This window comes from Dysidea avara, chromosome 12, assembly GCF_963678975.1.
Source record: "Dysidea avara chromosome 12, odDysAvar1.4, whole genome shotgun sequence".
NCBI classification, from domain to species: domain Eukaryota; kingdom Metazoa; phylum Porifera; class Demospongiae; order Dictyoceratida; family Dysideidae; genus Dysidea; species Dysidea avara.
Window position 1 is genome coordinate 25,129,386 of NC_089283.1, and position 143,221 is coordinate 25,272,606.

General features: G+C 39.0%; 12 protein-coding genes and 5 long non-coding RNA genes across 23 annotated transcripts; 5 read left to right on the plus strand and 12 right to left on the minus strand.

The window, feature by feature from the left end:
• Nucleotides 1-9,086: 9,086 nt before the first annotated feature.
• LOC136240128 (uncharacterized) lies at nucleotides 9,087-12,212 on the minus strand. Its single transcript, XM_066030981.1, has 2 exons — nucleotides 9,965-12,212; nucleotides 9,087-9,849 (listed from the first exon to the last, which is right to left on the minus strand). Exons 1-2 carry the CDS (start codon nucleotides 12,095-12,097, stop codon nucleotides 9,538-9,540), a joined length of 2,445 nt encoding a protein of 814 aa, XP_065887053.1. The 5' UTR covers nucleotides 12,098-12,212; the 3' UTR covers nucleotides 9,087-9,537.
• Nucleotides 12,213-23,760: 11,548 nt separating this feature from the next.
• Nucleotides 23,761-24,290, minus strand: LOC136239965 (uncharacterized). Its single transcript, XM_066030710.1, has 3 exons — nucleotides 24,206-24,290; nucleotides 24,133-24,142; nucleotides 23,761-24,058 (listed from the first exon to the last, which is right to left on the minus strand). The coding sequence occupies exons 1-3, from the start codon at nucleotides 24,288-24,290 to the stop codon at nucleotides 23,761-23,763; spliced, it is 393 nt and encodes a 130-aa protein (XP_065886782.1).
• Nucleotides 24,291-25,738: 1,448 nt separating this feature from the next.
• On the minus strand, nucleotides 25,739-45,407 carry LOC136240653 (1-deoxyxylulose-5-phosphate synthase YajO-like). The gene is made up of 6 exons (XM_066031676.1): nucleotides 45,249-45,407; nucleotides 44,873-45,196; nucleotides 28,785-28,958; nucleotides 28,630-28,727; nucleotides 25,998-26,322; nucleotides 25,739-25,950 (listed from the first exon to the last, which is right to left on the minus strand). The coding sequence occupies exons 1-6, from the start codon at nucleotides 45,342-45,344 to the stop codon at nucleotides 25,861-25,863; spliced, it is 1,107 nt and encodes a 368-aa protein (XP_065887748.1). The 5' UTR covers nucleotides 45,345-45,407; the 3' UTR covers nucleotides 25,739-25,860.
• A 13,332-nt stretch (nucleotides 45,408-58,739) lies between these two features.
• LOC136240654 (1-deoxyxylulose-5-phosphate synthase YajO-like) lies at nucleotides 58,740-71,476 on the minus strand. The gene is made up of 6 exons (XM_066031677.1): nucleotides 71,322-71,476; nucleotides 70,940-71,263; nucleotides 59,750-59,923; nucleotides 59,595-59,692; nucleotides 59,029-59,350; nucleotides 58,740-58,982 (listed from the first exon to the last, which is right to left on the minus strand). Exons 1-6 carry the CDS (start codon nucleotides 71,415-71,417, stop codon nucleotides 58,893-58,895), a joined length of 1,104 nt encoding a protein of 367 aa, XP_065887749.1. The 5' UTR covers nucleotides 71,418-71,476; the 3' UTR covers nucleotides 58,740-58,892.
• LOC136240658 (uncharacterized) lies at nucleotides 63,298-66,714 on the minus strand. Its single transcript, XM_066031682.1, has 8 exons — nucleotides 66,280-66,714; nucleotides 65,224-66,224; nucleotides 64,931-65,170; nucleotides 64,348-64,777; nucleotides 64,158-64,298; nucleotides 63,976-64,110; nucleotides 63,809-63,923; nucleotides 63,298-63,759 (listed from the first exon to the last, which is right to left on the minus strand). Exons 2-4 carry the CDS (start codon nucleotides 65,242-65,244, stop codon nucleotides 64,634-64,636), a joined length of 405 nt encoding a protein of 134 aa, XP_065887754.1. The 5' UTR covers nucleotides 65,245-66,224; nucleotides 66,280-66,714; the 3' UTR covers nucleotides 63,298-63,759; nucleotides 63,809-63,923; nucleotides 63,976-64,110; nucleotides 64,158-64,298; nucleotides 64,348-64,633.
• Nucleotides 71,477-71,615: 139 nt separating the features above from the next.
• Nucleotides 71,616-82,744, minus strand: LOC136240649 (uncharacterized). Its single transcript, XM_066031672.1, has 22 exons — nucleotides 82,586-82,744; nucleotides 82,366-82,529; nucleotides 81,260-81,361; nucleotides 81,092-81,205; nucleotides 80,207-80,382; nucleotides 79,619-79,969; nucleotides 78,195-78,288; nucleotides 78,097-78,148; nucleotides 77,911-78,049; nucleotides 76,712-77,224; nucleotides 76,550-76,591; nucleotides 76,419-76,498; nucleotides 76,318-76,372; nucleotides 75,819-75,953; nucleotides 75,581-75,724; nucleotides 74,511-74,599; nucleotides 74,349-74,465; nucleotides 74,151-74,296; nucleotides 72,892-72,977; nucleotides 72,777-72,840; nucleotides 72,548-72,703; nucleotides 71,616-71,956 (listed from the first exon to the last, which is right to left on the minus strand). The coding sequence occupies exons 1-22, from the start codon at nucleotides 82,591-82,593 to the stop codon at nucleotides 71,742-71,744; spliced, it is 3,042 nt and encodes a 1,013-aa protein (XP_065887744.1). The 5' UTR covers nucleotides 82,594-82,744; the 3' UTR covers nucleotides 71,616-71,741.
• Nucleotides 82,560-83,436, plus strand: LOC136240657 (GTP:AMP phosphotransferase AK3, mitochondrial-like). Its single transcript, XM_066031681.1, has one exon. It carries the CDS (start codon nucleotides 82,637-82,639, stop codon nucleotides 83,345-83,347), a length of 711 nt encoding a protein of 236 aa, XP_065887753.1. The 5' UTR covers nucleotides 82,560-82,636; the 3' UTR covers nucleotides 83,348-83,436.
• Nucleotides 83,437-83,487: 51 nt separating this feature from the next.
• Nucleotides 83,488-85,175, plus strand: LOC136240659 (profilin-1B-like). The gene is made up of 2 exons (XM_066031683.1): nucleotides 83,488-83,692; nucleotides 84,782-85,175. The coding sequence occupies exons 1-2, from the start codon at nucleotides 83,561-83,563 to the stop codon at nucleotides 85,067-85,069; spliced, it is 420 nt and encodes a 139-aa protein (XP_065887755.1). The 5' UTR covers nucleotides 83,488-83,560; the 3' UTR covers nucleotides 85,070-85,175.
• Nucleotides 85,067-86,034, minus strand: LOC136240656 (CAAX prenyl protease 2-like). The gene has a single exon (XM_066031680.1). The coding sequence runs from the start codon at nucleotides 86,032-86,034 to the stop codon at nucleotides 85,147-85,149; it is 888 nt and encodes a 295-aa protein (XP_065887752.1). The 3' UTR covers nucleotides 85,067-85,146.
• Nucleotides 86,035-86,065: 31 nt separating this feature from the next.
• Nucleotides 86,066-90,145, minus strand: LOC136240651 (dynein assembly factor with WD repeat domains 1-like). Of its 2 annotated transcripts, XM_066031674.1 has the most exons (15): nucleotides 89,986-90,145; nucleotides 89,836-89,908; nucleotides 89,696-89,787; nucleotides 89,534-89,645; nucleotides 89,361-89,483; nucleotides 89,272-89,311; nucleotides 89,047-89,214; nucleotides 88,889-88,995; nucleotides 88,749-88,836; nucleotides 88,637-88,692; nucleotides 88,269-88,342; nucleotides 86,519-86,595; nucleotides 86,376-86,468; nucleotides 86,262-86,331; nucleotides 86,066-86,210 (listed from the first exon to the last, which is right to left on the minus strand). In XM_066031674.1, the coding sequence occupies exons 1-15, from the start codon at nucleotides 90,023-90,025 to the stop codon at nucleotides 86,176-86,178; spliced, it is 1,248 nt and encodes a 415-aa protein (XP_065887746.1). In that variant the 5' UTR covers nucleotides 90,026-90,145; the 3' UTR covers nucleotides 86,066-86,175. The 2 variants fall into 2 exon arrangements, with proteins under 2 accessions (XP_065887746.1, XP_065887747.1); XM_066031675.1 differs by lacking the exon at nucleotides 89,534-89,645 and having other exon boundaries at nucleotides 89,361-89,430.
• LOC136240650 (serine/threonine-protein kinase 25-like) lies at nucleotides 90,087-99,167 on the plus strand. The gene is made up of 12 exons (XM_066031673.1): nucleotides 90,087-90,323; nucleotides 90,563-90,660; nucleotides 90,721-90,871; nucleotides 90,920-90,976; nucleotides 91,028-91,136; nucleotides 91,192-91,349; nucleotides 91,404-91,589; nucleotides 91,644-91,795; nucleotides 92,814-93,069; nucleotides 98,704-98,781; nucleotides 98,828-98,961; nucleotides 99,022-99,167. Exons 1-12 carry the CDS (start codon nucleotides 90,306-90,308, stop codon nucleotides 99,026-99,028), a joined length of 1,404 nt encoding a protein of 467 aa, XP_065887745.1. The 5' UTR covers nucleotides 90,087-90,305; the 3' UTR covers nucleotides 99,029-99,167.
• Nucleotides 99,168-103,658: 4,491 nt separating this feature from the next.
• LOC136241154 (TNF receptor-associated factor 4-like) lies at nucleotides 103,659-106,009 on the minus strand. Its single transcript, XM_066032333.1, has 2 exons — nucleotides 104,986-106,009; nucleotides 103,659-104,553 (listed from the first exon to the last, which is right to left on the minus strand). Exons 1-2 carry the CDS (start codon nucleotides 105,969-105,971, stop codon nucleotides 103,737-103,739), a joined length of 1,803 nt encoding a protein of 600 aa, XP_065888405.1. The 5' UTR covers nucleotides 105,972-106,009; the 3' UTR covers nucleotides 103,659-103,736.
• Nucleotides 106,010-120,486: 14,477 nt separating this feature from the next.
• Nucleotides 120,487-121,850, minus strand: LOC136241356 (uncharacterized). Of its 4 annotated transcripts, none has more exons than XR_010694258.1 (8): nucleotides 121,757-121,850; nucleotides 121,648-121,698; nucleotides 121,222-121,594; nucleotides 121,076-121,169; nucleotides 120,963-121,015; nucleotides 120,764-120,913; nucleotides 120,672-120,719; nucleotides 120,487-120,617 (listed from the first exon to the last, which is right to left on the minus strand). It is a non-coding gene; the product is annotated as an uncharacterized lncRNA (long non-coding RNA). The 4 variants fall into 4 exon arrangements; XR_010694260.1 differs by having other exon boundaries at nucleotides 121,222-121,328; nucleotides 121,378-121,594; nucleotides 121,648-121,758; XR_010694259.1 differs by having other exon boundaries at nucleotides 121,222-121,333; nucleotides 121,378-121,594; nucleotides 121,648-121,758.
• Nucleotides 121,765-124,578, plus strand: LOC136241358 (uncharacterized). The gene is made up of 4 exons (XR_010694261.1): nucleotides 121,765-121,975; nucleotides 122,025-122,136; nucleotides 124,192-124,231; nucleotides 124,289-124,578. It is a non-coding gene; the product is annotated as an uncharacterized lncRNA (long non-coding RNA).
• A 76-nt stretch (nucleotides 124,579-124,654) lies between these two features.
• On the minus strand, nucleotides 124,655-126,042 carry LOC136240660 (uncharacterized). The gene is made up of 2 exons (XR_010693918.1): nucleotides 125,966-126,042; nucleotides 124,655-124,924 (listed from the first exon to the last, which is right to left on the minus strand). It is a non-coding gene; the product is annotated as an uncharacterized lncRNA (long non-coding RNA).
• Nucleotides 126,043-131,001: 4,959 nt separating this feature from the next.
• LOC136240956 (uncharacterized) lies at nucleotides 131,002-134,530 on the plus strand. Of its 3 annotated transcripts, XR_010694056.1 has the most exons (9): nucleotides 131,002-131,117; nucleotides 131,862-131,982; nucleotides 132,900-133,087; nucleotides 133,137-133,217; nucleotides 133,273-133,512; nucleotides 133,568-133,849; nucleotides 133,896-133,988; nucleotides 134,040-134,171; nucleotides 134,226-134,530. It is a non-coding gene; the product is annotated as an uncharacterized lncRNA (long non-coding RNA). The 3 variants fall into 3 exon arrangements; XR_010694055.1 differs by having other exon boundaries at nucleotides 134,040-134,530; XR_010694057.1 differs by lacking the exons at nucleotides 131,002-131,117; nucleotides 131,862-131,982 and adding an exon at nucleotides 132,194-132,304 and having other exon boundaries at nucleotides 134,040-134,530.
• Nucleotides 134,444-139,619, minus strand: LOC136240957 (uncharacterized). Its single transcript, XR_010694058.1, has 5 exons — nucleotides 139,555-139,619; nucleotides 135,088-135,315; nucleotides 134,989-135,035; nucleotides 134,777-134,941; nucleotides 134,444-134,725 (listed from the first exon to the last, which is right to left on the minus strand). It is a non-coding gene; the product is annotated as an uncharacterized lncRNA (long non-coding RNA).
• Nucleotides 139,620-143,221: the final 3,602 nt, after the last annotated feature.

Below are 143,221 nucleotides of genomic sequence, written 5' to 3' on the forward strand. Positions count from 1 at the left end.
TTATAATGTGTTAACCTGTTAATGTACGTGTGCACCACTTACTGTAATCATATAATTAGTAACTTTCACACAAGTCTCAATAATCGCAACAGAAAACCAGCAAACATTGTAGTTCACTAGGGCTCAGTAGATCTTTAGATGGTGCTTCGTGTCAGCTTCAAGAAAAGGTACTTTTTTGGAGAAGAAAAAGACCCTGTTATAGTAGTGCAAAATGTTGAGTTTTAATTTTCACTATTTTGCCCAGAAATCCAGGGGCCCTTAAGCACATTGCCTTGAAGTTTAGTGTTGCACCAATATGAGATATTCCAATAACCGATATTGGATAATATTTTCAAGCTGATAAATGTAGCCGATCCTATATAGCACAGCATGTCTATTTTGTAGCAATTTTTACTAGAAATTTGATTGTGAGGGATCAATTTAGCTTGTTTATAGCACCAGTATATATTGCTATAGCAACAGCTGACAGTACACTGAAGCAGTAATAACAACATTGTAATACAGGAAAATACAACTCAATTACATTTGTAATCATCATTTGGTGCACATGAGCATGATTTCTAAATAAATAATATCTGTCCCTGCTATTTTGTCCATCATGGTGCCAATCCAATGGCTTGCTGTATCTGGCAGATTGCGGATCAATGGATCACATGATGAACATATTCCACTGTTCAATATTTTGTCAGTATAGTCTATCATTAAATATAATTGATATAATAATTGTTGTACTAATAATGACAAAACGCTGCACACACATCACTTCATTGCTAAATGCCCACACACCATTCCTGGATTTAGCTAGCTACGTGATCACTGTAACAATTGAAGGTAAAGCCTCTGACATCACATTATTACATTTGTAGATTAGATCTACTACCTTTGATCAATTTGAACTATTAAAGCTCAAGCCATCCAGTATGTTTTCTTTTGTCATTTAGTTGGGAAGGTGAGACTAATTACAGCCAGCCCATGTCACAGCTGTAATCATACGATCATTCTATAATTTACCTTTTTAAATATAGCAACCCAATCCAATACCGATATACAAAAAGCACAGCTATATGGTTTTCCGATAACCAATCCAATCATCTGTACAACTCTATATTGTTTGTGTAACGCACTCTCTATTTATCCACTAAACCCCAGTGAGCTGTATTGTTGGCTGGTTATGTTTGAGATCCACGTGATAATAGTAATCAATTAAAGTCAAGTGGTGCTCAACTCATGTCCTACCTCCTCTAGAGGACACCTACATAATCCAGACACTTAGTTAAGGTCCCAAAGTATCCCTTAGTACATAGACTACCTGATAATCAAGACAGTCCCAAGTTGTCCATATTTCTAGTCTAGTAAACACATTCGGGGTGTATGCTGTGATCATGTAGTATATAATTAGAATAAAGCAAATCACCTGTTATTATCTGGTAGCTAAAATAACACAACTGTCAACAAGTTAATATTGATAGCAAACAACCAATTACATGCAGCCATTTCAGGATAAGGCTAAAATACCTTACTAATTTTAGCAAGATTAGCCATCTTGTCCTAGCCTGGTAACAGTTACAATGGAACTGCTGTATAGAGGGGAATTTTCAAAAGGTTAAAAATTTTGAAAATATCGATGTGTTTTCAAACATATATATATATATATATATTTGTAATTTTATCAGAAATGGTTATAGCTAGCAATATTACATCTTTGAAGTGACAATCAGTGAAAGTATAGCTATAACGAAGTTCAAGTGCACATGTTTTATCAGTTAGCTACAGGCCTCATGTTTAGCCTAGGCACCGGGCCACTGGAAGCGAGCATGAATGACACCACGAGTCTTGAAGCCTATAAAATCTCGAGAGAATGACCAGGAAAGACAGCTGATATCAACAAATATCTAGATGGGATGAAAAAATGTCAAGTACTCATGACCTGCTCAATCCACAGTCCACTGGATTAAGACAAACTCCACCAAATAACTTCACATGGTTCAAGCTACAAAGGAATAGCCTAGCTATGGTGATCCTACCAAAGCCAGATGGGCCTTTATCAATATCTATACTGAGCAATCAAAGCAGCAAATTTTACTGTAGCTAGCTACACACTTTGTCCTTTTGTTGTTCTTGAGGCTGTCCTTCTGTATCATCCCCTAAATACTTCACTGTTGCTTCTTTTCGTCTATACAGCCACCATTTTAGCTGTAGTTCTCTGTACCTTTATCCCGCTTATTAGAGCCAAATCGAACTGTAGGTTTGCAACTGTTTATACTGGGTGAGTAGAGCTTTGGTAATTATTGTTGTAATTAAACTTTAGAAATAAAAGATGTGTCTATGGTACATATATTGAGATACTCTAATAGAGCAGCCACTATAACGTTATTACAGCAATCAAAACCATTATTTAATAACTGGGAGGTATTGTTATCAATTAAAAGTGATACTTTGTTATTTAATTTCTTAAACCCTAACCCCTAACCCTTGCTTCATTGTTGTCTCTTGTGTTAAACTTACAATTCTTTGAAGCATGAATTGTAGCTAGTATCTGTTGTTTGAAGCTAGGTAGCTGGTGGACAGTGTATTGCTATTTTGAAGGCTCACCAACAATAATGAAATTTTTGGTTAGTAACAACCACCTGTCATCACTACCTGATTACTCTTAAGGTGACAGGAAACAATGAATCTTATTATGTTGGTCTTATTATTTGTGTCACAGACATAGGAAAGTTTACTAGGAGAATCTTGGGATTAAATGTACGTGAAGTATGTAGCAATGTTTGTGGAATGGATCAGTGTGTGGCTTTGATTTAGCTCAAACAGGACTGTTTCTTCTTGTCCAAAGCCATTACACATGTGTAGCCATGAAAGATTACAGTCAGTTGTGATGCTTACTGTATAGCCTGAATATTTCAAGGGACAAAATGTTTGAGGTTGAGCAGTGTTACCTAATTTAATTCTTTTGCAGATTTGCTTACTCTTCCAAAATGTGTTAGACTATATGGAGGACTAAAGATAAAATTTTTGCTAGTAACCCCTAGAAACCGCGAAGTCAGCAAAAAATTTCCACTCAAAATAATTTAAGCCTATGCGGTACATGTGCACTTTTTGTGTTGATGAAATAAATTCAGTGTAGACCAGGAAGATTAATCTTTAATGAAGACTTTGTTCCAAGGTAGTCTTTTCTGTTCCGTCATGTGTTAACTGAATTACTCTAATAGAGCAGTCATGTAAGCTTGAGTCTTCCCACTGGTAACTCCTTGAGATAGATGTTACCTAAGGTGACTTCTCTGTGTGACACTAACATGGACACTGGACAATATCTACAAACTGATTTGGCAATGACTACTTCATCACCTTGTCTAAGATTGTCTGATGGGACTTTTATTTTCAGGTAGCCAGGGTTAAGCTCCATGCCACAAAGTTTTATATCAAACACCTCAGGAAGCCATCAAAGACCATTACACACATGGTCACCAGCTGAATACTGGCTAGAGATCATCTTTCATAGTATCCTCAACAACAGCTTTCATCATGTGAAGGACTCCTCCTTCTATTGGTTTGGCCAGAGATCTTTTAAGCCCGTCTAACACTACATGGATGAAATGGTCTGCCATTGGTGATGGCATACCTACCATGGAGTGGGCCCATAATATTGTATTTAATGTGGTTGGTTTTGAGCCCTTTGACTGCCCCAAGTGTTGTAGATAAAGGATCACTTGTGTGGCTACAGCAGGGAATACCAACAATTTGTGCTCAGTTGTCCAGAGCTTCTACCTCCTGAAGCCTCCAAAGTATTTACTCATGGTAGAACTGGCTTTCAACTGCTGTACTGTAGTTGGTAGTGTCTTGGTGAGGTCCCTGAGATTATATATCATCCTCTAGATTCCTTAGAATTGACCAGTGTCCTGATGACAGTACATCTATGGGGGAACAACAAGAAAGGGGAACATGTACATGTTGGTCAACTAATACTTATATTGATACCACGCTTCTTGTTAAGAAAGCACAAACAGAATAGCAGAATGGTACACCAACATGCACCCCTGGTAATAACACACACCCCAGTGCTCAGACTGGATATCCCAGACAGGTAACAAAACTCTCATACCCAAACTGTTGGGTTACATTGGTCCTTGGACTGCTACAGTTCTTACAGCTAAGAGGTCAGTATCTTGAAGATTACCACCTGATCTGGATGACACTAAGATTTATTTAACATGACAACTGCTATGAAGTGAACTGGGATTTGGCCATCAGAAAAACAGCATAAGCCAAAAAGGGACCAAGATCCACCGAGGAACAATGAGTGTGCCTAATGCACCAGTTTTGATTGTATGTTTAATAGTCCTAAGGATTAGGTAGAGGGTAGGACAGAGCCAGTTGTTCTCACCTAACCAGTCACATGTGAATATGTCCACTACTTCTGTACAAGAGTTCCAGTAATGTGAATTAGTTTGTGGTAGTTGTGTGTTATAAAGTGATTTACTGTGTGTGGGCCCTATCTACCATGGCTCAGCCAGTCTTCCTGCTTATTCTGATACCTTGTGGATGCACCCCTGAACAGTGGTATAGTGAAAATGGCTAAAGCTTCCTTCTGCAGGTCTGGTTTCCTACTACCTGTTTGTAGAATATGAACCATGTTCTGGTTGTTGGGAAACTACCTGACTTGTTTGTTATTCAGTTTTGAGAGAAGTTATTCAAACACCATTAACGCCACTCTCAACTCTCGCCAGATTGAACTTCATGCCTCTTCTTCTATAGTCCATGTGCTATGTAGTAGCCATGCTCTACACTGTGTCCTCATAGCTAGTAGAACTCACATCTTTGTATACTACCCTCACTGTGGAGGGGTGTGCCATATCCCTTAAGTTATCTACCTGACTTAGCCAGAAGTTAATTTTATTCTGGACTACAGGAGTTGCTAACACCAAGATTGCCTGAAGCAAGAAACACATACATGCTGTGTGTCATTAGGTGAGCCAATGATGGACATGGATATGATGTTACCTGTGATACTAGTAAGGGACCTGGCTTTTATGTAGGCTGCCAACTGCAGCTGATTTTTTTGTTTTTTTAATGCTGCCAGCTTATCTTCTGGTACCTGCTATCCCTGGTTGTGTTGTTTTCTAGTGGCTACTCTTCTTAATTAGTACCTGCAGGTCTGTTGCAACTCTCCATTTCTTTGTTATCCAGTCAGCAAAGCTGTGGTCCCACTGTGTCCCAGGCATTTCCTGGATACAATTTTTATGTAAATTTTGACTATAATGCAACTGACTTAGGTAAATCAGGTAAAAGAGGTATCATAGTGTATTTTTCTATTGCTTTTAGTACTAAACAGCTTATATATTCAAACAGTCTATTTGAGGAATATCTTTTGGCAGAGCTTATTTTACCCGATAACATTTCCCTTACTCTTGGGGGTATATACAGAAGTCCTAATGCTAGTAAAGCTGAAAGTACCAAATTGCTTAGTGACTTTATTCAGAAAGTGTGTGATAGACAGCCATCACATCTGTTATTAGTGGGAGACTTTAATTATAATGATATCAGTTGGGAGACATTAACTGTTAATGATTCAAGCTCTGCTCCCCACCAGTCTTCTGAGGAGTTCCTAGAAGTATTATCTACTTGTGCATTATGTCAACATGTCTCTGAGTCCACTCGTTTCAAACATGGAGTATCACCATCATTGTTGGACTTGGTAATAACTAATGAAGAAGGTATGATTTCCAATTTGAATTATCTACCCCCTTTAGGCAAAAGTGACCATTTATGTTTACAGTTTAACTTTAATTTAGTAACACCTGATGCAAACTTGGATTATATTAAATTTAATCTTAATGCTGGTGATTATGACATGCTTCGGTCTGAAGTAACAAATATTAATTGTGAAGATATGATGAATATGACAATGGATGCAGCTTGGCAGTACTTTTTTACTAAATTTGATGTAGCTATTAAACGTTCTGTTCCACTAACTAGTTCTAAGCCTAAATTTAAGAATGTTTACACAAATAAAGATGTTATACGATTAAGTAAAAAGAAAAGGTCACTTTGGAATGAGTATTGTAGTACTCTCAGCACTTTGGATTACAATAGATTTGCTAAAGTACGTAATGATCTTCGTAGTTTGACTCGAAGGCTGAAGTCTGATTATGAAGAAAGCCTTGTTTCAAACATCAAAACAAATCCGAAAGTATTTTGGAAATATGTCACTTCTAAAATGAAGACTAGATTACCTGTGGATACTTTAAGGACTAGTGATAATGGAGAAGCTGTTTCAAATCTAGATAAAGCTAATGTTCTTAATGAGTATTTTGCAAGTGTTTTTACCCAGGAAGATTTAAGAAATGTGCCTTCTTTACCTGATGTATTTAATGATGTACCAATGGCTGATATTCAGATCTCTGATAATGATATTTATGACAAGTTATGTCACTTAGATGCTAATAAATCACCCAGTCCAGATGGTTGGCATCCCCGTTTTTTCAAAGAAGCAGCTCTTGAATTGTCAAAACCTTTAGCAGTGTTGTTTCAGAAATCCTTGGACACAGGTATAGTTCCTAATGATTGGAAACTAGCAGACATGGCTCCAGTGTTTAAGAAGGGTGACCGTAAACTCCCATCTAATTACAGACCGATTAGTTTGACTCCACTGATTTGCAAGGTATTGGAATCAGTGATCAGAGATAAAATGTTTGACTATCTATTTAGGAATAATCTACTAGCTAATGAACAGCATGGTTTTATGCCAAGACGCTCCTATGTTACACAACTTTTAACTGCACTACATTACTGGACTGAATCTCTTGAGAAAGGCGTCCCTGTTGATGTACTGTATTTGGACTTCAGTAAGGCCTTTGACTCTGTCCCACATGAAAGATTACTTTTAAAACTTGAAGCTTATGGCATACAGGGCAAAATTCTGCAGTGGATTAGATCTTTTCTCTCTCAAAGGAAGCAGACTGTTGTGATTAATGGTGTTAAATCAGCTACAAGTAATGTACTCAGTGGTGTGCCTCAAGGATCTGTGATTGGCCCTCTTTTGTTTTCAATTTATGTCAATGATCTTCCCAGTGTAGTATCATCCCAAGTGTTGTTGTTTGCTGATGATGTTAAGTTGTTTTGCCCAATTGTAAACCAGCAGAGTAACTTTCAATTGGAACAAGATCTCTTATTACTAAAAGAGTGGTCAATGAAGTGGTTGCTGAATTTCAACATTGTTAAGACATTTGTTATGTATCTGGGTAACTCTAACTTGTGTCATACATATTATATGGATGGACAACCCCTACAGGTAGTATCAGAACATAAAGACTTAGGAATAATAGTGGATTCTAGCTTAAAGTTCCATAGCCAAGCAACCTCTGCTATAAACAAAGCCAATCGTGTATTGGGATTAATCAAAAAATCATTTAACACTCTAAATAGAAAAACTCTTCCAATACTCTACAAGGCTCTGGTAAGACCTCACCTTGAATATGCTGATGTTGTATGGGGACCCAATTATATTGGAGATTGTGACAGCATGGAGAGAGTGCAAAGAAGAGCCACTAAATGTGTTCAGGATCTGTCCAGTTTAGAGTATGATGAACGTCTGGTTACCCTCAAGCTTCCTACATTGTCATATCGAAGGCATCGTGCTGACATGATTATGGTATATAATATCTTACAAGGGAATGTTAATCTTCAACCTGAATTATTTTTCCACCTGAATTTGTCAAGTGCCACAAGGGGACATGACTTCAAACTTTTTAAACCTCATGCCCAAAAGAATGTTCGCAGTAAATTCTTTTCAGTAAGAACCATCAATTCATGGAATAATTTACCCAATTAGCGTAAGTGACCGATTATCGAACAAAGTTTATACTTTACTTCATAAATATCTCCAGGAAAGTAGTATCAACCTCGAATTTTAACCAGGAGGTAGCGCCTTTCTTGTAGAATACCTCACGTAAGTTTGAGTAATAGTATCCGATTAGTGTCCGTGTTATGAGTGGATTTCTGCATTCCGTAAAATATGAATTATCGAACACCGATACCTATTATCGAACGCCCATTAATTTGCGTTAATCAATTATCGAACGTTTTGCACCTTTTCTACTGTGGTGACTTCAGTGCACCCTACACACTCTTAACTATTATATCAACGTGTTATCTGAAGTACCATGATACTGTAACTGAATTATAGTTTTGATACAAGCATGTACTTGTGAGTTACAACAGCGAATCGTTTAGTGTAAAATGCGTACAGTGAAAAATCAGCACATTACGACCAATAACACAGTCTTATTATCCTTGTTTACAACAACCCCTTCTGTACAGTCTTCGTGGATACATCTTTTACTCAGGTAAATGACAAACAGTAAGCCCAATTCCGCTGCCAAAGTCACGCTCGAGTTGTACTTCTTTCAAGGCGATTCCTGTGTTCTTTTTCTTCATTTCTTTGTCAGTGGTGATGAGTATCAAGACTGCTGTGATGTCCACACATAAACTCTAAAGGACGGAAAGCTCATTAAGAATAGGCTACACTATTGGAATTCTCCATTTAAACACCTTACGAGTATGCGGAATAAAATTGTAAACTTCCGAATATGTTACGTGATTTTTATGTTCGATAATAGGTACCTTTCGATAATAGGTCACTTACGCTATGTAGTGTCGTCTAATTCTACTGACAACTTTAAAATTTTGATTGATAACTTTTATTCTTAATGTAATTGTTTATTGTAATGAGCAGGGCTCACAGGCATAATGCCTTTTTCTCTGTATTTAATAATAATTATACAACCAAGTACTAAGAATAATACGAAACGCGGTTAAAATTACATCATAAATAAATAATTAAATAAATAATTAATAATTAATGTTTGAGAAAACTACGAGGCCTAGAGACATGAACTAACCGGGGATAGATTCGCCTGTGAATGAAGGCACAAACGTATAATCGTCGCTCCTGTTTGTGCTGATGACTTGACCATACGTGTAATTCTATATAACGCCCAGTACCACACCCTTACTTAATTACTTACATATTGCGCGAAGAAGATTAGTGATGCCCGTGCAGGAGAGCCAGAAGCCACTTGTGTACAGTCGAACCGCAGCCGTAACAATCCGCACAAATTTAGTTGCAGTGTTGCGGCGCGCGTTTGCGTAAAATGGCGATTGGAACAACATGGAGAAAAGTGAAAATACTAAACGTTTTCGGAGTGTCTTCGTAATAAATGTGTGTTTTAACCATTCTTTATAATGTGGTTAGTAATTTGTGCTCCTTTTTCTCACAGCTCATGCCTATTACTGAATGTGCTAAACGTTCATTTAATGGCGAAGAAATGCAGCAAGGGAAAGAACTCTTGTATTGATACATAAGGTAACGAGGACAATAAGTTTTGTTAACTGTATCGGTTCTTTATTACATCAGCTAACTATGACCCAAATATGAAACAAGTGATGTGTGCTAAACAGAATTGTACCTGGTTATAATAAGAGTATTGAGTATGGATATAAATTTGTGAAGCTAGAATTGTTGTATGTACAGTTAAAATTCTATAAAATACTTGAGGACTCGAATAAAATATCTGTGATCACTTCAGTTTCTATATCTTCACATTCTTCAGAACTAGATTCACTGTCTGTTATGTCACCGCTATCATCTGAACTGTCATCTTCATCAGTTGTATCTTGACTAATATTTTGTTGACAATTTAATGTTGAATCTGTTGATGGTAAATTTGTACAGCCTCTACATTCACAACCAGGTCCACAGTGGTTGGACTTCTTCCTGCAGCCACAGTTGTTGGTTGCACACCCTTTCTTACAACTACATCCTTTTGTTAAGAAATTTATGGTTCCTCTTATCTATTAAAACACATAATATAATAACGGAATGTTTTACAAGAAACTAAGCTAGTTACTGATAAATAAACTACCAATAAGAGCTTGCAAGCAGCAAAATAGCTACAAAACTACTTACCTTGCTCATCACATCTGTATCCTCCCAGTCGATGCCATATGTCTCACCATCTTTAGTCCAACCACTATGCTCTGGAGGTAGTAGAGAATTATACATGTCTGAGTGTATGGATCTCTGCCACATCTGGTGTACCCAACATGAACGAAGCCAATGTCGCCAAAGTGAAGTATATGTTGGGACTCGTTCCTCTTCATTTAGTATTCTGTTACTCACAGTCTTTCTGATTTTCTGCAACCAGCATTGATGTCTCTCTTGCAATGGTAGACTACTGTCAATTGAATTATACAATTGCACAGGTGTGGAATGTCCGTAATTAGAATTAAAACCATTTATGTGCTTTTTAAAATAACAACTCCCTATTAGTCGTATAAATGATAAAAATCCAGTATCCTGATCTGAAGGATTTGTTTGGGATAGATTGCCAATGTAGTGGCTGCCAGAAATGAAATTGGCGTACTGTAAAAAAATATTCAGTATAGTAGCCTTCCCAAATGATTTTATATATGAAATGTAATCACATCCACTGCAAATGTACAAGCACTGCATAATTAACATGAGATCTTCCCTTGGTAGTGTATACAGGTCTGGGTCTGTACAAAGGGCTCTCTGAAGATGTTTAAGTATTAGATACTTTTTAACTGTAGCATGATGAACGTTAAATTGAACAATATATTCTTTATTGTCAGGTACACTCAACCCTATTTGGTACACATCAGTGTCAGGTGAATATATGATGACTCTCATCGCAGCTGTCTGGGTGGCATGACGCCAGATCCTATTGTCTGCCTCCAGGGCATTGGAGCTATAAGATGATGCTCTCTCTGGCAGCTCACTGGCAGTAATCAACCACGTACTATCAGGAGAAAAACACCCAGCAATGATCATGCGTTGTTCATCCCAAAGTAAGAATTGCCCTGACCTCAACAAGTACAATCCAAGAGCATCTACTATAGCTCTCTTACAAGTTGGACAATCCAGAAACTCACTCCATCTTCCTTGAGGAATTGATGATTCAACGTTAAATAGGTAATGTTCATGTTTGTATGATTTCTTACTGCTGTGTCGTTTCATCTGTTCAAATTGTTTTGGATTAAAAATTTGGTTTGAGGGGTTATCAAACACTAGGTGAACTTCTGATGTCCCTAGTCTAAAGTACTCCAACACATACTGATCAAACAAAAGCTTGCCGTATTCTGAAACAGTAGTTGTCCTCCTAAGTGGTCTTGTGTTTATCATAAACATTGCATCGATGATAACGGCTTGTGGCACCCAGACTAAGGAACTCACTACTACGTTTAGCTCTTCATAACGATGTTGTAATTTATCTGTCCAATTGCTTTTGTTAGATTTGTGGGGACACCCATTTTCATCTGCCAATGCTCGTGGTAGTACGGAGTACTGTTCTTCTCCTAAATCACAACTTCCATTCTCAGCACACCATTGTAAATGATGCCGTAGGCACTTTATAGTCTGCTTATCTTCTCGTTCTTGTGGTGACAGTCTCTTCCTTTTTGTTCTTATACTGGACATAGTTAACAACTTCTGACGTCGAAGCGGAACATTTAAGTGACTTTGCCTTATTATCCTAGTATTTATATACTGCTTAAACGCCTGTTGTCCTATTTCTCGAAAAGACAGCATATCTATAGTTTGCTCGGGGGTGGCTACTTGACCACTAAACACATTCAGAAGCCCCCTGTTTTCATCTTGTACATTAAAAAGCTTGCTGGTGTCAATTTCAGAGCACATTTTTTGAATGTTTTCTTCAGTGTGTTGAGTTGATGGTGAGTCATCTTTAATTGTGTTACATAGAATGATTTCAGATCTCTCAGGAAACAACACTTCAATTAGATTCTTGAAGGCTTTGATACGACAGTTTAAAAATAGAGAAGTTTTCTGTAGATATGAATGTGTTGGGTGCACTACAGCAGTTTTCATGTCTTTATTAATTAACATTTCGTGCGCTTCATCTAATGCCACGGAGTGGTACCTTTTCCCTGTAATGCTTACAGTGAAGCCTCCTGCTTCCAAATACTTGAGAATACTAGCTGGATACTGTTTAAGATCAGCCAAGTGACTTGGAATGATCCTTTCATAAGTGTCCCGGTCAAATGCAGCGAAGATAGGAGCCATTCGTTTCAAACTTGACAATCTAAGCCTCCAGTTGCTACCCTGAATCGCAAGAAATAAGGTTATGTAACAGTAGCAGTTGCTAAATACGAAATTTACCCACAGATTCCACACTGAATCTCTGTCTGCCATCTGATTAACATAACTCAGAAAGCCAATAAGAGCATCTGTGTCCTGTAACAATCCACATACCCTCTCTGTCAAATGATGTGGTGACCAAGACTCATTGAGTGCAGCTGCTACAATACTCCGAACATTATCAGTAAGGTTGGCTGGATTGGATTGGGTGATGTATGTGTGCACCATTGCTCGGTATATGGCTTCCCATACTTGCAGAAGAAACAGGTGAGTTCTTTTAAAGTTACTGCAAGATTCTAGTGATTGTAAAGTGGCACTCCGAAATCCACAACTCTTCGCTAGTTCTCTGAGGCCAGCATTATAATAAACCTTTATAGGAATTGGTTGGAAATTCTTCAGTATGTGCCAATCTCCCGGAAAGATGATCAACTTCTCTAAGGCTACACCATACTGCCTTTTAATGTTCATCAAGTGCTGGTAAGTCTTGCCATCGCCAACAAGTACAACCCATCCATCCTGTTCTTTGGTATCAAACCTCTCAAGCAAGTCTTCAGCTACTATACTCATAGTCTCATCACTATCAGGATTCTCATTGATAAGTTCCATGTAGTGAATCTGTGATGGTTGTACTGTCTCACTGCATTTGTCATTCAAAAAACATCTCATGTCACTTAAGTTGCAGTGAAAATCCTGGTAGTGGTGAATGGTGTATTTAAGTAAGATGTAAGAAAAAAGCTCCCTACTGATTGGCAAATGTTCATCAGCTTCTTCTTTGCTCTCCTCAAAATCTACCATTGCCAGTGGCTTAGGGTATAGATTATTGTTGGTGTCACTAGCACAGGTCAATGTTGATGTTAGGTTTCTCACTGCAACTGTTCGTTGCCTTTTAGGCTTAGGACCTGCCTTACTAACTTTATCTGGGGATATGTCTGGTGATGAGAATGCACGTTTGGAGACAGTTTGCATGTCTGGTAAGTTGTCTGATGCGCCATGTAGGTCATCTGATATTGAAATGCTGCAAGAAAGAGGTAAGGCTGGTGTGCATGTCTGCTCTTCATTATTAAAACAGATTTTATTATTAGGATTAGGTTGAACAATCTGAACAGTTGTTCCATGGTAGCTACGATGCTGGTTGCCACAGTAGACCGCTGAGTAACTCTGCAGCATGTCAAAATTGTCTACTGAGGCAATTGTAAAGGCTGAAGGAGACAGGTCATCCCATAGATATCGCTTCCGTTGTTCTGCAGCATGGTAAGCAACAAATCGATCATGAGTGTCAGGTGAGCTGGTGCATCCAAGTTTGTTAAGTATCTTCAGTAACTCACGCGAGCCACCACACATCTCAACAGCATCTGCCAGCAAGTCATGGAACAACAGTGGCTGATTAGGATTAGTACAAAACTGCAGTAGGCTTAGGACATTGTACATTCTGATGTTCTTCAATTGCTTACTAGCCTTGTTCTCCTTTCTCAACGTTTGGTGCATCTTCTCACGTACAGTTACTGTGATATGGTCTACAAATCCTACCAAAAGTTGATCCATGTTCTGTAACTCATCTTCAATGCTAAATGATAAAGGATTAGTGGAGAACTCTCGTCTTACTGTGGATTACCTCTGAATCTCTTTGTGGATTAAACTATTAACTATACAGGCGGAATTGTGTAGCACTGTTTTATTGTCCTCTATCACTGGCCCATGCACACAATTGTGGTCTTCATCTGAGCACTCTTGTGATGTACTTTGGGTACTTAAAGCCCATGAAAGGCTTACTAACACATCAACACCTTTGCGGTATAGGATTGTACCAAACTTCATATGTACACACTTATATAACATGTAACAATTCAAATATTCAATCAATTTGTGTAGTAGTCATCTAGCTGAAAATATTACTGTGCCATCTCCTGTTTCTACAGTTACCTTTGCTGATGTCACACTACCTGCGTACTCAGATTCATATGACTTTAGGAAAACCTTGCAAGCCCATGGAAGCAGGACAGCCTTTTCCTGGAGTAAGTGGTTAGCAACATAAATGACTGTTTGGAGTGTTGCTTTCGTAAGTTTGTCTGTATTACCATCATTGTATTGGTCAACCCACTGGTCAATAGCTTGTTTAAGACTTGTATCACTACCATGTGGGGACTTAAGGGATTCAATAATTAGACAGTGTGTTTTATAACAAGTTGAGCAGATATAGTCTCTTGGGCTGATCGTCACATTCTGCCCAGTCTGGTTTGATAAGTGATGTGACACTTTATCAGCGTCTGGGCTATATCGGCAAAAAGCAGTTCCTCTCTTTGGTTTAGCCCCACATGAACTGCATGGCTTACTCTGGGAACCACAAATTGTGGCATATGTCTCATTATAACATTTCCTACAAAGAACAAATGGTTCACCTGTAGGTTCTAATCCAAATAATTTGCTGAGTTTGTCACTGGTGGTAAACATTGCTTTTATTAGTTTATCACATTCTGAATTATTACAATGTGGATTACTGCATTGTTGTTTGCTACTTTGCAGGTCATTGCTTGAAGATTTCCAAGAAGGAATATGATCCAGTTCATGGCCGTGTCTGCGAGCTTCAACCAAGTGTTTCTTACAAATAAAACATTGATTGTGGGGTGAAACACCCAAATGTTTCTCTAAGTACACACGTTCCATTTTACCCCATGAATCATACCATGATTGCTGGTTGTCTTTGCTTCCACAGAGGATACACTCCTTCACAGACTCTTTATTATCTGCAGTACAATGAGATCCATTTCTTGAAGGACAGTGGGATGAACACTGACTGTCACCTTGCTGTTTTTAAATATTAGAAAAAATATGTGTGATAGCAAAACATTTGTATGCTATTTGGCTATTGGCATGCATAGTTAATACAGCGAATGCTTGCCCATACTCCGCGTATGCGTGGGACACCTAAATTTACCGTGTTATAATTTAATTCTACTATAAAGCTACTGACCAATGCTACCCAGGGAGCCACAGAAGTGTCTAAACAAATTTGTACCTGTGCTAAAGTGAAGCTACCTCAAACTCACCGAGTTCATTCTCGCTGTCTTCGCATCGGCTTGCAGTTGTGTGAGGCCAGCTGTACGATACTGTGAGATAGCTATTTGTTGGAACTATGCGCTGGACAAATGGTGAAGCCATACTATACACGTTAGGGAAGCTACAGCAATGCAAATCGAAAGAGAAATAGACGCCGCATATCTGTAATTATGAACTAGGATTGCGCGCTTGCAACTAAATCTCCGTATTTAAGCGTGATTTGTTACGGCTGCGGTTCGACTGTGTAAACAAGAAGATTACAAGTAAGTTTTTATGTTTGTAACATCTCAAGTCTCCATGCCAGCTGCCAGTGGATTCATTCACGTAAATAAACAATACTAGAAAACATTAAACTGACATATGCCACGCTCTTTACAATAAGCTTACAGTTACATATAAAATACAAGTAAACAATTTTGTCTTGTGCAGCTGGCATGGCGAACTTTCTTTGTGTTGGTGTCAGGCAATTCAATACGTGCTTAATCTTTTTTGCCTTCACCTGACGTAGCTACTAGGCTCTAGTGGCTTGGCTGTCTTCCTTTATCTGGTTCATCTGGCTTGCATACGCCTACAGTATTGTGTAGCTATCTCCTGCAAGTTGTGTATGCATAACTATAGTGTGTCACCCATCACTGTGCCATTGCTACATCACTGATGAACCTTACTTAGCTCTAGTTGATGTTTATATGCATTGCTGTGTATTGGCTAATAATTTTTATCTGCATGGTGATGTTGCCTATAATGTATTGCTGCATACAATACTGCAATAATGTATAGTTCTCTCCTGTATGTTTTGTATACATATACTTTGTACACATCACTGTGCCATTACCACACCAATGATGTACTGGCACTTAGCTACTGGTGGCCTTTAGTTACGATGCCACTATTGTGTTATATCTGTCACTACTGTGACATATTGAGTTGATTTGGGGATAATGCATTCACCACCTAATAGCCTCACCGGGGGCTGTCACGTTGGTGTATGTACTTGGTTGTATGTGATGCGGTCCTAGTTATACAACCAAGTACTAAGAATAATACGAAACGCGGTTAAAATTACGTCATAAATAAATAAATAAATAATTAAATAAATAAATAATTAATAATTAATGTTTGAGAAAACTACGAGGCCTAGAGACATGAACTAACCGGGGATAGATTCGCCTGTGAATGAAGGCACAAACGTATAATCGTCGCTCCTGTTTGTGCTGATGACTTGACCATACGTGTAATTCTATATAACGCCCAGTACCACACCCTTGCTTAATTACTTAGCTACATATTGCGCGAAGAAGATTAGTGATTCCCGTGCAGGAAAGCCAGAAGCCACTTGTGTAAACAAGAAGATTACAAGTAAGTTTTTATGTTTGTAACATCTCAAGTCTCCATGCCAGCTGCCAGTGGATTCATTCACGTAAATAAACAATACAAGAAAACATTGAACTGACATATGCCACGCTCTTTACAATAAGCTTACAGTTACATATAAAATACAAGTAAACAATTTTGTCTTGTGCAGCTGGCATGGCGAACTTTCTTTGTGTTGGTGTCAGGCAATTCAATACGTGCTTAATCTTTTTTGCCTTCACCTGGCGTAGCTACTAGCCGGCTTTAGTGGCTTGGCTATCTTCCTTTATCTGGTTCATCTGGCTTGCATACGCCTACAGCATTGTGTAGCTATCTCCTGAAAGTTGTGTATGCATAACTATAGTGTGTCACCCATCACTGTGCCATTGCTACATCACCGATGAATCTTAGGCCAATGAAACTTGAGTAGCAGTTTCGCGTCATCGCCCGCATGCTTTTGATACACCCGCATGGAATTTCATTATTGGTATTTCAGATCGAAATACTCTAATAGAACAGTCACTTTTACTCTAATAGAGCAATCAGCTATACTCTAATGGAAAAATCACTTGTTATAGATTAGTAACGTACTTTAGCTATTTAATGCAAGAATAATCAGTGTAGATCTCACTGTTTTTTGGCAGAAATCTTCATGTTTGGATGTGTGTTGTGCTTTCGGAAAAATAATGAATAATGAATAATAACCGCCCGCCCGCATCAAATTTTCAAAAATCTGAGCGAGAAACTGGTAATCAAGTTTCATTGGCCTTACTTAGCTCTAGTTGATGTTGATATGCATTGCTGTATATTGGCTAATAATTTTTATCTGCATGGTGATGTTGCCTATAATGTATTGCTGCATACAATACTGCAATAATGTATAGTTCTCTCCTGTATGTTTTGTATACATATACTTTGTACACATCACTGTGCCATTTATACCACACCAATGATGTACTGGCACTTAGCTACTGGTGGCCTTTAGTTACGATGCCACTATTGTGTTATATCTGTCACTACTGTGACATATTGAGTTGATTTGGGGATAATGCATTCACCACCTAATAGCCTCACCGGGGGGCTGTCACGTTGGTGTATGTACTTGGTTGTATGTGACGCGGTCCTAGTAATAATAATAATAATAATAATAATTTCCAACTGGTTGGTGAAACAGATATGTTCTTGCCTTTATCCAGGGAAGACATACCTTCTTGTAACTCCTTGGTGGCCTTCTCCACAATTGGCTTTTCTTTCTTTATGGTGGCCAGCTTCCTGAGGTGGTTTGTAGCTGCTGATATGGTCTTAACTATGAAGGTTGAATTTAAACTGTTCTCTGGGTGGTCCCTCTTTGTCATTTTTTAAACCAACTCTGTGGTCCCATACTTTATATACCACTCTGCGTGGGCAGTTCAAAGGCACCGCCAGTGCCATAATTTGTATATTGCACTGCTGCAGACCGCAGCGAGTGCATTATAACTTATAACGCACTGGTTGCGGTTTTTTAGACCACAACGAGTGCATTATAAGTTATAATGCACCGACCGCAGTGCAATATACAGATATTGCACTGGCTGCGGTTTTATGCAGCATAGCACAAGTGCCGGTGGAGAAGACCACTACAACACCTCACCTAATAGGTGGAAGAACACTTCACAGATCACTCGAATTCTTTTATAGCCTGACATGTAAAGGTCAATTGTGGGCCATAACGTCACCAATACGTATAATGTTTACAAGCAGCCAATGGTGATCGAAAAAGCCAACACGGGTGGCCACAACTCTAGTCTACATATATATAAACGTACTTATACACCTTACTAGTCTGGTGCCATCTTATCCCAGATTAAACTGTAGTCCACTTCAACAATGACTCAATAAAACAAATATATTCTAAATAATACTAACCTTTACGTTCGATTGTGGTAACCAGTTTTGTCATGCCACCAGATTCGAGTTTATCCAGTGTGAATAGTAAGAATTAGACTAGTATCGTTTAGTAGTTGGGTTTTGTTTACTTAAAACGTCTATTTAGCTACTTTTTTTCGCTCGAGGGAATCACTATGGCGATTAGTCTGGCGCTTAGTCTATATGGCGATTGAGTGATCACGCTGGCATGTTGAGCACTACATAATGAGAGTCGAACAGCGAATGCAGGTTAGTGATATAACCCATAGCGTACTAGCTTTCAATATCTCAGGTGGCTGCAGTACTGCAGGAGGAACGTCATCGCAACGTCCGGCTTGGTTACCCACAATCGATGTTAGAAACCTGGCCTTTATAAGTGTTGCAGCTGTCTTATGAGACTCTTCCCACCTATTAGGTGAGTGGTACATAACAGTTATACAACGTGCACTCGTGCTCTGCCTGTATAAACGCACTTGCCTTCGGGCCTAACGGCCCTCAGGCTCGTGCGTTTATATCAGGCAGAGCACTCATGGCCGTTGTATAACTATATAATAAACTACATAGAAGAGTGTGTATATTTGACTACTTGACAATCCTTGAATTTGTATATTTCAAATAATTTAGTATTGTGACTCTCTACCAGTGTAGTAGTGTATAAATCATTTTCTATGTTTCCTTTGCAGTTAGGACATAATACAGTGTACGGCTCACTTACACCCTGACCTCTCTGGAGCTTCACGTTGGTTTCTATCAATGTTGTATGCACATCTCACAATATTGGTGGAAACATCCCGCTACTAAAGCTCAGTCTGTTACTGGACATGTGATCAACAGTAAATATGAGAAAAATTGATACTAATAAGTATGAGCAATGTTGTTTGTTAATGTCATAGTTAACAATGCAAGTACACAAAAAATTAGAAATTTCAACTAGAGTAGGAACCATAGCACATTGATAAAAAGTACTGAAACAAGTCCATCACAGTAAAACAATATCCCTACTGTGCTCAAGATACCATAATGAAAATGCACAATAGGGATCATAACTATAACACTTCTTATTGTCAGTTTTACTGTGATTTAATATCATGGACTACTCCAGCTTGTATCAATGTGCTATGGTCCCTACTCCAGTTAAAAATTCTAATTTTTTCATGTACTTGCTTTTTTTTTTTTTTTTTGTAAATAATTATTATGACTGGTGAACCCTCGCATTCTGCATCTGAAATGGCACCGCATGCCCCAGCTATATCAATTATTGTCTGAAAAGTGAAGTATCCATTACGCTTTGTTGTCAGCTATGTTCAACCTGTTACACAGCATTACGAATCAAGAACTGTTCAAAAAACACTTCTGCAATCAAAATAACTACTATGAAAAATATGAATGATTTCTGATATGAATGGAAGCCATCATGTGCTACCACCAAATCAACACATTTCACTGTCAGCAAAGGGACACAAAGGAGGACACTGGTAAGTTCATGAAGAATGCATTGTACGTACTGTAGTATGCCAAAAGGCACCTCTCTGGCCGAAGCGACATCGAACAGTGAAAAAATCACACCAGTAGCCTTAGCCGTTATCGAGTTACGCTTGTCTGAAGGCATCAGTCGGTTACTTATTCAGTCAGTTACTCAGTCAGTAGAAAATTCCATTAAATAATTAACACCCACTCCTTTGTGGTCCCTACTATACAGTACTATCGTATGATTACATTGATTTAATTTTCACTAATAAGGCCACAAGTATGTACCACTAATAACTCCATTCTGCATGGCTTTAAATTCTTAAGTTATAGGTGTATATACATACACTTTCAGAGATCTTAACCCATAAAGTGACATATCTGAGGCTAAAATGAGTGAGATGTGCTTATGTAAGAGTGGCATCCTTTTCTAATAGATTTTGTTGATAAGTGCAGGATTCTATAAATTTGCCAATTTGGTCACCATTTATATAGGAGGTTTGTTTAATGTTTTACATTGATGTTAATGACAATTAAGAGAAGCTGTTTTTGTCATGAATTGCAATACACAATGGAAAACTAGATGTGAGATAACTATCAAAAGTATGTGTGTGACTCACACATAATGTGTGAGAGCTAAGGTGTCTGTGTATACTTTGAGTTTTAAAGTATTATGTTACGGTATGTATAGAAATGCATAGCACAAGGATCTAGGTGGATTTTGAAGGCATGTAGTGTTTAGAACATTTTGCTAGGCAGGTGTCTAATTGTCAAGAAAAATGATCCAGTGTATTGTATCCGACAAATCAAAAGCATGGTGCAATCCGTTGCATTTTTCTCAACATACAATAGCACTTTTAAAATTACTCAGAAAGTGTTTAACTGTTTTGAACGAACTGTTAAAGGACTGTTACAGTACCTTTTCTGTATAATGTGCTTTAGTAGCTATATACCACCTTATTTATGATTTGGTATTCTATTGTAAATAAGTCAAAAATGTTATAAATTCATTGCCATGCAGTGCAATAATTTTCCTAATGTTATACAAAATGACTTTAGAATTCTTGTTATTGCCATTAATTGTTGTGTTGGATTAAAATATTATTAGTTATTGTTTGTTATTGTCAACAATAATTTTAAGCTGCCACAAAAACTATTTTTGATTTAGTTATTGTTTAATAACTACAACACTACTTGATAATAAGGCCTGCATGCACTTTGTTGTATGGTTGCATTAATAAGGTTTTCAGTAATCACTAATATATAGGGCCACTCATAGTGGGTCCCATATATAGGTGGCCCTATATTAATGAGGTTTTGCTGCATGCAGTGTAAAAAGTCACCCTATAGATAATTCAGCTATACAATTACACTCTGCATGTACAGAGTTCACGATCAGGTATGTATCAAGTGATCATCATAATAAGCTACATGATAAATATTTTATTCAATTTCAAATATACAAATATTTCAATTAGGGACTATTGCTGCATAGCTACTGTACTATGTACAATAATGTGTATCTCCTATCTATTAGTTGTGTATGCAACATATTATTATGAGTGGCAGAATTTGCATGGGTGCTTCAGTCCTCGGGACCATTTTTGAGTGAAAATTGGTACATACACAAAGTAGGCAGTAAAATTGAAATGTGCTTAATGCTGCTTATGAAGCTAATATAGACACTATAAATACATTGCAATACTAACTAATCTTCACTTTCAGCATACTGATGGCTATAACTTTAAGTTTCTAGCACACCAGTGTCCTCCACACTTCAAGTCCTTTAGTTGGCAAAACTTTCTTCCAAGTATTAACATCGCCTGTTGATGGCTCACAATCAATGAAGTAATTGGAGACATCTTGACTCTTGTGCTCCAAACATTGTTGGCGTGCCCGCCACATGTCCAAAGCATAAACATTCATACTGTAAACAAGTAGAAGGAAAATTAAGTTGGATTAGGGATAAAAAAATAGTGAAACAAGGGCATAGCTAAAAGTATTGAAACAAGAGAGGTTGCCGATATACTAGTAAACATTTAATCCCTAGCTATAGCTACTTCAGTCTAACCATGACTAATAGCACTTTAACATAATACATATTTCATAGCCAGTATAGCTAGCAGAGTTTGGAGATTTATAGTAAGGGATTGCAGCCCTTGTATGCACCAGACATGGGGCCAAGTACATGAGTACTTATACTTAAGTACACTTAAGTACAGATTTGAAAGTACTTGTACTTTACTTAAATACTTCCTTGATTTCCCCAGTGTACTTGTACTCATACTCAAGTACTTTGCTAAGTACTTGTATGTACTTGAGTACTTAAGTACTTGTAAGTACTGCAAACATTGTACGTAGTTTGTACACAGTCTGGCAAATAAGAACAATGTTGCTGCTAAAGTTAGTGCATTTTAAGTGTTTAAGAGAGTGAATAGTTGACAAAAACCTGAAAGTACCAACCCCACTAGGTACACTTACATACTACAATACACTGAATAAGTGTACATTTTGCTACAGCAAAATGTACTTGTACTTTACTTAAGTACTCTCTTGATTGTCGCCAGAGTACTTGTACTTATACTAAAAGTACTTGTACTTTACTTAAGTACTTTCAAATGTACTTGGTCCCATGTCTGGTATGCACCCTCTGTTGGAATGTGCATAGCTATAACAGGAAATTTTGAGAAACAAAATTTTCATGAGTGGTGACAGCATCGTGAAAATATAATCACCATGGTTACATGTACGTATTACTGCTCATTGCTCTTGAAATTAATTGTCATGAATATAGAAATGAGGAATTTGCCACTTTTTACACATTTCCACAAAAATTTCATCAGTCACAAAAAATTCCAGCTACATGCATACAGTACAGCTACAATCACTTCTTGCATAGTAGCTATATAGTTGTTGGCAAAATGGCTTCAATCTCCTGTCCCTGGCCTATTGTGCTTTTAATTTTTACCTATTGTATTATGCTGCAGTGCTCACCTGTTGTGCTCGTGATTATGCTGAAACCTCAGCCTCTAACAATATGCACTTTCTGGCTTGTACACTAAAGTAATTCATTTGGCAGTCTGATAGTTCTAATGTCAAATGTTTGTACCTGATAGAAGTACCGATTGGGCTGCAGATCTAGACCACTACTTTCCTTTTGGAAGGAAATGAGTAGCTACCAAGGCTTTATAAATGGAGTAGCTATGTTGATCCATTGTTGCTATTTTTCACTGAATTTACATGCAGCATGGCAATATCTATTATGCTTCAGCACTTGTGCTGTAAAGTCTTAACATATAAACTAATGTCCATTTGGTTCCACATGGGGTACGTACTTTAACATAATAAGTTGACTTTTGTGAAATTACTCACTTTCATTTTGTGCCCATATAACTCTAACAAAATGGTCTACTCAATATACGCCCATACTAAATCTGTACAGGAAGTCAGCTACTGTACATAAGAACATCATTATACATACACTATTCATATAGCAGTGTCCATTGCACATACAAAACACTGCAGTGTTACACACACATTCATCGCACTCTTAATTCTTGACCACTACACCATCAACATCGTTGTAGAAACTTGCTTATCCTGTCTATCAGCCCATATGGGTAAGGCATTGGAATATCACTCTTTTCATTGATAGCTTGACCTAGATTAAGAGTTGAACATAACATCTACCTCTTCATCAGTCAAGTCCACATTAACTACTTTTCAAACATACTTAGTACAGTTAATATAAACATCTTAGGCCTTTATAAGGCCTTCTGGTATACAGGCTCTGCCTTTACCAGATACTTTAATCATAATAAACTATTAACACTAGCCAAGTTATCAGCTAGTTGTTGTTTGGTCCTTGCACCAAGTATAACTGATGTCACTGTTGGTTGTTTGAGAAGCCAAGCAATGGCTATTTGTGCAACAGTGGCATTGTGTTTCTTAGCTATCTCCTTCATGGTATCAATCAGTGCCCAGTATTTGTCATCATTGGCATATTGGGAGTAACTTGGTGAAGACTGTACAGCTCTTTTCTTAGCATCAGCTTCAACCCAAGCAACTCTTGATGAGGAGGGGTCAGTGGTAGAGCAAAACTTTCCAGTCCTAAATAAACAAACAGGAATTTATTGGACATTTATGGAATTTATTGGACATCCCTGGATCTGTAATAAGGCTACTGCATGAAACCTGTATAATACAGGGAGTCACATGATCATGAAAAACTGAATACAGAAACAATCCCATGCAGACCAGCTGACATGTAGTCTAGGTAACTACCTAAGGAGCCACAACTGCTGGGATCTGAAACTTTCTCTACATTCACTCTAAACAACATAATTTCTTATCATGAAGAGTCTAATTTATAATTGCTATCCTACAGGGACCTGTTGCTCCCTATCCCTTTAAAGGGCTTTATGGCAACAAAGATAGTTTCTCATGTTTGTCTATACACCAAAATGATGATAAAACAACATAAGTTTAACACAATAGTATAGTTATAACTTGAGGATATCCAAACTTCTTGTGAATTTACAATTTTTTTAGTTGCCAGCCAGTTACATTACTCACTCTAATGTAATGTACCTTCCTACTGCCAAACTGAATATTTATATATCATACGTCCCAACAGTTGTTACGTTAAATAGACTATATGCACCAAATAGAGACTACCCATCTACAGTCAGCTGCTAGCTATACTGTTTGTTACAACATCTCTCACTATTATTTAATTCTGTAATATTGCCCCTTAATTAACTTTGTAATTTGCTGTATGCTCCATTAGAATACATGACTGTTCAATTAGAGAATGTTGGTCATGCTTCTTTATCTTCAGGTTTGTACCTCAGCAGGTCACAAGGTGTATGCTGTAAAATTCTTTGCAATTGTTTCTGTAACAATTGCAGTTAACTTGTCCACCAAGTAACACTCAAGCAACTCAGTAGTTTTTGATGAAAATCTGAACATAAATGCAGTTCTTCAACAGCCCCCCAATTGAATGAAGCATATAAGAGTTATACTATATGTTGTAAAAATGAAAAGAAAAATAATACAAGCTATGGGTCACTGAGATGGCTGACATTTTCCAACACATTAAATTTCATCCAATTCATTCAACATAAAATTAGGGATTCAGGGGGTATGCCTATAAATGGAATAATTTTTTTATCATTGCACTTCAATGTTCGGTATTACCATTTTTACCCCTATATTATTATAACTAATTTTGTATGCCATCTAATAGCTAGTTATGTCAATGTCTCATCTGGAAAGACTTACTTAACTAAAAATTTATTACAATGAACAGTAGTGGGGGACAAGGGCAGAGAAGCTTATACAATTACGACATAAAATGAAAAGTGCAATTTATTAAATACCATAACTTATGCTTGACTATTCAAGGCTAGTCATGTACATGTCTTGTTTTGTAGTTGTAAGGTACAGCTATACTGTTACAGATATGTTGTAGCACATACAAGGCCAACACCAGTTACTTTTCTAAAATATAGTGTATCTTGATTGGTTGTATTTTTTGTACTATATAAATGGGACTACACAAATTATATAAAAGCAGATTTAAGGGAGGGCATGTAGGGACATCACCCCCCATTTCCCTTAACCAGGTAGCAGGTAGATGGCATTTAAACAGCTGTATCAAGAAAGTGCAATGGTGGGGTAGGGATGGGAGATGGCATTTACCCTAAACATTGTCATTGATGAACTTCAAGTCTGTTTATCACCCTGCTAATGTGAGCAGGAAGGAACAGTGATCCCCATGTTATATCCTTACAACAAATCAACTACTTGTAAGTTTAAAAAATGCATAAACTAATAAACTAATGATCTAGTAATGTGTCCAAACACACAAATGATACTACTAGCTATTGCAATCACAATGTCAAATTTGTTCAACATCGCTGTAAAAACTTGTTCATCCTGTCTATCACCCCATATGGGTAAGGCATTGGAATATCACTCTTTTCATTGAGTAGCTTAACCTACACAAAGTAGATTAAGAGTTGTTCTGACTAACATAACATTTTACCTCTTCATCAGTCAGGTTCACATTAACACTAGCCAAGTTATCAGCTAGTTGTTGTTTGGTCCTTGCACCAAGTATAACTGATGTCACTGTTGGTTGTTTGAGGAGCCAAGCAATGGCTACTTGTGCAACAGTGGCATTGTGTTTCTTAGCTATCTCCTTCATGGTATCAATCAGTGCCCAGTATTTGTCATCATTGGCATATTCGGAATAACTGGGTTGAGACTCAAACCATCTTTTGCTAGGATCTTCTTCAACCCATGCAACTCGTGATGAGGTTGGGTCAGTGGGGACAGTACCACGTTTGTACTTTCCAGTCAGCATACCACTAAATAATATATAGAAAAATAAGGAGTACAACATACATTACTATTTCATTTTCTCTGAAAAGGCACCTGTTAACCTTCAATAACCAATGTCAAGAGTTGGACTAACATTAAGTGGAAAGAAGTAAATGTGCCAAAAGTGTGCTATTTAGGTCACATCTTTTCAGCTGATGGTATTCAACCAAACCCTAACAAGGTACATGCAGTTGTCATGAGTTGTGTGATCCGTATAGGGGAAAACTTTGGCAGGAGTAAGATTTGGCGAATTCAAGCACAATTTATAGCTAATCTCTGGCGCTAATTGGCAGGTTAAACTTATAGCAAATTTGTAGTGAATTGCTGAATTCGTCAAGATTTTCCCCACCAAAGCTTCTCACTATATGGTACATAGAGAGTGCTTAGCTACTGTATTTGGTATGAAATAAGTTTGTCATTGTTTATTAGGAGGTTCCTTTATGTTGATGACAGACTACCACTCTGCACGAAGTAACTACTCTACAAGCAAGCTTACCTATCTAGGCCTTTAGTGAACTCCATACTTTTTCATAAACAAATAGCACTGATTAAAAGATCAAACTCGCATAACCGAAATTTTCTGTGATATCTCTAGGATATGTCCATTCATCATAGCCGGATGTAACCAGCACGTACTAGCTACTAACCCATAATCAAATGTTTTAGGTATGCATATATAATACATCCAGTGGCTGCAGTCATACTTGCTTGGGTGAATGATTGCCCTGTACAGGCTATCAGCCTAATAAATGTTACATATTAGCTGTATCATGGGGCATTCGAGCTTTGCCTGATATGTATCCCATCTGCCCTTGGGCCTGCAACCCTCGGGCAGTTGGGCATATGTATCAGGCAAAGCCCTCATGCGTGTGTTACAACTATTACATATATATATATACAAAACAAAATATGTCACTGGCAGGATTTGAACCCACATCCTACACTAACCACAACCACTTCACAGAGGCACTGTACCAGCTAAGCTGTTTGTCCTGTGGTTTGCAATGGAATGCAGAAGGAATTTTCTCTACACTATGGCCTTCAACATGCTGTATCAGATGAAGGACAGCACGTAAAAGTTTGTAATAAACTTTGTGAGGTATTTCATTCCATGCATAAAATTGTGATATGTGCACAGACTGGGCAGTAAGCATTGTCAATATCTGACATGTCGAAAATGGCACTGAGAAGAAAAATGTTGTAAAGGGCAGGAATCAAACCCTGAACCTTTTCAGATAATAGTTCCATGTGTGCTAATGCTAGGGTTATTTGCCTCTGGTTTAACAAGAATGTAGTACAAGTTCACCAATGCCTTCATTGCTGTCTATAGAGAATGAACAAAATCATGTAGAAACTTGGAGTTGCCAGATGATAAACACTTAACTTGCCAAAGTTCCATGCCTGTATGTGCATCGGCTGCTGAGTTAGCAGCTTATGAAGAATAAAATGATAAACAAATGGATAGACAGCCAATTTTATGTAGTATGGTGCAGTGTGGGTGATTTCCACAGCTAATCTTCACTCTCTGTGATTGTTTTATTAGAGTGGTTTATAGCCTGCAGCTGTGTAGCTGACTTATTCTTGCACAACCAGACCTATCTCTCACTATGTTTTTTATCATTCAGTTAAGCAGCTTTTCTTTCCAATCCAATGACAATTAAATAAAAAAAGTGAGACTAAGGCAGCCACATAGCTGCAAGCAATTAAAGACTCTAATAAAACAACCACAAAGAACGTCTTAGGAAATCATCCACACTGCCTAACAAACTCTCACTAAGCCAACATGCATGTTTATGCAAGTAGCCATTTTAATGATGCAGGAGTGTAGTGTATGGTGAAATAGACCCAAATACAGATTCTGGTCAGTACAGATTTTGGTGCTTCCCAAAAATGAAGTGGAATCTTGGTGTGAATGACATCACCCATTCATCACTTCGTATTGCAAGTACTCCTTTGGGTAGAACAAAACTGTTTAGATATTATTGTAGTGTATAAAGTTGTCATAAGTTTATGTCCATATTCATTTCACAGAAGACCAATATTTCCTAAAGTTATGCATACTGTAAAAAATTTTGGTCCTTGAAAGAGATTTATACTGGAAGACAAACCTTCATACCAAAACTCTACTGGTCATAGAAAAACTTTGGATCCAATTCTCTACAACACCCAGTCTAGGTATACTGCAATGGCTGGAATCTAAACTATCTCTAAATTCAAACTGAACATTAACATCTACTTCTCGAGAGCAAAGGTCTAATTATAATTGCTATCCCACAGGGACCTATGTTCCTTACCCCTTCAAAGCACTCCATGGCAACAAGGATATTTTCTCACGTTGACACACTTGTACCAATTCCCATTCAGTCTCTCTACACAGCAAGTTATACTGCACCTAATGATGATAAAACACTCTAATAGAACATACACTTACAACACAGTAGTAACTTGCCTGTAAACTGACTATTTGAGGATATCCAAACTTCTTGTTAGTTTCCACAATTTTTTGTAGTTGCCAGCCAGTTACATTACTCACTCCAATGTAATGTACCTTCCCTGTCCTCACCACATCATTAAGGGCATGTAGGGTGTCCTCAATATCAGTAGCAAAGTCCCACATGTGGGTCTGGAAGAAAAAAAATTAGGTACTGTCAAAATGGGATAGCTCAACATGTACTAATTATAGCAGTTGGTAAGCATGCTACGAGATATGCTAGCTTGTGGTGTAGTTAAAGTACAAGGAGTCAATAATAATTGATAAGTGATCAACACTATAAATCAGTCTGTCTGGTCCTGTTTGGGCCAGACCACTTTTCTGCTACTTGAATTTAATACAGAAATGGAGATACTCAAATAAAGCATTAGACTATAAGTTGAGTTAATCACAAGTACAACTTGTAACAGTTTGTCCCTTCCTAGCTCCACCACAATTAGCACCAGATCAAGTAAAAATTGTTTCCTATGCTCCTGTGGTTGTAGTCAGTTTTGTGATTTACTCATAAGAATTGAACTTTGGCACTCAGGGAAACAAAAGACTGCTCACTATTAAATGTTCAGACAAGAAAGTTATCATTATTACAAGTACCAGATGAAAAGGTGTCAATAATTGACAATTTCACTACTGGTACATCAGCTGCTAGTACTAGCTCTCAAAGCCAATATTAACTTGATTTGCCAACTAACTGATGCTAAACATTAGTCAAATATAAAAAGTGCATTGCTAGAGAACTATGGGGCTGCACAAAATCCACTAGTACATGTCACTTTCCTAGCATGCCTGTCCACACACATGCACTTGAATAGAACTCATAAGCTTTCAAGATAAAAGAGTCTATGAATGAATGGTCTGTGTAGCCAATACCTGTGAGCATCACCTTTCTAATGAACTGTTTTCATTAGAAATCAAGGGTCTGGTCTGTTATAGCATCACATACTTGTGCAGATATAATGTGGTATTACATCATGACAACCACATAAATTAAATTCATATTCCTTTGCTTCAGTACGTATCAACAATAGATAATAGATCAGTAAAAGTATTGCTTCTTATTGTGCACTTGGCATTTAGAATGGACATCTTCACATACTGTCACTATTACAAAGCACGAGTCAGTTAAGCATTTCCAAGTGATCTGATTGGCTGTATACCTGATTATTGACTTCATGATCTAACACAAGTACATGTGATGCTAGACAGACCAGACTCTTAATCTCTAGTCAAAGGGGCAGCTGTGCCAGACTAATTCCTAGGGAACCATTTACATTTTTTTGTTCCCTAAATATGCAGAAAGGCAGCTGAGGAAGGAGTTCAGTACATCTCAGAATAACACATTCATTATTGTACGTATTAGTGACTACAGGACTACAACTATACCTTCATTGATTAGCCAATTCATGGTGAACATTTTAAGCCAAATACCAACCAATGCAAATGTAAGCCTTGGCTGTGAATTTAAACTCCTGTAGTTTATTTTCAGTATAGTCAACCATACTAATCAATTTCTTTGCTCTTCCTACAGTACTAGTACTATAATTCCAAAACTACTCACTATTAATAGGCTGAAACTTTGGTAACCCACAATGATTCTTTAGGCACTGTAGATAATACAAATTAGTAAAATGTGCTGAGACAGTCACAGATTTGCTTATCACCGACTTTTTGCATGTCATACCATACCCATCACTTAAACCCCCAGTCTGGGGGAGTGTCTAAGTACTGCTCTGGGTGTAGTGTTGTTTTAGTGTATAACAAAAGCTAAAAGTACTTTTAGTAAGACAAATATGGGCATTAGTTAACTAAAACTAAATCTATAAAATCAGCAGAAAACTAAATCAGAAAGAATTGATGAAGATAACTAAAACCAAGATTTTCACATTTTTAACTAAAACCATAACTAAAACTAAAACACAGAGAATATAACAAAAATCTACAACTAAAAGGAATCAAGAAAGATTACTACAACTAAAGCTAAAAATAAATAAATAATGATTCAACTATGACTAACTAAAACAAAATTCCTCACTAAAAACACACTATAGACTGAGTGATAACTACCATGCAGCTAGACAGAGTGGCTCTGCTACTAGTTATCACCCTGTAGCAGAGCCACTTAAGACCAGTCCGTGACATCGTAATGACCGTAAATAGTACTGCCTCCCAATGGAGCAAATAACCAAATATGGAAATGTTGCTACAAAAACACCAACACAACACTTACAACAACATCATTAATCCTTTACACAGTGACATTATACTATTGTGATGATTTCAAACAAATGCCAAGCAACAGTCTGTGTCGATTTTCAATCTGGCCATCAATCCCAGCAGTGTACGGTAAAAACTCAACCATTTCCAATAACCTCTGGCTCGATCATTCTATCTCCGAGTAATCCTCATCACTTGTTAGTCATTTTAGCATTAGGATTCCATATGACAACACCCCAGATAAAGGAGAATCCATGATACCTGGACACTGTTGCTTCATAGAATCATCCAACTCTATATTTACAGCCTGTATGTATAGCGTCTTTCTAGTAGCGACAACATTAAATCTCCACACAATCTGGATAAATCTTGTGCACACTAACAGGAACTCCAACAAACTGACAGTAATATCCATAAATATCCTGATGCTATTGCACTCACTTTGCCTCAGTCTCATGTCATGATATCATCATTGTAACGGATATAACAATATTACTTACAGCAACGCTGCAAGTGCTATATTCCGTGTATAGTACCACCAGTGGTGCTTTAACTGGAATAGTATCTACAATGTACTAACTTTCAGCAACTTACTGAGTGACACCTGTGGCATCACAAGTGTTGTGAAGATGACCACCGGATTTCAGCTGCAACCTGAGTCATAAATTTCGTTAACTGATTTAAAACGTACAGTCACAGTATTAAACATTACTGTATGACGGTATTACTACATAATAATCATTAATAATAAAATCTATAAATAACTTCAGTTACTATTAATTGTTTGTTGCGTAACTGCAGGATCTTCCATCCATATTGCCACCACTCCACAACAGAAATAACCACTCTATAGCACTCGCAGTAATTCTTTAACTACTACTAGTTATTTAAATTTTAAAAGGAAGTAGGGATTGGTATAATATACATGATACAAAAAGTAAGGAAACAAGCTCAAAATGTTACAGCTGAAAAGAGAAATGATCCAGCAGTAAAAAGTACAAGATTAGATGACTACTTACTAAAATGAGACACACTTTAATGCCTACTTTTGGCTAGCATCTTGAAATGAGACCATCAAATTAGCCAAAAGTAGGGATTAAAGTGTGTCTAATTTTAGCAAGTAGTCGTCTAATCTTGTTTCCTTACATTTTACTGCTGGATCATTTCTCACTTCAGTTGTAACATTTTGAGCTAATTTCCTTACTTTTTGTAGCATGTATATTATATCAATCCCTACTTCATTTTAAAATTTAAATAGCTAGTTTACTATTTTGTCTAGCTAGCTAGCTAGCTATATTATACTCTTTTTGTTTTTTCCACATAGTATAAACATCACTTGAAACAGCTATCTTTTACCTTCATACACAATAAGTGCCTCTAAAATAATTGTCATGCTGTCTATTAAAGCTATTACAGCAACTGTTAAAGGCTTCAGCTGCTTTTCTAATGGCCTAAATATTGATGATTTTACAGTAAAGCATCGCTGGATAGTCCACCATTAAGAGTGGAACCCTCACTTTTAGAAGTTTGGATCCCAAGGTGGATCCGCCCCTCAAGGACATTATTAGCTAGCTACGTACCTCACAAAAAAGCTAAACTGGTAATTAAGACTATATAAAACAACTACCCAGCGTTAATAAATGCTAGAGACAACTCTTTGGGTACTACTTACTGTGCGATAACAACGCATGCACAATAACTATTATTCCAAACAAAGCACAACATACATATAGGTTACAACAAACATACACTATACTATACAGCAAGTATGGTGATACAGTTTACATGTTACATCTCCCCCCTTAGGTCAATACCTCAGACGATCTGGAGGATGGACAACAGTTCCAGTTTGAGACCTAGTGACTGGTCTGCTGGGCCCAACAAAAGACTCGAGTGGGAACAATAGTCTCTTCAGCTTCAGAGCGAGTTCTTAAATGGGCACGGTTCCTTCTTAAATCCCCTGAGGCTGTTTCAACAACATATGACCTCGGTGTATCAGCTGCATGTGAAACTCGTCCTGGGGTTTGAAGTCCTCTGGTTTCAACCCAGACTGATTGGTCTTCTGGTAGTGTTCTTACTCTGTGGCGCTTGTCATAGTATTCCTTTTGCAATCATTTGTACTTCTCATCAAGACTTCTAAAGTTTGAAATGTGAATCCATTTGGGTATGAAGTTCTCTTTCACCTGGGGAATATCTGTCCGTATTCTTCTCCCCATCAACAGTTCTGCAGGACTGAGGGAACATCAGGGCATTGGTGTTGACCTGTAGCTGAGGAGAGCCTTGTAATGATCTGTAGAATTCTCAAACAAACTTTTGATAGTTTTTACCATTCTCTCTGCTAACCCATTGGCTTGGGGGTAATGTGGACTTGTTGTAATATGTCTAAATCCATAAGTCTCAGAGAATTCCGTCATTTCCTGTGAATTGAATCGTGGCCCATTGTCTGATACCATCTCAGCTGGAATGCCAAACCTTGCAAAAATAGATTTTAAGTGTGTGATGACACTGGATGATGTTGTTGAATTCAGCTTTTGCACTTCTACAAACCTGGAGTAATAATCAACTGTCAATAGATAGGTAGAATTCTTAAGCTCAAACAGGTCTAAAGCAATGCGCTCCCAAGGATGACTAGGTAATGCTGTACTAATCTGAGGTTCTCTGTTGGGAGTTGTGGTTTTCTGACAAACAGGACATGATTGTACAAGATACACCTGGCCACCAGATTGAAGAAGAGACACGCATCCTACAGCGTTGGATGCCCTGGCGACCCTGATGAATCTTCTCTAGGGTTGCTTGTCTCATACTCACTGGGATGACTATCCTGGATTGGTAAAGTAATAGTGTGTCACTGAGGGTGAGTTCACCTCGAAATCTCCAAAAGTCTTTCAATTCTCTATAGATAGGTTATTTCTATTAGGCCAGCCTGAAGTACAGTACTAGATTAGCTTTGAACAAATACTGTCCTCAGCTTGGGCCTTACGATAGCTGTCCAAACAGTCAGGGCTTCCAGGAAAAGTTGCAGTGATTGCTTGTACAAACTGATCGATTTCTTGATAGGAATAAGAGCTACTGTCATCTGAAATGTCCTTAACTGGTGTTCTTGACAAGGTGTCAGCTGTATACAGAGTCTTTCCAGGTATGTGCTGAATGGAATACTGGAACCTTATCAAACGAAGTCTGAACCGAAGCACTCGTGGTGGGAGCTGATCTAAACTCTTCCTACCTAATATAGGTACTAAGGGCTTGTGGTCAGTTTCTAATATAACACTCCTGCCAAGAACATATTCAGCAAACTTCTCTAAAGCCCATGTCAAAGCCAGTGCCTTTTTCAATTTGAGCATAACGAGTTTCAGCTTCATTGAGTGCCCGTGAAGCAAAGGATACTGGTCGCTATGCTCCTTGTTGTTGTTGCTGCATTAGGATGGCTCCAATCCCATAGGCTGAAGCATCAGCACTGACTTTTGTCTTTGCTTCTATGTCATAGAGGGCAAGTACACGGGATGAGCATACCTCCTTCTTTAGTTGAATAAATGCCTCTTCTTGGTCAGCTGTCCATGTCCATGATGTCTTAGAACTCAACAATTCCTGGAGTGGCTTTGAGATATGTGCAATATTTGGGGAGAATTTGCTCATCTGGTTGATCATCCCCATGAATCTTCTGAGCTCAGTAACTGAGGATGGTGGTGTCATCCCTAGTATCGCAGCGGTTTTCTTTGGGTCTGGTGAAATTCTGTGCTTGTTTATCACATGGCATAAGAAACATATGCAAGACTGGTAAAAGCTGCATTTACCTTCGTTTAAGGTGATACCGGCTGACTGAATTTTTTGAAATGTGGCCTGTAGTCTAGACTCATGTTCAGCTGTGTCTTTACCATACACCAGAATATCATCGACATGACAAAGCACCCCTGGTAGGCCTGAAAGTACTTCATTCATGTGGCGTTGAAAGATTTCTGGGGCACTGGATATTCCAAATGGTAGTTTATTAAAACAAAACCTCCCAAAGGGGTTACGAAAGTGGTCAGCAACTTAGACTCATTGGCTAAGGGGATCTGCCAGAATCCGCTATTGGCATCCAATTTACTGAACACAGTTGCTCCTGATAATTGTGCAAGTGTGGTATCCACTTTAGGCATAGGGTGCACTTCTTGTAATACATTTTCATTTAGTGGCTTAAGGTCAACACAGATTCGGACTGCCCCTGAGTCCTTGGGCACCACCACCATTGCTGCACACCATGGGGTTGGCTCTTCGACAGGTGAAATTACCCCCAAACTTTGCATGCATTTTAATTCACACTGCACTTTTGAGCGTAGTGGGAGAGGAATGTTTCGTGGAGCATATAACGCAAATGGTTGACTGTTTAGTCTAAGCTTGATTGTATATTCACGTGCAAATGTTCCCAACCCTGTAAACAACGAAGGATACTGTGAAATGATAGTTTTTCTAACAGAGCATACATTAAACAACAGTTCTAATTCCTTTATTGCTGGCAGTGCCAGAAGATCACTCTTTAGGTCTTTAATGATGTACACATCTTGCGCGCAGCATCTCCCCTGGTAGGTGAGGGAGAGGTTTATCTTACCAAGGATATTCAAGCGGGTCTGGTCTGGACCATAAAGTGACACTTCAGTCTCTTCCAGTAGCATGGCAATGTCCATGGACTTCCAGGTTGAATCTGATATGGCAGTAACCTCAGCATCGGTGTCTACTTTAACAACTATCGGCTTGCCTTGGATTTGAATTGTTATAGCCCATATGTTCTTTTTGTTACCTTCCACTGTGTCTAAATACTTGTCAGGTGTTTCTGGCTGTTAGTAATTTGATTGGCTGGAGAGTTCATGCACATCCCTAGTCTGCCAGGCAACTGTGGTAGATAAACACTGACTGCTATAGTGTCCTTTCCTGTTGCAGCGTTAACATGACACATCTCTTGCTGGGCAGGACTGTCGTAGATGGGAGCCCTTTCCACATCTTCTACATTTCTGGTGTGTTGTTGTTTGCCTTACTGCTGGAGGTGGTATTACTGGTAGCTTCCTTCTGGGTACTGTTTTAGCTACTGCATCAAGGGATGTCTCTTCTTTAACAGGTTTTTTCAATACTTCTTGTTGCTCCTTCACAGCTTCATGTTGGCGGATTAGCCGTTTGGCTTTGTCCAGCGTGAGCTCCGCCTCCATCTGCAAATGTTCAGACAGGGCATGGTCGCGGATCCCAACTACAAGACGGTCCCAGATGAGTTCTTCCTTCATCTCACCAAATTCATAGTTATCACCTAGTCGGTGTATCTCAGTTATAAATTGTTCCACTGACTCGTTCGGCAACTGACTTCTCTTGTTAAAAAGCGCCCGTTCGAAGATTAAGTTCTTTCGCACCTTGAAGTGATCGTCAAACGCGTCAACAACTTTACTGTACTTCTTCCTATTCTCAGAGGTTATTTTCGTTGTGTCTAATACGTCTTACGCGTCCTCTCCAAGGCAATAAAGAAGGGTGCTTACTTGTCGTTCTTCCCCCTTGTCTGCTAGTCCTGACGCCAGTCGATATTGTTCGAAGCGACGATTCCATTTAGGCCACTCGTCAGTCTTTTGAAAACAAAACGGAGCTGGGGGCTGTAGGTTCACCATAGCCATCACGAAACGACAGTCACTTCTGACACCATGTGCGATAACTATTATTCCAAACAAAGCACAACATACATATAGGTTACAACAAACATACACTATAGTACACAGCAACTATGGTCAGTGTTGGGAGTAACGCGCTACTTATGTAACGCGTTACGTAATATTATTACTTTTGTGGCAACAAAGTAATATAACGAAATACGCTATAAAAACAGGTAATATAACGCAAGCTACTTTACTTACAAATGTAACGCGTTACCTAAGTAATATAGTTACTGTAACGAGTCTAATATTACGTAATATTATTACTACAAGTAACGAAGTTACTAATCTCGTTAGTTATCCTCTGAGTAATGCCTAGCCACTGCGAAGTAACGAGGCCTACTGAATGAAGCTTATTCACCAGCTTCTTACTTATAACCAAAATTTGCATATTGTCCAACAGCGCAATCATGTCACGTGATAAGGTGGTAGTTTCACACGTGACAACTTAAGGCTGTGGACACAAAGTAATATAATATGTAATATTATTACAGTTACTTTATTTATGGGTAATATGTAACTGTAACTAAATAGTTCAATTGCAAGTAATATGTAATATGTAACTAGTTACTTTTACAAAGTAACTTGCCCAACACTGACTATGGTGATACAGTTTACATGTTACACTTACGCACACGTACTCACACTTCATTAAAATCACGTGTTTGAGTTGTGGCACATGCCGCAACTGTTAAGCACCGCAATTATTAATTATCTTTCAAGAAGAAAAAAGAAACAAATGAATGATGAAAGCAAACAGCATGATGCAGTGGACAGAACGTAATCAGAACAACAGATTTGTGAATCCACCATCATTACCTTAACTGCCTGAAATTTCTGGAACCATACACCTAGCGCAACCAGGTCTTACAGCAGGCAGACAGGCAGACAGATGAAATCCAGGTGAATTTCAAAATTATTAAAACTCACTGTACATCAAAACATTTGACTTTTCGCTTTGGTACAGCATCATTACAGCAGTACCAATGTATTCCAGGTGGTTTTTTCAGGAAAACTTATTGCAAAGCTGTTTTTTTAAGGTGCGAAAATCCACAAAACCATATGATTTCTTACCAACCTCTACTATACACAGTACTATCGCACTGTATGATAAGGCTGTGAAACTTGACTGGTTAACTGGACAGTTGACTGATTATTAATGTGGCAGTTACCTGACAATCTCCAGTTTAAAGGATATTTTTAAAATTCAGTTGTGAACACATTTGGAAAACTATGCAAAAGCCAACACCACCACATTGTAGACCAGCTCTTCCTCTATCTACATATTTTATTTATTTGTATGGTCATCACATGCTGAACAATGATGCTATAGAACAGATTGTGAGAGCATGTGAAAATACTTTTGGCATTAGTTTATGCAAAGCTTGTTGCACATTACGGCAAAGTAAAATGCGGAATCTATTCTTTAGCAGCATAAACAGGGCACAATCAACACAACTTAAGCCTGTGCCAGGCTGAAACATAGCTATGGGATTTACTAGTCTTTTTGGCTACCACGAAGTGCCACTGTAACATTGACAGGAAAATCTGTTTCTCGACATGTGGTCCTGCTACAAATACCACTCACTTGTTTACAGGGGTCTCCCTCACTAGTATACTTAAGCATAAAGTTGTACTAACACCTCAACATAGCATACTTAATGACGTATGCCTCCGAAGTTTACACGAAGCAAAATCCCCATGAATGAAGGTTCAAAACTACTCTACTTACTTTAGTGTAGTGATGCACCGATTAATTGGTTAATAATCGGAAATTGGTGTATCGGCCACATTTTTGCAATATCGGTATCATACACTACGGTAGTAGTGTATAGTAGGGACCACAAAGGAGTAGGCGTGGCCCACAAAATAATATCACCCAAAAAACAGCCTCAATTTCCCCTAACGACGATCAGGCAGTATTGGTTAGGTGAAATTAAGCCTAAACAAGCTTTCAGATCGACCTGAAATGCTTTCAACAAGTTGCTACGGAATTTTAAAAATAATTTATTTAATGGAATTTTCTACTGACTGAGTAAGTAACTGACTGACTGATACCTTCAGACAAGCGTAACTCGATAACAGCTAAGGCTACGGGCTTGATTTTTTCACTGTTTGACGTCACTTCGTCCCAACAGGTGCCTTTTGGCATACCGCAGTACGTACAATGCATTCTTCATGGACTTACCAGTGTCCTCCTTTGTGTCCCATTCATCTCTGCTGACAGCGAAAAGTGTCTATTTGGCGATAGCACGTGATGGCTTCCCTTCACGTAACAGAAATCGACCGTACTTTTCATAGCGGCTATTTTTATAGCAGAGGTGCTTGTCAAACAGTTCTTGATTCGTACTGTTGTGTAATGGGTTGAACACAGCCAACAACGAAGCGTAATGGATACTTCACTCTTCATACGATAATTGGGGCGCGCGGTGCCATTTCAGATGCGGTATGCGTGGGTTTACCAGTCATAATAATTATTTACAAAAAAAGTTAACAAACAAGTACAAAGAAAAATTTGGAATTTTCAACTAGAGTAGGGACCATAGCACATCGATAAAAGTACTGAAACAAGCTGGAGTAGTGCACGATATTAAATCACAGTAAAACAATAAGAAGTGCTATATCCCTACTGTGCATTTCCATTATGGTATCTTGAGCACAGTAGGGATATAACACTTCTTATTGTTTTATTGTGATTTAATATTGTGCACTACTCCAACTTGTTTCAGTACTTTTTATCGATGTACTATGGTCCCTACTCTAATTGAAATTCCAAATTTTTCTTTGTACTTGTCGGTAATATTAGCCGATTAATCAGCCAATTAATTTTACAGACCGTGATGACATTGTTTTCATAAAAATAAGACCAAAATAATGTTTTTAAAATGACAATTTTACCAAATACATGTGAAATTTTGGTTAACATAAACATCGGATTGGTTATCGGTATCAGCCAATATGTGAATTTCGATATTGGCTAATCGGATAATCAGCTAAATCTCTTATCAGTGCATCACTATTTTAGTGAATGTCTTCTTTGATAATATTCACCAAACAGTAACAAATTCCTTCTTGTTACAAGGAAATGAGCTTTAATAGGTACAACAACTTTTCTAATCATTATGTCTCGCATTATATAACTACTAATCACATGATTCATAAATGAATTTTTGTGAAGGGACATATGGCTTCATTTTGCAATGACTTCAAAACCACCCAGCCACCAGCAACAGTTGTTTCAAATTATTGCTATAGCTCACAATGAATACGAATTTAATTACTTAAATTTTGAAATAATATTTTAGACCATAAATAAGCAAACTGTAAAATCATCATTCTGGAAAGCATAATACGGAATTTGTAAACCATAAATTCCAATTCACCTCCCAGTCAGCTCTAAACTAACACATACAACACCAACACTCTTTATTAACATACTACAAGACAATATGGTATAACTAGTATTTTAAGTATATATTAAAGCATAGCCGTGAGTGCTATATGAAAAATAAAGTATGAGGCGCGTGGCCAAGATGCTAATAAAGCACGAGGCAAAGCCAAGTGCTTTATTAGCATCGAGGCCAAGTGCCAAGTACTTTATTTTTCATATAGCACGAGCAAGGCTATGCTTTAGATTATTTATGGAACTTTCTAGTCGTGTAGCTTCACCATACACTAGGATGTGTAATTAACACGCGTTGCACGAACTATTAGCAGCCTGAACACACACAAACTAGTTTAACAAAGTAACTCACACATATCTCACCATAGTTTGGCATGGTAGATGTTCATTGTGTCTTTTGGCAGGTTTTGCTCACAACCCACAATCGATTCTATTGTGAGTAACATGATGAAATATTTCCTGATATCTCCAGGACTTGTCCGTTTACATTAACAAACGTAACAGCAACATTACCTTCTCCCACCATCATCAAAGCATTTAGGTATGTCTATAAAAGCAATCCAGTGGTAGAACTCGTATTGGCTGGGGTGATTGATCACTCAGCGCAGCGAGGCTGTCAGCCTTCACCAGCTTGGGTGATTAGTCGTACTGGCATGAGCCCAGCAGGCTATTAGCCTGCACTAGAGCACCTAGGCGACTGTGCTTTATTGCCCACGAAGAGTGCTTTATTGCACGGCAAAGAGTACTTTATTGAACGAATAAAGCACTCCTTGTGGTTGATGAAGCACTGTTAGCCGGCTGAGAGTGCACTTTATGAAATTTAAAGTACACTTTTTCCTTTGATCTCACCCACGCAAAGGCCTATAAAATTTGTTAATTTAAAATGAAGTAGGGATCTATGCAATAAAACAAGAGATGAATGATGGTACTACAGTATAGCTCAATGGGAAGTCCCTACTTTGGCACTGTACAAAATAATTGTTATAGCTAATGTGTCGGAGTAGGGACTTTCCCCTATGGTATAACACCATCATTCATCTCTTGCTTCACTACCTTTTATTGTATAGATCCCACTTCACTTTTAAATTAACAATATTTAAAATACTAGTTCGTTTAGTTTTTTTTTGTTTTAGCACAGCTAGCTACAGTGTAACTTGTGACTGTTGTATTAGAATATCATACATGACTGTTGTATTAGAGTATATCAGGAGTCAGCCAAGAGTTGTGCAGCTAGCTAGATCAATAAGGGCTGAGGTCATCTTGTTTACTGCTAAGCAAATAGCTAGATTGTTCAGAGGAGTACATGGTCTTCATACTCAATCGTTAGTCCACCTAGATCTTTATTATTTGATGGGTGTGGTCGTGAACCTACCATGAACAGGATAACAACCGCGAGGTTGTAGCTAGTATACCTCTTATAGTACCACAGGACTAAAGTACTTCTGAAATCCAGCTCTGAAATAATTCTGTGGCATCAAAATATGCTGCTGAAAGAATGTGTTGATATGGACAATTGATGCCTTGATATGGTTTCATTAGGTGAAGAAGACAAGCAGCCTGATTGAAGATAAAAGAAAAGACAAGTCACAGAGGGCCTACTCATCAGAACCCCAAAAGGTACATCCCACTGGTCAGTTTGTTATTGAGGCATAAAATGGTGGCCATTTGCTGCTTTGTTAGGTCTCTAGGCTTGAGAATGTGGTCAGGCAGGCAGTATCCGGTCACTGGTAAGTGTTCTCTTGTTTTCAATGCTGTACTGTATAGTAAAAAACTGGTGAAATTGGCAAATAGCAGGGGCGGATCCAGGGGGGGAGGGGCTTTGGGGGGCTGAAGCCCCCCCTTCATATTTAGGATTTACTTGATCAATATGCTGAGTATTATAATGAAATTGTTGTCTTAGCATAATAATTATATGATCACTAATAATACAAATACTCATAAAACCACCTTATAAACATCTTTCCAAGGTATTATCAGTGGATTTATGCTAAAGTTTATGCAACAAGGACCCGGATCAGCATTGGAGGTGTACAAGATTGAGATACTCTAATAGAGCAGTCAGCTAACTACTCTAATAGAATTATTATTATTATTATTAATGGACAAAAATTGCTTGGCAGTACAAGACTGTTAAGCTAGGCTGCAGGCCTTTGAGAGTGCCCATATCTTGTTGGTCTCCATAAATCATCGAGATTCTTCTTAAACAATGCCACGGTTGGTGCAGAAATAACATCTGCTGGAAGAGAATTCCACAAATTAACTACTCTGTTGGTGAAAAAATTATGCCTCACTAGCAGCCGAGATCGAAATTTAAAGAGTTTACGGTGGTGACCTCTGGTGGTATCCGTATTACTCAAAGTGAAAAATGAGGTAGGGTTGATGTCATAGTAACCATTCAATATCTTGTAGGTCTCAATTAGATCTCCCCTTTGACGTCTACAATACAGTGAATATAAACCAAGTCTCTCTAGACGAGTTTCGTATGGTAAATCAAATAAACTAGGTAATAACTTGGTGGCACATCTCTGTACTTTCTCTAGGAGATCAATATCTTTCGCCAAGTAAGTCTCCAGACCTGGATGCAATACTCCAAGTGAGGTCTGACATACATTTTGTACAAAAAAGTCAACAAGTCAACAGAAAAAAGTCTGAAGGACCTTCTTAACAAACCAAGAACTTGTATAGCTTTTGCTGCAACCTTACAACACTGTAGAGATGGTTTCAAGTCTTCAGTGCACCAAATACCAAGATCTTTTTCTTCTTGCACTTCTGTGATTTCAAAGGGTAAGTTGGTGGAACGGTCCAGCATAGAGTAGGTGAACGGAGCAGAGTTACCAATCCGCATCAGCTTACATTTAGCTATATTGAACCGAAGCAACCATGTGTGAGACCACTGCAACAATCGGTCAACATCACTTTGCAGCCTAAGGTGATCGTCAAAGCTCTGAATAACAGAATAGATTTTTGTGTCATCAGCAAACATTCTTACATACATTCACTGGAAACATGTAGTTGGTTCTGTTATGGAATTTTTCCAAACCTGCCTGCACCTATACATACAATGAAGTGCATTGGTCTGTTTAAAGGGCTTCATTCATCTACTTGTGCAGTTTGTATGTATGGCAATATTTAATTCAGGTACACAATTTCCATTGAAATGCTCTCAGATTCAATCTTGTACTGTTCAATTTGAAAATTTCTGCTTTCAACATTATTATTCTAACATGTACATATTCAGTGTTGTGCAATTGTGAGAGGGGTACATCATGTACTTGGTTGTCTGTAACCTACCCAAACTTTTCCATTAGCAAAATGCTTCAGAGAGCCATACCTATAATCTAAAGGCAGTACATAAAATATCTACAGGCAGAAAATATATGTGGAAATGCCTCCAAATTGCAGTATTTTAGCATCTATTTTTCAAAATTTTCCTGGGGGGGCATGCCCCCAGACCCCCCTAGTTCCAGCATGCTTCGCACACCTCCACCCAAGAGATTAGTACCTTGAGTTAGCCCCCCCTTTTATAAATCCTAGATCCGCCCCCTGAATAGCATTCAATTCGCCAGAGTTTTTTTTCGCCAATTATTTTAGATGATCACACAAGCACAATGAGTAACTAGAACTTGAGATGAAGGTCAACTTGTACCGCCACGCAATAAAGATCGAGCTGACTTTGGATATCTTCGAAATGTGTCCCACAGTTATAAGCATTCCTTGGCCAATAGCATTTCCAACCAGCTTCCCGTTCGCATGTCAGCTAGTTAATCGTCTTGTGATGGATTTGGCCACATACTTTGATATACGTGATAACCTCTGCTACAGAAAAAGTAAATATGGTCGCTCTCGGCATCGCAGGAGATAGCGAAGTATGCCTTTGCTAGCACGTCATTAGATCAGTAGCTACAAAAGCTGGTACTGCTACAACAACGCTAGCTACCTATACACTTACTACACTACTTAACTAATGAGTTGACACCTTGTCATTATCCTTACGTACCATACAGTAAAAACTTTGGCGAGTATTATATTTCAATTGCCAAAGTTTTTGCCACCAACAGAAGGGTTTTGTCACACTTTTTTACCGCCAAAGTTTTTACTATATGGTATGTCATGTTAGATGGACTAATATTATTCTGTAAAGGTGATCTGTGTCGCGTAATACTTCTCTAGGACGATTTTCAAAGGTGGCAATATTGGCAGTGCGCATCACTTTTTGGGTGATCCCTACTTAAACAGTACTACTGTACTGTTTGATAATAAAACCTGTTGGTAGACAGATCTGCAACTGTGGTCAGAGTCTTGATCAGCCAAAACTGATTTGTGACTTAGACAAGGGATAGTCATTACAAATAGTCCTCTAAAACCATTTGTAACTGGGATCAAAATCGAATCAAGCAATCAAGAGATTAAATCAAGCTATCAAAATACCCTGACCTTTAGCAATCCAACTTGTAACAAAAGAATCGTCAACTAAGTGATCAAGACACCTTTGTAGATGATTTTTTTGCCAACCTAAAACCCTGATCCCAGTCACAAATTGTTGTACAGTACTATTGGTAATCACTTGAATGACATGATTCACAACCAATTCTTATCAATGGGTGTCAATCTTTCATCCTAAACCATTTCAACTTAATGGCCTTGACTGCTACATTAAATTGCTTGCAATCCAACTAATTCAGGCCAGACGAGTGCCCCCAATAATTTGGCTCATCAGTCGGATAGATTAAAATTGAGACTGCAACCAAATTGCCTGATAGAGCTCTTACCTGATAGAGGTCAATGTAGTCTGTTTTTAGTCGTTTAAGACTATCCTCCACTGCTTGCATGATGTGGTGACGTGATAGACCTCCACTGTTAGGGTCACTGTAGTCCATTGGTATAAAGAGTTTAGTCGCAATGATCAGTTTCTTCCTCAACTCGGGGTGTTTAACTAACCACGAACCAATGTAAGTCTCCGCCACTCCTGACTGATAGGCATCAGCTGTATCTATGAAATTACCGCCTGCAGCCACGAACTGGTCCAATATCTCGTGAGATTCTTGCTCGTTCGACTGTCCAGGGCGAATTACCGACTTGTCCTGGAGACCGATCTATCAAACAAGCGCGTTTACGAATGCTATGTGTATTCATTACTACACTTACGCCCGCTTGACCAAACGTCATCGTTCCAAGACATAATGAAGTGACCTTCACTCCAGTGGTACCGAGGAAACGGTAAGGTAATTTCGGAGAAGACATCTTTGCAGTACCCGAAAGAGAGGTTAGTCTTGTGACCAGCCGGGCTCGCGCTAATGCCCAAACAACGGGTTTTACTCTTTTCACCACCTTTCATAACCCTTACGTAATATTAAGCTCAAAAGCATCCAGACTTCCCAGTGGCGGATCCAGGATGGGGCATTTGGGGCAAATGCCCCCCCTTCAAGAAATTGCATACAAGATCGAGATACTCTAATAGAGCAGTCAATTACTCTAATAAAGCAGTCACAATGTTCATGAGGCAGTGTAGCTTACCTATGAAGCTATAAATAGGATTTTATTTTACATAACAGACGTGATATAGTTGGTAAGGATAACTAGCTATTATTGTCGTGACCTTTTTTTTTTTTTGGTCTTCAACTGGTTTTCAGCAAGATTTTTTGGTCTTCAACTGTTTTTCAGAAAGGTGCCCCCCCTCTTTCCAAACTCTGGATCCGCCCCTGCTTCCTACTGTAGTTGTTGCTCTCTCTCTCTCTTCGACTTTAGGGCACGCATCTAGTAGTTGCCGCGAGTAGTCGACTTTAGGGGATGCGTCCAGTAGTTGCCGCGAGTAGTCGACTTTAGGGGAAGCGTCCAGTAGTTGCCACGAATAGTAGACTTTAGGGGGAGCGTCTAGTAGTGTTAGCGTTAGGGTTCAGCTTTGGTTTCTTCTTCACCTTTAGGGTTAGGTTCTTCTTACTATATACAGCTTATTTCGTTAGTCACATTTATAAGATACAAAAGAAAGGAATCAAGCGAGCTAGCAGCGGTAGCATAATCGGTAGCACACTGGAATCCTGGGTTCGATCCCTCTTCAATACTGCATTTTTTTTTTTCGCCTTTTTGGTTCACCCTTATTTTTCTACAGAAAATTGCATTGTCTTTGCAACAACCGGCCATGCGCGGTTTGAGCATGCGCGTGTTTTGAATAATAAAACGCGCGTAATACCGGGTATAACAGTACGCAGGTATCGAAGCCGTTCAATTCCACGTCAGTTAAATCATTGCATAACCGGAATTATACACACTTTTACGGCAAGTATACCAGGAATGGTAGGATCATCAGTTAACAAATACCAAAACCCATTATTCGCTTACTGCTGAGGACGAATTTCCTGACTTTGACATTGGTTAAGTTAAGTACGTATAGGTAGTAATAAGTATATAGTTAGGTAATAAGTAGTAGTATGTTGTAGTTTTCAGTATGTAATATTATGGCTTCAAACCCTGTATTGCACCATAGATACTAAATACATAATGGATTGGAAACGCAATACATTTTACGGTTACGGGCTCGATACGGTCACGTGATTTATGGCAACGTTACCAAGTGTACAAACTGCAGTTGTTCTTAACACTGAAACTACTATTACAGGTTTTATAAAGCGTTAAATCATTGCTAAATGATTCAGCTATTTATTGGTTTGTGACTGAAGGTTAGTCGTTTCGTACAACCGAAGGTGTGAAGGAAGGAACGCGAAATTTGTGTTCAAAAACTACTGTGGGGGTTTTAGTACATAGGGCGTATTACGTACGAAGTTTTAGAAGTGCTGAACAGTTTCGCCACATCGTAATGAATACAAAATAATTATTTTTAGCACTGTACAGCAGGTACTTTCCGTAAGCGAAGCGAAAGAATGGCTACATGACGGTAGTGGCTGTGGGGGTTTTCCTGGCTTTGTGAAAACAAGTCTAGCGATACATGCTATACTAAAGAAAAGTTCATACCTTCGAGAGTGCTAAAAAAAGGATGAACGAATTAAAAAAGACACCTGTTTTCGAGAAAACTCAGTCTGGGCGAATTCGACAAAAATGTATTGTGCCTATTGAAAATGCTGCTGTGCCCCGTAAATGTCATCACGTGACCGTATCGAGCCCGTAACCGTAAAATGTATTGCGTTTCCAATCCATTATGTATTTAGTATCTATGATTGCACGCATTTTATTATTCAAAACACGCGCATGCTCAAACCGCGCATGGCCAGTAGTTGCAAAGACAATGCAATTTCCTGTACACTGGATTTCAAGTCCGTTGTCCTATTTAAACTCGCGCATGCGTACGGCGCGAGCATTTGAATGACTGTGACGGACAGCCATCTTACACATAAATGAAACGCATGCGCGAGTTTAAATAGGACAACGGACTTGAAATCCAGTGTAAGTTCTGCAGGGTTATGAAAGAGTGATACCTATGCGCAAACGCAGCGCGAGCCCGGCTGGGCACGAAACCACAGAGAGGCTTAGCAAACGAGGGTGCGTCCTGGTTACTGTTGCTATACGCCATCCTCAAAGGCAAAAGAGGCACGCGTAAGGAATTTGTGATTTGCGCATACTCGAAGCATACGGAACATAAATAAAACTGGACGTATAAATTTATGAGGCAACTGGACAAAACGTAAAAAAGCAACCCTATGAGGTACTCTTGTGTATTAACGAAGGTTTAGAATTGGTTGCTAATGTTATTCAAAGCTTTCTAGTGAGATATTTAGAGAGAAACTTCGCTAAGAGGGTGGTTTTGCTCGTACCCATGCCTGATACGGACATTGGCATAATGGCCTTACTGTTAAAGCTTCGGAGCTCAAACCCCAGACACAACATTGCTGTGAGCTGCTTAACAACAAGACGTGTTCAGTTACAAAATCGCGCTACGTGTTCAGTAGAAATCTCGACTTCAATATCACCGTACATTTCCAATGGCGAAATTGGAAGTGGTCTGCATTATTCCACGGAACAGCACGGAACGGAATGGCATATTCCGTGGCATTATTCTCCGGAACGGAACAGAGCAGACACACGTGTCCCCCAACGCATCAACTATAGTATTAGCTACTTAGTGGCCATGGGCGTCCTGGAACGGCTAGATCTATAAGGGAAGTTCTATAGACTACATTCAGCTCTAAATCTATATAGCTATCAGGTCTGCAAAGCTATAACATAAAAACTAGTAGCCGCAGTATTTGACAGCAATGTCTAGGTACTAATATTGTAATAAACTTAGTTGTCCCTCAGTCTCCACTATGTACGTAGCTATACAGCAATCGATGTCTAAGTTAACCTTGCTACATAGATTGATGCCACAGTGAAAAAAAAATTCTTAAGAATACACAGTTGAGCAAAAATTGAATACAACTATGTTGATAACAACAACATTATCGAGTAAAATAAGTGACAAAGTAATAGTATATACAGTAAATTAACGCAATTAAATTAAAAGCAGTACAGCAAATAAATGGTACAATGATAGACTACAATACAAGGTAACAATTACTAAACACCAACTAGTTTCAACACAGCTTTGACAACTCCAGTGTACATTCTTGCCTAAGGTGCTTCAACCGAAACTGGAGAAAAGTATACGTCTCCATGGTACCATTCTGAACACTCCAAACAGCATGTCATTGGAGATTGACGTGGCATTATATAAGCCTTCGCTTATTCAGTTTATATAACTTTCAGATTTTTCTTCTTTTGCCTCTGATTGGTAACAGAGAAAAACATTGTTGTTCAATATTATACAAGATGAGAGATGGCTACACATCTTAGGGTAGTCAAATACTAATGTGCCTGTGCCAGGGTTTTCACCTAAACACAGGAGCACTGCATATGCAATGCTGAACAAACCACAATCATTACTTCCAGTCTGTTTATGAACATCTACAAAGTTCAGGGTAAATTCTGATTTGCTGGTACGCAGTAAACAGGCCATTTGCATTAGTTGTCACAAGAAAACATACTATCAAAAACCAACACATCTTTCTGGTTGAGTTACTAATTGTCACCCAGTGATTTCTGTTACTGTCATGTATAACTTGAGTGAAAGCACTTTCAACAATCAAATAACTCAATAGCCAACATCTTGAAATTTTGGTTGAACTACTTGTTCATTATTATATTGGTTAGCATTGATAATTGCAACATTAATCTAATCACCCGACAATACCACAGCTTTGTCCCCATCCATGAAGTGTAATTCATAATCCAGGAATGGGTGTCTTCATCTTTGGATGATTCTCTGTATGTATCAGCAGTCTTTTATTTTGCAGGAGGATGCTGCTTCTTTTCACTGAGTCGTATACTTTTGAACAAGTTTTTAGAAGCTTCATTGACAGGTTGACTCGATGGAGAGCTGTCCAAAAGGAGTGATCCACTGTGTGATGAGCCTTCCTCACTGCACACTAGATGATCTGCATGTTGGAGCAAACATAACAACTGTTAACATAATGATATTAACTACAAAACAAGTAAGGAAATATTAATCTTTTTTTCCCGCTAAAACATGAAAATGTACAGTTAATTGTTAGTAGCAGAGCCCATATTAAAATGAGCTCTAAATAGAGTAGAAACCTGGTCAGCATGTTCTATATAATTTCATTGGTGTGAATCAAGCAGTCAAAGAAAAGTATTGAGAGAAAGTGGCAAAAAATGGGTACTACCATTAAATGTTTGTGTATCACCACCACAATGTGATACTGCAGTGCATCAAAAAGCTACTATCAATGCTATTCTTGTCCAGAAAGTAAGCAATGACATTTGTTATTGGCCTTGCCATTGTTTTTCTATCTAGTAAACAACTATATACAGGCTACCAACACTTCAGTAACTCCACCACAGGCTTAGCAAACCCATGCAGCACAAAAGAGATTTGATAAAATTTTAACTTAACTTTCAGCCACTAAAATTATCACCACTATAGTGTTCATTTTGCTCAATTGATGGTAAATCCATTCTAAAGTTAGTATTAGTATTAGGTTTACGAGTAAGGTGGCTCAAGGAGCCTGTAAAGCCAGATCTTTACAAAGTTGTTGCATTTAAGAAGATTATAAAATTGTAGCTAGGTTTGGAGCAGTCAGGCTGTTCCGTTGAGAGACAACATGTCAAACAAACACACACTCACCACTTTTACTGATACCCAAAAGATTCTTGTCCACTCACTTAAGTTTTCAAATTCTGTGTTAGGGCCCATACTTATTGCAACATACAACAGTACTAAATTTCTCTTTCATAAATCAAGCCAAAAGTTCAGTTTTCAACTGAGTGGCCTTTGTTTATAAAACTCTGAATCTCTCATCAAAATCACGGAGATCTGCTATAGTACCTAAAATGTAATTCTCAGTCCTTCTTAGCTCTGGTCTACCACACTGGTTCTGCCGTCCAGGTTGTTTTCCACTCTGGTTCTGCCGTCGGAATTGCCTTCCATTCTGGTTCTTCCTGCTATAAGCACCGTTTCTATAACTACAGCAAAGACTGAATTCACCACAAAAGGACTTCTTTGCATTCGTCACCAACTCATCTGTTCCCTCGTGTTGTAACCTGATGACAGCTGTAGGTCACGTGATAAAATCCCACATTAGCATAATTCGAGGCATAATTATAGCCGAAAGGCTAGTTATCGGCTACAAGGAACAGCCGGCTCGTTTTGTTTGTCACAAAAGTAACATAGTACAGTGTTTGAAAGTGATTTAGAGGATATATCTAGGCACTTTAGGCGTTCCGTTCCGGAGAATAATGCCACGGAATGTGCCATTCCGTTCCGTGCCGTTCCGTGGAATAATGGTAACCATTGGAAGTCGAGGTTTCTGCTGAACAAGCAGCCCGATTTTGTAATTGAACACGTCTTGTTGTTAACCAGTTCACACCAATGTTGTGTCGGGAGTTTGAGCTCCGAAGCTTTAACCATAGATAATATACCCCCCTATGCTTTACTAGAACAGTGAGGCTGTTATGCCAATGTGAGTACGAGCAAAACCACCCTCTTATCGAATTTTCTCGCTAAATATGTTGCTAGAAAGCTTTTAAAAACATTAGCAACCAATCCTAAACATATAAGAGTACCTGACAGAGCTGCTTTTTCACATTTTGTCAGCCGTTGGCGTTATACGTCCAGTCATGGTCCAGTTTCGTAAATTTTCGTGACGCATGAAAAATCTGTAAATATGCCCAATTCACAAATTCCCCTTATAGTCTCAGCAAGAGTTATGTATATGATAAAGTATAGCCGCGAGTGCTATATGAAAAATAAAGTAGAGTGCTTTATTAGCATCGAGGCCAAGCGCCGAGTACTTTATTTTTCATATAGCACGAGCAAGGCTATGCTTTAAATGATTTATGGAACTTTCTAGTCATGTAGCTTCACCATACACTAGGACTCGTAATTTGCTGTAGGGTAGATTGATTGACTCAAAATAGGAATAAAATTGTCGCTATATGGAGGCAAAATCTTTAGTATTCCAGGCTTTCTTTTTGTGTAATTGTTAACCGGTGCCAAAAACAGCCCAGCTGTAAAAAACGAGGCGAGGCCAAGAATGTACAAGTACATGTTCATGGAGTAGCTAACCAAAAGACATGGCCAACTGCCAATGTACAAGTACATCTAACTGCCAATTTACTTTCCGAGGTCTGTAACAATGTTGTCACTGAACCCCACCTTCAGCCTCTTTCTGGTGAGACCCTTCAATACAAAACAGCTAATCGTGATGATAACGCAAGGCTTGACATTGCAGCTAATGGTTTTTGGGGAGGACGATTTGAGAGGTCATACTTTGATGTCAGAATTTTTAACCTAGTGCACCCTTAAATCAACCCCTACACTCTGCATACCGACGTCATGACAAGGAAAAGAGACGTGAATACCAACAACGGGTTCATGAAGTAGAGAATGCCTCATTTACTCCCTTAATTTTTACTACTACTGGTGGAATGGGTGATGCTGCTACTCAGTTTTATAAGAGATTGGCCAACCTTTTGAGTGCAAAGCACAGTCTTTCCTATGGAATAGTGATGGTATGGCTGAGATGTAAATTGAGCTTCTCTTTGTTGAGGTCTGCAATTATGTGCATTCGTGGTGCCAGGTCCAGTTTGCGCTGTCCCATTGCTGAGGCACCGATTGCTGTGCAGGTCGCTGAGGCCCATATGTAAGATAATTTGTTTTTGTTTATTATGTACTGTTTTATCTTATGTCATTAATTTGTATTTTAAAAAAAATAAAAAAAATAAATAAAAAAAGACATGGCCATCAAAATCTGGCCAAGAAAGCATTTACAGTATATAGGCACTTTTATGCATTCATTTTCTGTATGCTTCACATTATCACATCCAGCTAGCTGTACATGTGTGCTTGCAATATAAACAATACTACTGAGATGATAAAAGATATTACACTGCATTGTTACCAAAATTAATTTAACTAAAAATTTGCAATTGGTTTCTACTTGGCCATCTTTTTATTTTAATATACAGTGCAAAAAGATGGCCAAGTAGAAACCAATTGTAAATTTTAATTTTGGTAACAATGCAGTGTAATCATCTTTTATCATCTCAGTAGTATTGTTTATATTGCAAGCACACATGTACAGCTAGCTGGATGTGATAATGTGAAACATATAGAAAATGAATGCATAAAAGTGCCTACGTGATACTGCAAATGCTTTCTTGGCCAGATTTTGATATCATGTCTTTTGGTTACTCCATGAACATGTACTTGTGCATTCTTGGCCTCGCCTTTTTTTACAGCTGGGCTGTTTTTGGCACAGGATATCACTACTTTTTGTTGAATAGAGAACATACTATATTACATAGGAGACACTGCATAGCTACATGCATGCGCATGCATAATAACAGCTTCAGTAACAGATTAGCTAGCTAAATTAGTAGCAAAAGCTTCCAAGTTCAGTGTTTAGAAGTACTACTAAAAGTGACTTGTTAAGAGAAAATTCATTCAAACTGAAAATAATGTTCAAATTCTCGCAAGGACTCACGTGATATCTCGCGTGATGTTTCACGTAAATAAGAACCGGCAAAGTCAAGGCTACAGTATTAACTGTTCTTACTGAAACAGTGGGTTGGTGATATAACTAGTCTAGTCAATATCTGTGCGTGACAAGTGGAGCGGAATCAGCTGCGAGTTGTTGCTGAATGTATGCCTCGGAATGGACATGAAGCAGAGATGCCAACCTCTGAACAATTTTAGGAGTGAGACCTCAAACACTACCAGCAGTGTGGACCAGATTCAAGTGTAGCTCCAGGATTTTTGGTAGTGAAGACCAAAAAAAAAAAAAAAAAAAAAAAAAAAGTCGTCGCATGTTAAGTACAAAAATAAGCACAGGTCTGCCCAATTTTAAGCACAGGGCTAATTACAAAGCAGATCATGCGTGAGAACTAAGCTGAAAGAATGAGAAACAGAGGGTTAGGCGTGAGAGCGTGAGATTACTAGCCAAAGAGTGAGACTCACGCCTAATGCGTGAGAGTTGGCATGTCTGATGAAGCCTGACGGCACTAGTGAATGCGTCACACTATTCCTCGCACTATTCTCCCAGCAAATTGCCGGGTAAGTTCGTGTATATAGCTAAGTCATTGTAAATGGCTACATAACTTCCGTCGTAATTTTAGACAGGAATCTCCTATGCCAGTGTAGGCCAGAGCCTCGTAGCTGGCTTGTTCTATAGCTGTGTGGGTCAGACCGCGAACAAGTTGAGCTGAACCCTGAGAAAACAGCTAAAAACGAAAGAGGATATTTTCTCACCGTTTCAACCAAACAAGACAGTTGGTGATGACAACAAAGATGTCAAGAGCAAACAAGTGCTTCCACCAACAGTTCAGGAAAAGTTAATAGGCTATATACTTTTATGGCTTCCTATAATGTATGGTGAAAACTTTGGCTATAAATAATGTGTTAGGCATTTGAATGATTAACGGAAATCAATACTTCAAATGAGTTAATATTTTTGAGGGCTCAGCTCAATGCATACATACAGTAGGCCGTAATTACTATGTATCGATTGATTGATGTGATAATAATATATAAGCAGATCTGAGACAACCATGAACCCTACTATATAATAACTGGGAAGATATATAGAGTTATGTGTACTCTGATAATTAGGGACCCGCCGATTATGCTCATAATTTTACCTATTATGCTATGTTGCACTGCTCAAAAATTTACCTATTATGCTTAACTTTATGCTCAAAACTTACCTATTATGCTCAAATTATGCCCAATTATTTATGCCTTAGTTCTCATGCTCTACTAATAATTTCCAGTTTATGGATAAATAATAAGTGGCTGAAGCACAAACCTACTTGTCAAAATGCATATCACAGAAAAGATCGATATACTCTAATAGAACAGTCAGTTATGTGATTGTTCTATTAGAATTACTGACTGTTCTATTAGAGTATATCGATCTTTCCGTGATAGCTATTTTTATAAGCAAGAATTTCATACTATTACAGAAATACTCTTCCTATTATGCTAGCATTATGCTCAATGCTTTCAGGCACCTATTATGCTCATAATTATGCCAGCATAATCGGCGGGTCGGACCGTCCCTACTGATAATAACATGCTAGCTTAGGCCTGCAAGGTACAGGCTTAATCTACTTACCCCAGTAGATGCACCATATTATAAATATAGTGCACATATCAATGTATTGCCTTACTAACCCCCGCCCCCCCTTTGGGTACATATAGGGCTATAGTGGGCACAACCGAATGTTAAATGCCCCATGGTAGGACAAACCTATTGTGTCAAACCCCTACCATTGGCTCCAGTTGCAACGTGGGGGATTTGACATAGCGTATAAAAAATACTTGGGTGCTTAATGAATGATTGTCAAATGCCCCATAGTGAAGCAGCAGTACAGTTTTATGTCAATTCATCTTGTAAAGCCCCACTTTCTTATAGGCTTTACATCCAGGGGGGGTGGTGGGATAACACATTGGTAGGTGCATAATGAGTTTGCATCATAAACCTTGTGTTGAAATTTAGTCTGTCTTGCTATTTTCATGTTTATAGCAGCTAATGTGCTTATTCTCAAACAAGGAAAAACTGACAAATTGTCTTCTATTTTTATCTATCAACTATCCAATCACTGCTACTTGTATTAAAATTTCCTTTGCTGTTGTGTAACTTGTTTACCATTATGCTATAACCATTAGTCCCTCCTAGTTTATATGTCTCCTAGCAACAAAAATTGTTATGTCAACAATGTAGGTGAGAAGCACAAAACAAGTCAAGTAATATTTTCCAAAATTGGTCATGCACAATCTCAGAAAAAAATCTTAAATTCTGAACTCTGATGTTCCTGATTACAAAAACCATATGTGACAGACACACCCTTTGAGGCTTCCAGGATGACTTGGAGTTAGTTAGATAATTGACTGATTATGCAAAGCACACCTGCTATTTCATCAACTGCTGCAGTATGCTGAATACATCTTGGGAATAGCTATGTGGGATGCTCACTTTTAACAATAATCATAATAGTGGAATTAAGTGTTTGTTGACATATTAGTCTGACTATATGATTACTTAGCTGTGCCTTACCATACTGTATCCCTTTCTGTATATGCAGGGTGGATACTGATATTGTGACTGTTGGCGGGTGAGTTTATGGTCAATGGACAAATCACGCAAATGGTGAAGAAAAATTAATAAGTGGTACCAAGACCCCACTACTATATTATTATGACATATCAAAACTTGTGTAAGATATTCCGGATTTCTGAATGGGTTACGCCTGTTTCGTATAAAATAACACCGTCCTCTAAACAAGGCGCCATAACTTCCGCGTACTTTGGTTGACAGACACGAAGTTTGGTTTATCAGATTCCTTGATGAAAGACGATTCAATTTATGTGTAAGTTCTTTGTGTAATAACGAAGAGGAAGCTAGAAAGGAGCCTTGTACCGCGAAATTTACGTATTCAGAATGCCCGTAAAAACACGTGTTTTTAAACATATTTCTATAAACTAACCTGTTTAACAATTTAATACTAAATTTAATACTAAATTTTATGTGTGCATTAGCTTGGTTAGGTAATACCATGTGTAGTATTGATGCCTAAAGTATATTGTGATCCCCTAAGTATTATGGTATTGTGATACACAAACTTAAGGTGGTATCGCTATGGCACTATTCCTCAAGTATAATATTAATGCTGGAATATAATCCTACCTTTCACTGTGATGAAACTCGTAGTGTATTTATGTCAATTGTTGGTTTGTTGAAAGCCTCCATAATAAGGCCACTTGTTTTATGGCTACATTAATGAGGTTTTCAGTAACGAGTGTCACCAAAATTTCATTGTTAGGTATGTATACATGAACACATACAGAGTAGCTATTTTCTTCATTTTATGTGCATGCTGGCTTGTGTGGTGATAACCACATGGTGAACCACAAGTAAACAAGTAAACTTCAACTTACATACGCCTTTATAACCAGGTTTTATTCATCCCTAGCTGAAAGTGCTGTTTCGTTAAGTGGGTAAGTTGTGTGCTTCATAACTGCCAGGTAGTGAATTCAAGTCCGAGGTAGAGTAGTTTTTTTTTTTTTCGCTTTGGCAATCGTTTTTGCTACTCCTTTTTTTTGCTTTTGGCTACAACTTTTTAATGTATACTTTTAATCTTCTATTCTGAAACACTATTATGTGTACTTTTTCATGTTACATGTGTAACTATATATACCAAGTGTTTTTATGGTAGCATACAGGTGAATGATGATGACATTAGAAAATATTGTACAGTTGTAGGGCGTAGGGAACTGTATAAGTATTCCTTTAGTGCATTATCTGGAGCTTATGCTGTACACACATGCTTTTTAGTATGTTTGCTTAGTATACTAAAATAGTGTAACTATATATGGGCAATAAAACTGGACATGCACAGGTGACGTTCTATCACCCCACTTGAATGTGTAACATGTTCACTGACTACGGCAAACACCACCACATTTTAGTGTTTTGGTATGTACTTGCAATAATTTTTTCAGGTTGGTACAACCGGTTTTGTCTTCTGTCACTGTGTGGATTTTATGTCAACTATCCATCTTAATTCGCGTGACTGTACCTTTTATCAGTTTTCAGTGTTTGCCAGTTGTATGTCACTGTACATATAGCTGTGTCCATTGCACATGAATACAATATTGATTCATTTTGGATGGTACAAATAGCTACCAAACGTTTCAATACAAAGTCTCATGTGACAAGGCATAGCTACCAAGTAGAGCAAAATAGTCATACGTGTATAGGATAAGATTGAGTTTCCTTTAATGTCACAGTTCTCTCTTCTGCACTTGTGATGGAGGGCCCAGTAGTGGAGGACAGTCTTAGCATTGTATCTCCAAAGCGATAGAGTGTTGAACTTGCGAGTGTTCAGTCCCCATTCTCTCACTGGGCACCTGCTTACCTGTTTCAACATTTTTTTTCAAGTGTTTTTGTACTTGCAATCAATACAACTTATACTTAACCAAGGAAGGTGTTGAGGTGATGACAAGGTAGTGTTGTTTTGTAGGCTAACATGAAATGCTTCAGTACTTTGGCCCATTTCTTTGTTTTACCTTCTTGTTAGCTAAGTTAAATAATTGTAAAGTTACATCCAAAGGATGCAGCACATGTTGCTGTCAGACCATCGGTACTGGCCACTATAACGCTTTAATAAGAATAATATATCATCAAGTATACAGAATTTAATAGTGTAACTAATGGCATGTAAGGAATGCACAGGTATCAGTAACAATCTGTCACCTTACCTGAATGCCTAACAAGTAAAACTCCTGCACCATAGGACAGGTACTAGTGCTGTAGGACACTGTATACTGATGCTACATGCTGCATTATGTACAAATTGATTCCTTTTGTAGTCAGTAAGTTGTAATAGTCAAGTAGAATCGGAAATGGTGCCATTACATGTATAACCGGCTGTATGACAGTTACTACTAACACTGCATTTATAGTTTGCATCTTTGTGGTAAGTGTGTGGGATACAAGGCTTAGCTTAGTTAAACACAGCTCACGTTCTTTAAAAGTGACATCACCTATATATGTACATGAATGGCACCGATTGGCTCCCATTGCTTGTTAATGTAAAGATGGTTCTGCACATAGGCCTTAGCATGTAACATACACAGTATGGCAAGTGCTGCACTGTGATGCTAGTACCAATGCTACAATAGTATGTACAAATTCATGTCTTTTGTTGTCAGCATTTTAAATAATATTTAGTGTGCATAATAGGATAGGTACTACCAGCACCATTTGTACCTGTGTGGTAAACACTCTAGGTATACACAATATACCACATGTTATCTATAATAATATATTATGCTTAAAGTATAAACAAGTCATATTTGGGTTCCTGTGTAGAAACTTTTGTCACTAAAATAGCCACAAGATTAAACTTAGTGTAAAGTGCATGACTCCTTATAAGCAGTCCTGCACCATAGGGCAGGTATCAGTGCTAGTATATATTATATAAAATTAACAATAAATTGAAGACAGTGCTAAAGTGATCATGTGAAACCATCTAACTCGTAATTTTAACCCACTCACTCAATGAGCTGTTTTACACATGAAATCGTGTGTCATATAGTCTGTAGTGTTGTGTCATAACATACTCCTGTATTTTGTACCCATGTAATCAGTATACATCCATACTAAATCTGTAAAGAAAATATATACACACTATTTGTATAGCAGTGTCCATTGCACATACAAAACACTACAGTGATACATACACATTTATCACACTGTTAATTTCTTGACCACCACATTATTAACATCGTTGTAAGAACTTGTTCATCCTGTCTATCAACACATATGGGTAAAGCATTGGAATATCACTCTTTTCATTGAGTAGCTTAACCTACACAAAGTAGATTAAGAGTTGTTCTGACTAACATAACATTTACCTCTTCATCAGTCAGGTCCACATTAACACTAGCCAAGTTATCAGCTAGTTGTTGTTTGGTCCTTGCACCAAGTACAACTGATGTCACTGTTGGTTGTTTGAGAAGCCAAGCAATGGCTATTTGTGCAACAGTGGCATTGTGTTTCTTAGCTATCTCCTTCATGGTATCAATCAGTGCCCAGTATTTGTCATCATTGGCATATTGAGAATAACTGGGTTGGCTCTCCATTGATCTATTGGGATCAGCTTCAACCCATGCAACTCGTGATGAGGTTGGGTCAGTAGGGACAGTACCACGTGTGTACTTTCCAGTCAGCATACCACTAAATAAGTCATAACATAGGATCTATAAGAATTAAGACTACAGAAAGTAGAGTTAAAATTTTTCACATCAAAAACAAAATGCAGGAAAAATTCCAGACCAGACATTTGACCCACTAACAACACAATTTGACCCACTAAATTTATTGCCTATATAAGCAATAAATTTAATTTTTACAGATCCAGTCACATTTATTACTTGCAATCAAAAGGTATCATTACCACTATCCCACTAGTGTTCCTTACCCCTTTAAAGCACTCCATGGCAACAAGGATATTTTCTCACGTCGACACACTTGTACCAATTCCCATTCAGTCTCTCTACACAGCAAGTTATACTGCACCTAATGATGATAAAACACTCTAATAGAACATACACTTACAACACAGTAGTAACTTGCCTGTAAACTGACTATTTGAGGATATCCAAACTTCTTGTTAGTTTCCACAATTTTTTGTAGTTGCCAGCCAGTTACATTACTCACTCCAATGTAATGTACCTTCCCTGTCTTCACCAGATCATTGAGGGCATGTAGGGTGTCCTCAATATCAGTACCACAATCCCACATGTGAGTCTAAAAGAGAACAACAAGGATTAACAAGTTGTCATATCATACAACCCTGTCTTTGGGGCTCAATTTTTGCTTGTGTCATTTCTTAAGGTAGTGCAGAAGCGATTAAGAACAGCTTTACAAAGTTAATTAGACAGCATGCTTGTGGTCGATACAACTAATGCTATTCACACTTTAAATTCATCAGCTCTTCAGAGTCTTCACAACTCTGGTTAATTTACTGGAACAGAACCAGCTACTAATCTGGTGGCACCCACCCTTCGCAAAAAGAGGAAGGATCTGGTCACTTAGAATTATGCAGTTGTAGGCGTGGAACAGTGATGTCACAATAATGGCAGCAAGAATGGCATGTTTAACCATACGTAGGTAGTGGCAGAGACTACTGTAGAATTTTAGCTCTGATACTTGGCACTAGACCCCCTCCAGTAATGGACTAGTAAGTAGATATTCTTATGTACGTAATCTAGTGCTACTTCCATCATTCCTAGCCTGCTTGAATATGTCTTTAGCCCGTTCACTATAAGAAGCCATATATTACAGTATAGCTCAACTAGTCTGGGACACTTTTTCATATAAATTAGTGCACCATAAACTTCATAGCAGACATGGGGCCAAGTACATTTAAAAGTACTTAAGTGAAGTACAAGTATTTTTTGAATTTTCCAAATACAAGTACTCCTGCAGCAATCAAGAGAGTACTTATGTACAAGTACATGCTGGAAGTACTTAAGTAAAGTACATTTGCTGTAGTAAAATATACACTGTATTCAGCATATTGTAGTATGTAAGTGTGCCTAGAGGGGTTGATAACTTTCAGGTTTTTGTCAACCATTCTCTCTCTTAAACTCTTAAAATGCACTGACTTGAACAGCAGCATTGTTTTTGTTTGCCAGAATGCTATGACATCATTAATCGTGGCAACATGATACATAGTAAGGTTGGGGAAAGCAGTAGAAGAATCGCAAGAAGCACCTTCATACAATTTTGTTATTCTCATTGTACACCCATCATGTATAAACTACATACAATGTTTGCAGTACTTACAAGTACTTAAAAGTACTTTAAGTACTCAAGTACATACAAGTACTTAGTGAAGTACTTGAGTATAAGTACAAGTACATTGGGAAAATTAAGAAAGTATTTAAGTAAAGTACAAGTACTTTCAAACTTGTACTTAAGTGTAAGTACTCATGTACTTGGCCATATGTCTACTTCATAGTCTATGAGAAAGAACAGTATCAATAGGTGTGACTTGATAGTGACATCTATTAACATTACAAGAATTAGGTAAGGCCTCTCAATAAATTGTGTTTCCCATCCCATATCTAGACATATTTGTAGTCCATTTGCATTATGAGTTATAAGCTAATACCGTACACCCGGAAATTTTTGCGGTACATAATTTTCACGGTTTTTGTGGTTAGTAAGACTATCATGAAATTTTATCACGTGAAAATTTATGAAGTTTCACCCCACCATACTATAGGTAGTGTGGCTCCTGTTGTGTGATAAGGTTTGCAGGCATATGTGGACTCCACAAAATTATGCTTATAAGCATTCCTGATTTTAAAGTGGGTGTGGCTCACGAAAGAAGCTAGTCTACAAGGCTAAACTATGCCTCTCACAGAGATTGCCACTACTGTGCTAGCTACTTGGTTCTTACGCATTTTATTAATCTGTACGCTTGAAGTAAAGATCTTCGTAGCTGTGTAATAGAGAATAAAAATCTTCGAATTGATCCGTGAAAATTAAAACGTGAAAATCCTGACAAAGTACATAACCGTGAAATATACATACCACAAAATTTTCCAGGTATACAGTATTTTCCTGGCACAACCATTGCAAGCTACATGAAAGCAGACTTCTCTAGTCTCTTGTTTATTAGGTTAGGTTAATCCAAAGACTGCAGCACATGACCTTCAGTGCTGGCCACTGTAAAGCTTATAAACTTTCACCTTGATTAGTTAAGCTGCAGAGGTGAACATATAACGTGACAATAACCCTGACGTAACATGATGTACTTCATTTTATTATTCCATTTTGTTAATGTTCCTTGGCAGTCTCATTTCAATTCTTTAAAATACTACCCCATGACTTAACGGTTTCCAACACAAACGCTGTTGTGTGAGAAGCATCTTTCACTGGTATAATGCAAAACTTCATCATGTTAATTGTTGTGTTCATTCATGCTTACATTCACTTGAATAAACTTTCCAGCCACTTAAAGGAGTGCTCCCTTAAATCGTTGGAGTGACTAATACCAATTAAAACTTGATGTATGAAAACCTTCTTAACATTCGACTTACAACAATAATCATCAGCAAAGAAGACCTATAGACAGCTACTAGGCTAGTTTTTCAGGTGCATACTTTGTATAGCAACTACAATACCCCAAGGCTGTTGAAATCAACTGTAACATGACTAAACCACAAACTGACATACTATTATTAATCAATACTGAGTGCTTCAACCACAAGATGTACAAAGCGCATGCTCGGGTTTCCTATCCCAGTTCTGTAGGGGGTATAATATTTATGATGCAAGACAAAGCAGGCATTAGGCCACTCAGAATAAATTGTTTGTTTCCATCCACTGTCCACATATCATTACTTAAGGTGGCGCTGAACCGATTAAGTCCAGCTGCACAAAACAATTTGTTTCAACCCATGCGCTTAATGGGCTATTTTAGGGTGGCCCACAACTTCACTAGTGTACAACTTAATCTACGCCTAAAAAGCTGTTGTGATAGCCTGTGATGCTTTAGTTTAGCATAAAAAATTTCGTGAAATAACACACCTTCACTATACGCCTATATAACTTGAAGTTTCAAGCCGATTATTTAAATAACTTGGCCAATAAAGAACCTAGCGTTAAACCACTTCGGTTCCAACCATTTCTCACCTTGTTATGCTTTCCTTTTTACTGATAACAACATGTAAAGTAGTGAAAACGCACACCTGTGGGCTACAACATTGGCTAACAACTTCATCAAGTCCGAAATCGTGAAAATTCGAAGCGTACTATTGTAGAGTAATGCTTACCCGATGCCAATACCAAATTTTGATGATCTGTGGTGTATAATTTTTAAGTTATTTAAGGTGGCTCGGAATAGTTTCCGTATGGCTTCACCATGAAATTTGCAGGGTCTATAACAGGCAAACCATCACCATAAAGGACTTTGTACTTTCAGATATGGATAAAACGTCTTATTATCTACCCTTTACAACAAACAGGAACTTTCAGGGATGCGCGTAAAGCGAGTTCCTAGGGCAAGTAGTTCATTGTTGTAAGGAGACATGTAACAATAGCGCGAGGCCGGCGTGGCGCGCACACACAATTATTACGTATACCAAGCAATAATCAACAGTATGCGGAAAAGTTGTTTACAAAGTGAAGGATTCACGGACAATGGAGAATGCAGAAGGATTGAAAAGACAGTCTAATTGATGGTGAATACTTTACTGATTGTTTGTGGCCTTTACAAAGGCCGTTAGTATCAACACTACCAAAGCAGATTAAACTACATTGGAATGTGTCGAAAATGCTTCCACACCCATTCCTGCCAGGCTTTCCTCGTAATACCAAGGCCATGGAGGTGTGAGTTAAAAGCTTTGCAATCGCCATAGTGCTCTTCAAACGCCGTTTGAAACACACTGTAAGAAAAATTCTTCTGCTTCAGACGTTTCACCATAGAAATGCCGCAGTATCGGCCACTATAAAAACAGCTGCATTTCACCATTGTATGTTTCCTCAGGGAAAAACTTCTTGTATAAACTCTCTACCTTTAATTTGTCATCTTTGGACCACCCATCAAACAATGGATCCTTGCTTCATATCAGCTGAGGTAAAAAAAAATTATTTAGAGTCATATACAGTATCACTTGATACCCTTTTAGCATCATGTAGCGTGTCGGCAAAATACACAAACTCAACGAAGGACACCGTTTCACTTCCGCCACAAGAAAGAGAAAATCAAATGGAAACCCGTTATGAGCTACCAGAACTACAAAGTAAATGTTAGGAGTATTTCACATCAAGACCTTGTTATGTATAACCTGGATAATATGGAGTTCCATTCTGCTGTGCCTGGTCCACACAACTTACCATCCATGCAGCGAACTGTGTGTACACTGTTGTAAAGTCTGGCTGGTCAACCAGATCAACAGCTCTTATGCCACAGAGCCTTGTTGCTATCCAATATATTTATGATTACATTTTTAGAGGACTACAAACACACCTTGAGCACAAATGGATGTATGACACAAATGGAGAACTCCCGTGTTGGTGATGTGATCCATCATATGACTTCCTCCGGTGGTCTCACAGTCATAGATAAAAAAGAGTGGCTCACCAGAGTCAACATCAGGTGGAGAAGATTCTAACATGAGGAGACTATTAACAGAAGTGGCTTTCCTAGAGTGGCTCACAAGTGTCGGCATCAAATGTAGAACATTCTAGCAGGTAAGGACTATTAACACCCTCATCTATCAGTCCATTAGTACTGGTTGATGCTTCATTCTCTTCAACCATGTCCCCCTCCAGTACTGTGTCACAGTGGTATTCAGCTGTTATTATTCCGAATGCATTTCCATTGTTGCCATGTAATCTTTTTCAGATTCATGATGTTGGCCAGCCTTTTGTTTTAAGTTACTCCTACATTGTGTGAAGAAGTTAATTTAAGTCTGGGGGGTTATTATATTATTTTGTGCTTATTTAAGATAAGTCTCTGTATGTCTTTTCTCCTGCTGCTTCTTCCAGTGTCTGTGCTCCTTCATGATACGTAGCTATCACTGCACACTGAGGGACATCAACACCCATACTCCACAGACAGGCTAATTTCCACAGTGGTCCAATGTCCTGTAAAGAAATACCAATGAGTAAGTGCCTGTACAAGGATTTTAATGCTTCTAACAAAATGTACAGTGTAGTTGCACATGAGTGTGTCTGTGTGCGTGCATGCATGTGTGCTTACTATAAATTCCCTGTATATATTTTTGGAAACTTGTGTACCTTGTGACAAATGGCCATATTCGTCTTGCAGGTGTAGTGAGTGTGATGAAGATCAATTCTCTTTCCACGGTACACCAGAGCAAGAAAGCCCTCAATGCTATTGGTTGTGACTTGGCCAGTACTACTGATGTATTTCTGTGGCCGTGTAGCCATCTCCTGTATGAGATGTAAAAACTCATCAGCCTGCTGTGTGCATTTCAAAGGGTGATCAGTCTTATATGGTGTTCCATCTTTTCCTCGCTACAGTATAATACACAGCTTTTTAACAATTTCTGATTAACTAAGAGACTAACCTTTGGGGGTATTTGCACCATTCTGATGTGTGCACATCAAGGCAGTAGTGTGAATGGAGGTTCAGCAATGCAGTAGAGAAGGCTGTTAGTGGATGGGTGACTGTAATGACATCAGGGCTACAAGCAATGTTACGAAGAGCCTTCTTTGCCCTCCTTATGAAGGCATCTGTCATCCTTGATTTGCATCGAGGTGAACACTGTAAGTGTAAATCCTTAGCACACTTTATATCATGCACCTTGCAGGGTATTGATTTTATCTTCACCAAGTCCCGGTGAAAAGTTTTTGCAGAGTGGTTACCGCAATACTGTATTCTTACCTCAGGGAACACAGAACAAGCAATATTTCCTCCTGAAGTATCATGGTCCATTATGACCTTTGACACCTTGAAACCCTTTGCCATCACATCCTCCAGAATAGATCGCAACATATCACCTCAGCTCCACCAGACATCCCTTCCCAATTTGCTCCCTGGCCGCTCTTAGTCCGATGTGCAAACCAAGCAATCTTGTCACTTGCATAATCGTGGAGGGTTGCTGAGCTGTTGTTGGAGTGATGACCTTGAGTCAGGTAAAAGCCATCATATGATGCTGTCCAGTTTTGTTTGTCTCCCTGTTGGACAATCCTCTCACAAACTTGCTCACATGATGCCAAAGCTAAAGCTTCCACATGTTTTCCTAGTGATGCTACAAGGCTTTGCCATGCTGTATCCAACATCACTGGAAGCCCCATCAAACTTAAAGTGTTCTCATAGTCTGAATAATACTGTCCATTCAACAGGAATGACAGTGCTGGGTAATTCAATTCCCATGATGGTGAAGGACCACGTTTATTCTCTCGTTGCATAGTGGATGTATGTCCACCTTCAGTTATTAGCTTAACTTCACCTTCAAATACTGGGGTGGTGGACAGGATTGAGGAGAAGTTCCATCCAGCTTACTGCAGTGTGTCAAGTACTACTGTAGGTGTCAACTCAGTCGGATCCTCTTCTGATTCAGTTGTACTATGATTAGGTAACATTTCATAGAAACAATTTCTGGTTGTCTTTAGGCATATACCTTGCAGATTGAGTGCTGCTATCGCTTGATGAATTCAACAGCAATTCTGAGCCTGCTGAAGCATCATCCCATAATTCAGTTGAGCTAAATGTTGTGTATTAGTGTATTTATTGACTATTATGCTAGAGTTTACCTCATGCTTGATGTATCCATACCACTGTCATTCAGCAATAGTGTGCAGGTTGGATGTGGGAATAGCTCACACGGTATATTAGTGCTCGGAGCAGTTACAATGGTGAGTCGTAACCGTAGGCACACACGCAAACCAATTTAATATTTTATCATTCAGGTGACGCAGTTGCTGGAGCATTTAGCCCTTCAGAGCCTGTTTCACTGCAACGTATGTAAGCTCTCACATTGTTTACAGCTATTTTTCACTTTTTACTTACTGCACAGGTGTTTCTACTATGACACTATTCTCCAAGACGGAATCCTGCAGCTGTCTGTGCCCTTGCTACTTTTCAATTTTTTTTTATTATTGAAATGCATTATTTAAAATATATAGCATATGAAAACATGCATGTCATCTTACTTTCCATGCACAGCTTCTTAGCTGACGTTCCAGAGAAATTTTGCTTCCTCCACGTGGCTACTCTCTTCTTAATAGGAGGCATTATAGAAAATGCCGTCTCGTCTCTTTCAAGATAATGAACTCGCGCCAAAACAGGTGCTTTACGTTATGTAATGTGGTTTACACTAGACAGGAACTCATGGTCAACCACTAAGGTAATTAGTGCCACCTTAACTGAGAAAGGAGACCTTGTAACTAGTTAGGGCAGCTCCGTATAACAGTAATCACGCTATGGCAGCTGGTGCCATTCGCCAGTGAATTAACCAGAGTTGTGACAAGCTAATAGTCTTAAAGCGTGAATAACGTTAGTTCTATCGACTACAGTAGCTGGGCAGTCTGACAGAGCTTGTTCTGTTAGTTTGTTCAGCGCCACCTTAATCAAGATGTTTCAAGCTTAGCCCATTACTAAACTGCATATAAATGTATGAAATTCCCTTACAGCTAAAACTGATGCTTTTGTGTGCATACATGAGGGACATGCACATGTGAAGAAAGTGGTTAACCAGGGGCCCACCCAGTTTACTTTGCCTAAGGTAGGGTCCGCAAACCGAAAAATCAATATCTTCAAATTGACTTACAAACTATAGTCATGTGTAGGGGTAGGTCTAATCAAAAAAACACTAGTGTGGCAGCAAATTTCGTCCATCTCTTCTAGCGAAAATAACGCAAAATACCTTGAATTCGATCGATTTTTTGTCGTCGTAAATTGCAATGTTATTCTTTTGGGCTAAAACTCTCTCTCAAGCTTTGAGAGGTTGTCCACTCTTACTATGGAGTATAGGTAGTTTGATATAATTAATTAATATTTGGTGATGGCATCGCCGATCGGCGAAAAAAAAGACGTTTCGTGATCTGGAACACAGCAGACTTGCAGGAAATACTGCAACATTTACTGCAGTGATCACCTCCAAGTCAAGTACCTGTGTGCAGAATATGGTGTGGATTGAAGTTTGTTGACCATCTGGCTGAGACCAGCCTCGCCAGATTTAGCAAAATTTCCTCCGCAATTCCACAAATACTGCAGTCTCGTGCACATAAGCACCTTTAAGTATGTTGAATTATGGAAATGATTACTCAGCACAGGTACAAACTTCCAGCGAAGGCTATATTACGAACACTTTAATCAATAGACACAATCCAAAACTACGTAATCGTCATAGCAACAGCTTTCCGCCATTTTGAATGGAGCCAGTATCAATTATTACGATTGCGCTACATTGAAATCCGATGATGACTAAAGCTCGAACTAGGGGGTATTGTCGAACAATTGGCCGTGGAAGTCTTCAAGATTGTAAACTGGTTAGGGGCTGGTGGTTATCAGGGTTGAACAAGGCGACAGCCCAAATTGCCTTGTTGGCCTACACAGGAAGCACTGCTAAGCAAATAGATAGTATTTTAGTATCCATTACTGCGGTAAATTATTAGTGATAGTAACTGTAGTAGCGGCTGACCATCCAGGCGCTCCTTGTACAGGTAAACAAGGGAATTAGTGTCGTCAGCGCTTCGCGCCGCCTTGTTCATCACCTGATAATCACCTGCCTTTAGCCAGAACAAAGAATTTACAGCGTTAAAAGCTTCCATGGACTATTGTTTGACAATACCACTTAGTTCGAGCTTTCTTCATCGCTGAATTTCAATGCAGTGCAGTCAGTGATTATTGAAATTGGCCCCATTCAAAATGGCGTCCAAAAAGTGGGCGTGGTTTTGGATAGTGTCTATTACGGCATGCGAAAGACGATTTATTGCACAAAACCATGCAAGCCTCTCGTAGTTATATAATTTTAAAAATAATATTGTGGAATATACTAGACAACTACTCTGAGTGCTGTTAAATAATCAGTTTTGCGATTGTTGATCAATTTCAGTGACATTGTGTGTGAAAAATCAATTTCTGACTGTTCTATAAGAATATCTGACTGCTCTGTATAATTATTTAGTATAATTCAGCATTGTTTTAGCTCACATGCATATATGTAAATCATATTGAACGTACAAATTCAATTGGAGAGTTTCCTTCAAGTTATACATATTATAGCTATGTTGCAATGTTACAAATTGACCTATATAATTTAATGCTGGCATACTGCATGCTACTGTAACAGTAAAATCATCGTGCCTTTTTCTACCTTCTTCCTCATACTCAACAGGGCTAAAAGGTATAGTCTGCATTTTCATATTAATATGCAATGTACTATTTGGTATATATATGCTGAACCCACTTATGCATGGGGCAGTATTATCAATAATTATAGTAGCTATCAAAAGTAGAAACCAAGGGTTTACTCCAATTCCAAACTACTAAAGTTCTACCTTAAAAACTTCAATATTAGGACCCAGTGCAGGACAAATTTTCAACTATTTGAATTTTGTGAAAAGATCTTAATATATTAATACGACAAATTCATTGCAATAATTACTCTAAATTCAGTTACATGTGACTACTGCTCTTATTAAATGTTTGATCTAATCCATTAGAACTATGTCAATTTTCAAGTTCCAGTAATCATCTGATTGACATCTCGTTACAACTGTTACAATTAAAATCAAAATTTCTTTCAAATCACAAATATAACTAAACTTCATTTTTAGACATTTTGTGTCATGGAAGTAATACTTTGTTTTTATGTCTTGCACAGGATATGATAATATACTAGACACAATTGAGACTGAATAAGTTGGTAATTTAGTACAAAATTAGCTATCTGGAAATATCACAGCTTTGTATGATAGTTTTCCATGCAGATTTAATTTCAAAGCATGTAAAACTTGTCTGGGGAGCATACCATCTGACCTTGCATGCTACTGCATCTGAGTATCACATGAAAAACGATGATCAGATAATTAAAAGCTCTGATTTAACTATTAAAAAGGTGTGCATGATTATAACTATGCTGCATGACCTGCTGGCATGTACATATCTAGCCATGGGCGGTGGGGGGGGGGGGGGGGGGCTAGGGGGCTAACCCCCCCCCCCCCCCCCCTCAGAATGATATCACACTGAAATTATCCTTCTTGGAGTGGGGTGATAAATGATAAGCTTACTTTAATAGAGCAGTCGCTCTAATAAAGCAGTGAGTGTGTAGCAAGCTATGTAAGGATTTTTATGTAGTTTATCAGCTATAAATGCGTAGCGGTGAGATGGAAAGCTATTGTCAGTTGGTTGTGACCTTTTTTTCGTGGTCTCACCTTACCAAACCAGAGATAAGTCTGGGTCAACCTGGCCCCCATATCAACTACTTCCTCCGCCCCTGTATCTAGCTATATAGTTATATAGATCTGGCCATGCACTCAAGACCTCTGGACTCCATCCTTGCTACAGAAATGATCATCTTATACTGTGTGATTTATAATCATATCAAGTCAGCAATAATATGCTGAGTGCCATAAAACTTTCATTACAAGAGTTTTAGTTTTGCACAATAAATTCCGTTATCGGCTAACTGTAAAATTTACCGTCAGTAATCAAGCCATCACTGTAAGTTTATACTAAGTTTATACTTGCTCCAAGCAATCATTTCCATACTTCAGCCAACCTATAGGTGTTAATTTGCACGAGACTTCAGTATTTGTTGGATCGTGGAGGAATTTTTCCAATAAATCTGGCGAGGCTGGTCTCAGCCAGATGGTCAACAAACTTCAATCCACACCATATTCTGCACACAGGTACTTGACTTGGAGGTGATCACTGCAGTAAATGTTGCAGTATTTCCTGCAAGTCTGCTGTGCTCCAGATTACGAAACGTCTTTTTTTTCGTCGATCGGCGATGCGCGACGTCACCACCAAATATTAATTAATTATATTAAACTACCTATACTCCATAGTAAGAGTGGACAACCTCTCAAAGCTTGAGAGAGAGTTTTGGCCCAAAAGAATAACAATGCAAATTACGACGGTGAAAAATCAAGGTATATATTTCGCATTATTTTCACTAGAAGAGATAGACGAAATTTGCTGCCACACTAGTGTTTTCTTGATTAGACCTACCCCTACACATGACTATAGTTTGCAAGTTAATTTGAAGATATTGATTTTTCAGTTTGCGGACCCTACCTAAGGCCCTGCAGTTTCCAGGTAGCTAGTACAATTACCTGATAGAGGTCAATGTAATCTGTCTGAAGGCGTTTAAGACTATCCTCCACTGCCTGCATGATGTGGTGACGTGATAGACCTCCACTGTTAGGGTCAGCATAGTCCATTGGTGCACACATTTTAGTTGCAATGATAATTTTCTTCCTCAGCTCGGGATGTTTAGCTAACCACGAACCAATGTAAGTCTCAGACAGTCCTGACTGATACACGTCAGCTGTATCGATGAAGTTACCGCCCGCAGCAACGAACTGGTCCAATATCTCGTGAGATTCTTCCTCGTTCGACTGTCCAGGGCGAATTACCGACTTGTCGTGGAGACCTATCTATTAAACAAGAACGGTAACGGTTACAAATGCTTTCCACGTTCAACAATTTACTCACTCCGGCTTGACCAAAGGTCATCGTTCCAAGACATAACGAGGTGACCTTCACTCCAGTGGAGCCAAGGAACTGATAAGGTAACTTCGGAGAAGACATCTTTGCCGGCAGGAAGTTAATCAGCGTTTGCGCATGCGTAAACCTACAATTAGTTTTACCAAAAAATAGTATACTGTACCAACAGTTAATAATATGGTTCTTGGTACTATCTATATCGATCAGTGTGTGCTTGAAATTAATAACTATACAGCTAGTACTGTTCGCAGTACATGTGTAGTATGCACAAATTACTGTGGATACTTTGAAAATTGATAAATTTATGCAATAATTGATTTGCAAGAACGCAGTCAAACCTTACAATTCAGGATAATAATTTCTAAAAATATATAATATTACAAATTAATTCACAACTACAAAAACTGACTAGCTGATATAATCAGGAATGTTAAGTGGCTTAGCTGACAGTGTTACTATGGCATCTCCCACTCGAGTTGTATCCTCAAAATCAAAGTCATAATTACTATAATCGTCAAGCAGTGATGTGGTACGTTCAAATCCCCTTGATGTGGCTAAGTCCATCGTGTTCAGTAAAGATGTAGCCGTACCCAACTCTGGTTTAGTCTGGGCAGCAAGGTTAGCTGTACAGGATCACATACAAAAATCAATGTGTGTTATGGCTACAGTGGAATCTCAGTAGTTGTAAAAATTCCTGGGGGCCACCTAATGTTCACTTCAGAATTGTGTGCTAAATCATCTTTCAAAATGTATTAGAAAAATTTCATGAAAATTCTTAATACAACTTTCACTATTCTAGTAGAACAATCAATTTTGAACTGAATGTTAGGGAAACTGAGGTTCCACTGCACCTCTGCTACATCCAATGGACAGAACAATAACTTTACACAACTGGTTCTTTGTAATCCTATAATAAATGACAGGCTATGAATACTAGTGTGTACAACAGACAAAGAGAGTGTTCATTAGTTCTTTCACCATATTAGGTGAGCCTGCCTGTCAGTGCCTGAGTGGCTTATGCCATGACTGCTCGGGATTCATGATGTATACACCCTCAGCCCTTGGGCTGTATATCAGTAAATCCATCAACAAACACTATATGGAGCCATAAGTGTCGGGAATGGAGGATTTTGTTGTACCAAACCTTTAATTCAAAGAGTTGTTAGGAGAGTTTCACTACAACACAAGAACTCAAGACTATGTTCACAACTTACTGTCACTGTGTGACTTCTTCATCGCAGGTGATGGTAGTTGAGGACCAATAAATGGTGCTGGTGCTGGAAATAATTTGGACAATTTTTCTGTGTCAGATTTTTCTTGCTGCAAAAAATCATCTATGTCAAGAATTTGTGGCACTAGTGGTGAAGACGCTGCAAGGAGAACTCATCACTTTACACAACACACCACACAACACGCCACACAACACGCCACACCACACACTACCTTGTACTGTCTGGTAAAACAACAGGTAGACATTTGGTGAGTCTATTTTACTATCTGGTTGTTTCTAGTTATAGCCCACCATTAGTGTATTATGTAACAATATCAGGTGGCTCACCTGAGACACCGTCTCATCATTGAAGTAATGCCATTGGTCAGATAATGTGTTATAGCTGTAGGCTGTGTAGTGACCACATCCCATTGCTACATGGATCACATGATACAGATCATGTGATGTTGCCACCACATAAATAAAGCATTCTAATGGTTCTTGCGTGTCAGTACTATGAGGAGCCCATAAGCACCACCTTGCAGAGCTCTTGACATATTGAAATACAGTCACATACATGAGATGGCCAACAAAAACTTCAAAGGTGAATTACACACTGTTAGAACTCTGTAGCAGGCTATATGTGTAAGGTATAAACATTGGAGGGGGATGGTAGATAGAAGCAGGTGGCTTGCAAAATCCTTTGCAACTATTTTCTATTACCGTATGCGCGGAAATTGTCACGGTTGCAAACTAAAACAGGATTTTCATGATATTATTTTCACAGATCTACCTCAAGTTTTCAAGGTTTTTTGTGCTTAACTGAAAAATTGTCTTGCAGCTATTCAAGATGGTATTAGCTAACGATTACGCTCGCGACTACGCGAGATATAATTTATTACTTTAAGCCAAACGCTTTTCCAAATAGCATATCACAGTCAACAATTGATTGTGTTAACAGGGAGCTGTGCTCAAGCATCACCGATAGCCAAGTGGGAAAGAAACGTGGTGAAGCTCGATGATGAAGAGAGAGCTATGGATATGCTGCAAAACACTGAATTGCAGCTGCCATTCAACATTTTGAAGCAAAGAAACTTCCCGAATTTAGGGAAGCCAGCATTTGTGGGTTCGAGTCATTGTCTATGTTGTACCACTAGCAAGCGTATACATGTGTCGCAAAGAAATGTTTCATGCTATGAAAATTTCATACATTTTATTTTTATGGTTGCTCTTTTAACTGTGAAATTCGTGAAAATTTCTGCATGTACAGTATGTCTTCCAGGTTCTAATATTTATTGCAAAACATGATAGCTAGCATGAGCAAATTTTCACAAAATCTTATGTTTGCAAACATTTCACAGAATATATGTTCCAACTACTCAACATTTCACCTCAATGGGACCAATGAGAACACAAATGAAACTGTTGTGATTTGTCTAACATGTAAAAATGAGATGGCGATAATTCACACAATATTTTTGGATTAAGAACAATAATACAAGGAGAATCAATCATATCTTGGTGAATTTTACAACAGATTCTATTTTGCAAACATGTGGACACACAACCAATATACATCTTATACCCGGAAATTATAATATACTAACTTCCAAAATGACACACTGCTGCTACCAATTTGAGTGTTGTGGCACCAACATTATCGTTTCCATGGCAAATATCACATGACCTCAGCTCTGGAGGGAAACTAACTGGAGTATCAACTTTTATTCCTTCACTTCCATGAAATACAAATCTGCAATGTTGCTTGTTATAGTTGTGAGCTATTAATAGATACGCACTATTACCTTTTAAGGTGAATAATTAAAGTGGATGGAAGTCGTTCAACTGACAAAACCCGACTAACAGGTTGGTTTCCTTGACAATGAGAACAATACCACAAGTTGTCATTTGCTAACTCCTCCCTGTGATGTTAACTTGTTACCATGACAATGATGACACTGACACACCTCTGAGAAAATGCCCTCAGGCAATCTTGAAGTGTGAGCTCCTGTTCCCATTGTGTTGCCATGGAGCTGTGTTCAGTTACCATGGATACCTGCACAATACAACACCATGCATGTAGCTGTTGTTTTTTTGGGGGGGTGGGGGAACACTTGGAATTTGAAGAAGCAGTAACAATGATTGAATCAAGTACATGTTCTTATTACTCCAATCAGGAGTGCATCAAATCCTATGGACAAGGGAGCGCATGTAACTTCGCAAAAAGCAAAATTCTACCATGTACTACAATAAGTAACTTTTAAAATTTCCTAATTAGGATATTATGTGGTGGCGCATGTTCAAATATGCCTTGTTTCTGCTGCGATGAAGCAAAGCTATTGAAAATGACATGACAGAGGAATAGTATATAGCACAGGACAGTAGTCAATAATCATGCAAAATTACTCCACTTGACTATTCCAAGCTTTACCTTCGACTCGACAATCTTCCCATCAAAGCAGCTTTGCTACCCTCACACTAGACTGGCCACTAGATGATGGAGTAGCATTCAGTGTATCCATGTTGCGTGTAAGAATGATGTAACCAATTATATACATAGTAACACTGGACGCCATGTTTGAAATTTGCCTGTAGTGTTGGTAGTGTACTGCCCTTGTCCGTAGGATTCAATGCTCTTCTGCTCAATAAAAAGTCAATTGCGTATATGCAAAATTACCTAAGACCCAACTAACTAAAATTCCACACCACAAGTTTTATTATTTTAAAGCAAAATTCTTACCTATCCAATGCAGCAAACCAGTGCTTCATCACTCAGGCACTTGAGCCTTGTGTAGACAAATCCTCCTGGAGCAGAGCTAGTGAGGACTGTCCAGGTCTCATGGAGAGAGATAGTGGGACCCAAAGTTCCACAACAACCCCAACACCACAAGGCATTTGCTTCCCGAGTAAATACCAGGTACCCACACACACTGCACGTACGCACACACATACGCACGCACGTACACACATATGCACGCACGCACGTATGCACACACGTATGCACGCACGCACACACACACAACACATACACACTTACACTATTTAATATTTCATCATAGTGTTCTCTGCTGCATGTGATTGCAATGTGATCCCCGGGTTTGAGCAGCATTTCAGGGGCTTCACTGGACACCATACACCCAGTACACTTCACCAAGTAGTCACACCGAGAACAATGGCAACCCTAAAAATGCAGCACTCAATATTTCCCTCGTGGTACAGTTAGACCCCCAGCTATGGTCGGATAACTGAGGGTGTACAAGTATTGGAGAACTAACCGTGATGTCTGTTAAATACAGGTTGAGTGTGTTTCCCCACCCTTGGACGGTGGGGATTGATTGTTGTATGGTACGATACAAGTCTTGTCCTGAGGTGGGAGTAGGCAGGTAGAGGATACGAGGGTGACCAAATTGCTAGAAAACATGAAAGATCATATACAAGCTGGAGGTTAATCATGTACCACATATGACATGTGCTGTTAATATTTTGTGGTCTTATTCAGTGGTCACAGTATCATCACTTGGTAACAAGCTAGGTATTGCCTAATATGCACATGTGTGTGTGTGTGTATGTGTGTGTGTGTATGTGTGTGTGTGTTTGTATGTGTGTGTGACACACACAAACACACCCAGCCTCTAACACACACACACACTAGTCTGATCCCTAGCCATCAATGCACTTGACAACGTAAACGTCTTAGTGTGATTGAACAAGTGGGAAGCTGGGGATGAGACTCTACTGGGAATATGCACTACCCAGGTAGCAAATCCTCCTCACCTTTACACTATTGTCAGTGTCCACCATTCTGAACAAAATGTTGGTTTGTAGCAACCTGAACATGCCACTATAGCAACAGTAGATAAACCAAGTGATATTACCTGATAACACTTGATTGGTCAGTTTCACTGGTTGCCAAGGAAACAAAGTCCTTATCAAAATCAACTGCTGCAGAGCACACCTGCAGGGGAAACCCCACACACATCATTACCATGTTAACACAGCAACTCACTGGACACTGCATCTTATCATCGCCATAGTGAGCCCGAGATGCCTACAAATAGACATGACGTTATATTTTAACATAAACTAGTACTTCGACTTTCTCACAATGTAATTAAATGTATACACAAAAAGACACTATCCAACCTCAGTACAGACATACACTACACACCTGGAGGCAAGTATCACAGATAGATGCTCCACATTTAGCATGTCCCTTTAATTCTGTGTCCAGTAGTTCCTCCAAACATATGGCGCAACAATGCCACTCTGTTACCACAGCAACTGGCTCACTCTTCATCAGCTTTGCTGGGGGACTCCCTTGTCCACCATCACTGCTACTGCAGCCACTCCCTTCATCACAGGCTGCAGTAGCTTGTGGGTGTGACTCAATGATGTCATCAGTATCACCTGATGTCAAAGGGATGTAGCCTGCCTGTTGTGGATCATGCTGGGTATCATTTGATCCCGGCTGGGCATCACTTGATCCAGGTTGGGCATCATGTGATCCAGGCTGTGGATCATGTGATCCAAGCTGGGGATCATGTGATCCAGAATGAGCATCATGTGATCCACCTCCACCTGAGGTACCATTTCCACGACTACCATCACCCACGGACATCATTTCTATGGCATACAACTCATATTTGTTGTCATCAAGACTCTTTATTGCCATGTCATTAGCCTAGTAGTGACAATGAAACAGTAAGTGTTCAAATACATGCACTTCTTAAAGCAGGCACATGCCTGGTTGAAATTATATAAAATGTGTGTGTAGTGTGTGTGTGCGAGCGTGCATGCATGCATGCGTGCATACATGTACACCAATATGAGATTTTGCTGATATTCCAATAACCGATATTGGATAATATTTTCAAGCCGATAAAAGTAGCCCATCCTATATAGTACTACATGTGTATATTATTTTACTAGAAATTTAATTATAAAGGACCAGTTTAGCTTTTTATAGTGCTACAAATATAGCTGACAGTACGGCAGTAAATGTAGTGCAGGAGATGTATTAGTTGGTGCACATGAGCATGAATTTCTTAATAAACACATATATCTGTACCTGCTGTTTTTTTCCGATACCGATATACAAAAAATACAGCTGATATAATTATGGTTTTTCCGATAACCAATCTGATTATCAGTGCAACACTAACAGTAGTTCTCATGAAAAATGTTGGAAGTTCACACAACACATTCCCATAGAATCAGCTCTCAGAATAAAGGGCTTGACCTTATCAATAGTTCTCTATCACCACTAGAGGTGTTAATTTGATCAAAGATGAACTTGAAAATTTAGCACACATAAACTTAATGGGAAGCTGAGCATTACATCAAATGACATCATCAAGATCACCTTACCAACACTCGCTGGATGTGATGAGAAAACACCTCGGCTAATATGATCGACTGCACAGATGTCTCAATTAACTCTAATATTTTCACTAGCTCCTCCTTTACTGTTGCTACGGTAGCATTGCGCAACACTGTCACCAATAACCTAGCAACCAACATTTACCATCTTGTTATTACCATAGCAACACATACTTTACAGGAAGATACTGGTTTCCATGACTACTCAAAGGAATCCATGTCATTTCTGTAATTAAGTCTCTATCACCATGACAAGAAATTACACAACTTACTGATTTGACGCTCATAAGCATGGGGCAGTGGTACAGGGAGGAACAAAAATGGCTCCACCTTCGTTGATACATAGCCACACACACTACACACCACCTGGTACCATGGTAACAAGGATAAGGATTATAGTATGTTCACGTTGAGCTGAATCCTGAAAAACAGCTAAAAATTAAAAGTTATTTTTTCTCAACAGAGTTAACATTTCTGCCAACCAGATGATTATTGGAAACAGCAAAGGTGTCAACAACAGACACATACGGTTTGGCTCCATTACAGGTTCGGGAGAGGGCTCTAATGGACATTGTACTTATATGGCTTCTCCATAGGAAATGTATTGTGAAAATTTTGATTGGCCGTAAATATTATGTCAAACATTTGAACAACAAGATTTTGAAATATTTTTAGCGGGTCAAGCAGTACTACAAATGAACCAAATTTCAAGATCATGTGTAATTGTATCCATGAGTTATTAAATGTTTTTGAGGATTCAGCTCAACGCAAACATACTATAGTATAACAGACAAAGGAGGTTGATCATCACACATCACATGATCTTTAGTTCAACCCCAACACCTCAGTATCAATACCAAGTATTCTAATGTGTGAATTGGTAGTGTATCGTGTGTCCCAGAACCCTCATAAACCTTCTTTCAGCCACCCAACACAATACATCACTTTCCTAGCTAAGAAGCAAATACTACATTATCCATACTTGTTGTGAATACAATATACGAAGTTACCAATAATCAGTGCCAACACCAGGTTGTACCATATTTGGTTACACAATTACACATGTCAACATGTCAACATGTTTAAGGGCTGTGATGCGTGGCCACCCTCCCCTGACAACATATACACTAAATCATACGAAGGGTACTGACCCAGAAATTATAAACATGGTGATGTCCATTACAAAGAAGTCCTGGTTTAGTAGACATTTTAATTCAAACTAATATCACCAACATTGATTTACCAAGAGAGAATTACTTATACAGGAACACAACATCATTCTGAAGTGGGCAAAAAGATTAAAAAGGACAACTGATAAGTGCTACCAGCTAGAGGGACCACCCCTCCCCTCCCTAGAGATATCAGATAGTCAGTGAAAATCACTCAAGTACACTAGACCCTTTGTTAATCTGAAATTGATTATGGTATTACTAATAGTTCATGTGAAGATGTATGTTCTATTAGAGTGGTTGAACAAAGCTCTGTAAATGTATGGATTTCAATTATCCTGCACCTTTAATTATTGGAGTTCGGAGGGCCTAGTGTACTATTGTGTATCAAATGGATACAACTAATTTGTTCTATGAAATATTTTGTCAACAAGTGTAAATTTTATAGCAAGAGTTCTGTAAATCAATAGTCTTCCAATAATCTTAACAAATCAAACACTTAGTGACCACAGCTGGTAATGAATTACCTCATTGTGTAGAGATCCTTGAAACTCATCAATGATGTCTGGTGGTTCAGTTGTCTCTCCTGGTGAGGACGTCTCCATAGCTGTGTCATCATCACCCCGAGGGGGTGAAGATGGTGACATGTCACACTGGGGGGATCCCGTGACATCATCCTGTGATGATGCTAACATGTTATCTGTCTGCTGCTGTGGAGATGTGTCATCATCTTGTTGCTGTGGTGATGACTCATCATCGGGCTTGAATACATCTACACCTGGTTGCCTTGACGACTCTTGCTCAGTTGATGTCTTAGTTACTGTATGATTGTCTTGTAGAGATCCCAGTAACAAGGCCAGGAACTCTTGACAATCTTGCTGCAATATATCAAACATGTGTCCTTTAATTTAAAAATGTTTACAAAGCAATCAGCCACTACTTTTAAAGGATAAAGATAAGCAAAAAACAGAAGGTGACATAGGACTATAGAAGTCATTGTACCAAAATTCCAGAAAGTAAAACTTCAGCTAACTTTTTCTGTGAAAAAGCTCAATGGGGAAATCCCTGGGGTAACTAGTCACTAGCCATAAGTAGTAACACCACATAGATTATACCTGTCTGAAGCCATTCAACTGAGGGTGCACAGCTCCAAGAACTTGTTTGAATAATTTAGGATGCAATGAGTGATATTGTCCACACCAGTATTTCTTGATCAACAAGGATAACTGGGACTCTAACTGGTGCCTCATCCAGACCGGTGACTCCTCTGGTACTTCTAGATGATGCTCACCTAGCAACAATAAGGAGTGGCTTAGCAACTAAACAGTGTACCATGAAACACAAGGCTTTTGTACCTCTTAGCTGCAATACAGTGAGAACTCTCTTAATTAATTAATTAAAAACTCTCTAATAGATCTTAGAAAATGGTATACACAAAATTCTTTGATCTTTGGGAGATAATGAATTGACAATTAAATTAATATTAAGTTAACTACAAACCTTCTATGAGTTGAATTTGCAAGGCAATTGGGAATAGATCTTAATTAGTGTATTGTTAAAAATGAAATAGCAATGTACAGTGAGATATGAATGATGGAGGAAAGTGCCATGGTCATATTATGATCAGGAATATGGCTGTACCATGTTTCTCCTACAAATAAAACATACTTTTTTGCTAATGCAATGAATTTCTGGCTATTGTTTAGGGTGACTACTTTATTAGAGCATCTCGATCTCACTGTTGTCATTTAAAAAAAGACGATCTCCCTATAAAAAAAACTCTTTGAAGTAAGGGCACAGCAGTCAAATCTTCACCATGATATTGGTCCCAACTGGTTTGGCTCAAAAGAAGTTATCTCTTAAACAGAACAACCTCTTTATTCCAGTGTTTTTTTTTTTTTACAACTTTTGTAGTTTCAAATTCTCTAAATTTATAGCTTCACCAGTGAGGGACAGTCCCCCTTAGCAACAGCATGTTCAACCACATAATATACACTCACCAAAGAAATGCTGGCAGAACCCAGGGATGTTGTAAACACACTGCAGGCCAGCATTCATGTAACAGGTGTTACCCATGTTGATCAGTCCACATACTCCAGGCAATGCAGTGGGATCTAGCCAATCACAGCAGCTAAGAACAAGCCACACCCACCACATACACTACCCACCTCTTGTATCACTTGCAGGTGTCCCACCAACATTAACTACCCCAGGTTGAGCTGGAGATGGTAATGCCATTGAAGTGCTAGTCACCCCACCTGTATCTTCCTCTGTAACAATACCATAATTGTACCAGGGGAATTTCCCTTAACATAGACAACAACTAATTGATTATTATCCACAAGACTATATAATAGAAACCAAGAGTATCGAACAGGTGTATTAGCCCGTGATTAATGATAGCATGAAGTAACACGGATATTGCAGTAATTGTTTGTTTATATTGCCATTAAGGGTTGCTATATTTAGCCCAATTTGGCCACTAAACCAAGTGAAAACATGATAGCATTAAAAGGGAAATGACTAATGTTAAAGTTCTGGCACTGCCAAGCGGATCCCTGAAGGTGTGGCAACATGCTCGTTTGCACAACCATTGTTTTAGTGAGCTGGAGTTGTCTTGGGTCCTTACTACACTTTCCTTGTACAATAACTGTTGAATACTTGGTTGAATAACACGGAAAACTGGCAAAGACCTGTTGCCACATACGCATTTAAAATTACCACTTCACATAAACGAACAGTTACTGAAATATCTGTGTTACTTTATGCAATCATTAATCACTGGCTGATACACCGTTCTACACTCTTGGTTTCTATTATATACTCTGCCCCTTCATGCATACACATATTAATTCCAGATGAAGGATATACCTAAAACCCACATCAATTGTTGTATGGGAGTTAGGGTTTAACAGACACTACACAGTGACCAGCAATACAGCCTGGCAAAACTTGATTGTTTTTCATCTCCACCCGCATCCCTTTTTACCCCTAATTTCATTAATAAATGACCTCAAACCTGCATGGAAATCCGAATTTTTGTGGATGAGAAACAAGTAATCAAGTTTGCCTGGCCTAATTCAGTGGGGAACAAGTATCAAATTTCCGTGTCCTAAATGCAAAATGTGCCAATGGAGCCACATATTTTACCTGGGGGGTTTCCCTCAGCACAAACAACAAATCTCACATGAGCACAATATTAACACATCAACATCACACTGATGTAACACTATCAAGGTTGCTATTGCTTCTATACATTATAAAATTTGTTTACCCCAATTCTCTGTCTGTGGTATTTTGAACTGTCCTACTGGGTCAGTTTTGGGCAAGAAGTCGCTCATTTCCTGTCCAGGTGGCATCACATTGGGAAGCCACTGGTCCGACTCACTATCTTGTGTCGCCAGCAATGGCGTCATCTCCTGCTCGTGTAAAGATTGCCTGGATTTCCAATAAACGCTCACTTTAATAACAATTAATGCAACGAATTTACGTACTCATCCATTGCCTCCTTGCATGTAGGATAAACGATTAGCGATAAATCATCGATGCTCCCTTTGTGTGAAACTCCAGGTCCATACAGTTATACGATTAAGTATCCGGGAATTCTAATGGCTACAAAGGTGTTACATGCGCTAATTCTCGGACCTCCCGGTGCCGGGAAAGGAACTATCGCTTCTAGAATAGTAAAGACATTTCGACTGAATCATTTATCAAGTGGGGACTTATTCCGAGCTCAGATAGGCAAGAAGACAGAAATAGGGCTAACAGCTAAGTCCTACATTGATAAGGGATCTTTGGTACCTGATGACGTCACTGTTAAACTAATGCTTAGTGAATTAAATTCATTCAACAATCAAGGATGGCTCCTGGACGGATTTCCTCGGACTGTAGCACAAGCAGAAGCATTAGCCAAGTCAGAACAGTTGGACACAGTGATACACCTTGATGTGCCATTTGAGACAATCATTGATCGTATCCGTCAGAGATGGGTACACATTCCAAGTGGCAGGATATATCATGAGACATTCAACCCTCCAAAAACACTCGGCAAAGATGATATTACGGGAGAGCCACTTGAACAACGAGAAGACGATAAGCCAGCATCTGTCCAGAAACGACTAGAGTCTTATCAACTAGAAACAGCTCCAGTATTGGAGTATTACAAGCAGAAGAAGATTTTGACGACGTTTAGTGGCACAGAATCCAATGTAATATGGCCACACGTGGAGGAGCACATTAAGAATTTGACTAGCTAAACCTCTAATAATTTATTGTGTGTATTGCAGTGGAGATACCACCTCATATTCTCATAGTTTGATTAAGTACTAGCCTGTATGGTATTGCAGAGAGTCAGAGGCTTCACATTGGAATTTGATTTGTGGTACTGTCTGCCGAAAAGCGCAAGCGCATGTTCTTTTTGGTGGGCGTGGTTCATAGCAACAACCTATTTCACAAGATCAGGATACTTGATGACAAACGTTTCTAAACGGAAGCAGTGGCAAGCGTACGTGGATGACGCGCTGCTTCGCACAGGACAAGTGCAAAGCGCGGCAATTTATGGTCTGGACGGAAAAGAATGGGCCACCTCCAGTGGATTTCAGGTATAGTCTTCGAACTATTATAAATAGGATGACGTTCGCATTAGCGTCATCACATTAGTGAAACGATCGATTCTGGTCAGCTAAATTAATTATATCCCGGGGGTATGGTGAATACGTCAAAGGGGTGGGGCTGTGCTATGATTGAAACAGCTGCCCGTTGGGGGGTTGCCTAAGACATTAACAAGTAATTAACACTTTATAATTATTTTAATTAGTTAACTATAAAATATCCAATACTGAAGTCAAATGAAGAAGTTGTGGCTGCAAACTGTCTATACTTGTATTATAGTTATCAAAGGACAGCTTTGCTAACATGTAAACTTGTCATCTTTAATTTCCTCCACCAAAATTTCATCCGCCACTTCTTGGTGGAATTCTCTCGAGCTCACTAATACCACACATGTTACTTGTAATTATAATAAATTTATATATAATCCTCTGTTAAGCAAAGCTACTTTATGTGTAACATAGCTATCTAGTGGTTGTGTTTTGTATTGTTTATTGTTGCTCTGGTATGAACAACTACCGTGAGAAAAATTCAAGCTGACTTTGGGATCAAGTCACCACCTGGTCTGAAACTTTTTATTGATGTCAAAATTTCTGACTTGTCACAGGTCAGTGTCAGGTCCCCACATGCCAACCAATAGCTGCTGGGGCTAATCTCAATTCTAGATGTTCAGTGATTGTTCGTCTGTTCCCAATTACTATTACACAAAATTGCTGGAATAGCGAAATAAATATCAGTTAAACCATATGAAGCTATCAGTTCAGTTTAACAAAAAAACAGCCATAGGTGTACACAATGGTATGTCCAAGTATCAAATAATAAATACCAGAGTGTAGCCATATGTGAAATTTGTTAACAATGGTGCTTTTAAGAATGTACAAAGGACACAGCCTTCTATTATCAGATAAGAAAAATGCCTAATATATAAGGCCACGTACTAATCCCCATGTTGCCGTTCCCCTTACTTTTGTGGTTCATATAAGCCAAGTCATCTGAGCTACCTATCTGCCAAGTATTGGTGATGCAAAATAATAGCTTATGTGACTTACAATTGTTGTACCCACTAACCGTACCATCTATAGGTAAAACCTGAGCAAGTGACAAAGCTAGCAGCGTGTATAGTGGGGGACAGTGCAGAGTCATCTGATCTCTACAATGGTGTTCAAGTTGGAGATGAGAGTTATGTCTTCTACAAGTGTATACCAGACAAGTACATACATGGACGCAAGTCTACCAAAGAGGAAGGCATTTTTATAATGAAAACAAGAAAGGCAATGTTGTTTGGCACTTACGGCAGAGGAATACAATACGAAAATTGCTGCTCAGTATTGGAAAAACTAGCCGACTATCTCAAAGAAAAAAATCTGTAAAAATAACATAACTAAATAATGCACTGTAAAATTAAAGGCACACATTTTATTTTTGCTATGCTATATATGTACAATTGTTATAAATAATACAAAGAAGGGTCGGTAAGTGGTACTAACAAGCTAAGAAACCCTAAAAGTCCACACACGTACAATGTCCATAGTAGCATAGAGTATTTGCTCCTGATGAGAGTATCAATGTCAGGTAATCCCATAAAGTTACAAAACATGTGAGACACAACTGGACTGGTGAGGTGCCCTGTCCTGATAAACAGAAATGCAGAGTACAGTCCAAATAAGGATGTGTAGCAGAATTGTACTGTTGTAATCAAAAGTGCGTGCACCAAAGGACGTTGTCTCCAGCGATACCACTCAACCAAATGGTGCAAATGTGCTACACCAAAGAACAGCGGACACACTAAAACTCCAATCCACTTTCCCATACTGGCTGTCAACATGGGTAACATACAAGCTCTGAACACAAACTCTTCCACAAATGGAGCCACAAAATAGTTTCGCAAACAAATCTCCAGACAAAAACTTAATCTATAAGCATTGAAGTGCATCAGTACACTATTACTCTGACTAGCAAACGCCATCAGCGTGTGAATGATCACTCCAGCATACAACACTATTGTTAACAATAATGGCAAAATGATTGCTGTGAGAATTCCATCAGTTTTTATTCCTAGCACGTGATGCAGCTCAGCCCCTTGTTCAGTAGTTGTACGATCAGCCCAGAGCAGCAAATAAAATGGTGAAGATATCGTTACTATCCCTGTGAGCAGCATGCGCCAACGAATAGTCTCCGGATCATCCCGCGGCTTGTTGGTAGGCGCTAAATAGAGACTGCCCACGAATGCGACTGCCAGGATAAAACAAGCTATCACTCCTTCATGTACGGCAAGCGTGTCAAAAGAAATTAAGGGTGCCATCACCTGCATGGTTTCGTTGGGTTCTTGTAGCATCCAGAATTACTTAATTACAATATTTACGTAATTACTGCTAAAATATTTATTAAATAAGAAATTAGTTTGTCTTGGATAGTACAAATTTCTGCAGAATTATGTACAGAAGAAGTGATCAGGTAACCGAAACTGCTTCTCAAGTCATCTCCACAATCGACAAGTGTTGTCTTTGCTCCCTAGCGGTAGCCAACACATGTACACAGACAAACATGACATTGATGACCAACCTGTTATTATTGTGTTACCCTCGTAGTTGAAAGAACAACTAAATATCTCATCAGAGTGTCCCTCTAGCACCTGAAATCATCATCAGTATTATAGAGCATCTATTGTGTACATACCTGCAAACAATTGCCATTTGCTACATCCCATAACCGAGCTGTCTTGTCACCACTAGCTGTCAGCAACCGAGAGCCTTGTGGGTTGAATGTAATCTATAGTTATCACCATGGTAACCCATTAGTTGTGTTAGCATAATAGTTACCTTGGAGACATCTCCTTCATGACCCTCTAGTTTAGCTCGACATTTTCTACTTCGTACATCAAACAATTTTCCAGTTCCTAACACAAATACACACCAGACACTGGCTAACACAAATCTGAACTGTTTGTGTACAAAACACGTACCAATGATTTACAGGTCCCCATTAATACAGCTGGGTAGACTACTTCACCAGTTAACACCAGGTCCCCATTAATACAGCTGGGCAAGACTACTTCCCCAGTTAACACCAGGTCCCCATTAATACAGCTGGGTAGACTACTTCACCAGTTAACACCAGGTCACCATTAATACAGCTGGGTAGACTACTTCACCAGTTAACACCAGGTCCCCATTAATACAGCTGGGCAAGACTACTTCCCCAGTTAACACCAGGTCACCATTAATACAGCTGGGTAGACTACTTCACCAGTTAACACCAGGTCCCCATTAATACAGCTAGGCAGACTACTTCACCAGTTAACACCAGGTCCCCATTAATACAGCTGGGTAGACTACTTCCCCAGTTAACACCAGGTCACCATTAATACAGCTAGGTAGACTACTTCACCAGTTAACACCAGGTCACCATTAATACAGCTGGGTAGACTACTTCCCCAGTTAACACCAGGTCCCCCATTAATACAGCTGGGTAGACTGCTTCCCCAGTTAATACCAGGTCCCCATTAATACAGCTGGGTAGACTACTTCCCCAGTTAACACCAGGTCACCATTAATACAGCTGGGTAGACTACTTTCCCAGTTAACACCAGGTCACCATTAATACAGCTGGGTAGACTACTTCCCCAGTTAACACCAGGTCCCCATTAATACAGCTGGGTAGACTGCTTCACCAGGTCCCCATTAATACAACTGGGTAGACAGTTAACACCAGGTCACCATTAATACAGCTGGGTAGACTACTTCACCAGTTAACACCAGGTCACCATTAACACAGCTGGGTAGACTACTTCTCCAGTTAACACCAGGTCACCATTAATACAGCTGGGCAAGACTACTTCCCCAGTTAACACCAGGTCCCCATTAATACAGCTGGGTAGACTACTTCCCCAGTTAACACCAGGTCCCCATTAATACAGCTGGGTAGACTGCTTCCCCAGTTAATACCAGGTCCCCATTAATACAGCTGGGTAGACTACTTCCCCAGTTAACACCAGGTCACCATTAATACAGCTGGGTAGACTACTTTCCCAGTTAACACCAGGTCACCATTAATACAGCTGGGTAGACTACTTCCCCAGTTAACACCAGGTCCCCATTAATACAGCTGGGTAGACTGCTTCACCAGGTCCCCATTAATACAACTGGGTAGACAGTTAACACCAGGTCACCATTAATACAGCTGGGTAGACTACTTCACCAGTTAACACCAGGTCACCATTAACACAGCTGGGTAGACTACTTCTCCAGTTAACACCAGGTCACCATTAATACAGCTGGGCAAGACTACTTCCCCAGTTAACACCAGGTCCCCATTAATACAGCTGGGTAGACTACTTCCCCAGTTAACACCAGGTCCCCATTAATACAGCTAGGTAGACTGCTTCACCAGTTAACACCAGGTCACCATTAATACAGCTGGGTAGACCCCCAGTTAACACCAGGTCCCCAGCTGGGTAAAGGGTCTTGCTCAAGAAAACCAACTAGGCAGAGTAAGCATCAAACCTGGAATCTCGTGATCAACAGATCAGTACTCTACCTACCTACACACATACACACATACAATACACACCATCTGTAGAAGCAGTAGCAAGATGCTGTCCACTATAATCAAACGTCACATCCAACACTTCATCATCATGTGCCCTAACAGAGACAGTTTGAGATGAGACCAGACAAGTTTGTAACAGTTGTAAGGTAATTCCCATACAGATCATCACCTTAATCAATTGGTTATCCTTAATAGGGTTAGGATGGAATGTGACTCTGTAAGCAACACCATCAGGAAATGATCAATGGTGTTTACACTGTGCAATATGGCACTAAGTGATATGGTCTATTCACTATATATCATTTGTCACACACATCATACTATACAAACACTACAGCATGTGCATGCACCCACCACACACTACACACCCAGCCCACAGTTTCACTCACAATAAAGTTTCTATACATTTACCACTCCTAGAGTCCCAGAGACGACATGTTTTATCCTAAATATAAGACACAAACATTACTAGCACCACATGTGCACTATATAGCCAGTCACCATAGATCCTGTGGCTATAATGGATGCATCGTAGTTGTAGACAGCACTTGAAATCTCTTCACGATGACCAATCAGTGTGTAATTACGTCTGTCAGGTTATGTACATGACACACCATAAGGGTGTACATGACAGCACTTACTTTCCAGTCGCCACATCCCATATTGACACGGTATGATCAAATGATCCAGTCAGTAGTGATTCACCAATAGAATTGAAAGATAGGCATATAACTTCAGCAGAATGACCCTAATATATTAATACAATGGTTGTAAAGTGGGGATGTTACTTGGAACATACTGCTAGGGTGGCTACTTCATGTCCACTGTGGACGTCCCATAGTTTTGCCATCGTATCCATGCTGCCTGTAGCAACCAAGGTACTCTGAGGGTTGAAACTTAAGCAAACAATTTCGGCAGTGTGGCCACGAAATGTATGAAAACATTTCCCAGTGTCACTACTCCATAGCTATGCAGTATACACAACATAGCTAAGTCCGTTATGTGATAAAACTATTAGACACACCTTGCAAGTTTTATCAAAAGAACCAGTAGCAATTTTATCACTGGAAATAACACACACATACATCAAATATACCGACACAACACACTCACCCATAAGGGTTGTTGAAGCCAATGGCGTACACTACATTTCGATGGCCTTCTAACGTATGCAGCTCTTCGCCTGACAAGGTATCCCATATTTTACAAGTACGATCGTAACTGCCAGTAATAAAACTAAACACAAAATACATAGCAAATCTTCCAATGTTAGTAGGGTTAGTAACCTGGAGCCAGATTTATTAAATGCTACATTAGTCAGCGGTAAAATGTGAGCACGGAGGACTTTAAATAAGTAGAAATGTTTGTCATCTAGTTGACTTAGTTTCTGTTGCAGCTCTGACAGATGCAAACAATGACATTACATTCATTAACGGGGAAGTGATTACTTTCTATTAACTTCCTAACTTGGTCTGACCGTGCTGGGGTGACCAATGGCTCACGTGTGATGATCTCCTGCAGTATGGCTTCAGTGTCAGAGCTGTAACACATAATTAACGCCACTAAAACGTGCACTGCTTGCACTTACTTTGGTTTTAAGTCTAGCAGGTCGATGGTCCTGGATTTTAATGCGCCTGATTGCTCGTACTCCAGCGTAATGCCTGTAAACATGGTGGGCAGTAAATAGAAATCAACATATAAAACACCTAAATCACTTATCGTACTCCATCTAGCTTACCTGGAGGATAGTAGCGGAGCAGAAACCTCCTCAGCTTCATTGTTAAGTCATAAAATAACTTCCTGACTTGCCGACCACATTTGGCCACCCAGGTGGGCGTGTCCCTTATATATTAAATGCTACAAATATGGCGCACAAGATGTTTTAAATTTGGTGATGTGAATTCTCGTAGTGACTCTCACGGGTAGTGTAGCGTACTGCGTGTTGTATAAGTTAATTGACTAGTAAAGTAGTTAGGTAGATAGAGTAAGTTAACTGAAATATCTCCATCTTTTAAAGAAGAGTGAGAATAATTCTCGGATGAATCGTTTCATATTGTAATGGCATCGCCAACTAATGTGAGTTTGTGTGTGTACAAGTATTGTTCATGTGTTAGCATAATCCTTACCGTACAAGAAGTCTAGCATCAATGGAGTATTGTTCAGTAACAGGCTCTGCTGAATGTGTGTATTGGCTTCGGTGTTGGCCCTGATTGTATAACGAATCGTTTTGTGCTGTAGTGTTCAGTTGTATGTAGCCTGATGTCTCAATTAACATTCTATTTATTGCCGGGCTGTGAAATTCCTTCTTTACATAGGCTACCAACCCACCGAGTGACTCTTGTAGCGACCCGGAAGTGCTCTTCACCAAGCTAGAAAAAATAGGGAAAGGCAACTTCGGTGAAGTCTTCAAAGGGTGTGTTACTTCCTGGGTATGTGTGTGACCAGCTAGTGACACATGTTGTGCTGTGTACAGCATTGACAACAGAACACAGAAAGTGGTAGCCATTAAAATTATTGACTTGGAAGAAGCTGAGGATGAAATTGAAGACATTCAACAAGAGATAACAGTTTTGTCACAATGCAATAGTCCACACGTCACTAAATATTTTGGCTCATATCTAAAGGTACAAGTCAGTTAGTAAGTATACCCTTGTATACCAGCTGTCCGGCAGGGTACTAAACTATGGATTATTATGGAATATCTTGGAGGAGGATCTGCGCTAGATTTAGTAAGATTTGTATCACGACTACAAGGTGTAATATATCATGATGTTTGTTAGCTGAAGCCTGGCAGTTTAGAAGAACACTATATTGCGACCATTTTGAGAGAAATCTTGAAAGGATTAGAATACCTTCATTCAGAAAGAAAACTGCACAGGGACATTAAAGGTAATGAAATTTATAGACAATTGATAAAGTTATCGCTGGTATTATGTTCCGTTAGCGGCTAATGTGTTACTGTCTGAGGCAGGAGATGTGAAGCTGGCAGATTTTGGAGTTGCCGGTCAGCTCACTGATACAATGAACAGAAGAAACACATTTGTAGGAACGCCATTTTGGATGGCACCTGAAGTTATCAAACAGTCAGCGTATGATACTAAAGTAAAGTCTCTGTCAGTTATGTTGGTTGTTGGTGAATTGGTGTCATGTTTCTAGGCTGACATCTGGTCTCTAGGGATTACTGCTATTGAACTAGCTAAGAATGAGCCACCGTATGCTGACCTTCATCCAATGAGAGTACTATTCCTTATACCTAAAAACCCTCCTCCTGAGCTAATTGGAGAATATTCCAAGCCTTTTAAGGAATTTGTGGCAGCTTGCCTAAATAAAGACCCTACACATGTATGTTACTAACTTTAGCCTTGTCAATTTTTTATCCTTAATTTCCCAACTCAGCGACCTACAGCTAAAGAACTATTAAAACACCGATTTATTCGCAGTGCAAGGAAGACGTCCTATCTTACAGAGCTTATAGAGAAGCATAAAAGATGGAAGGCAGCTGGAGGAGACGGAAGTGATTCAGGCTCAGATGAAGATGTCTCTCCGGAGTAAGTGTTGTGTAAGGGTTAGTCTCATATTAGGATTAGTGGAACCAGAAAGAGGGCACCTTGGGAAATCTTAATAATCAGGCACTGACTAACACACACTGCATGCACCCATTGTGTACACGCACCCACACACACTGCATGCACCCATTGTGTACACGCACGCACGCACACACAGAGTGCACACTCTAAACTACACACGTGATACACAGACATTTCTACACACCTACACATGATCAACCTCCTATGTTGAGTCTACAAGTTACCTGAGTAATTACAAGTACTAGTAAATTCTCATCAGCTAGTAACATTCACAGGAGCATTTAATCCTCCATCCTGTCCTATCACAACAATAATTCATCATGGTGACAATTGTATAATAACTGCTGTCATGGTCCTTGGTGACAATTACACTAGGAGTTGTGTCACATAGACAACAAAATATTCAAAGAAGTGACCATATCACATTGTGAGCTCATGAGTTCAGGGAAAGGAAATTCATAAGCCAACAATAGCAGTGTATTCATTGACAATTAACACCTTTCCCAGACCATGTCAAGGAAAAGGTCAACACCTGAGTATCACTACCAAGTATTAGAATATGTGTGAATTAGTAGTGTATCTATGTGTGTCCCAGAACCCTCACACACCTTTCAGCCACCCCACCCCAACACAACACATGATTTTCCTAGCTAAGAAGCAAGTATTATCCATATTTGTTGTGAATGTGACAAAGAGATTTGTTATCAACACATCATGTTTGACTACACAGTAACACATGTTCTAATGTGCTAATTGTACACTATGTATATGCTTCTTGTTTTACCAGCCACCCCAACATATTGGTGGTTTTACTAGCTAAGAAATAACCTTGTAAACATTTTACCCAAAACGTTGGTACCAGTTCTGGTCACACAACATGTCTTCTGACGTGACCTTATCTGGTAGCGGCATTTTTAAGTGATATGTGTCTAACATAATAGGAGAAATTGTGTTGACATTGTAATGGTTCAACCCACAGGGCTGATAAAGAATTAGAGGATACTAATGGTGATGATGGGTGGCGTTTTGATGGAACTGTTAGACACCTTCCCCAAGGAGTGGTCCTTGAGGAAAATGGCCCTGTCCCTGATGATAAAATGCCATTACCAACATCTGTAGCAGAATCAACAGAACAGCCATCAAGATCTACCCCTGCCGCTCCTTCATCACCAAAAACCATCCCTTCTCATCAAGATCAACAGCAGCAGCAACAAAATAATCACATCGATCAACAGGTGAAGTGTTGTGTGTGGTTGTGTATGTACATTGTCAATATTTATAAATAGTGGTGTAATATTTGTAAATAGTGGTCTAATATTTATAGTGATGTAATATTTATTTTAAATAGTGGTGCCAATTGTGTTGGTATTTACATGTCCCACTGGTGGCTTACTATCACTCGACTCAGTCATATATTCATCTTAGCTTCAAATAAGCACATCTTATTAGCCAGGTGACAAAAGTACCATTTTAGATGGAGTATGTTGAGTAAATATTTGACATGTGTGAATGTTAAAGTTAAGTTGGCAAGATGCAGACAAATTGATTTCTGACGTTGTTAAATCAATAATCAAAGGCTCAGATGATAACAGATATAATAATAACATGTAAGGTTCAACTTGTTACTCACACAGATTATGTGCACTTGATCATAATCAGAACTTAAAGTCATGTAGTGACATAGCTACACCAGTCAGCGCTCTCTTTGCCTTGACATCAGGAAATCTTCTGGCATGACAGGCGCTTATGAATATAATGCATTTAACACTGTCCACGCGGCACTACAGGTTAACTGTAGTAAATGCTCGCAGCAAATCCATACAAGATAAATAAGTGCCACATGTTTAAATAATCTAACATCTAAAAATAGACTCGTAAATTACAAGTTACTGTATCCAAATTTAAAAAATTGAGATATATTTGCCTAATATGGATGATTTGTTGCATCGAAATGATGGTAGTATTGATGGTAGTATTGATGGTAGTATTGATGTTTAGCCTTGGTACACCTCTGAAAGTGCGGAAACTCATAGCAGTAGTGCAATACACTAACTATGCTTTCTCAACTTCTTTGTAATGAAACTTATAACACTTTTTGTGTATTTGTTAATAGCTTCTCAACTAGTAAGAGTTCTGTTGAAGCACTATACTGGGAAGGGAAAATAGGCAATAAGTGTTTTCCATTCTGAACTGTAAATGATGTCCTTATATTGAAGAAAGCCATGACACTGCTTGGTGGGAACAGAATCAGCAATATACAACATTGAATCACTACCAATTCCAATTGTTTAACAAGTTAGATTTCTTTACAACACGTTGGTATTCCGTCCAGTCATCTATTGAATTCAAAAACCGTAATTGAATTATATTGCTATAGTATTTTGTGTATTCAGTGAAGAATGATACCATCTTATTATTATTCATGCTATTTCACCATACAGTATGGTAGTACTGTATAGTAGGGATCTCGAAGGTTTGATGAATAAATATTGTACATTAACCAACCTCACAAACACGTTGGTAGCATTGTAACAAGTTGCTACAATTTTGTTTATTGGAATTTTTTACTGGCTGACTAACTGCTGAATAATGCCTTCAGACAAGCATAACTCAATAACAGTGAAGGCTATGGGCTTGATTTTTATTTTTTTTTTGTTAGCTGTTGCTGGTATACTGCTATGCATCCATCATAGATGTTTTCGGTTCTCTCCTCCTTTGTGTACCATTATTCTTTTTGCTGTCGGTAACATAACAATGGCTTCAAGCTGCAGACTAAAATGAAACCCAACAGTAATTCTGGTGCTCTCCATGTGTCAGGCTAAACATAGTCAAAAGCTACAAGGAACAGCTGCATTGTTTATTACTAGGATCAAAGGTTTTATAGTACATTTGTAGCTTCGTACATCCAGAGGGCTTTATTTGAGAGAAGCAAACTCACCCCTTCCCCTTGACAATCTCCTTGAATTTTCTGTACGCATCAGGAACAACATTTTTTAATGTGTTGGATGCAATCTGAGTTGCAAAAATTTTCTGGAGAGGTATAGCACTCATCCCTCACTATCTGCCTTGTTTAAGCACTCACACAGGCTAAAAGCCAGCTGTGGGCACACATCTGGCTTTCTGAGATTATTTTCCAAAAAATCTGTGTATGTACATATGAATGTTTCTTTGGCTGTCCACACCCACACTTGTGTGGCAAAGAAGCTTTATGGTAAAAGCAGCCAGTGTGAGGGTCTATAGACTAGTGCTGAAACGAATAGCAATTTACTATTTGAATAGTTGTGAACAAAACGGCCGATCATTCGATTATTCTTTAAGCATGAATAAATACTGATGTCTTTGTTGGGCAGTAAGGTAAAGCCTGAGAGCTATTTCTACCTCTTCTAAAGTGGAATTTTTGGTATCAATGCCACTTTGTTCACAATCTAGGTTAGCTTTATTCATCTGATCATAGCTAACTACAGTGCTAAAGAATATTCTAATAGCATGTTAATAAATCGATTAATGTCATGTCAACCAGATAGTTGAATATCCGAATAATCATTTCAACACTACTATAGACCCTGAATTAAACCTATATACAGGTTAGTTGTACTCTGAAGTGTATACTTTGTTTTAGTTCAAGATACAAACGAACCTGGTTTCTCAATGAACAGCTTTCCTAGCAGGCTGTGTGGGTGTTATAATGACAACGACAGCGCGAGTTCTGTAGATTGCCTGAAAATTTCATTTAAAGAGGGTGTGTCCCTTTTATCAAACACGAACAAAAGGTGGAGAGCAGTAGAGAATTTAACACTATAAAAACTATTAAGGAGATAGTTCTGAGCTTAGTTTGTGGTTTGAGTGGTTTGTTTGAGTTTCATTTCTTTAGCAACAATAAAGCGGTAAATAATGAATTATAGAATTACATACTTACATTATCGAAAGTGCTTCAATGCTTACTGCAAAGGTATTGATAATATTAACTGGGCACCTTGTTTTTAGACGTAAACCTGTTATTGTTTCATTTTAACCCCACAGCTGGCTACGGTAATTGATTGGAGAAGTGTGTGTGTGTGTGTGTGTGTGTGTGTGTGTGTGTGTGTGTGTGTGTGTGTGTGTGTGTGTGTGTGTGTGTGTGTGTGTGTGTGTGTGTGTGTGTGTGTGTGTGTGTGTGTGTGTGTGTGTGTGTGTGTGTGTGTGTGTGTGTGTGTGTGTGTGTGTGTGTGTGTGTGTGTGTGATATAGTGTAGTGTGTGTGTTTGTTTGTGTCAAGAACAGCCTGTGTGTGTGAAATAAAGGCCTTGTAAACATTGTATTACATTACTAAGCTTTATGCCGAGGCTGTATTTCAAAATGAGTTAAAGAACATGTTGTGACCAACTTTCCTGATGGGCTATATGGGCATAATACAACTGGAAATAAAAAACACCGGTATGTTCCCCTGCAGTCACTTAAAGTGCATAGCTCAGAAGTGTTTACATCATACTGAGAGCATACCATTTCTTAGGGTCCCAGAAATAACTAGAGAAAGGGGAGTGTCCCGTACTTACGTGAACAAAAATGAATGGCAGCCTCAACAATTTGCATGAGAAAGCATGATAGACACACTATAAATAGTTGAGAAGATACTTTTGTGGTTTACAGTAATAGTGCTGGACATCATAACTTTCCAAAAACACAAAATGCTATATAACTTGATCGGCCACTGCGCATGGTTGTAAACAAAGTGCTGTAGTTTTCAAAGTGTTTATCCTATGGCTATCCAATAAACGTCATTTTACTCCTGACATAATGAAGATTAAAATGACACCTAGGGATTTACCTTACAACGAATTGATGAGGACCAAAACATGCCTAGAAAATCAATTCTAGTTTTAAGCACGTTTACATACCTTTAGAAAATGATTTGTGACTCGTTGCTATTGACTTCAAATAACCCTTAGCCGATTCGCCTGTCAATGGTGAGTAAGGCCATATACAGCTCATGCGATCCAAATGTTAATTAACATGAGCATGGGATGTGGCGTTGCAATCAAATCAGTTGCCTTTCTTCATCACTTTATAACAAGTAAGCAACTATTGTATTTAGCCTTCCCTTAGTAACCCAATGAATAAGCTTTCCTTTGATATCTAGTTTTAGGCTAATAGAGTTAGGAAGACCAAGTAACCTGGCTATATAGCTAAGCCTGTTTGGTATAAACACATATTCCAAAAAAAGTTATGTGTGGCTTTAAAGGTTAAGGTTTTAGAAAAATTAACTTTTGATATTGAAAAATCTGATTCTGTAGATATTTTGTACATGTTTCATTATATCTGTATACCAAGTGTCACTACTATTGGCTAAGCTTTTTGTTATCCTTTAATTCACAATAACATTGAAATAAAAGATGATTTCAGAAATCTGCTTCAGTAGAAAGTTAGAGTTATCACAGTACTCCTTTCCTACCAAAATTCAGGTTTGTAGCTTTTACCTACATGTAGAAAAAGTAAAGAATGTACAACAGTGAATGTAATAGGTTATTACATCATTGCGGGAAAAGTTCATGTTAGTATGGCTTCAACTTCCCCATCTGTATAACCACAAGGGTTGTATGCACCACCTGTCCAAATTTCATTAACATTGACCAAACCCACGTAAAGTTATGACATCACAAACATAAAAAACAACTTTCGGAAACTTATAATGTCCAGCACTATAGTGTTGCACCGATATTCAGTTGAGTTATCAGTATCAGCCAATATTAGCTAATTTTACAAGTATCATTATTGGTTACGAAGTGGAAATAATTTGCCAAAACCCACAATCAATCATTAATGATGGAAATGAACAGGTGAAAGTAAAGAAAGTGGTGATTGCAGCAGTAAGTAATATTTGCTGTCACTGTTTTATAGCTGTTCAGGTTTATTTGTTTGCAAAAATATGGCTGCAAGGCTATAGCAGGCTGTGTATATTTGTCAGCCTCCCACGCAATTAGTTGATCACTCTTCACAAAGGGTCTGGAATCCCACTAAAAACACTGTTTGATATAACTACTTTCCATAAAAGGGGTTAGTGACAAAATTGTACCAAACATTGTAAAAATTTCTGCCCACACAATTAACATGGTCGAACCCATTTAGCTACGGTACTGCTTAAATACAACGTTGTCTCACAACAGTGCAAGCAAGTAAAAAGCTTGCTAATTAAAAGGCGTAGCACTCGTTTTGCTTACAATTACTGGTACCACGCCATTTAATTAGCAAATTACTGGTACCACGCCATTTAATTAGCAAGTTTTTTAATCACTTGTACTCTAACAAGATAACGTTGCATTTGAGTGGTACCGTAGTATTAACTGCATGGGCACCTGGTGTTTAGAAGTAGTTGTATTACACTTATAAAGTTGGTAATATTCATGAGTACAACACAGTCCGAACAACTATAGTTATGTTTTATCAAGTAAGGTTACAGGCAAGAAACCATTTCCTATCGCAGGTAGCTGACATTAAACTGTGTTGAAATTTTAAGCATTGAGTATGTACACTCACTGGAATCCCAGACATTTGGCTTTTTACAAAATACACCATAAATTTGTATGTTGAGTTGGTTGACCACAAATACAAGCTTGTTTGCAGCTATTTGTCATTTCATACTGACATCACAAGATGTATAGCATAATATGCTACTGACCTGGTGCCCACCAATTTTCTTGTTTCTTCACATCATCCAGGGAATCACTATTTTATATCCATGTATATGAGTGTAAAGTTGAAAATTTTCTCTATTACAAAACTGCGAGGTGTGAAGTTAATGAGTGTAATAATGTATGGGGCAAGTGTACTGATAGTCAATATTCTGAACGAGGGGTCCTAATATAAAGTTGTCACTTGCTGTTTGTTCCATTTTAGCCGGTAGAGAGCAATCCGGTGGAAATTAAAAAGAAGTCAGTGAAACTGAACAGAATAATAACACCATTATTAGAACAGGTCTGTTATTAGAATAAGATGTATTACCTTTTAAGGCTATTTATAGCTTCTTGAACAAGTCAGTGAAGAAAAGAACAAAGAATCATTAGGAGAATTAGCCAAAGCCTTTCACCAAGCAGAAGACGCCTGTCCTGGGATATCCGACTTGTTAATAACCCGTGTCATTGAACAACTAAGAAAGTTAGTTCTATAATAATCTGTTGATAGTTGTTATTATTGTTGTTGTTGTTGTTGTTCTAGGTTGTAGCTTTAGTGTGGCTTGTCAAGCCGTACACATTTGATGGACCATCAACAACACACACAAACTACTCACTCATTCACCTCATAGTGTAATAACTATTATATGTGCCTTGTGCATTTTTACAAATTAATGTGTTCACTTGAAATTGCCAGCACATGTTGAGTACGTTGTTAGGTGAGATGTGTACTTTCACATAGAAATACACACACAGCTAATGTTTAACATTTCACATAGAAATACACACACAGCTAATGTTTAACATTTCTTCAAGAGGTTTAGCAACTAAATTTAAGGTGAGGGAGCTAAGCAGGGTGGTAACTGGTTGATCAAGTTTTAAAGCTAACTCTGTATGTGGAACACAATGTTATCTAGGGGGTTGGGGGTATGCCCCACAGGCCATCTGGGAATGAATTCTTACCAATTCTGGTGCTCTATTAGAGTATTTGACTGTTTTGTATCTGACTACTCTATTAGAATATAGACGCCTATTGACTTTAAATTAATGTGGAGGGGGTAATATCCTCCGTCCCCACATGCAAAAATAGAAAATGGTATGGCTACGTGAGACTTCTAAATAGCCCCGAACTGTTGCTACACCTATGTAACAGGTCATTGTTACAATACTTACCAACTATACAACAAAAACAATCAGTGATGGCTATAAGCAGCCATGGGATGAATGAACTAGAAACACAATTTGAAACAACCAGCCATCTTTACAAGCTATTAAAATACTGAGTAATGCAAACCAATCTTAGTGTGGGGAGCATGTATTAAACTGTTTGTGGGTGCCTTACTGTCTGGGTTGCTTATTAAGGTGTATTAAGCTTAACTGCTTAATGTAACCTTAATAAACACAAGGATGCCATCTTTAAGAAGGCAAACAATACTGAGTACACTAGCGCTCCTTAAACAGGACTTGTATCATTGTAACACATCAGGAGTCAATTAAATAATTATCTTATATGTGAGACCTATACCTGTCTGGGCAAATATTGATGAATTATAAAGTATCCAGCAGTGAGCAGCTAGATTTGTTACATCAGATTATGACTATTCAAGCAGCTGCTTGCAAGTATACTAAACTGACTTAACTGGTGCAGTTTAGAGGAAAGAAGACACATCAGCAGACTTGTTATGATTTATAAATTGTTGCAAGGGTCTTTACTGTACTTGATCTGCCACAAGAAATCACCTGCCCCCACTTAACACCATCACCAGAGGACATGACTAGAACTGACATGCACAAATTTAGTTTCTTCCCAGCTACTGTTAAGCTATGGAACAGTTTACCAGTCTGTACTGCTCTAATGGATTGTCATTGTGCAGTAAATGCTAATTTCCAATTATTTACTGATTAATTGGTACATCGCTAATATGTACACAGGTGTAGTTATAGCATAGTTTTGTTGTTATCACTGTTGCAGTATAGATGCAATTGCATCTTATATGTATGCATGGGCAATGAAAAGATGGAAAGAGAAAGGAGAATGGCTAATCTTTTCTTAAAATTACTGAGAGGGGCTTTTAGTGTAAGATTTAACCTAAAAGCTGCTAAAAATCAAAATACTCTAATAGAACAGTCAACTACTGTAGTAGAACATCCATCATGAAATTATGTTTTTCAAGAAGTTACCAGTGTGTCACACACTGGTAACTTCTTGAAAAACACTGTCTCCTTGACCTGTGCACTGCTATCTTACCATTGCTCCAAACATCCTGCCATATACCAATCACTTTCTGAGAATAGCTTTTATCAAAATGTTTAATAATTATAGTGAGTATTTTCAGTTGTTGCTACAAACCTGATGCTTGGGTCGACATGCTTGAGTAAAACAGTGAATTTCTTAGCATGTATAAAGTTAACAAGGGTTTAGCATCTGTTTGTTTTTGCTTTATCAGTACCAAAGTTTCATGATGCATTTATCTGATGAATCTCCCTATATTAATTGTTACTAATAAAATTTAAGAGTTTGCACTCCCAAACTTCTTGAAGCTCAACTTTTCAAATGATACTGCAGCTTACTACTGCAGCATTTACGCTGTCAGAGTGCCCAGGTTACAAGGAGTTAGTTGGTGAGATAAGTGGTGACTGTGTAGGCTAATAAGTAGGGCTGGGCGGTTTCTCGGTATTATAGTAATACCGCGGTATTGCAATGAAACGATATCTGTATCGCGTAGATTTCGGTGAAACGATAATATCACGATATCGATATTATTACGATTTTTAGTGTTTGTGACAGCTTATTAAGCCCTTAAGGTTGTTATAATGCATCTCACGTGATACTACTGCAAACAAGGACCTAGTACTATCTAGTCAATTTTTTTTACAAAGATCGAGATACTCTAATAGAACAGTCAGCTAGGATCGAGATACACTAATAAAGCAGTCAGCTACTCTAATATAGCAGTCATCTTTAATAACCGCGATAAATAGTAATATCGTGATATATTTCTGCACGATATATCGTGAAGCGAAACTCCAATACCGCCCAGCCCTACTAATATGTGTATATCATGTACCAACTTAGGATTTTAAGGTACAGAGGAGAATTAATTATCCAAAAGCTAATATGGGAGGGGGTGCTTGTATAACTGTAAAATCAAACAACCTATACAAAACTTTGTTCAATTACTCTAATAGAACATACACTTGTTGACAAAGTACTCTAATAGAACAGTCATGTTGGGGTTTGTATAATTGACAACTTAGTTAACTAATCATCAGGTAATCGACTCTCCAGTGACATAACAAGTCAAATCCAATGTTGTGAATACACACACACAGACATACACAGATACACTATACAAGCACTTGTCAAGAATTCAGTACTCAGATAGAGTATAGTTCAACATACAATATTGTTTATACTCATAATTCACTCAGACAGTGTGTGAACTTTTACTGGAAACTGTTTCAGTTGGCTGACACATCTATGTAGCCTCTGCAGCAGTGTACTCAGCCCCACCCTCTCTGCAGGCTCCTATACAACAGTCATACAATGACCACACCGACCTGTTATGATAACACCTACCCATGAGGTAGTTGACTAGTGTTTAGGCCTGAGTCAAATCTGCTCATAATTTTGACCAAAATGTTTCAGGAACTCAAAATTCTCACCTATTATTCTCTTCAGTGTTCCCATTATGCCTGGATTATGCTTCTACATTAGCAACATGTCTTACAATTATCTTGGAGAAATTTACTGTTATTATTATCAAGTACTGTGCAGCAATCAATACAGATTATAACACACAGTAGTGTTACATTGTATGTGCTTGTCTAAATTAATACAAAAGTGATCAAGGTTTGGGGAGTTAGTTACAAAGTGTTCCAAATTTTAATTACAGAAGGGAAGAATGAAACTTAAAGGAGTCAATTCTTGTGGTTAGTTGAGTGAAGTATCCTATTCTTGTGGAGTTTTGATTAGTGAATGCTCTATTAGAGTATTTCACTGCAAAGTGACTGTTCTATTAGAGAGTATTGATCTATTTATGGAATTGAGCTTCATAGTTTAAAATATCCACCAAATATACTAGCATTATACTGGCATAGCACTTCAGCCTATATTATGCTGGAATATTTGATGCAGGCCTATGTTTCTACAAAAAAAAATGATAACAGTAATTAATGGAATGTACTTAAGAAATTTTGGAAAGAGAATTTCAGAAATAAGATTTTCGATCTAGACAAATAGATAATTTTCAGATGTAATGCAGTAGAACTATTTTAATCTGAGCTCTGAGAGAAGTGACTGTTTAGAGAGTCTTGTCAACAACAGGTGTATTATAGAACATGAATGGTCTCATTTATCTGAACAAGTTCACTATCTGAACGCTTTTCTCACTAACCAACACAGAGTTAGTCAGATAATGGAGGTCCCATTGTACTCATTTTAATAATCACAAAAACATGTTTTCAGTCAAACAGAGCTACCACAAGGCTACGTATGTTAGTTACTTTAAAGAAGACACACTTAACCAACAAAACACTATTAAATTATTTAAAGGTATACAAAGATCAAGGAAGGACTTTTAGTAGCAATAGTATATTTTACAGGATTACAATAATAGATGATAATAGACTATTATAAGTTATACTGACTGAGGGTCTGATAGCTTTGTAATCTTCCAAAATTTCTTATGACATCTTACAAACTTACTGGACAGCCGAGGAAGATGTGTAGAAATTGTCTCAGTCTCACATTTAGTGGCAGAACACATGAGGGACTATCAGTGGTGAGGAAGCTGTGGTAGGGAAGGAGTAAGTGATGATGACTAGGGTACTAAGATGGTGACTGACCTGTAGAGATGATCCAGGAGGTTACAGTGGAGTAGTTCAAATGATGACACACTGGAGTTATGTAGTGTAGTTCTCTCAGTGCTTGTAATGATGTTGATAACTATTGGGACACACACACACACAGTTGTACACTAGATGTACACTACACTACATACAATACTTGAAATAATAGTTGGTCATCTGACAAGTACAGCAAATCTAAATTAAAGTATCTGAGAAAATTCAAACACTTGAGATTTAATTATGACATCATCATGAATAAAATTCCTCACAGTGCACCATGTAGAGTTGTTGATGAGGTCATAAAACCCACACTAAATTATTAGTTTGAAAAACATTAATTATTTTTATATTATTTTGTCCACATAACAACACAATATCAACATTCACCATTACTGTACATTATTCCAGCTAGTCTAGTTTATAGTCTACTTGAAGGAAGATACTATCATCTTTGAGGTACTGACATGTGGGAGTGATCTTGTGGAGGTGTTCATGGGAAATGAACTGATGACTGGACCACATTTTATACCTACACCTCTCCCCACTAGGGACCCTCTTATGACCATCATCCCAATACTCCCCATTCCCTAAATGATGTTCACTGTTACTGATCTGGTTCAACAACTTCACCTCACAATGTCCCTTCAGTGGCCACCTTAACTGATCATCATATGGACCCTTCATGAGGACCAGGTACACTGTCATGTAACCAGTAGTCCAGCCAGCATAGACATACAAACACATTTTGTATCCCTTGTGATGAGTATAGAATGAGTCACTGTACCACCAAACCCCATCACTCTTCTTCTTGGCATACTCTGACATCTTCACAATCACTGAAGTAACTTGATCACCTGACGATAACTTTGATGCTTGATAGTTAACAGTGTTGTACCAGAATATGTTTGGGTCAGATACCGACTGTTCAATTTGTTGTGTTTTTTGCTTTGATGATGAAGAGTTAATCATCTTCCACCAGAGGTCTTTGTCTGAAAACAAAACATCTTCTAACAACTTACTTTTCTGTTCCAGTTTAGTTTCCAGTTCAGTGATCCTCTTCTGAGCAGCAGTTTCAATCTCGGTGATCTTTGTTTGGAATTTGGTCTCCAGTTTAGCAAGTATCTCATCAGTATTGGCAGCTAGTGTGATGTGTTCCTTTTCAGCTTTTGTAAGATTTTGACAAGTTGTGGCTAGTTGTTGTTTTGTAGTGTTAAGATCTCTTTGTGTGCTAGTGAGTTTCTGAGTGAGTTCATCTTTTGTCTTCTTTGCTTCTTGTTTAGTTACTGCAAGTTGTTGAGTAAGATCATCCTTTATTTCAATTTTAATAACAGCTAATTCTTGTTTGGTTATTATAAGTTCATTCTCTGTTCTTTGAAGCTTTAGAGTGAGATCATCTTTAGTGACTGCTAGTTGTTCTTTGGATTCATTTTGCTCCTGTTCAATTCTCATAGTAAATTCATCTTTATATTTCTCCAGTTGAGATGCTGTATCTCTTTCTGTTTGTTGTAGTCTCTGTATGAGTTGATCAATTGTCTTCACAGCACTGCTCAGGTGTTGTTTAGTAGTAGCCAGGTCTTTTCCTGTCTGTATAATCTTTGTTGTTAGCTTATCTTTACTGTCTACTGCCTCAACTTGACTATTAGCTAAATTGTGTTGAGTGTTAGTGAGCTGACGTGTGGTAAAGGACAAGTGTTCTTCCATCTTCTCCTTGTTGTGTTTCTTCTGATCCTTACGAGCCATCCTCTCCTCACAACCCACCACGTGATACTCACACTGGATAAGCTCCAGTGGGCACATCTTAATGTGTTCTTCTATATCATCTCTTGGGACACTACCAACTTCACACTTGTTGGGACAGGCTATGGGGAACTTGGGACACTGTTCCTTGTGTTCACCCTCAATAAACTGATGTTCTCCTGTAATGTGGCAATACTGACAGTCAACCTTGAGACGTGGACACTCCATCTTGACATGGGTGGTTAGGTATTGTTGTTGTAAGGTCATTCCACAATCATTAGGACAAGTAACTTCTTCAAGTGGACACATCTTCCTGTGTTCATCAATATCCTCACGAGGTATGCTATTAGCTTCACACTTGTTGGGACAAGCTATGGGGAACTTGGGACACTGATCCTTGTGTTCACCCTCAATAAACTGATGTTCTCCTGTAATGTGGCAATACTGACAGTTAACCTTACGACGTACACACTCATCCTCAACATGACCAGTCAGATATTGTCGTTGTAAACACTTTCCACAATCATTGGAGCATGTCACATCTTCAAATTGACAACCGTCACTGTTTCCAAGGTGATTGATGATGTCATTCACTTCACCCTGCCACTCACATCCTTTCTCCTTGTTAGTACAGAACACATGAAGACTCCTGATAGCTCGGTCAGCTTGTTTGTTGTGGAAAGTGATGAATTCTTCATCTCGGCAAATGGGACAAGCTTTAGAAATGGTGGTGGATTTCTTTGCAGTCTCAAGACAAGACTTACAAAATGTGTGACCACAACACGCGCTAAGATGAGGCTCTCTACTCGGGTACTGACAAATCTTACACACAAACATATCTAATGGAGTGTCTACAAACTGATATTCGTACCCGCCCCCATCATTGGGCGTGGTGGCTACTGCCATTCTTTCTCTCTCCAGTGGACAACACCTGATAATGATAAACACGGTGTAATGTTGCACTACAATATGACGAGTATACTTTACCGTTCAGCGCATGTTTCTTCTAGCGGGGCTTATAAAAATAATTTACTTCCAACTAGCCCGATAATTTACGAAGAATTACGGATATGCTGCACATCCTTTGCAATCTTGATTATGTTGCGGTTGTTATAGCTGCTCTATACCATATGCGTATTTTGTACCATACGCGTATGGCAGCGGCGGAGGAAGTAGTTAATATGAGGGGGGGCTGGGCTGACCCAGACTTATTTCTATAGTTTGGTAAGGTGAGACCAAAAAAAAAAGAAAAAAAAAAAAAAAAAGGTCGCAACCAACTGACAAGAGCTTTCTACCTCACCAACTACCATTTCTAGCTGATAAACTACATAAAAATCCTTTCATAGCTCGCTACACACTGACTACTTTATTAGAGTGACTGCTCTATTAGAGTATCTCGATCTTTATCACGGTTTTCAGCCCCACTCCAAGAAAGATAATTTCGGTGTGATATCATTCTGAGGGGGGGCTAAGCCCCCCCTCAGCAAACCGAGGGGGGGCTTTAGCCCCCTAGCCCCCCCCCCCTTTCCGCCGCCTATGGCGTATGGTACATACCATATATGCGTATACGCGTACGGTACAACCATACGCGTATGGTACGGAAAATCGTACCATCTGAGTATAGCTAACCTGGTACGCGTATAATATCAAGCAGAAGGTTTTTGCATTGCCGTACCTATTGACTACGCCTGATGGCACTCTGCTTTCATTTCTGTTCGGGGAAGAGGGAGGGGGGAGGAACTAGTCTTTCTGTTCAGTGAAGATCGAGATACTCTATAATAGAGCAATCATTATTATTATATAATTGCAAGACCTCGCACAGCGAGTATAAATGCAATATACAAATCAAAATATTATATTATTATATTATATTTATTACTGTGCCGCAGCAATCAAAAGATTATAACGCACAGGTGTGATCATAAAAGTTACTTAAGTTATTACAAAACTCATTAGGGGTAGAGGAATTAATTACATCAGCAGGGAGTTGCATGGTTCCATAATTTGATGGTTGATGGGAAAAATATATAGCTACAGCTAACTAATTACAATTTTACAGTTCATTTATAAGAAGGTTGTTAAACACGGTGATATTACGGTGGCCCTGGAGGTCGCGCCAAGTGACAATTCCGAAATCCGAAATCTCAAGTCCGATATCCGATTTCTCAGTGCGGATATCCAATATCCAATATGCAAATAAGCTTATCGATCAAATATTGACATAACTGCTGATATCGAATACAATGTCTATTATGCAAATTAGCTTATCGATTAAATATCGAAATATAACTAAATGCATTAACTAACGCACGTATAGTCAGTGTAGCTGTTTGCTGTAACTGAGATCATCCTAAATCCGAGTTTGCAGTGCTGATTTTACTACGACTCGTTCTCCTTTATTGGCCAACTCGTGTCTCCATTCTCCTTTAGCGTGTGACTCGAATGTGTAGCTAATTAAGCCCTAGGGTAAGTTAGTCGGTGCCACATACACATATTAATGGAGGTTAATAGCTTAACTGTGGTTAGCACAAAAAGAATCACGCATGCCTCCAGCCAGTTACGCACGTGATGCAGAAGGCGCCATTTGTTGGCTCGTGTGATCGAACTTCAACTCGTCGTGCGTAAAAGTGCGAGACGGAGAGCAATGATACTTCATCTCTACCTCAAACGGAAGGATATCGTGATGAATAATAGGGTATCAACTTCTACTTTTACCCCGCGAACCACAGTGATAACCGTCAGAATGTGACCAGGAAGATTCTCAAGAAAGTTTCCGGCACTAGTTTGATCAATAGTGCTCTAGCCGCGGTGGCACACACAGATCACAACTGATTGTATCGGTAGATGCTCCAGTATTGTCTCGCCGAGTGAGTTATCACCTACCACCGGAAGTCCCCACTAACCAGTCATCGATTTTATACTCATTCTCCTCCCTTCACACAGGAAGGGAGTGAAATATAGTACATCCTGGAGGTAGGCGTAGAGGGTACCTGGCCTTTTTAGGGTAAGGTTGCTGGAATTTTCTTTTGAAAGGAATTTATGGATTGGTTGACCGCAAATTAAGCTGGTTGGATCCCACATTTTAAAGTATAGCCCCTAGGAGGGAGGGAAAAGGGGAATGATAGCTAGGCCTGGTTCAGTCGGGGACAGGTGGATTGGCAGCTACATCAGTAGCACTCAAACATCAGCTACGTCAGTAGCAGTCACATCAGCTACTTCGGTAGCTAGCACTCACATCAGCTACGTCGGTAGCACTCACATCAGCTACGTCGGTAGCACTCACATCAGCTACGTCGGTAGCACTCACATCAGCTACGTCGGTAGCACTCAAACATCAGCTACGTCGGTAGCACTCAAACATCAGCTACGTCGGTAGCACTCAAACATCAGCTACGTCGGTAGCACTCAAACATCAGCTACGTCGGTAGCACTCAAACATCAGCTACGTCGGTAGCACTCACATCAGCTACGTTGGTAGCACTCACATCAGCTACGTTGGTAGCACTCAAACATCAGCTACTTCAGTAGCACTCACATCAGCTACATCAGTAGCACTCAAACATTAGGTACGTCGGTAGCACTCAAACATTAGCTACGTCGGTAGCACTCACATCAGCTACATCGGTAACACTCAAACATCAGCTACGTCGGTAGCACTCAAACACCAGCTACGTCAGTAGCACTCAAACATCAGCTACGTCGGTAGCACTCAAACACCAGCTACGTCGGTAGCACTCAAACACCAGCTACGTCAGTAGCACTCAAACATCAGCTACTTCAGTAGTACTCAAACATCAGCTACGTTGGCAGCACTCAAACATCAGCTACGTCAGTCGCACTCACATCAGCTACGTTGGTAGCACTCAAACATCAGCTACAACGGTAATAGCACTCAAACATCAGCTACATTGGCAACACTCACACATGAGCTACATCGGTAGGACTCTCACATGAGCTATGTCAATAGTACGCGAACATGAGCTACATCAGTAGTACTCAAACCTGAGCTACATCAGTAGCACTCAATATGTCATTAACACCTAGACTTGAGCTGTCAGTAGCATTCAATTTGTTATTAACACCCAGACACGATCTGTCAGTAGCACTCAGACATGAACTATGTCGGTAGCGCTCAAATGAGGTAAGTTGGTACTCAAACATCAGCTACATCTCACAATGTGAGCCATGTTGGTAGCACTCACACATGAGCTACAACGGTAGCACTCAAACATGAGCTACAACGGTAGCACTCAAACAGGAGCTACAACGGTAGCACTCAAACATGAGCTACACTGGTAGCACTCAGTCAAACACTAGCTATGTTGCAAACATGAGCTATGTCAGTAGCAGTCAAACATGAGCTACATCGGTAGTACCCAAACCTGAGTTACATCAGCAGCACTCAATATGTCAGTAACACCCAGTCATGAACTACATCACTAGTAGCCAGACACGTATAGCACCCAGAGATGAGCTACGTTGGTAGTACTCTAGTGAGGTAAGTTGGTACTGAAACATGAGCTACATCTCACAGTATGAGCTATGTCAGTAGCACTTCAACATGTGCTATGTCAGTAGCACTCAAACTGAACTACTATACATCAGTAGCACTCAGACATAAGCTACATTGGTAATACCCAGACAGGAGCTACGTCGGTAGCACCCATACATGAGCTACATCGGTAGCACTCAAATGTGGTAAGTTAAAAGCATTTACACATGAGCTATGTCGGTAGCACTCAAACATGAGTCACAACTGTAGAAAAATACATTGGTAGCAGTCACATATGAACTACATTGGTAGCACTCAAACATGAGGTACGTCGGTAATAACCTGAGTGACATCGGTAGCACTCAATATGTCAGTAACACCCAGACATGAGCTGTCAGTAGCACCCAGACATGAGGTACATCAGTAGCTGTAGCCAGACATGAGCTATGTTGGTAGCACTCAAGTTGGTACTCAAACAGGAGCTACATCTCACAACATGAGCCATGTCGGTAGCACTCACACAGCATAAGCTACACCGGTAGCACTCAAACATGAGCTACATTGGTAGCACTCACACATAAGCTATGTCAGCAGCACCGAAACATGAGTTAAGACGGTATAGCACCCAAACGAGCTATGTCAGCAGTTCTCAAACATGATCATGAGCTACATTGGTAGTACCCAAATCTGAGTTACATCGGTAGCGCTCAATATGTTGGTAACACCCAGAATGAGCTGTCAGTTGCACTCAGACATGAGCTACATCACTAGTAGCCAGACATGAGCAGCTATAACACCCAGAAATGAGCTATGTTGCTAGCACCCAAATGAGGTAAGTTGGTACTCAAACATGAGTCTACATCTCACAATACGAGCTATGTCGGTAGCACGTAAACACGAACTACTATACGTCGGTAGCACTCAGGCATGAGCTACATTGGTAGTGCCCAGACATGAGCTACATCGGTAGCACCCATACATGAGCTACATCGGTAGCACCCATAATTAATGTGGTAAGTTAAAAGCTTTCACACACAAGCTATGTCGGTAGCACTCAAACATGAGTTACAACAGTAGAACTCCACCATAAACATATTGGTAGCACTCAAGCATGAACTACATCAGTAGCACTCAAAACATGAGCTACATCAGTAGCACTCAAAAGAGGTACGCTGGTAGCATTCAAACACGAGCTATGTCAGTAGCAAGCAAACATGAGCTACAAACATCAGTAGCACTCAGTATCAGACATGAGCTATCTTGGTAGCACATAAACACGAGCAGTCAGTAGTACTCAAACATTAGCTATATCAATAGCACTCAGACAGGAGCTATGTCAGTAGCACTCAAAAGAGGTAATTATACAAGTCGGTAACACGGGCTACTAAACTCAGACATGAGCTATGTTGGTAGCACTCAAACACAAACATGAGCTACATCAGCAGTACTCAAACATGAGCTACATCAGTAGCATGCAAACATGAGCTACGAACATCAGTAGCACTCAATTTCAGACATAAGCTATGTTTGGTAACACTCAAACACGAGCTATATTAGTAGCACTCGTACATGAGCTACTTGGTACATAGCACTCAAAAGAGGTAAGCTGGTAATATGAGCTACATCAGTAGCACTCAGACATGAGCTGTGTTGGTAGCACTCAAACATGATCTACGTCCATGTAACACTCAAACATGGGCTATGTCAGTAACACTCAAACACGAGCTATATCATTAGCATTATGTGGACATGATCATGAGCCACGTTGGTAGTACTCAAACATGCTTACATGAGCTACATCGCTGATGCTCAAACAGAAACTACATTGGTAACACTCAGACATGAGCTATATTGATAGTACCCAGACAGGAGCTCCCAGACATGAGCTATGTAAGTCTGTAGCACTCAAATGAGGTAAGCTGGTAGCACTCAAATGCAAGCTGCACCAGACATGAACTACATTAGTTGCAGCCATACATGAGCTATGTCAGTAGCACTCAGATGAGGTAAGTTGGCAGCTCTCAAACATGAGTGACGTCAGTAGCAATCACACATGAGCTACGCCAGTAACACTCAAACATGAGCTATGTCGATAGCACTCAACCATGAGCTACATCAGTAAATGTGGACTACATCCATAGTACTCAAACACGGGCTACATTGGTAGCTCTCAAACAGGAATGATGCAACATCAATTCTAGTAAAATTAATGTGATAACTATGTTGGTATCACAGTACAATCATGCATACATCAGCTACCTGACTATCAATCACAGTGAACGTGACCTCTTGTCATCACACATTTACACGACAGCTATACTGCATGCATCAGCTGTAGTTGCTACGTCAACAACACTGTACAGTCATTATATTGCTAGCTTCTGACTACATCAGTGGTAAAAAAAAAAAAAAAAAATGAAAAATGGGACAGCCATAGTACTGCTATACATTATTACCATGCACTGTAGCAACAGCCACACATCAGCTATATTGTTACATAGGAACATGTCACAGCGGAGGTGGTAGAAACTTCAGCAGGGCAGCTACATATCAGCTATATCATCACCTGACTGCATCATGATCAGGACAGCTACACCAGTAGCACTGTACAGTCTATACTGTTAGCATCAGACTATATCAATTACAATGGAGGTAGCAGAAATATCACCAGTGTAACCACACATGCTCACTACATCAATTGCAGCTTCAGTGGACACGACAGCTACATCAGTAGCACTGTGCAGTCACATATATCAGGTATATTGTTACATCTGACTGCATCAATTGTAGTAGATGTGACATCTGGCTTTGTCATGATCCTACATCCACACATCAGATAGACTGCTACGAATAATGTACAGCAGGAGTGTCAGGAATTTCAACTGCATACTGAAAGCACCTGACGCATTAGTTGCAGACGTAACAGCCATGCCGGGATAGATAATCCTAACCACATCACGATTGCGGCTACACATTAGTTGCGTTATTTGTACCACCTGCACCATCGACAGATCTTACAGATAGTAACAGCACAGGGCAGCTATGAGCTTTCTCACCTGACTGCATCACTATCACTCAGTATCAGTCACAGTGAGTGAGACAACTATGTCAGTAATGCAGTACAGTGGCCATAGCAATTGCTTGAGGTTGGGCTTTGGTCTCTGCAAAATCTTACATACTTAGCATGTCCAACCATGTGCTCTAAAGACTCCTCTTCACCCACACTGATCATAAAGGCCTAGTTCCTGCATCAGCTATAACGATAGCACCTGACAGTGTCATTTGCAGTATATTTGACAGTTATACAGTGGTATAGCACAGTTCACTACAGATATGTATCAGCTATACATGACAACATCGATGGCAGTAAACAAAATGGCTACTCAGTTGCCTATACAGTAGCATATCAGTTACTGCACTTAACTGAATGACAGGACGGCTACATTGGTAGCATGGTACAGTCACACATCAGCCAATCACTACCACTAAATGGCAGGACTTGCAGCAGCTGTGGCCACAGTTTAAGCACGCTTCAGCTACACCGAGAGCATATGACTATACCTGCTAAGTGACCAGCACAGCGTAGTCAGTCATCAACTTGAGCGTTAGCACCAGACTATATTATTTGCTGTAGCTAGACATGGCAGCGATGTTCAGTAACACATGTACAGTACACACATATCAGCTAAATCAATAACCAATAATCAAGATGACCAGCTGCGACTAGTACAGCTCACTTGCTGGGAACACCTTGACTAGAACTCCTAGCAATCAAAAAAAAAAGAAAAACAAACAAACAAAAAACAGACTAGAATATTCTATATCCAGCTAGTCAGGATGTGACAGATAAGCAGCACACTATAACAGCTATGGTGACCACCGAACAAAGCAACCGAGTGAGTCTAGATCTAGTAGCACTACTTCAGGCAACAAGACAAAGTTGTACTAAGGTATTTGATCACTACCACATGCCAGCGGTATCATGCACTAGTTTATTGAAATCACACCAGGCATGGTTAACACACATGCTTACACTATAAACAGAGATGTGAGATCGCCCTAAGCAGTATCACACATAGACACATCAGACTGGGCTGTGCCTCAATTCTCCGGATACGGGGAACACGTCAATTATGATTGTGTCAAGAGTACACAAATAGGTGAGCCAATATTACTCACTATGACTGCACTGCGAGCTGGGGACAGAGCGCAACTGCACATCACCTAGGTCATCCCATGACTACAGTGCAAAAATCCAACAGGCCATGCAGCCACTAAAACGCACTTGCATACACACGTACATTATAGTAACAAGCTATAGCTACGGATACTGATACTGCCAACTTGGCACCACGCTGGTGACACACCTATAGCAAGCAGTCTTAGCATAAGTCATAACTATGACCATAAAACTTCAATCAAACAAAGGCTGTAGTGTCACGCAGCTAAGTATCGATGAAGCTGGGGTAGCCTGCTGACAGCGGATTGCTCGCCGGCCAGACCAGGGCATGGCACTGATACAATATCACTCACTTAACGTTTTGAAATATATTCCTTTCTATACCGGCCAGTATCAACAACCAATAGCAATTTGCAGCTCCTAAACTGTGCTGCTGGCACGGTTTACAGAGGTGGCCAGGTAGCCATGAATAGGCAGACACACGTGCTAACCCTATGGCGCTAACGCTTAACAGTGCCTATCAAAGGTGACAAGACCTCATCTGGGCGATAGGAAAACCAAGCTCAAACAAGATGATCATTTTCGACAAGGTTTAAACTACTCCAACTAGCCACTTAGAACCCCCTGCTACCCCATTATGGGCTTTCTTTGGGCTATGGAACTCTCGTCCAGATAGGCTCGAGTTAGCTGCAGGGGCCAAAAATCCTACATCGAGCCATACAGATTACAACAAAGGCTCGAAAACGCAATAGCAGCTACGTGCTTGTCACCGACCTGCGTTGAGAGGGGATCACGTGCACCTGATCACGTGATTAAACAACCTGACCACCTGCCAAAAATATAGTTAATAGTGATACTACCAGCATCTACTAAATGCAATTCGATGAATACTTAATACCACCAGCAACCACAATACGTGATTCGACAAATATGTGCTAAATGGAGGTTAATAGCTTAACTGGTTAGCACAAAAAGAATCACGCATGCCTCCAGCCAGTTACGCACGTGATGCAGAAGGCGCCATTTGTTGGCTCGTGTGATCGAACTTCAACTCGTCGTGCGTAAAAGTGCCCCACCACTCCCAACCGAAAAAACTCGATTGTGGGAATCGTAATGGTCGATTCTCTCCCTGGTTTTCCGGAGAGTCGCTCAACTCTGGAGGCCGTCGACATAGTATGTGGGACTTTGCAAGCGAAGTTGATAACCAAGGAACTGTCCAGTGGCACCAGTCGTTGTGTTCGGCTCAATGGGGACCTTTTGACTCCATGTGACCTTCAACGCAAAGCGGGTAAAGCTTCTTCTAAGAACTGGAAGACAACCATTCGCTACCAAGATCAGCCCATATTGAAGTTTTTGGTGTCTTATCGTGATGAGATGGGCAGGCGTCGTTGCCGTTTTGAACCAAATGCGACACTCCAGGCCAGCTCGAGGGCCAGCTTGGATCCGCAGAGTTCAATTCTCCGGGAGGAAAGTCCCTCATCCGTCGCGCAGGTTGACGAGGAGGAAGAACCTAACGCCCCCTGCTTGACTTCTAACAACTCCAACGACATTCTATTGAACAATTCGTCAGGTGTTGACCTACCTGATTTTCAACCTGTAGTTCAGCCTAACTTTCAGTGGGGGGATCTTGATGGAAGCTGTTTTATCTCAGAATTGGATAAAGTTTATTTGGAAGTGATACATTGGAAGAAGAACAGTTTTGCAGTTCCACGGGGTTCAGCTGGTAAGGCTTTTGTACTTGAACTGGCTCGTTTGTTTCGTGCTGTAGGTGAGGGTTCTTCCCTGGAATCTGTCGCCCTTAAGGCAATTGTTGTGGTTTGTATATTACTGCTCCAGAAGCCAAGCCGCACATCTAAGGACAAGGATCACACTCTCCTATTGGAGCAGCGGCTGAAACAGTGGAAGGATGGGAATCTACTTGAACTGGTTACTGAGGGAGGAGCTATACAGGGTCGTCTCAAGAGCCATTTACCAAAACTAAGTGAGGCACAACTTGTACGTAACTTTTCTAAGCTAATGTTTGAGGGTAAAACCAAGGCTGCTTTACGATTAGTCTCAGGTTACCAACGTGGTGGAGTTCTAAACTTGGATGAGATAGCTGATTCTGCTTCTCCCGGCCATTGTGTTCGCGATGTTCTGCGGGCTAAACATCCTCCAGCTCAGCCTTTGGATCCTAAGTGTCTTCTACAGCATTGGGCTGACCCACCATCCGTACACCCTGTTATATTCTCTTCTCTTAATGCTGCTGTTATCAGGTCTGCTGCTTTGCGAACATCTGGTGCGGCTGGACCCTCTGGGATCGACGCTCGTGGTTGGCGTCGACTTTGTACCTCATTCCACTCTGCTTCAGGTGAATTGTGTGTTGCAATGTCCTCATTTGCTCGTCGTTTATGTACTGTTTTCCTCTCCCCAGATTTGCTCTCGCCTTTTTTGGTGTGTCGCCTCATTGCTTTGGATAAAAATCCTGGGGTGCAGCCTATTGGTGTGTGCGAGGTTATGAGACGTATTGTTGCTAAGGCTGTGCTGGTCATCCTGCGGGATGACATTCAGGAGGCAGCTGGTTCACACCAACTTTGTGCGGGGCAACTTTCTGGGGCGGAGGCTGCGGTTCATGCTGTCCGAAGGGTTTTTGAGGAAGGAAGCACTGAGGCTGTGTTGCTGGTGGACGCCTCCAATGCCTTTAACTCGCTGAACCGTTTGGTGGCTCTACACAACATCAGACAACTGTGCCCGCCACTTTCCACTATTCTGATCAATATTTATAGGTCTCCAGCCTCTTTGCTTGTTTCTGGGGAGGTTATTTTATCAGAGGAGGGTACTACACAGGGAGACCCACTAGCTATGCCTATGTATGCCCTTGCTACAGTGCCTTTAATCAATCAACTTCATGGGACAGTGGACCAGGTCTGGTATGCTGATGATGCTTGTGTTTGTGGCAGTATACAGGACTTGCTCATCTGGTGGAACCAGCTCTGTATTAAGGGACCTGCTTTTGGCTATTTTGTGAATGCTCCTAAAACTTGGTTAGTTTCTAAGGAAAGGTTCCATTCAATTGCTACTACTCTGTTTTCAGATACTGATGTTCAAATTACTTCCGCGGGCCGTCCCTACCTTGGGGCTGCCATTGGTTCAAACGCTTATGTCCAGGAATTTGTGAGGGACAAGGTTGTTGGTTGGTCAGCAGAGATTACACGGCTTGCCAAGTTCGCACAAGTTCAGCCGCATGCTGCTTATTCCGCTCTCACTCATGGCTTGTCAAGCCATTGGCTCTACCTTTGTCGCACTACTCCAAACATATCAGAGGCTTTACAACCCCTTGAGGACAACATCCGGCTGGTACTTATCCCTACTTTGATGGGTTGCTCTCCACCAAATGACACAATCCGTAAATTATTTGCCCTTCCACCTCGATATGGTGGTTTGGGTATCATAAACCCAACTCTTATTGCAGCTGAGGAGTATTCAGCCTCGTGTCACATTGCTGAGCCTCTTTCACAATTCATTCTGGACCGGGGTATCAATTCGGCTATTGTTAAAACAGAACAGCTATCTCGCAAGTCCGCAATCCGCAATTCCAAATCTTCCAACTATTCGGATAGATCTTCCAGTTTGCGTACTCACTTAGATCCCTCCTCTCAACGCGCTTTAGATCTAGCCTCAGCCAAAGGGGCCTCCAACTGGCTTACCACCCGGCCCCTACAGGAACATGGCTTTGCACTGCATAAGTCCGCGTTTCACGATGCCGTGGCACTACGTTATGGGTGGTCTCCTCAGCGGACTCCTGCTCACTGTGCATGTGGGACTTCCTTTTCAGTGGAGCATGCTTTATCCTGTCCCAAGGGTGGCTTACCTTCTATCCAACACAATGAGATCAGAGATCTGACTGCTACCCTGTTGACTGAAGTATGCTTTCAGGTAGCTGTTGAACCAGAGCTCCAGCCGGTTTCACAGCAGGACTACCCTGCTTCTGCCAATATCCAAGATGGTGCCCGTCTTGACATCGCCATGAATGGTTTTTGGGGTGGAAGAAGTGAAAGATGTTTTGTGGATGTGCGGGTGTTCAACCCTCTGGCTGCTTCTAATGCGTCCTCATCACTGGCCTCCTGTTATCGGAGGCACGAGAACATTAAGAAACGTGCGTATGCTCAGAGAATTCGTGAGGAGGAGCATGCCTCTTTTACCCCCCTGGTAATGTCTGCCTCTGGTGGTCTGGCTCATGAGGCTTCTGTTTTTTATCAACGCTTGGCTCATCAACTTTCAAACAAGTGGGGCGATGATTACTCTGTTGTCATGGGGTGGTTAAGGTGCTGTCTATCTTTTTCTCTCTTGCGGTCCTCCATACAATGCATCCGCGGAGCCCGCTCATCCATCGGTCACTATGTTAAGACTCCCCCAATTGTGGAGCTGATTCGGGCAGAGTCTCAGTTTGCCGTGGACTAAGAAAGTCCCGGTTTGTCCAGCACAGGCCATTTATGTGCTGGGGGTGGTAGGCAAGGGCAGTCCATCAAGCCCGGGTAAAAAAAAAAAAAAAAACCACTCCCAACCCCGTTCTACGAATTCCACCACATACTCCCTTACTCCTAATAAACAAGGAATAAGGTGAAAGGTCAGATCCTTCTCCACAGCACGGGCTATGGAACTCTCGTCCAGATAGGCTCGAGTTAGCTGCAGGGGCCAAAAATCCTACATCGAGCCATACAGATTACAACAAAGGCTCGAAAACGCAATAGCAGCTACGTGCTTGTCACCGACCTGCGTTGAGAGGGGATCACGTGCACCTGATCACGTGATTAAACAACCTGACCACCTGCCAAAAATATAGTTAATAGTGATACTACCAGCATCTACTAAATGCAATTCGATGAATCTTAATACCACCAGCAACCACAATACGTGATTCGACAAATATGTGCTAATCGTACGTTATTATGTCTATATAGTCTAGTCACTATAGGGAATAATAATACTTTAACTAATATACCAGGATACATACAGTGACTGATGCAGGTTGTAGAAGTTTGTGTGTCATGGGATGCTGACTACAAGTTATCAGCTAGCTAGCTATAGTTAGGCCCCTATTTGGTGATTATTAGTTTCTCATCCAGCCTTTCTAATTATTATGATGCGGGCAGGAGGGTATTACCATTATACCATTATTTTATAATATTAACACACTGATGTACAGACTTTGTCCAAATTGTCTTTCTTTCTTATTACAAACATTTCCTTCACCAGCTGATTTTTTTTTTTTAATTTTTTTTAAATTTTTTTTTCCCGGGCTAGATGTAATGCCCTTTCCTACCACCCCCAGCACAAGAAGCAAACGTGCTGGACAAGAACTGAAAAGCGGGACATCTAAAAGTCCCTAGGGCCATTTCCGGGGAAGCATCTGGTGATCTAAACGAGATGGAGCGGCTTCCACGGATGCACATCGTCGCTGACCTCAACAGGGAGAAAGACAGGGTACAGCGAATCCACGCCAAAGTACTACTGTACGATAAAGCACTACGTTTGGAAAGGAGCTCAGCAAGCCGGCGATAAAATGTGATGGCTTCCTTCCCCATGCCCCCAGTTGTGGCAAACACCAATGGAGTAAAAGATGCAAACTCCACCTCACGGACACGGTCACCATACTCCCTCTTCTTCTGCATCTCATGACGCCTATATACAGATGGTATCGAAACATTGCGGTATAGCTTTGTGCGTTTGGGTGAAAAACCCTTACATCGAAAAAGGCACTTTGCCGCCGCCCCCAAAATCCGCGTGCATGAATGTCAGCCCTGGCATCATCTTGGCAGTTAGCTGATCGAGGGGTAAGTTCTTCGTCACTCAGGGATTGAAGTGGTGGCTCTGTTCTATACCATATGCGTATTTTGTACCGTACGCGTATGGTATATGTACCATACGCGTACGGTACGATTTTCCGTACCATACGTGTACGGTATAGGCATACGCGTATGGTACGTACCATATGCGTATTGTGCCTTTTCTCAGTGTCTTCTCGACTCTTCTAGCCTTGCCATCACCTAGCTACAATGGGCTGTCTTTACAAGCATTTCTAGCTGAGTAAACTTAGAACACAACATAATACTCTGCTTATAGCTACTACTGAGCTGTAACTATAGATTTATTCATCACAAAAATGTACCTTTTTCACACACAAAATTTACCCATGCATATTTTGAACTTCGGGGTTTCATACGTTTTTGAACATATAGCTACCTTATAATTGCCTGCAATTATCCATGAGTGTACAGTAGTCTAGTATCTAGCAGCATTTTGATACTAAGAGCAAGTTTATCAGTGTAAGAAGTCAAGTGTTACACCATTTTGTTTGCTGGTATGTAATATGTGTAGAAAAGGTACCTTTTCACAAATCCGGTCATTTAACTCAACTATTCTAAAGAACGTACAGTATACCAGCTTGTGTATTTTCAAATCAATCACTGTTAAAAATAGGGTGTAATCCAATCACCTTTAGAGGAGTTTTAACTGCTGTTTAAATTAAACTCCTTTGAAGGGAGTTGTAGTACTCCCCAGGGGTGCTCTAGGAGAAACTAAAAAGTGTTACAAAGGCGTTACAATACTCCCTACACTGTTAAAACAGTTGGTTGGAAGGTTATCCCAAAACAGGGATAAAGTGGCTGACACATATGGCATACCAAATCCAGGGATAACGGTTATCCCAACTTTCAATAGTATGACCTTTATCCCATATGGGTAGGATGAAGGTTATCCCTATGCTAGTATAAAGGTTATCCCCAATTGTTATTTAGTATTTAAATAATTATTAATGTATTTCAATTACAGAAAATGAATGCTGTTCAAATAGTCAACTCCAACTTCTGAAGTGCTCGTGAGATGTTAGGACCAGCATGATCTGCAGCATTGACAAGCAATATAGTTACAGTTCTTATTCAAGCATACACCATACCTTAATATTGTAAACAGCTAACAACACTTCATATACAGTCCACAGAACCTGCCAAAACGTTATACATTGTTTCTGGTACACTCTATGCTTACAATTTGTCATCAATCTGCATTGCAGCAGGGAATTCCACCTGACAGTAGGGGCATTAACAGCAAGACAGATGCTACTATAATTTTCAAGTAACAGGAATAGCTGTCGGGCAATCAATATCCATCACAGTGTGTTATCAAAAGGCAACACCACTAGAATGTCAAGTCGTATTATTAGTATCACAATTGCTGTAATACTTACATTTTGTATACAACATGATGGAGATGGAATATCAGGAGCATACACACTACAACCTGTAATAATAACATGTGAGATGACGGCAATTCTTATTCAACTATTTACCACGTCCATACCTTGGCTAATTGTCAAGACTCAGTGCAGAAAGCATGTTGGTGTTACAACAAGCAGTCAACAAGCCAGTCATTAATCAATTACCAGACACAATACCTGCATGGTGTACCTGCATGTATGTAACTGATAATAGGAATGTGCAACTAACCTGCCAGGCTGTCTCCTAGGTTACTTGGCTGCCACTGTGCATATAGCAGAACGTAACCATATCAGCATGCACACTACACTCAGTGGGTAGGATTGGCATGATGTCAGCTGTTCTGTAAAGGGTACATAATGGCAGCTATCCACTGTAAACACTCACACTTTGCTGTAACAGCTGGCAAACTGAGGTTAGATACGTAGCTTCGTCACCTGGCTGAGTTATGCATTAAAGAGATCCAACTGTCTGAAATTTCACTATTCGATGTACCAGTCATTTTGAAGCAGCCATGAGACTGCAACTTTAGCACCGTCTTGCCAGTCCGTCAGCCAGTGGTTCCACAGCACTGTAGATAAACTGTTTGCTGCACTTTCCATATCTAAATTACAAAGTACTGTACACCAAGCTGAATATTACTAGTAGAAACGTCACCTTCGTATTCTTCAGTAGGTCAGCTGTTTCAGTCAGTTGCGAACGGCCTTCCTGTTTAACGTATTGCAAAACCGACCCGCTTAGTCAAGCTGCCTGTTCTTGTAGACACAAATTTTCAAGTATCTTCTTTGCCAAAACCAGTTTATTTTATGAACAAACTGAACGAACTTTCAGAGGAATTTTCAGTAATATTCGTTACCACGGTAACTTTCGTCGTTAAGTAACGTACGTAAATGCTACGTCACGGGGAGTGAGTATTAAATGGAAAAATGAGATTATCTCGTTGCATCAGTGGTTGCATGCTGCCAGCGGGAGACTCTAAGCAAAAGTAAGGTTATAAATACTCTAGAGCATTATCTCATCCTGTACTTTTGTAGATCAGAATCATCGAAAATGTTCAGTTGAGTATACGGGTAGTCAAGCTACCGTTCCTCAACTTCTTTTCCTACTCCATTAGTAATCTACTGTGACTAATGCAGTAAAACTAAAGTGAGACATAAATACTATATTAGTGTTTTGTGATCATGTACAGTCGATTTCGGATTACTTTCTGCATGCAATTGAACAATTTACAATGTGATTGTTCAAACATATGAACTAATTGTTTGCAACCTAGCTCCTTTACTTGTACTAAATACTAGTACTATAGTATGTTCACGTTGAGCTGAATCCTCAAAAACATTTAATAACTCATGGATGCAATTGTACACAATCTTGAAATTTGGCTCATTTGTAGTACTGTTTGACCCGCTAAAAACATTTCAAAATCTTGTTGTTCGAATATTTGACATAATATTTACAAATTTTCACAATACATTTCCTATGGGGAAGCCATATAAGTACAGGATCCATTACAACCCTTTCCCAAACTTGTAATGGAGGCAAACTGTACGTGTCTGTTGTTGACACCTTTGCTGTTAATTACCAATAATCATCTGGTTGGCTGAAATGTTAACTCTGTTGAGAAAAAATCCACTTTTAATTTTTAACTGTTTTTCAGGATTCAGTTCAACGTGAACATACTATAGCACAATAGATACTCACCCCTTTACTGTCAAACAATGCCAGGAGTGTACATGTAAATACGGCAAGTAGACATTCACATTATCACGTTTGCAAGTCGCGTGTGAATTGTTCAAAAGCAATCTGAAATCAACTGTGCTAGTACTACCTGAGTGTGTACTGGAGTCTGTTCTGACAGTGTTATCACAGTGTTGCTGCAATTTGTAACCACAAACAAAGTAATTACAATAGTTGCTTATTTTAAGTTCATCAATTCCAGAGGCGTATCCAGGATATTTCCAAAGTGGCTTCCAGATTTAGCAGTGAGGTACAGAGGTCTGGGGCTGTGTTCCCAGCCACTGACAGATTTAGAAAGTGCTTCAAATTTACTAGATTTTTGATTTCATGAATAGTAACTATTTCAATTTGTACTTGGTTCCTCATGATTTGTGGCTGGTCAGGTATATATTGTAGTGACCAAATACATTTCCAATTAAAATGATTTAGGTACTTTAAATTTTAACATTTTTAACACCCTTAAACTGTGTGCATGCGTGCGTGCGTGTGTGGTTCACTACTGATAGGCTGGAGTGCTGCACCAGCATAATGCTAGCATATTAGGTGGATGTTATGAACACTACTTATACTCTCTAATAGAGCAGTCAGTGGAAACTGCAATTGAGCACTCCAATGCATTGTCCAAAGCTCCTTAAATTGATACTCTCTAATAGAACAGTCACTTTGTAGTCAATTACTCTAATTGAGCATTCACTGATTAAAACTTTCAAAGATAATTGTAAGAAATGTTTTTGAGCACATTGGGAACACTGAAGAGCATAACAGGTAAAAATTTCATGAAATTTTACCCAGCCCTCAATCCAGGTCAGTCCATAAAACGGGTCAGATCTGGATTACCTGCCCAGGTGACCCACTGAGCCCAGACAAAATGTGATGTAGATGACCTTGTTTCAACCATGTGTGTATGTGCTGTGCATGCGTGTGTGCATGTGTGTAGTATGTAGAACTGAGCCAATAGTTTCCAAAACATTTGTTGATTATGTGTCATACACTGTTCCTAATCAGGGACGAAACTAGTACTTTAGTGATAGGTCTAAACAACTACAAATGAAACCATTAATGGTGTCAAGGTACATTTCCTGATTTCAAGTACTGTATCGTCGATTATGGCCCGGGCACTTATTATGTTCAGGCAAGTGTTTACCCTAGCCACAAGACTGGTGACTATAATTTACAAGACCAAAATTCATATTCCTTGGAATCAACTTGAGGTTTTCTCTTCTTGATATATTCCACATAGATTTCAAGTTTAAAGGAATGCTGTAAAATGATTTTGCTTCACTGTTTTGTACTAGGAGTTCCTGTGAAACCAGGCATTTATTTCTGTTGTACGACTCTATACCGTATCTAGCAACTACTGTGTGTATGATATAATTATATGGGACTGGCCGTAGTGCACCATTAGGAAAAATATGAGTATTATTTTATCATTAAATTTCATGATTTACTTTCTTGTTTGTTTAGCGTCAAATTATGTTCAGCCAATGTAATAGCACTGAGAGAGGTATGTGGACTATTTTGTATATTTCTTGAATTAAAATGTATATTTTCTTATTCACAGGCATTCTGAGAAACTGAAATCAAGATATTGGGCTAGGGGCTGAGGGGTGCATAAGAACTGTGAAGGAAGAGAACATTTAAGTAATATCTAACTGTCACTAGTAGTAATATTTAACTGTCACTAGATGATAATAATACTCCATAATGTGTCCGTGGTTGGACAAAAGTTGTGATAATGTATGTGCTTACTTGCAGATGGATGTGTAGACTATAACTGACCGAACATGCATGTTGTATTACAGTACATTGTCAAGCAGCATCATGATGAATTATTTACATACACAAAGTGTGGAACTCTCAAGTTGTTCGTATATAGATCACCACTAGTTCCCTTTAAGAATTGTATTTATGAAAGGTATTGCTAGTATACCAAATAGCCCTTGGTTGTTGAAATACAAACTCAAATCAAGTACAAGTAACACAAACACTAGTTATGCTATAACATTGTGATCACAAGTAATGTTGTTCATTGAATTATGCAATAATATTTCAGTTGAGTTCCTTGCTTGTGAATAGTTTTCACAACTGCTTGACACGTAGCTGATGAGTTACAAACTTTGATCAGACTCTAGAGTCAGGTATGTTCAATCCAGTTGGTAGTAACAAGCTGCTCATTGGGATTCATGCCTCATTTACCCTGCAACAATTATAAACAGTTCACCCTGCAACACTACTAATAAGTACAAGTACACAAAAATTGGCTTTCGCAGATAGTGAGGAAGATAATATAACATGATATGCCTTTAGTAATGTTTGACATTGTTTGTATTTTGTACAAGCAATGCTTCCTTTTTTATCGTGTCACCTTGCAGGACGTACACAGTAATTTTGAAAAGAGTTTTCTCTACAGCTAAGTGACTGTTATATTAGAGTATTATAATTACCTGACTGCTTTATTAGAGTATCTCACCAAATAATATTCTTCAGAACAAGCATTGCTATTACATGACAAACACTATTTACAAGGCGAAGGCTCCTGTTTCATGAAAGATCCCATGATTTCTGTATATCTGCAGTTTGAATTTATGTAAAGGGGTTTCCTGAAACTTGTTCCTGCCTTGGAAGTACAAAACTCATGTAACCTAGTAGATATTTTCTGTTGCATACAAGATTGTGTGTAAGAAATTAAAAGTATGCACTAGTCACTCTGAACTGCTTAGCTATATTTCACTTTAAACCGGCGATCATACATGTATATGCAAGGGAGTATCATGCTGGTCTGTGTTGCACACTACATTTGAACCCTTCGTAAGCCTTGAGATTTTGACTCATTGTTACTAGTAGCAATATTGTGTAGTCTCAAGTCTCGTCTTGATTGTATATTGACTTTGGTAGACCATGCAGCAAGTTAGTCTTGTGCCATCCACCCCTTCACAAAAGTAAGGGTCTGCAGCTGGTGAAATACAGATACTAAATAATCTCAAAAGGAATTCAATTAGACAGTGTATGTATTTGCTAGTTATGTCAGATGATTACCCTTCAAAAAGCATTGCGTTGCCAAGTTGATTTGTGTGTGAACGTGATTGGCACACACTACCAAATCTGAGTGGTAGAATCATTTAGTATCTGTATTTCACTTTTTGCAAAGGAGCATGCGGTGCCAGACTAGTCCCTGTGGCACCTCCTTATGCAATGTGTATGTACATGCATGCAAAGTTTTAATAGTTGTCCCACTCACTTTACATTAATCTAAATATTACTCCATTTTATAGCTGCCACAAAATTTCACAGATGCATATCCCCAGGAGTAATATAATGTGCAATTGTAAAGGACAGGTTGTATCATATTTCTACCGCTCTTAGTCCTCTTACATCTGTGCCCAGTGATCCAAGGGCAGCTGGGTACCCGAGCAACTGACAAACCACTTAGGTGTCCCGTATTTGCTGGTGTTCCACCTTATCTCTCTGTACTTGAATCCATTCCAGATCATTAAGTAGATAAATCGTGACACTGCATGCACTGGTCCGCCAAAGCACCCATCCGGCAGCATAGTAACGAATCATATAATAAGCGCCGCATAAAGATGACGCGCTGCGCTTTAGATTGAAATACGTAGTAAATGCACGGAAGAAAACGGAATAAGGACATCACGAAGGTATAAACGTTATACCTGTGACGTTTTATACCAACTTGTAGGGATAACCTTCATCCCATATAGTATAACCTTCATACCAAGTCTTTTTTATACCAACAAGGTAGGGATAACCGTCATACTCCTTGATATAACCTTCAAACTTCATTTTTAACAGTGTAAGGGTGTTCTAGGAATAGCTATAAAGGCGTCACAGAACACTTTAAAGGTGTTCTAGTGCTCTCCATGGTGGCATTTTGTTGAAAAGAAATGTAGGCTTGCTATAACATTCCGGTAACCTTCATGTTGATTTCAATTTATACGCAATGATTAACAACAACAAACCACATTAGCAGTACACAATTATATTTTTGCAACACTTTTATACTTATCACATGGTTGTTTCCAAGTCACTCTTATAGAAGTTAACAAAATGTATTTATAACCTAATTTTTAATAGAAGCATCCGATTGTGGGTTTCAACATACCAAGGTGTAGGCAAACACCCTTACAGTGGCTTAGCTATTACGGGGAATAAAGTGACATTTGTGGTGTTCAATAACACCCCTAGTGCTACAGTACTCCCTTAGGGTGTTGTAAATACTATGGGTGTACATGAACACCTTTACGATGGGTGCACCTGTAACACCTCATTTTAACAGTGATAGCATTTCCACATACTGTATGTAGCCATAGGTGTTATCATGTTTTTCGTAAAGCTTCCAACCCAGACGATTGACCTTTATTAATTTTGACTATGTAGAATTCCATCAGATCCTACCAGATCAGCAGGACTTAACACAATTCAAGACTGGATCTGCCAACAGTGTGATGAATTCATGATTATATTGTTTTTATCATATATTGTCCTAAATCAAGATGTCAGTTTCATCACTTATATATAGTCATGCAAGATATCATGCCATCAATATTCTTTTATTTTAAGGAATGCTTTATTTTAAATAGGTTTATTATTATCATTGGTAATACTGTGCAGACCTCTACTATAGAGTATAGTGCACAGGTCACAACATACATACATGCAAGTATACAAATTAAATAATAGCTAGTTTTTGTTTGAACTGATCAATATCATTGCATGGAGTCAATCACATTTTGGGGTAGATCATTCCAGATTTTGATTGCCGAAGGGAAAAAGGAGTACATATAAAAATCAATCTGTGTCATTGGTTGCATAAATCTCATGACCTCTGGTACTATGAGTGAATATGGGTGTCAGAAATGGACTGGATTGGCTGGGATATCAACAAGGTGGTTCATTTGCATCATGCAGTAAAGCAAATTATATCTTAATCGCAGTAAAGCTGAATACATTTCATGCAGCTCTAGAGAATAGAATAGCTAAATATGATTGCTCTATTAGAGTATCTCCATCTTCACTGAACAGAAATCGCTAAGCGAGACTATAGCGCCTGCATGAGAGCGCCTCCCCCCTCCCCTAAAATAAATGAAAGCAGAGTGCCATCCGGGGTAGTCAATAGGTATGGCAGTGCAAAAACCTTCTGCTTGATATTATACGCATACCAGGTTAGTTATACTCAGATGGTACGATTTTCCGTACCATACGCGTATGGTTGTACCGTACGCGTATACGCATATGGTATATGTACCATACGCGTATGGTACAAAATACGCATATGGTATAGAACAGCTCAATTGCAACATTAGTACAAACATTTGAGCAGTTGTATCACGCAGGTCATTGTGGCGAACAAAAGTCAAACCACCATGTCGACAGATCATTGCATGATCATGCAGCAGTGAAAGGCGAGCCACACACACAGTGGCTAGGAGTATTATGATTATGATTATGATTATGATTACTGAAAACACAGTTACAAACTGATATGTTCAGGTAAGGAAAAAACATTACAAATCACATAGATGAGAGTCAGTTATAATTTATCTAAAAATACTTGTAGAGATTGGGATTCTATTGTGTCAGTTGGTAAATTGTTCCAATCGCGGATAGATTTGGGGTAATAGCTGCATGAATTTATAATGATCTGTTCTAGCAAACGGAATCTCAAAATGGAAGGGGTGGTGGTGGCGGGTTGGATATGTGGTGTTAGTGAAATAATTTGGGACTGTTAAGACTGATGAGGAGTAAACAATGTTGTAGAATACTTTTAATCTATAGTCACGTATCGTCGGTATTGAAGTGATGGCCATTGTATTCAATAAAGTCCATCCATAACGCAGGTGAAGAGCATCCCAGAACTCCTGCTTTGTCAGATGGTAACCCTGGTCTTGCAGTGGTAAAGCCAGAAGCCAAGAAGAGGCTCCAGGTTCACTATTCAGATCAATAGCTCTTTGAAGCTGTGCTGATTCTACTTTTCGTGATCGCCAACTGTTTTTCGACAGTAAACTGAAAGCCTGCTTTGATGAAGTCGATAGAACACGATTGCAACTGGCACTGCAACAATTTGCTAAGGAAACAATAGTTCTCCTGGCGATATATAGCGCATTGTAGCGTTCATCAACAAAAAAAAAATTATAACAGTTTAGTATGACGTGTTCTTCTGAGCATGCACAGAGTAAATAATGGCTTACCATGCGGTAGCTTAGGAAGGATGCGGGCGGTGGATGAGAAACTAATAATCACCAAATAGGGGCCTTATCATGGTGTGAAAAATGCTATTGCTATATAGGCAATTAGCTAATGTAGCTATACCAAAGTATATTGGTAGCAAAATGCATAGGCATGCAAAATAAGCCATGTGGTATGATAATTGGCTCCTCCTTGGGTTGGTACCATCAGTATAACCTAGCAACTATGTATACTGTGTTACTTTAATACAGACATGATGCAGCCACATTCTTAAAGTTATGTACACAATTAAAATTTAGAGCATTTTAGGCTCATCTAAGCTGAAATACATCCTGCGTATAGCTATATAGTGGCTATACATTATGTCCTTTCTGTTCAGAATATAAATGGCATAATATCTGAATTGCTATAATGCATATGTTTCACTAATACGTAGCTATGGTGGGGCACAGGATAATGAAAGTTCTGATTTTGGAGTATTATAAATAAATAAATAAATTTGCTACAAGACAAACATTATTATGCTTTATATATCAGAGAAACACAGTAAAATTTTTACAAATTAATCAGCCTGCAATCTAATTTCAAAACATTAATTATTATTATAACATTCCATTTTTGTATCACATATTTAGTGAGGATTAGTGTCAAGACATCAGGACGTACCCTTTCAAAACAAAAACAAAAATCACTTCAGTAGCAAGGGATCCATGCAAGTGAAAATCTCTACATGGACTCCTACATGGACTTTCCCACCGAGCTATGCTGTAATACCATCATTCATCTCTTACTTCGCTATAGTTTTTATTGCTTGAACTGAAATTATTTATCTAACAGTAGGCGGTATAAATTAATTTTAGTGTTTATGTGTTAGCATGTCTTATATAACAATTTTGCCACAAAGAAAGTATAGCAAATACCTAGAAATTTTACGTATGTAGATAATTATGCACATTAAAAGACCCTCCCTGTAAAGGAGACTGTACATTTAACCTCCTTATAAAGGACAGTTTCTGAGGTCACTATAGACCTTTACCATGTAATACAATTTTACCTCAGAAAAAGGACAACCTTCTTACAACTGAAAAGTTTCAGTTGGTCCCAAAGTGTCTGAGGTTCCACATACATTATATATTATTGGCTCATAAACACCCATGCTGGATTATCAAATTGCATTTAAATGGGCTACGTATAGGTCTGTAACACAGTTTTCTTTATATTCATTTATTTATATGAATGCATTTGATATACGATTTTTTCCTCCTCTAGAAAATGGCTGATAATGTGGAAGGTGCTGCCAATTTAGCTAAAGTACAGTGGCAATTTGCCAACATTGGGAAGCTGGTTGAAGCAGCTAGTGCTTTTGAGAAGGCTGCAAGTTCAAAGCAGCAGACTGAATAGACAAAAGTGCAACTCTGTAAGAAATGTGTGATCATTAAGCAGTCATTATATACATACATGCATGCATACAGCATTCAGTTCAGTATCACTGTTGGTAGAACACTACCACCAAAAGCAACGACAAGACTGCCCACATAATAGTGCTCCAAAGATCTTTGATTTGTTATAGCTCAGTTTTGCAGGGTATAATAGGGCAGGAAAGTTTGGGTACAAGATATTGGCTCCAGGAAAAGTACAAGTTCCTGGCTTTACTGAAGCAGACACACATCAGCAAGTTACCATGAGGGGTGCGAAGGGACTTGGGATTGACAGGCCCATAGACCAACTGTCATTACTGATATCCAGCAGTATAGTTAAGGATACTCCCTAGCTCCTCTTCCAAGTGGTAAGCCTTGGACTCTTGGTAACTATATTCAATAGTTTGGAGAATCACAAGCCAGAGGGAAGTATACATTTGGAATTTATGCACCATATGATGAGGATGAAGATGTCATGAAGATCAGTGATGATGATTACGATGAGGTTTTGCATAGTTTTTGTGTGCATTACATAAGGTAAGGTATTCATACTAAATATAGGGTATTCAGTCAGACCAGAAATTTTTAAAAGGGGAGTAAATGTAAGTGGTGATGATAGTAGACATCAGTGATGACATTGAGGTGTGAGATGTTCTATAATTCTGGTCATTAATGAGCTTCCTGCAGGTCCTGTTGCTGTAGTAGATAGTCGACATCAGGTGCTGGTTTCATCAGGCAATACTAGTACTGTTGAGGACAGATCTGCCAGTAAGTGGATAAAAACATGGCAAGTACACTTGCCTGGTATGGTACTAAATATCCCATGTACATACAATTAATTTCTCAAACTCCACATTTGCTTATACTTTGCCATGTATAGGTACGTACCTGTAATCATGACATACTGCAATTGTGCTGTGATGGGTGCATGCACTTCTGCATGTCAGAGTCTTCCCAGCAAAATAAAGTAGAGCAGTGAAACTTTTATTACTGTATCTATGTGAAATCTTTTTATTAATTATATCTTTTTACCACTTTTGAGCAAAGTAGAGCAGTGCTGCACCATTTTTTAGGAAACAGCCTGAAATCACGTGAGGAATAAAAGCTGGTAAGATTTACTCTGAATTGGTTTTTTGCTCTTATAACTTAGTTATAATAGTCCAACAGGCAACCAATATTAATGAAATATACACGAGAGAATGTGCAAGAGCACAATTGAATTTAATTTACAGAATTTACAATACTATTCTACAGAATCTGTTCTTGCTCACAAATGTTGTAAAGATGAATAATTTGCATTCCATTTATACACTGATGTAAAGTTCTAGCAACTTGTCAGAAATTCCATTATATTGTAATTTTACTGGACAGTAACTTCTGGATTCTGCCTAGGGGGCTATATTAATGATTTTAAACTGAAGTATTAAAATTTGGGATGTACCCATTCAATATGTCAAAACATAATAAAGTGTGCATATCACTACAAATGTGAGTCTGTATTTCTTTCTGTAGAAAAGCCTAGCCAGACTTTCACTGTCAAAAACCATATCCTCAGCAACTCAGGAGGACCCTATATTTCTTGACTCTACCGATACTGGTTCTATTGAGATATCACTGGACAGTAACAACTTGGGTAATTACGCTAATTATAAGTTATTGTGTATATTGCACTATATTCTAATATTTTTCTTTATATGTTCACTGGCCTGGCTTTGCAGAGTAATCATGCACATACACATTGGTATAATACAATTATAATATCTTTCCATCCTCTTTAATGTTAGATCATAATAATAGTTAGATTTTGAAACATGCATGCATGGTGTTCTACTGAATCTAGTTGCATGTAAGGCCTTAGGCATGCAATCAGTGTGTATTGCATAACCACTGGATGCTGTATTGAAGCTATTGGGAAAATGATGATAATTGACAGTAAAACTTCCATTACCTTAAAAGTACGTACATAGTATATTCCAATTTTCTGTAAGTGGAAAGAAACTACATTGATTTCTAATTGTTCTGTTGTAAATAGGACAAAAGATACCTGAGTTATATAGGGCTGTGGATTTAGAAATGTTAGCCAACAAGGCTTCCCACAGCTAATTTTCATAAGTTCATAGTCAGAAAACTATACAAGAACTTGGTTGCGTGCTCAGCACACACTAACAGGAACCCTAGCAAATCATAACAATAGCCTTTATTGTGAATCGCTTCAAAGAAAACTGCTGAAAAATCACCATGACGGGCCAACAAGTAAACAGCATGTTCAGCAAACCCACCAGGTGATTCTAATGGTTCTTGTATTGTACCTGGCATATAGTGGAAGCAAGCAACTGCTGCTTTTATGCTTTGTCTCCAGAAAACATTAACAGCAGGTGTTCTGGACTTTACTGGCTCATAACTCACCAATAGTTGAGCGTATTTACAGCAGGCCCACACCACAGGGCACAGAAATCAATGTAGTTTACAGTGCTGCTTTAAAAACACCAGACATCTTCTTTACATTCTAGCTTGTGATGAAGCAATGTGAACATAAATTATTCACTTTAGGAGTATATCAGCCTGTGTCATGCAACAAGATTGTTCTGAGTATCACAGCTGTGGGAAGAATTGGAATATGGCGACTCTTGTACAGTGACTACATGTCCAACACTGAAGAAATAATACCAAAAATGAGAGGATGGACCCGAATGTACAGCCTGAAGTTGAAAATTTCATTTTAACACGATTAACCATAGGTATTATGACCTCATTTTAATGTTGTATGTATACACATGCTTATCACAGGCAAGACCATGTATTTTAAGATGGTAGCTGAATCAAAAGATGAAATGGCTAATATTAGAAGTATGCAATATTATGTGAAAGGTGATAACAAATTTTATAGTTGAGATTTCTGTTTTAATTTATGGTTGACTTATAGAAAAAAGACTTGTACACAGCTCAACCTGCAATGTACTGATTGATCCACAAGAACCATTGCCTTTACTTGTTCTTTCCCTAAAGCATGGCATGGTTGAATATCTGTGGGAGTACAAAAGTAATTATTCACTGCAGTGGTGCAAACTAGAAGTTCCCGCTACAACATGTTTATTGTACGTTGATACAATGCGAAAGTAAAGATGCACTGTTGATGTAAATGAAGTAATTTTTGATGTAAAAGGTTGGTAGATATCTTTATATTATGTAGTGTGCATATGGTGATTATATGTGCACAGTTCCAACAAAAGACAAGGCCAATAGCTCACCTGGTAAAAGTTGGCAAACCTTAAAATAATTGCATTTTTATGTAATCCTTGTGAATTTGTAGAAATTAACTGTTCAGATACTGTGTACTCAATGCCTTCATTTTCAGACTGTTAAATCATCCTAATTTAGTCTGTTTTTTTGGGATGTGCATTTAGCACAGAGACTAATGAGTTGATTTAATTATGACTTTAATTGAGGGAAAGAATTTGGAGAAGTGGATTTTTTGCAACCCACTTCGTCTTGCTGTGAAGGTCAGAAAATTTTCTAAGTGCCAATTCATATGTATGTTTTATACAGTTGACTGGTGAAAGGTGTTCTACTGGTGTAGAATACTTGCACACTAGAACACCAGCAATAATACACCGGGACATCAAACCCTTGAATGTTATGGTTAGAATTGAGCAATATTGAAGGTAGTTGTCATTATTGAATTTTGTTTAGATCACCCATGATCTTAACCGAGTGTATATAGTGATCTGGGAGTTGCCAAGTTGAAAGATTCAATGGAGTGTTCATATATACAACTGTTAGCCAAAATCGCATTGGAACCTGTCCCTACATGGCTCCTGAAATGTATGATTCAGATAGTCACAGAAGTGCTGCTGTATAGATACCTACTCATTATAGTGTACATATATAGAATTATTTGGAAAAAAGAGGGTGTGGCCAGGCCTGACTATTGCTTATGAAATAATGCACAAAGTTTGCGGTTCATTTAATAAACCACCTACAATGCCACAAACTAGTCATCTGCGTCAGGCTCAGCAAGATGTATGCAATGCTTAGTGCCAGTTTAACTATAAACTAGGCCACGTATTGATGGTGTACTTGAAATACTGAACAATCTGTAATAGCTAAATATAGTTGACATTAATTTATTGTGTACACTACTGTTATCATTCCAAATCTTTTCACTATTGTTCATGCTATCCTACTGCATAGATGCGAATAAACTGCTCTTGCTGTGGTCACAGTTATTGTTTCTTTATTGGTATTTAGCTCTGCCAATATAGCGTCTGCAGCTGCAGCAAACTCATCTGGATAAAATAGTGGTGCTTTGTAAGCATACTTCAAGTAACAGTGTGACCACACAACAAAGTTCAATGACTGTTTATATAATGGAGTCCCTAAAATGAAATAGTAAACTGTGTATTGTACATAATCATGTTGCACCAAACCATTAAGGTGTGGCAAGTAATACAGATCATCTGGTACTCCTGGTGGGCAGCCTGCAATACGACTTGGCCCACTAATACGATGAGAGTTGACAGTTCCATCTTTCCTTAATCCCTGTAGTGCTTTTGTCAGAAGAGATCCATAGACATAATTATGCTAGACAATGTCTATATGGAAACTTAAAAAAACAGTATTTGTAACATATAATACTAACTTGTGGGTTACATTGTTTGGATTGAAGCTGCCTTCTTGTATTAAATCCTATTTAATTGTACAATAAGGTCATCTGTACATGTTCTGTTACAATGAATACCTCAATCAGTTACAGACTTCCCGCTTAACTGTGACCACCAACTTTCAATTCTCTAGAAAGGTGTTGTTTGTTTGGTACCAATAATAATTACTTACTGTGTTTGTTGTTGATGAGCCAAATCGAAAACTCTTTTCACCTTTAAACGAATCTTCATGGGTGTGCCGCAATGCCATTTGAGCAGCTGCCAAAGATGTGTTCTCAGTGCCACAGTCAGATCTCTAGGACAACCTTTACAATCAAAATAAAATGCCCTTATTCAGAAATCAAGTGCTACAACAATGAAAACATTATTGGGCTATACAGATTGTACTTACCACCAGGTGGTATTACCCCACAAGTGGGTGTGGCAAGGAAAGAAAACTTAAAACTTACATTAAAATACAGATATTATATGTATAAATAGCCGTCCATATAAAATTTAAGTATCCCCTGACAATTCTGTGCAGTTCCTCGCCAAGAATATTCTCCTTGAAGCAGAAATGGAAACAGCAGCAGCCAATTCAAATATTTGCCCACAATTTTATTTGGTCAAGTTGTTTTCACCATGAATGTAGTTAAGACAGTTTTTAGGGATGTTAGTGATGATGGTAAGTAGTGGCCTAATGCACTCTGCTCTAATGCCTCTAGCTAACAGGAAACTCACATACGCTCAAACTCAGATAATCTCCTAGTGCAGTATAGTAGTACTCAAAATTTCCTTGCTTGCAATCTCTTGCAGCTAGATGTTGCAATGGGTCCAGGGTTAGTGAGCTGTAACATATATGGCCACTGAGTTCAAGTGAGTTGTTTCCCTTGCCAGTTGTAAACCACTATAGGTCTGGACGATACAGGGCAATGAGCAGAGAAGGAGTGTAGAAGATCAAGCCAAGAACTTTAGTTCAGTGGCTAAGCAATGCAGGACCTTATCGTGATGGTATGTGAAACGGCCTTCATTTTACTGGTTTGAGCCATATTAGCTACTGAGCTAGTATAAAACTTACCCAGGGTGTCTTATAATCTTAACTTGATTAGTCTTGCTGGGCTGTAGGTGATTGCTTCATGCTACAAATCACCTCATCCATGCAGGCTTTGACATCACAAAATACAATTCATTTGCTATTTCTATTTTAACAGACTGCCTAGAATTTTATACCATCAAGCAAAAACTACATACTTACCTTTGGAATCACTTCCTATCAAACTTTTTATTATTAGTGCTTTACAGTGACCAGCACTGAAGGTCTGACAGCAACATGTGCTACAGCCTTAGGATTACCTAACCTACAAGGACTTAGACCTGGTGACTTGACTTACTGACTGGATAAGGTGTAACAGAAAAGGGGCCAAAGGAAGGAAAAAATCCCTCCAACCCCAGGATTCGAACTGCAGGTCATGCACCCAATGTCTAGTTGGGGACACTCAGTCTTCCTCCAGGAGGGATGGATTTTCTTCCTTAAACCTAAAGTATTTATTATTAGCGCTTTACAGTGACCAGCACTGAAGGTCTGACAGCAACATGTGCTGCAGCCTTAGGATTACCTAACCTACAAGGACTTAGACCTAGTGACTTGACTTACCGACTGAATAAGGTGTAACAGAAAAGGGGCCAAAGTAAGGAAAGAAATTCCTCCAACCCCAGAATTCAAACTGCAGGTCACCCAATGTCTAGTCGGGGCCACACTCAGTCTTCCTCCAGGAGGGATGGATTTTCTTTAACTCAGATATCAGATATGATGTACTATACTCCTTATTGTGTCCTTGTGTTAATTGCAGCAAGCACCCGAGAACTCGTGACTTTCTTGTAACACACAGTATAGCTATAATCAATGTAATTCTTAGTACTATAGGGTATAGCTATAGCTAATTAAGTAATTACTTATTAAGAGTAATTCTGGCCACTGGTACAGGATACCAGTGGACCATCAGTGCTGCTCAGCAGCACTGTAAAGTTTTTAAATAAAATGAATGTGTTGCTTTGGCTTCGCGTATCATCAAATTGCAAGTATCGAGTATGTATACCAGGGAAAGCACTTAGCTACACAGGAAACTTTTTAGAAATACGACCCTTTGCTCGTCGGAGGATAAGTACCAGCTAGCTATTAAAGTACCACTGGCGAGAACGCTCGCCGGCACGAGAAGTGCGGCCATACAGTGCCAGCCGACTTATACCACAAGTAGCTACTGAGCTACTGACATGCAGGTGGGGTCTATTCTACGGAACGGAACGGAACGGAATGGAACGGAACGGAACGGAATGATGGACTAAACTACGGAACGGAATGCTTTCTCAAATTGAAGATTGCAGCTTACCATTGCTGTACAAGTTATCGGTGGCACTTCCAGCTGGTAAACAATTAAACGTACCCCAAGAAAGATAAAACGAACTTAAGGATCGATTGTGGGTACTTGCTGTTTATCTTCGGATGTATCAAGTAGGGAACTTAATGCATGACTTGTTTTTGCTAATATGTGAGTTGTTTTTGCTTACTTTGACTTTAGAATGTACAATCTGGGGCTCAGCCTTTCTAATAGGCATAAATCCGGCAGTATATGTAGCTACACTACAAAGGAAACAAGTATGGTGACAAGCTGAATCAACTCTGTCAGGCTAAACAGAATAATCTAAAGGAATTTTGTGCAGTGTGTGATGAGCAAACATTCAGATACCTCAAGGAGGCTATATTGTGTGAACATCAATGATTCATTAACAGAATAATGGACTACATAATGTCAGATATCTTAGCCTGAGTAGTGAGTTGAATCCAGGATGCGCGGGGTCTATTTTACAGAATGGAATGTATTCTGAATCAAAACTTACAGCTTAATTATTGTCTAGCCGCTATCATTGCTGAAGTTGCATTCATCAGTGGAACTTCCAGGAAATGGAATAGGATAATAATAAAATATTAATAGCTGTTTCATGCAGTGCATTGTTCTATTACCTGATATATCAAGCAGGTCTCTTCAATTCATTTATTGCATGACCAGCGATGAGATGCATGCATGGATTCATTGAATTTTTGTTACAGTTGGAGACATTAAATATCCAAAAGCAAACTGACTGTATAATATTAATTCACTTGCCTTATATTTTCTCAATTTTGAGCCTGTATACAAATAATTAAATTTTTCTCAGTCCTAGAATAAGATGGGAGAGAAAATTTATCTTTGTTTACCGATTTAAATACTAAATATTAATTAGAGCCTTTAGATAATTATTGTTCCAAAGCAAAATTGTAGATGGAAAAAACAAGGACTGGTGAGATCTTGGTTATTTAATGACAGCAGTTGGAGATTAAAAGGGTGGTAACTTCTTGTTCTTGAATATGTTGCAAAGTGGAGGTACAAATCAAAATGGGATATCAATTTCATTATGAAAAATTTGTATACTTAAATAATCTAGCATTACTGTATTCGTTTGTCCTCCACTTAAATATGCTACAATAGTGTCGGTACATTGGCAGTCTACCTTGAAATCTCAACTCTAGAGTAGATCCAACACAAAGCAGCCCACACTGTAACAAATACATGTGATCCCACTGTAATTTCATGGACCATGCAGCTGGACTGGGAATCACTTGAAAATAGATGAACAAATTTAACCTGTTTTGTTTGAAGTGAAGCATGTGGAATGTTACACTTAAGAAATCCTAGGATTCTTAGGTGGTATGTAATTAATGTGAGTGTTCCATTTCCGGTCTGACTAGATACATTGAAATTATACACACATCCTGGTCCAAATCACATTTGCCTGGTGGCCATGGGCATGGTTTCACATGCATAGCTAGGCTTATACTTGAGATTTGGTTGATCTTGGAGTTTTGGCATTTGGCCTGATTCAAGGCTAGCAGTCAGACACATCCTTGAATTTGTGCAACAGAAAAAATCCATTCACTATTGAATACAGCATTAGTCCACTGCACCGGCTGTTAATAACTCCATGCATACAATTCAGTGATGTTCGCAGAATATAGCCCCTTTGCGATCTGCCAAAATATTTGCTCCTCTCACACTGCACAAAGTTTTAATTCAGCTGGCTCTTTCCTGTTACCAGTGTCTTCTTGCTTGCTTTATTTGTACACTGACATATGACTTGAAAAGCCGGCCCAAACCGTTTTCTAAAGTCAAAATGAGCAAACTAGCTCAGATACAGTGCCCTTTTTGGTATATCCGTAGATGAACCAAGGATGAACATCATTGATACAGCTCATCCCACAATTAATACTTCGTTACTAATGACAACCAACAAGAACCCACAATCGATCCTTTAATTCTTTTTATCTTATGTTTAATCACCCACTGGAGGTGCCACTGATAACTCGTAAGGGAAGTTTCAGCAATGGTAAGTTGCAAGCTTCAATTTGAGAAAGCGTTCCGTTCCGTAGTTTAGTCCATCATTCCGTTCCGTTCCGTTCCGTAGAATAGTCCCCACCCTACTGACACCTCCGACTGACACGCAAAACACACCGTAATTAATCATAGACTCACTGTCAACTCTTGGGTCGGTTTTGTGAAGGGTGCATTGAATACCACCCACTGTCTCAGCCATAGCGATAAGCGGTCTAGCTTGCATATCGATATCAAGAGTTAAGTAATGATTTGATCGATAAGCTAATTTGCATATTGGACATTGGATATCCGCACTGAGAAATCGGATATCGGACTTGAGATTTCGGAATTGTCACTTGGCGCGACCTCCAGGGCCACCGTATGATATAGATGAAGCTTCAGAAGTCTCTGGTTGCAAGTACTAGTTGTTCCATATAGCGGTGGAAGAAAAGAAGCTGAATTTATATGTGTCAATTCTAGTGAATGGCAGGGTAAGTTGATCTGATTATAGCTATTCTATTCTCTAGAGCTAAGATAAATTTAGCTTTACTGCGATTAAGATATAATTTACTTTACTGCATGATGCAAACCTATTTAAAATAAAGCATTCCTTAAAATAAAAGAATAACGTGATATCTCGCATGACTATATATATATAAGTGGTGAAACTGACATCTTGATTTAGGACAATATATGATAAAAACAATCATGAATTCATCACACTGTTGGCAGCAGCGTTGAAACCGGGTCGGGTCAACCGGGTCACATTTTCTCCGGGTCTGACCCGGTTTACAAATTATCCGGGTCTGACCCGGATTGGATCACCTGAGAAACGAAATTGATCGTTTAACGACGTGGAACCTATAAACGCTAGTCGCGTAGCTCTTTCGTGAGCCACGCACACTTATCGCATTACAAACATACGATCAGCCACGCCCATTTATTAGTAAGTGCACTCTGTAGCATGAAACTGTGTCCGTTTCTGTCTGCAAGCTTACGTGGAGCCACGCCCACTAATCGATTAATGTATGAGTTGTATATAGTCTAGGTCTAGTCTTGAAGCAGGATAAGTGCTTTTGTGAGCCACACCCATTTTAATATATTGGGAAATTGCAATACTAAGTATGTATGAAGCCACACCCAATTGCTGTCTGTAAACTCACAGTAGCTACGTGAAACCAAACCCACTGACTGATTTTAAATTATAAACTTACCGACTTAGTTATCACATAACTATACTCGTTTACTCAACACGAATCGAACGCTCAAAACGTAGTCTCGCTCGCTCGAGAATACCCGAAACATAGCTTTTATCGCGCGCCTCGGCTTAATTTAATCCGGGTCAATCCGGGTCACATCCGGGTCAAATCCGGGTCTGACCCGGATTGCTATCCGGGTCAGTGGGTCATCCGGGTCAGCATGCAGTAGTGACCCGGTTTCAACGCTGGTTGGCAGATCCAGTCTTGAATTGTGTTAAGTCCTGCTGATCTGGTAGGATCTGATGAAATTCTACATTGTCAAAACTAATAAAGGTCAATCATCTGAGTTGGAAGCTTTACGAAAAACATGATAACACCTAGCTGCATACAGTATAAGTCTGAAAAGTATAAATCAAAGGAAGGGGATTAAATATAATATGTCTTGATTTATACGTAGTCATTGGTGTATATCTATAACTATAACAATGTATCTCGTTGTCTGTTTAATATTTCATTTCATCAAAGCATCTGACAGTTCCACAAAATACATCACCCATATAATTATAATGGTTTATGTATATAAAGCACCTGTGGATTATTTTCTTGATGTCTTCTGACTTTTGTACATATTGATTTATTGCCTCGTCCTGCTGTCTACTGCCTTATTTGTCATGGATTTCCATCTTGCATTTTTACAATAAATGACTTCTTTTATCCACAGTGTAATTGATTTGAAAGTACACAAGCTGGTATACTGTATACGTTCTTTAGAATAGTTGAATTAAAATGACCAGATTTGTGAAAAGGTACCTTTTCCACACATTTTACATACCAGCAAACAAAATGGTGTAACACTTGACTCCTTACACTGATAAAGTTGCTCTTAGTATCAAAATGCAGATAGATACTAGTAGCTTCTGTGCACTCATGGATAATTGCATGCAGGCAATTATAAGGTATATGTTCAAAAACTTACGAAACTCCGAATTTCAAAATATGCATGGGTCAAATTTTGTCTGTGAAAAAGGTACCTTTTTGCAAATCCGGTCACAAATTATCTAGCTGTTGCATAGCAACTGCACACACTGACAACGTATGGTAAATTTTAATTTTTGTTTCTTCTTCCACACAGTACATTGTGGCTGCATTTGCTACACATATATTGCTTCTTATTGGATTCATGATCCATTGTTGATACAATGAAAATTCAAAAACTATAGGCCATTATTACAAATGCTACTCCTCCTTCATATCTATAATAGAGTTAATGATGTAATGTAATGATGTGACATGATGTAATATAATGTAATTTATGCATACCTGTAACATTAATATTGTGTACTGTAGTTGTAAGAGTTAGTTGTTATTGTGTACTTTCAGTTATTGATTAATAATATTATATACAGTAGTCTGTTTTGCCTATAAATGGTCTGCCTACACTTCCCTACAATTAGAACAATACCCTCACATAATATTTATGTGTTTACAAATACTCCTGAAGATAGTCAACGATTAGTACAATAATTAAAAGCTATATATATAGAGCGATATTACCTAAAACTCTACTAGGGGTTTCTCTATACTTGTATATATGAACTTTGTAAAAATGTGTTTGGGTTTAAAGGTGCCCATGCAATTATCCCTTCAACATAAAACAAGAGCAGTATGCTCCTTGTCTTACTCAGAAACTGAAATTTGAAGTTTGATCTTCTAAAGCATTATTTAGGGCAAAAGACATTGATTTCTTTTAGGCTGTAGAATTGTGCCAGCATATTGATATTCACGATTTTTCAATGAATATAACTGGAATGCATAGTGATATAAATGCTAAGCCAGTAGAGGTAGCATTGTAGCTAAATATAAACATAAGATTTTGATATAATTATCCATATACTACATTCTGATTGGTTACAACATAGCAACCATATTAAATAATTTGAATCCATTGGCAAATGGAGCCAATTTTTAATTATTTCATTAAATATTTTATTCTATTGTTGCTACATATAATCTATTGTTTACCTTTAATTTGTTAGTACACTATAGCTTCCACTTAAAAATGGATATTTATGCCTGGTGGCACTAAAGGTGTGTCACAGTTGAGCAGACAATTTTAATCAGATGAGCTTGAGAAGTACAATGTATAATGATTGCTCAAACAGAGGAAGACCTGGAGAATGCTGATACAATAACATTGAGGGAGGTAGCAAAGAGATATAACTGTAGAGAAAGTGATGTTTTTAGTTTGCAAATTAATGTAAATCTGCATGGCTGTAGCTTAATATAGCAATATTAGACATGCTATACTCTAAGACTGATGTGCATAGTAATTAGTTGTGCAATAAATTTTTTTAAACTGTAGTTCTGTTCGCTGAATCTTTGCTATTGAATGAGGCATGTGCATTGCCTGCTGAGATGAAGTAGGAAAACATAACATGGCAGAGATTTTATGGTGAGTTTATGAGTTCTAATGTATAGTTCAGTAATGAATGTATATTAAGTATAGCATTGTTTTATTATTGTTAAGTGCGTTGTATAGCTACTCGCTACTTACTGTCATGCTTGTGGATGGGAAGACAATGTGTTTAGCTACTCTTAGGCCACTTATTGTTAATTTTATGTTTCAG

What these genes read in the sequence shown, in the direction of transcription:
- LOC136240128 (XM_066030981.1), bottom strand. Translation starts at nt 12,097, where the DNA reads ATGGCTCCTATCTTCGCTGCATTTGACCGGGACACTTATGAAAGGATC. An exon ending in ATACAGATGTGATGAGCAAG is followed by an intron (nt 9,850 to 9,964) that starts GTAAGTAGTTTT and finishes GTGTTTTAATAG; the next exon opens with ATAAGAGGAACCATAAATTT.
- LOC136239965 (XM_066030710.1), bottom strand. Translation starts at nt 24,290, where the DNA reads ATGTTGTTTAGAGTGAATGTAGAGAAAGTTTCAGATCCCAGCAGTTGT.
- LOC136240653 (XM_066031676.1), bottom strand. Translation starts at nt 45,344, where the DNA reads ATGTCTTCTCCGAAATTACCTTACCGTTTCCTCGGTACCACTGGAGTG. An exon ending in ACTACATTGACCTCTATCAG is followed by an intron (nt 28,959 to 44,872) that starts GTAAGAGCTCTA and finishes TTTTTCTTCCAG; the next exon opens with ACCCACATGTGGGACTTTGC. An exon ending in CTCAAATAGTCAGTTTACAG is followed by an intron (nt 28,728 to 28,784) that starts GCAAGTTACTAC and finishes TATCATCATTAG; the next exon opens with GTGCAGTATAACTTGCTGTG.
- LOC136240658 (XM_066031682.1), bottom strand. Translation starts at nt 65,244, where the DNA reads ATGGTGCAAATACCCCCAAAG. An exon ending in TGGTGCAAATACCCCCAAAG is followed by an intron (nt 65,171 to 65,223) that starts GTTAGTCTCTTA and finishes ATTATACTGTAG; the next exon opens with CGAGGAAAAGATGGAACACC. An exon ending in ATATGGCCATTTGTCACAAG is followed by an intron (nt 64,778 to 64,930) that starts GTACACAAGTTT and finishes ATTTCTTTACAG; the next exon opens with GACATTGGACCACTGTGGAA.
- LOC136240654 (XM_066031677.1), bottom strand. Translation starts at nt 71,417, where the DNA reads ATGTCTTCTCCGAAGTTACCTTATCAGTTCCTTGGCTCCACTGGAGTG. An exon ending in TGACCTTTGGTCAAGCCGGA is followed by an intron (nt 71,264 to 71,321) that starts GTGAGTAAATTG and finishes CTTGTTTAATAG; the next exon opens with ATAGGTCTCCACGACAAGTC. An exon ending in ATTACATTGACCTCTATCAG is followed by an intron (nt 59,924 to 70,939) that starts GTAATTGTACTA and finishes GTTCTCTTTTAG; the next exon opens with ACTCACATGTGGGATTGTGG.
- LOC136240649 (XM_066031672.1), bottom strand. An exon ending in AGTTGAATGGCTTCAGACAG is followed by an intron (nt 79,970 to 80,206) that starts GTATAATCTATG and finishes GATATATTGCAG; the next exon opens with CAAGATTGTCAAGAGTTCCT. An exon ending in ATGATGAGACGGTGTCTCAG is followed by an intron (nt 72,841 to 72,891) that starts GTGAGCCACCTG and finishes GGCTATAACTAG; the next exon opens with AAACAACCAGATAGTAAAAT.
- LOC136240657 (XM_066031681.1), top strand. Translation starts at nt 82,637, where the DNA reads ATGCTCCCTTTGTGTGAAACTCCAGGTCCATACAGTTATACGATTAAG.
- LOC136240659 (XM_066031683.1), top strand. Translation starts at nt 83,561, where the DNA reads ATGACAAACGTTTCTAAACGGAAGCAGTGGCAAGCGTACGTGGATGAC. An exon ending in CCACCTCCAGTGGATTTCAG is followed by an intron (nt 83,693 to 84,781) that starts GTATAGTCTTCG and finishes TACCATCTATAG; the next exon opens with GTAAAACCTGAGCAAGTGAC.
- LOC136240656 (XM_066031680.1), bottom strand. Translation starts at nt 86,034, where the DNA reads ATGCTACAAGAACCCAACGAAACCATGCAGGTGATGGCACCCTTAATT.
- LOC136240651 (XM_066031674.1), bottom strand. Translation starts at nt 90,025, where the DNA reads ATGAAGCTGAGGAGGTTTCTGCTCCGCTACTATCCTCCAG. An exon ending in CTGCTAGACTTAAAACCAAA is followed by an intron (nt 89,788 to 89,835) that starts GTAAGTGCAAGC and finishes TATGTGTTACAG; the next exon opens with CTCTGACACTGAAGCCATAC. An exon ending in CAAATGGCAATTGTTTGCAG is followed by an intron (nt 86,332 to 86,375) that starts GTATGTACACAA and finishes TGATGATTTCAG; the next exon opens with GTGCTAGAGGGACACTCTGA.
- LOC136240650 (XM_066031673.1), top strand. An exon ending in AGTCAGCGTATGATACTAAA is followed by an intron (nt 91,350 to 91,403) that starts GTAAAGTCTCTG and finishes TCATGTTTCTAG; the next exon opens with GCTGACATCTGGTCTCTAGG. An exon ending in TAAATAAAGACCCTACACAT is followed by an intron (nt 91,590 to 91,643) that starts GTATGTTACTAA and finishes TTCCCAACTCAG; the next exon opens with CGACCTACAGCTAAAGAACT.
- LOC136241154 (XM_066032333.1), bottom strand. Translation starts at nt 105,971, where the DNA reads ATGGCAGTAGCCACCACGCCCAATGATGGGGGCGGGTACGAATATCAG. An exon ending in ACACGTCAGCTCACTAACAC is followed by an intron (nt 104,554 to 104,985) that starts TCAACACAATTT and finishes ACTCACTAGCAC; the next exon opens with ACAAAGAGATCTTAACACTA.